Source organism: Phaseolus vulgaris, chromosome 9 (assembly GCF_051622355.1).
Source record: "Phaseolus vulgaris cultivar YP4 chromosome 9, ASM5162235v1, whole genome shotgun sequence".
NCBI classification, from domain to species: Eukaryota; Viridiplantae; Streptophyta; class Magnoliopsida; order Fabales; family Fabaceae; genus Phaseolus; species Phaseolus vulgaris.
Genome location: NC_143506.1, coordinates 36618139 through 36742431, shown reverse-complemented (window position 1 = coordinate 36742431; position 124293 = coordinate 36618139). Strand labels below are relative to the sequence as shown.

At 32.2% G+C, this 124293-nt stretch overlaps 8 protein-coding genes and 2 long non-coding RNA genes across 26 annotated transcripts; 3 read left to right on the top strand and 7 right to left on the bottom strand.

The window, feature by feature from the left end:
• Nucleotides 1-9788: 9788 nt before the first annotated feature.
• LOC137820049 (casein kinase 1-like protein 1) lies at nucleotides 9789-17961 on the top strand. The gene is made up of 14 exons (XM_068623829.2): nucleotides 9789-10279; nucleotides 10394-10434; nucleotides 11823-11892; nucleotides 12017-12165; nucleotides 12354-12449; nucleotides 12536-12606; nucleotides 15843-15904; nucleotides 16008-16071; nucleotides 16154-16238; nucleotides 16322-16448; nucleotides 16583-16665; nucleotides 16746-16809; nucleotides 17145-17287; nucleotides 17388-17961. Exons 1-14 carry the CDS (start codon nucleotides 10204-10206, stop codon nucleotides 17625-17627), a joined length of 1371 nt encoding a protein of 456 aa, XP_068479930.1. The 5' UTR covers nucleotides 9789-10203; the 3' UTR covers nucleotides 17628-17961.
• Nucleotides 17962-20572: 2611 nt separating this feature from the next.
• LOC137820050 (uncharacterized) lies at nucleotides 20573-22731 on the bottom strand. Its single transcript, XR_011082530.1, has 2 exons — nucleotides 21792-22731; nucleotides 20573-20841 (listed from the first exon to the last, which is right to left on the bottom strand). It is a non-coding gene; the product is annotated as an uncharacterized LOC137820050 (long non-coding RNA).
• A 19-nt stretch (nucleotides 22732-22750) lies between these two features.
• On the bottom strand, nucleotides 22751-31576 carry LOC137820048 (diacylglycerol O-acyltransferase 1C). Of its 3 annotated transcripts, XM_068623828.2 has the most exons (16): nucleotides 30806-31576; nucleotides 30218-30298; nucleotides 30015-30088; nucleotides 29831-29906; nucleotides 29579-29646; nucleotides 28420-28543; nucleotides 28099-28197; nucleotides 27108-27209; nucleotides 26855-26991; nucleotides 26131-26212; nucleotides 26002-26022; nucleotides 25635-25697; nucleotides 24904-24951; nucleotides 23709-23771; nucleotides 23369-23422; nucleotides 22751-23272 (listed from the first exon to the last, which is right to left on the bottom strand). In XM_068623828.2, the coding sequence occupies exons 1-16, from the start codon at nucleotides 31160-31162 to the stop codon at nucleotides 23168-23170; spliced, it is 1554 nt and encodes a 517-aa protein (XP_068479929.1). In that variant the 5' UTR covers nucleotides 31163-31576; the 3' UTR covers nucleotides 22751-23167. The 3 variants fall into 3 exon arrangements, 1 of the variants encoding a protein (XP_068479929.1); XR_016515865.1 differs by lacking the exons at nucleotides 22751-23272; nucleotides 23369-23422; nucleotides 23709-23771 and having other exon boundaries at nucleotides 25635-25714; XR_016515864.1 differs by lacking the exons at nucleotides 22751-23272; nucleotides 23369-23422; nucleotides 23709-23771; nucleotides 24904-24951 and having other exon boundaries at nucleotides 25635-25714; nucleotides 26002-26212.
• Nucleotides 31577-32420: 844 nt separating this feature from the next.
• Nucleotides 32421-36166, bottom strand: LOC137822997 (eukaryotic initiation factor 4A-1). Its single transcript, XM_068628060.1, has 5 exons — nucleotides 35917-36166; nucleotides 34968-35037; nucleotides 34757-34863; nucleotides 33678-34108; nucleotides 32421-33312 (listed from the first exon to the last, which is right to left on the bottom strand). The coding sequence occupies exons 2-5, from the start codon at nucleotides 35033-35035 to the stop codon at nucleotides 32677-32679; spliced, it is 1242 nt and encodes a 413-aa protein (XP_068484161.1). The 5' UTR covers nucleotides 35036-35037; nucleotides 35917-36166; the 3' UTR covers nucleotides 32421-32676.
• A 6499-nt stretch (nucleotides 36167-42665) lies between these two features.
• NMT1 (myristoyl-CoA:protein N-myristoyltransferase) lies at nucleotides 42666-44494 on the top strand. 2 transcript variants are annotated; one of them, XM_068625628.1, is made up of 2 exons: nucleotides 42666-42827; nucleotides 43031-44494. In XM_068625628.1, exon 2 carries the CDS (start codon nucleotides 43055-43057, stop codon nucleotides 44354-44356), a length of 1302 nt encoding a protein of 433 aa, XP_068481729.1. In that variant the 5' UTR covers nucleotides 42666-42827; nucleotides 43031-43054; the 3' UTR covers nucleotides 44357-44494. The 2 variants fall into 2 exon arrangements, with proteins under 2 accessions (XP_068481729.1, XP_068481730.1); XM_068625629.1 differs by having other exon boundaries at nucleotides 42689-42919.
• Nucleotides 44495-50245: 5751 nt separating this feature from the next.
• On the bottom strand, nucleotides 50246-65150 carry LOC137821917 (DNA-directed RNA polymerase II subunit RPB2). 9 transcript variants are annotated; one of them, XM_090295778.1, is made up of 28 exons: nucleotides 64727-65150; nucleotides 63005-63226; nucleotides 62613-62903; nucleotides 62320-62517; nucleotides 56657-56721; nucleotides 56479-56565; nucleotides 56278-56398; nucleotides 56142-56186; nucleotides 55924-56061; nucleotides 55776-55848; nucleotides 55497-55573; nucleotides 55302-55409; nucleotides 55093-55209; nucleotides 54314-54469; nucleotides 54129-54233; nucleotides 53885-54010; nucleotides 53722-53799; nucleotides 53527-53622; nucleotides 53333-53448; nucleotides 53176-53245; nucleotides 53015-53068; nucleotides 52792-52935; nucleotides 52260-52559; nucleotides 51619-52041; nucleotides 51251-51535; nucleotides 50888-51035; nucleotides 50611-50760; nucleotides 50246-50483 (listed from the first exon to the last, which is right to left on the bottom strand). In XM_090295778.1, the coding sequence occupies exons 1-25, from the start codon at nucleotides 64973-64975 to the stop codon at nucleotides 51404-51406; spliced, it is 3591 nt and encodes a 1196-aa protein (XP_090151904.1). In that variant the 5' UTR covers nucleotides 64976-65150; the 3' UTR covers nucleotides 50246-50483; nucleotides 50611-50760; nucleotides 50888-51035; nucleotides 51251-51403. The 9 variants fall into 9 exon arrangements, with proteins under 9 accessions (XP_090151904.1, XP_090151901.1, XP_090151906.1 ...); XM_090295775.1 differs by having other exon boundaries at nucleotides 50246-50743; XM_090295780.1 differs by lacking the exon at nucleotides 50888-51035 and having other exon boundaries at nucleotides 50611-50719.
• Nucleotides 65151-88861: 23711 nt separating this feature from the next.
• LUT2 (Lycopene beta/epsilon cyclase protein) lies at nucleotides 88862-104245 on the top strand. Of its 6 annotated transcripts, none has more exons than XR_016515388.1 (13): nucleotides 88862-89563; nucleotides 90238-90403; nucleotides 93580-93715; nucleotides 93858-93954; nucleotides 94032-94134; nucleotides 94483-94626; nucleotides 94710-94817; nucleotides 96201-96297; nucleotides 96377-96505; nucleotides 97216-97348; nucleotides 97967-98126; nucleotides 98587-98685; nucleotides 103931-104245. XR_016515388.1 is itself a non-coding variant. In XM_090294848.1 (11 exons), exons 2-11 carry the CDS (start codon nucleotides 90377-90379, stop codon nucleotides 98130-98132), a joined length of 1140 nt encoding a protein of 379 aa, XP_090150974.1. In that variant the 5' UTR covers nucleotides 88862-89563; nucleotides 90238-90376; the 3' UTR covers nucleotides 98133-98271. The 6 variants fall into 6 exon arrangements, 2 of the variants coding, with proteins under 2 accessions (XP_090150974.1, XP_068480256.1); XR_016515385.1 differs by having other exon boundaries at nucleotides 89043-89563; nucleotides 93844-93954; XR_016515386.1 differs by having other exon boundaries at nucleotides 89043-89563; nucleotides 93844-93954; nucleotides 97967-98182.
• Nucleotides 91477-93256, bottom strand: LOC137820215 (uncharacterized). The gene is made up of 2 exons (XR_011082585.2): nucleotides 92928-93256; nucleotides 91477-91839 (listed from the first exon to the last, which is right to left on the bottom strand). It is a non-coding gene; the product is annotated as an uncharacterized LOC137820215 (long non-coding RNA).
• Nucleotides 98841-113982, bottom strand: LOC137820214 (uncharacterized). Its single transcript, XM_068624161.2, has 13 exons — nucleotides 113681-113982; nucleotides 112378-112552; nucleotides 106167-106250; nucleotides 105315-105556; nucleotides 104995-105238; nucleotides 104484-104563; nucleotides 103911-103995; nucleotides 103428-103559; nucleotides 103221-103334; nucleotides 102485-102532; nucleotides 101132-101216; nucleotides 99706-99753; nucleotides 98841-99629 (listed from the first exon to the last, which is right to left on the bottom strand). Exons 1-13 carry the CDS (start codon nucleotides 113869-113871, stop codon nucleotides 99601-99603), a joined length of 1557 nt encoding a protein of 518 aa, XP_068480262.1. The 5' UTR covers nucleotides 113872-113982; the 3' UTR covers nucleotides 98841-99600.
• A 5007-nt stretch (nucleotides 113983-118989) lies between these two features.
• LOC137821211 (protein ALP1-like) lies at nucleotides 118990-121249 on the bottom strand. The gene has a single exon (XM_068625690.2). It carries the CDS (start codon nucleotides 120728-120730, stop codon nucleotides 119186-119188), a length of 1545 nt encoding a protein of 514 aa, XP_068481791.1. The 5' UTR covers nucleotides 120731-121249; the 3' UTR covers nucleotides 118990-119185.
• Between the last annotated feature and the right edge of the window lie 3044 nt (nucleotides 121250-124293).

Genomic DNA, 124293 nt, shown 5'->3' with positions numbered 1-124293 from the left:
AATAAAATAATTTTTTTTTAATTTTAAATATTATTATATATACATTTTACAAGCGAATAAAATAATATTTTAATTATATTGAATTTATTTTTTAATTTTAAATGTTATAGTATTATTATAATATAATGTGAATTATGTTTTTATTGTGTGGTGTCAAAAGAAATTTTTTAAGGAAAAAATTGTGTCCATTCTACACTTGTATTAATTAATAATTTACTTCAAAGTTTCATTTTTTAAAGTTTTTGTTTGGAGTAGAGGGTGTGGGAGAGTAAAAAGGAGGGTGTGGGGAGTGGAAGTGTGAAGAAAGTTGAGGATGTTTGGATTGAAGTATGTTAGAATGAATGAGTGATAAAAGTTTATTGAAGTTGGTGAATGATGAGATTGTTGTGATAAATTTTTAATTTTTTTTAATGTGTAAAAATGTAAATTTACAAATTTAGTTTTATTTTTAAAATATTTAAATAATAAAATATGAAATATAAAAATACAAGTCCCTTATCATGTTTAGAATATAAATTTTTTTCATAAAAAATTATAAATAATATGATGAGTGAGATTGAAAAAAATTTAAAATTTACAAATTCATTTATATATAAAAAAATTAATTAAGTATTTTAGATGATTAATATTATTTATTATTATATAAATTTACTTTTTTATAAATTATATATTTTTTTATTATTAATAACATTATTAATATTTAATATATAAAATAAAATAAAAATAATTAATAATATTATTATTATTATTTATTAAAATTATTTGATTTTCATTTATTATCATTATTTTAAAAAATTATTTTAGTTAATATTATTATTTATAATTTTATTATTATTTTATAAATTCATTTTAAATATTATTATTATTTTAATATTTATATTATTAGTATTAATAATACTTTACATTATTATTATTATTTATTTGGGTATGTACAGTCTATTTAAAAAAAATAAAAAAATTAAATGATTTTAATTATTTCATTATATATTTGAGGATAAAAATGTAAGTTAAAGAAGTTTATGTGGCTTTCTCTTCATCAATGAGAGGGAAAAAAACCCACCGAACTTTCCCTTTCCACTTCCTTTCTTTGAAGCAAACGCAAATCATCTTCTCATTTTCATCGTCATGCACACAGTACTAACCCGGAAGCAAATACAAGCTAAGTGGGAGAATACATCTTCTTCTTATGTGTGGTTGGAGAGGAGTTTTGTTAACATGTATGTATGATATTTGAACACAAGTTTAATGAATAATTCTATTTATATTATTTCAATCTAAAAAGTATATATAAAGGAGATTTTTTTTTAATTTTTTTTTTCTATTTTATTTTTATATTAATATTTAATTTTATTAATGTATTATGAGCATTGTGTTTTTTTATTTTTTTAAAAATATATTAAAACGGTTATCAAAAGTAGTTTTGAATGTAGAGTAGTTTTATTTTAATTTATTTTTTTGAAATATATTTTTATTTCTTTAATTTTCACGGATTATTGCTGCTTTTCAATTTGAATTTTTGAATTTTATCACCTTTTTTTCTCTTTGCTCTTTTTCACTTTATCTCTCTTCTTTCTCAAATCTCTTGAAACATAATAACATGAGTCTCATGCATAAATACGAATACACAAAAATCTATATTTCATTTAAATAAATATAAATATACATAATAATAATAATAATAAAATTAAAAAAGTGGATGCACATACGTTTTCTAGCGCCTATGTTGCCACTAGTATTAATAAATAACGAGTAAGTAAAGAAATAACAATAATACTTACATAGGAAAATAGAATATATAAAATATGAATGCCAAAACAATGTATTAGATAAATGACAATAGGAATTACATAACAAAATAATATATATATATATATAATGTGCATATTAATACAAAAATAATTACATGATAAAATAGAATATATAAAATATGTACTTATTATGTATATTTATTCTTATGGTTTGAGAATGAATGAAACATACCCTTGTTTAATTACTTATTATTATTATGTGGAATTAAACATTTGTTTGTTGGTGTATCAGTGGTGAATGATTAATTCATGCAGAAATAATTTTTTATTTGTATTTAAGCCATATTTAGTGTGTTAATTTAACACCCCAGTTTAACAAAAGAATATAAAAAAAAATACAATTAAGTTACCAAACACAACATTAAAACTAAACTAGTGAAATGCTTGTTTTTTTAAATCATTATGCCATCCATCATTTTAGGTATTTTATATCACATTTATATTTTCGATAAAACTCTAATTCTAGCAATTTCATTATATAGAAATTGTTCTCACCGATTGACATTTGGTTAGACTAAATAGAGAGATTTGCTTATAATTTATCTCCTCTTGGTGTATTGGAACAACGCTCCACTGAGACAAAGTGACTCTACCATTTGATCACACCCCGACGATCAAGTCAGTGAGAGCATACAAAATAATAATCAGTTGTTTCAGTTTCTAGTACTAAAAAACAACATACATTTTCCGAGAGTCTCAAACACCTTTTATAGTTATCCATTTAACAACTTTCTATCACCAAAATATAATCTCAACTGAAAGCATAATATAAACAATATTTTTCCTACGGGCACCTTTACTCATAGTGCTAACCGCGAAAGAAAATTTTGGGTGCTCACCACTTAGCTAATATCTCTATATATTCAAATAACGGTTTTATGCATATATTAATTAACTAACAGCTTTGCATATATTAACATATATACTTGACTAACAAATTAATATATATTGACGCATATATTTAACTAACAGCTTAATATATATATTGACGCATTTATTTAACTAACAACTTTATATTAGCATCTGACCAAACTTATTATTTTCTTTACTTTAATTTCTTTCCATCGGGCCTATCAGTGAAACTGAGTCGAGCCAATGACCCGCTTTTGAGCCCAAAGTCGAGCTGATCACAACCAAATGCTTGGACCGAGATCCCAAGCATTCTTGTTCGGTACAGAAAGTCTCACTACTTTCACTTTCCTTTCAATCTTACAAAAAATAATCTAACATCAATGAGAAACTTGTTGTAACATTTAATTTGTCTTTTGAAAAATGAAATAAATCTCCCATATATTTTTATGTTTGTAATGATCAATAATTCTAACTTACTCTTGCAACCACATTTAACAATAAAATATTTAGGAAGCGATTGTACTGAAATTATTAGAGTTAAAAGAGAGAAGAAATTGAAAAGGTAACTTTTGTCTTGATAAAAATCAGCATAGGAAAACAAGAAATTTGAATACAACACTAATAAAGCTTTCAACTACTACAAGAAAATCAATCATTAAATAAAAACAAATTTTAGAAACAATAAATAATAACTAGTTGTTATATTAACTAAAATAATTATTTCAAAGACTAGAAAAATTATTAGTATCTAAATTAGTTTTATTATTGATAATTGTTTATAAATTAATATCTAATTAGCTACCAAAGTTTTAGCTAATTTAGTCAACACAACAACTAATTATTATTTATTGTCTCTAAAATTGGTTTTTATTTAATAATTTTCTACTAGTGGATTTGATGGCCTCTTCCATCAGGATTCTAAACTAATACGAAGCTAATCAATTGTACTCATACTAATATATTACTACAAGAAAATCATTAAATAGAAATTAATTTTAGAGACAAAAAATAATTAGTTGTTATATTGATTAAATTACATACTATTTTTTAGACTAAAAAAATTATTGGTATCTAAAGTAGTTTCTATAATTAAAAAAAAATTGATATCTAATTAGCTAGCAACTCTAAAATCTAAATATAAAAAGTCAGATTAAGAAGAACCCATAAGTGAACATATTTTATTCAGTTTCTCTTCAAACTACATCTTCATCGTCGGTAAGACATCATGACTGCAAGAGTCGGTACTTCTCCATGGTGGAGATTCAAGGTCAACAGACTTTAGCCATGTTGCCTATGCTCGAGCCTTCATGATACCTTGTTGCAATAATGCGTTCCTTCACCCCTCCCACAATAGTAGATAGAGGCATCACTCTTGGGTGGCTATTCTTTTTTTCTACAACGCAAATAAAAATATGAGACAAAAAAAATTATAGGTAGAAATTGTGAAAAACTAATATGCAAAAGCGCATCAAATCGATTGGAATGAAATTACCACCTAATCCTTCTCAGTTATTTAGTAATTAACATAAGGACTGTCATCTTTATGCTTTTCGAACACATACTCTCGTTGTCATGAATGTCTTGAAATCCCTCCACCTGGTGGCAATGGTTTATAAGATCTTCTTTCTAACCACCTTAATGTTTGAAATGTCAAAATTTTGTTCTAAATTTTTTAAAAATGTTAATAAATTGAGAATGTCAGATAATAATGAAATTAACTAATAAGGTGTTTCATAAAATGATGTAATACCTGAATATCCTACCACATTAGGTTTTTCTCTATCTTTTCAACCTCATCCCATGATGCAATGACAATGGATACATATCATCTAGTTATTAGTTCCAAATAGTTGTCAAACTTAACAGCATTTGGGCCTAACGTTTACCCAAACGAGGATCTATATTAATTTTTCATCATCTCCTTTGTGTCATAATGAATTGAGCCAATCAAATCACAACTATATTTGGTCTACTTTTTCCACTTCCATATCTGGAGGTCATAATCCTGGAAAATAGCAATCTCAATAATTCATCTCACAAAATACATATTACTTTTACTATCAATCTAAATTTTCTCTATAGTTTTCCTGTGATTACTTATGATTTAGCCTCTAAAATTATATATATATATATATTATTTATGATTTAGTTTCTAAAATTATAAACAAACTAGTGACATAATAATTAAGTCACTCCTAAGGATTATATAATTTTTTCCTAAGTTCCTACCACTTTAAGTCCCTATCATTTATTCCATTCCTAAAATTTCAATTTTAATTTTAAATATTTAATAAACATTATAATAATTTGACTTTAAAAATTCATTTCAATATTAAAAAATTTAAAATTTGTAAATTTAAATAACATAACACGTTTTCAATAGAGTAAGCAACAAAAGTTTAAGAGAGACATTCATTAATTGTTTTGATTGAAATTTTCAAAAACAACCATAGTACTAATTTTTAAAAAAATGGAGGTTTAGACCACTAAATTCAATAAAGAACCGGACATAAACGTTTACTACATAAAACCAATCACAAAGCACGAAAAAAAATTGTTCTTTGAGTCATCAATGAAGCCTCCAACAAGATCACTACAATCACATTGGAAAAATTGAGAAAAATCGTTGCTTTTGCAAGAGAGAAGTGAGGAAGAAGAAACAACCCGAATGATTTAAAACAAGTTTCACGTTGAATCCCTTATAATCTGTATAAAATTTAAAATTTATGTCAAATAACCTAAGAATTCAATATAAATTTTGAATTTTACGTAAGATCATAAATAATAAATTAATTTCATCTTAATTACAAAAATATCACCTCAGCATTCACTACAAAAAAAAAATCCGTATTATCTACGGATTTTTACCCACGGATATGAGTCTGTAGATAAATTCAACATTACCTACGAACAACATTATTTACGGACATTACCCACAGATTCAGAATCCGTAGATAAATTCAGCATTACCTACCAACTATTATCCACGGATATTATTACCTACCAACTTTTACTTACGAATTTCTATTACTTACTAAGTATTACCCACGAATCTTATTACCTACCAACTTTTACCTACGGATCTCTATTACCTACCAACTATTATCCACGAATCTCTATTACCTACGAATTATCACCTACGAATCTCTATTACCTACTACTTATTATCATAATAATTATATTCCTAATATTAAAAATATTAATATAATATTATTAATTATATTTAATAATATTTAATAAAATTAATAATATTTAATAAAATTAATAATATTAATATTATTTAATAATATTAATAATTTTTAATATATATAAATATTTAATAATAGTTAATAATACTAAGAATATATAATAATTTTAAAAATATTTATTAATATTAAGAATATTAATAATATTAAGAATATTTAATAATATTAAGAATGTTTAACAATATTAAGAATAATAGTGATATTAGATATATGAATAATGTTATTAATTTTTATTTTATTAATTATATTAATATTGATAATTATACTCATAAATATAATAATAATCATATGATAACAAAACTTGACTAGTGTAATGCTTAAAGCTTCTATTAACATTCTGTAGATAAATTGGATTTTTTTAGTGATTTTTTTTCAAATCACTTTTTTTTATCGGATATGAACAAGTAACATAAAAGTCAACTTTATATTATATAAATAATTGATGATGATACAAAATTTAGTTATATATAAAAGTCTTTTGAAAAGTGTTTTTTCGAATATTGATTTTTTTTATATGACTCGGGTATTCAATCTCAATCATATTTATGTTAAATATTCAAAGCTATCACTATATATAAGATTTTTTTTCTTACTTTTACATAACCAATATAATATAATGAATATTCTAAAAGAATACCACCAGTGAAAGATAATATAAATAATTAATCTTCTTTATGCATTGAAAAAGAAAACATGTAATAACTTTCAATAAGTTAAACCAATACAGATATAAGCAAAGTTCAAAAAGAAAATTATTTAAATCAACACAATAACTTCTGCTACTTAAACTGAAATTATATGCAGACAAAAAGTTTTCAACATTGAAAATAGTAACAATTCATGAATAGAAAATCAAGTTCAATCCCAAATATAACACCAACATATTAATTCGAAACAAAGAAAACCCTTCCCTTAATTTAATATCAGTACTTCTTAAACTTGTGAAGAATGAGAATTGTATTCTTAACAGAAGTTTGATTTAAAGAAATTTTAAAGTTCTTAATCCGTAAATTAATTTTAAAAAATGACATTAAAACACTTAACCTTCTTCACCTTGTGCATTTGCAACGGATCACTTATTTAAACAAAAAAGAAAAATTAACATTGGTAAAAAAAATAGTTAAGGTTAGAAAAAAAAATTATTCGATAAGATTCTAACAAATTTTTGATCAAAAGTTATATTACTGACATTTATTGAAAAATAATATGTAACAACGAGAAACACTGTATTTTAATTTATTTAAAAAAAATCACAAATATTATTAGATGATATTCATATTTATTAGATGATATTCATATGATAATTTTATTCTACAAATACAACATAGACTTCTCCATTTAATGGAGTACAATATGTTAAAACATGGATTCTCATAATCACTCTCCTTCCCAGGTTAGTACAAAAAATAATATAATGCAATCTACGTAGGCAAAGGGAGAGAAAAGTACACAATGTATTTTTATATGGTTTGTGTATTTTTATATGCTTTGTCTGACTACACAGATTATATACATTTTTCAATAATAAATTAAGTCTCATTAAGCAAACTAATATTGCAAAGTATAATACGAGTATTTTTTGGGCTCATAATCATTCTTAGCAAACTCCTTGGATTGTTTGAGTTCACTAATAACTAACCCCTTTAGTATTGTTTTGGCTCCATCCACTTTTGGTTGATCATGTTTAAGTATTCATTCACAAGTTACTTTTAGATTAACCAAACATTCTTTCACAAGTCACTTTTGTCTTCAACATGTATTATTGTACAAGTCACTTATGACTTAACTAAGTATACTTTCACAAATCATTTTTGACTTAACTAAGTATTCGTTCACAAGTCACTATTCTCAAACGAGTATTATATGAACAACCAATGTTGACTAATAATTGAGTATTTTTTGTCAAACAACCACTCCAGGTTAAGATACAAGAAATGTACAAGTGATAATCAGGAGAACAATTTGCTCACTAGAGATGGTTATCGTTTGTTCACACTCTCTTCTAGTTACCTGATGGAACATGAACATTGTTCTTTTATGAAGTTTTACATAAGCGCAAAGATTTCAGTAGAATTTCAACATAATACAATGTCATCTCTTTATTTCTTCTTCTTACTGAGTTGTAAAACTTTTATAGCCATCAAACAACTTTAGCTCTTTTTGAATGTCTTTCGTTTATCCAATGAGTTTGATGCCGAAGGATGCATTACATGCACTCGATGCAACAATAAATTATCTTTTATTCTTTAGGTGACATCTAAAATTGAATATACTTATCTTTTGTTGGATTATGTGTTTTTCCTTGAATTTGTCTAAAATAACCTGCCATATGAAGTACATAATGCTTCCAAAATTGACCATGCATGACTTAGGAATTTGTTTAAGAAAAACAATTTTAGCTTTTTGTCCAAAAGATTTTCTAATGTGACTTGTCATATTCTAGCAAATCTCTTTGAGAGATGAAAGTAGTGGATATTATTTGCAACATAAAATAAACATTTAATGTTTTCCTATAATATGAGGTTAACTTACTTCTATGCATTTATTTTCTAAGCATTTACATGCTTTATCAAACATAAAATAAATTTACATAGTTTTATATCGTTCAACATACGAAATACTTGCATTTTGCATAATATGTTATTATTATTAAACTATCATTTTATAAACTAAACATGATCATGTTTTATGCTTAGTCACTTTTAGCACTTAACCAAAATTACAAAATTGTAACCTTTTACTTTAACATAATCTTTATACAAACTAAAAATATAATCATTAACCTTCAAGAAAAACTTGACTAATGTTAGTAGAAAAATAACTCTGCCCATATTAAGAAAACACATAATTTTGATTGACATAGTTAAAAAACAATCTCAATCCCAACTAATATTAATTAAAATATAATCTCGTTGATTTAAAAAAAAATGTAACCGTAAGAAAACATTTATTAATGTCAACTAAAAAATAACAACTAACTAGATTCAGAAAAAAAACTCCAATGTTGACTGAAAAATTATCACTGTAGTCTCTAACCTTAAATAAATGCTCATCACCATTAAAAAAAATCAACCTAAAATGTTCCGACTTTTATTAAATAGCATTACAATTTTAACTAAGTCTAACAACTCTCAGAGTAAATACGAAGTTAAACCAAGCTAAAAGAATGAAAAAAGAACAACATAAATTTGTAAAAGAAAAAAAAACATAATATAAATTTTACTTTTTATAAATTTTTACTTTTATAAATTTATTTAAATTAAACAATAAAATTACTCTTCAAAAATTATAAAAAAATCATTTTCAAAATCTAAATTATATATTTGTTCTTATCGGAGAACGGGCAGGTACAATATTTTATCATAAAATATTTTAAATCCTCTATAAAATACACTGTTCTTTAATTTTTTTCATCCAAATACGTTCATAAAAAAATGCATTTTCTTTCTTTACTAACTTTGCTATTTTTTATGCACAAAAAAGGTGATAATTGCAACTAATTAAATTATAATATATTTATTGATTCAAGAAACATAAAATTCATAAACCAATAGTTATAACGACGCATTTCTAGACTGAAAAATGCAAAATTTAACTTAAACACCATTTTTTTATTCAGTATACCAAGTTTAAGAAGTTAAAAAATTATTTAAGACATTAAGTTAATAATTGAATTTAATTAATAAATGAAAAGCAAGTGTCACAGTGTCAACAGTTTGAAGATTTGATGCGACACAGTAAAATGAAGATAAATAGTAATAAAGTTAATTAAGAGATAATTAGAATTAATTAAAGATAATTGAATTAAAAGTTAAGAGAAAGGAAGAAGAATAAATAATGTAAGATATGGTTGATGAAAGTCACGTGAGATGGGGCCCAGTGAGGAGTGACAACTCGGCGAAAGGTTCGCGGTGTGTCTCCGCTCCTATATATTTGCTTTGCTCCTTCAACACACCAAAATAACCGACGGTTACAAGAATGTTCCTGCAAAACCATAATGCATGAGAGAGAAACACTCTTTCTCCATTTTCAATTTCCCTTTTCTCTCTAACCATCGTTTTTCATTTTTCATTCTCATTTTCTTCTCTACCTGACTTTTTTTTTTTTCTATTTCACCTGCATTCTCCTTTTTCCCCTTTTTTTCATCCGATCCATGAACGCGCCTCTTTCCTTTCTGCAATTCGCTGAGTTAAATGTTTTCCTCTTTCGGAATTCGGCGTTCGGATTAGCTTAGGGTTTCAGCGGAAAAGCTTCTCTCTCTCTCTCTCTCTCTCTTTTTGTGAAGATTTGTTTTCGGAATGGAACCTCGCGTTGGGAATAAGTTTAGGCTTGGCCGTAAGATCGGCAGCGGATCGTTTGGAGAGATCTATTTAGGTTGCTTTGATTTCCTTTTTGTTGTTATAATTAGCATTCTTTTGATTTTTTGTTTGTAATTTTATGTGTTGTTGATGATGATGGCTTTTTATTTTATTGTATTGTGTTGTGCAGGTACTAACATTCAAAATAACGAAGAGGTTGCGGTTAAGCTTGTAAGTGATTTTAACCAATTGGGTTTTGGATTATATAGGACTTTGAATTTGAGTGATTTTGTATTTAAAATGTAAAGAGGACAATTTGTCCGTTTTATAGCCACGAGTTGTGTGGAACTGGTTCGGAAGGGGGTTTCGCTTGAAATCAGTTTCTGCAAGGGATTGTGGAAATTGGGGTTCAGGGTGGATTTTGTCCTGGCGTTCATAATGTCATTGATCGGTGTGTATGCGCTTCTATTCTGGGTGTCTGTGACTGTCTTCATTCACCGAGATTATTGTTCTTTGATTTTTATGGGAGGGGACAGGGTGGAAGCTTAAAGGGTTCTCGTGGGAGACCTTTTCTATTGTTAAGTCACCAAATCTTTATGGTGTGTGAACGAGAATTTTTCTGTTATGCAGTAGATTCGACATAATTAGAGTAATCTGTCTGCTTCTTGTTCTAAAGCAGAATTTAAAAATGGTAGGTTTGTACTGGTTGTTATAACATTTCAGAGCTGGTTGGAATCTAAGTTCAATTCATTTTTTTTTTATATGTAAAAATGAGGTGGGACTAGTGCCAATTTTATAGGCATAGGAATGAGGATATTTCTGAATGGTGCACTGTTCATAACATGTTGATTACTGTAAAAAACAAGTAAAGATATCCTTTCAATTAATTGGATTTTTTAATTATTGAGTGGCTAAGACTATCGATCATTATTATCGTAGGGATCATTATTGGATTTCCCTTTATTAGCCTTTAAAATGATTATACATGTGATATAATGTATCTGCTTATGATAGCAAAATGCATATTAATCGAACTGCTTGAACTATCTGGGGTAGAGGGTGGATTGCTGTGCTTGAAGTGTTGCTTATGTACTGCTACTAACTGCCTGGAAATTTTGTATCTAATGGTCATTAAGAAATAATTTTCTCTTAGCAGAGATGAATCCTAAAGAGATTTATAAATGGTCCCGTTTGCTCAATGTTGTAGATCATAATCATAATCATGAATAAATTAAGCTTTTTTATATATTTAGAAAGTTTTTACTGTTTTACTTGAAATCTTATTTTTGTAGCGTATACTTAGTCTAGAAGAGTGTGTACTGTGTAAAACAGTTCAATGTTTAGGCGCAAATTACAATTCTTAGTTTGTGAAGGAGAACGCTTAAGAATTAAAAAGGTATGAATGGTATGTGAACTGCAAATTTGGAACTCTTGCAATCTGTTGGATTTACTGTTATTTAACTTCATTCCTGATATGCTCTCTGCTTGGATTTTGTTGGTCATTTTGGACTCTTTTTCTTAGGTAATTTCTAGTTTTTGGATTGCTCTGAGTGCTCCAGAGCTTATTTTCGTTCTCTTACCCCCTCACATGTTCCTGTTCTTTGCCTCTTTTTAATTAGGAAAATGTCAAGACAAAGCATCCTCAGTTGCTATATGAATCCAAGTTGTACAGAGTTCTCCAGGGAGGAAGTAATGTTTCTTCTCAAAATAATTGTTTGTCTTTCTTATTTGCATTTTTTTGCCCCTATCCATGCTAAGTAAGTGATCTATTTATAATTTATAAATGATTCTAACACAAATTTGGCATTGGCAGCTGGAATTCCAGATGTTAGATGGTTTGGAGTGGAGGGAGATTACAATGTTCTAGTGATGGATCTGCTTGGACCTAGCCTTGAAGATCTATTTAACTTCTGCAGTAGAAAGCTCTCACTAAAGACAGTTCTCATGCTTGCTGATCAAATGGTGGGTCTTCCCCCTTAATTTGAATGAAGGAGATAATATTCCGATGAACCATTTCATTCAAATGAATGACTATTAATTAATGACTTATTTTTGTCCTCTAAGTCCTTTTTACGCAACTGATTAGGACTAACTATTTGGCTAACTAGTAAACTAATAGTAACTCTTTGTATTTTTAATTTTTTGGTCAGATCAACCGTGTTGAGTTTGTTCATTGTAAATCTTTTCTACATCGGGATATCAAACCAGATAATTTCCTTATGGGATTGGGAAGGCGGGCAAACCAGGTGGCTGATATTGTTTACATGTGAGCTTTTTTGTTTTATTGTATGTTCATAAATTAGGTATTTAATCCATTTTGATCTGCGTGTAGGTTTACTGTATTGATTTTGGTTTGGCAAAGAAATATAGGGATAGTTCAACCCATCAACACATTCCATACAGGTACACGAGTTGATTTACTAATCTAGGTTATTCCAATTGTTACAGCTTGTTGCCTAGTGGAATTAATGTCTTAATTATGACTTTGTAATTTTTCATGTTTGGGGTTGTTGTTGCCGTAACTTCTCATGTTGTCATTTTATTGTTCATCCTCAGAGGTACAAATCTGCGTTATCAAACATTTTGGTGGCAGAAAAAGTTGAAAACCTAATCATTTTCTAGTTGACTAATATACTTTTAGATGTTCACCCATCGAATGTCTTTTACATGGTAGGTATGATGATGCTTTTGAAATGGCAGTCTGTTTATATACCATACTCTTTATGGATTTTGTACCTTCTAGCAGCTGGAAAACTTTGAATTGGAGCCTAGCAGTGGCAATGACTAAGATTTTGATGGAAACTTAAAGAAGCTTGGAGCTTTTTAAGTTTAAATTAGTTTCTTAAATCTATATTAATTTCAGTTGTTTTTAATTTAAATAATTCCTTGTTTTGAATTTGAATTGTTTTTTTTTTAGTTTAAATAATTCCTTGTTTTTGAATTTGGTTTTAAACTAGATTAGTATTGAAAATTGGTTAATTTTTGGTGATTTTTATGTGGTGCTTAAAGCGAAATACAAGAGTGGACAGGGAATAAGGGGTTTTATTTGACATAAAAACTTATTTCTGTTTTTGGTAAAGTTTTGACATAAAAAATTAATACAAGAACACCCCATAGCAAAATTTGTGTAACTACCAAGACATTCTAATCATGTGAAGTGATGGATAAATAGTGGCAGATGCAATTCATAGATTTCAAGTTCACTTATGATGCACAAATATGATACAATTATCAGCTACGATATGTATATGTGAGAAGGCAAATCCACGTAGCTCATGAATTTGTTTATGATAAGGATGGTTATAAAAATAACAAGTACAACTATTATTTTCAAGAGTACAAATAAACCATGATAACTACCTAGGCTATTTTTGAAGTAAGCTAAACTACATGGAAGTGTAATAAACATTGAACACTCCTATTTTCATCCTTCGTCCTCAAGATGGAGAATAAATGTTATCCATTCCTAGCTTGCATATTATTCTTTCAAAATTTTGATTAAACAAATATTTAGCAAGAATATCTGCAAGATGTCCTCGTGGAGGTGCATATGCAGTACAATCAGATGACTATCCCAATTTTTCTTGAAAAATGCCATCCACATCAATGGCTTTTGTTTGGTCATGTTGAACTAGGTTGTGAGATATGCTGATTGTTGACTTGATATGTCAGTAGAGCTTAATATGCCCTTCCCATTTAATCTTCAAGTCTTGTAAGATATTGTTCAGCAAAAGCAACTCACACATACCTTGTGCCATAGTTCAGAATTCAGCTTCAGGACTTGATTGAGCTACAATGTTCTATTCTTTAATTCTCCAAGTTACTAAGTTTCCTCCAAAAAAGGTGTAATATCAAGTAGTGGATCTCCTATCAATTATTGACCCTTCATTGTCAACATCAATTTAGGCTTCAAGTATTGTATTCCCATTTCTTTATATAAAATTCCTCTTCCTGATGCCCCCTTCAGGTATTGCAAATGTTTTGGACAATGCATAAATTTTCTGACCAAACTGACAACAAATGCAATGGCTTTGTGTGGGATAAGTAAAATAGTTTTCTAACCAAGGTTGGATACATGTTCTTATCTAGTGTGAACAGACAACCCAAGAAAGATAAGGCACCAAACAGTTTTGGGCGAGAAATTATGTGGAAGAAGACCAAGGGGAGCACCATTGGGAAAGGAGCAGTGGAAGAGGAAAAGGAAAAAGAGGGAATGGAACAACTTAACTTTTAATTTAAACATTAATATATTTGGTAAATAGTTTTCCATTTATCTAATGGAAGACTTAATAGATGTCCTTGCCAGTCTTAAAAATGAAAAGGGTCTTTAAATAGGATTGAAGCTGAAATTCTTATATTTTATTTTGTATAGCTATCTGTGTTTATATGTTATTCTAATGTCATGTTCATATTTCATGTATATATGTGTGTTTTGTGTTGGTGTTGCTAGTTTATTTATTTTCTGTGTCCTTGCGCCTGTATGTGTCCAATTTTCTGCTACATTGGGCCACTTCAATCCCTAGAAAATAGTTTAGTCTCCCAAGATTTTTTATCTTCAACTCCTCCTTTGCTAGATGTTAACTCGAATTTTGTCTCTTCCAAACATTACCAATAACTATAATGTCATCCACATACATTACAAGACAGTCACTCCCCTTTAATTCAAGTATTTTATAAATAAATTGTGATCTCGTTGACTAGTTTGTATCCCAAGGTTGTCATGGCCTTAGTAAATCTCCCAAACCATACCTTGGGGTTTGCTTTAACCCCTATAAATTTATTTATTTTTCCTGCAAATAGAATTGGCAGGATTTTGTATGGTTTCACTACTTGCCCTCTTGTATCAGTCAGGAGTTTTTTGAAACCGGAATATAGGTTTTCCTAGTTTTACACATGGATTTGGTTTGCCCCCGTGTTTATTTGTATTTGCTTTTTTTTTATGCATTTCCTCTTAGAAGAATATGATTGGTGAGCTATAAGGTGCCACCTAATTGGGATCTTATAGTCTCATTATGATGCTTCTTGAGTGAAACCTTAAAAAAAAACTATATAGTGAAAGTTCTGAATTCATGTTAGTTTTAAACCGAAGATCCAAATCCCGTTATTTAATGGAGATAATCACTTATTTATTTTTTTCAAAATTTCTAACGAAGCCGATAAAAATTAGACATTGCTTCTTCACAGAACACACTAAGATATTGAACTAATACTGGGAATAGTGTCTCCTAATAATAAAATAGTATTCATTTCTTGTCCTTTACTGAAATTATGATTCTTCTCTGGATTCCTTCGGATGCGACCTAGTTTGCAGAGCTGGATTATATATATGACTAATGCTCTTCTTCTTGTATCATTTATAATTTGTAGACAACTTTTATTATGCTCCAATTCATTTGCTATTCAGAAGTGATATAATTTACCTGATTAGTTGGTGGTGATAGGTGTATTAAATTGAATTGTGTAGAATGCTTTCTTTGTGATTTCTTGGATAAGGTTGAGATTCCCGTTAGCCATGTGATGTTACATTGGGATGTCAGCTTGATTTTATATTTATGTAACCTGCCCATTCTTGTTAGTGTTGTTTTAATATAATTTACCATGTAAGTGTAACATGTATTCTATTTGATCATTAACTGCAGAGAAAATAAGAATTTAACTGGGACTGCTAGATATGCAAGTATGAATACCCACCTTGGCATTGGTATGTATGTTTGTATGAGTCTTACCTGGCATTTGATTAATGTGCGCTCAAGTTGTGTCGTCTAACATATGCATGTTCCTTGGTACTACTATGATCAATACAGAGCAGAGTCGAAGAGATGATTTGGAGTCTCTAGGTTATGTTTTGATGTATTTCCTGAGGGGAAGGTGATTATTGGCGAGAACCTTGCATTGCTTTCTTCAAGTACCGAGTAGAATGCCTTTGACTTGATATTCATTTTATATGTAGTCTCCCTTGGCAAGGACTTAAAGCGGGAACCAAGAAACAGAAATACGAGAGAATCAGTGAAAAAAAGGTTTCTACTTCTATTGAGGTTGGTACTGTTATTATTGGCCTCTTTGAATCCATATTTTGCACTATTCTTGAATTATACTGATAACTTACTGATTATCCCAGGCATTGTGTCGAGGTTATCCAACAGAGTTTGCATCATACTTCCATTATTGTCGTTCATTAAGGTTTGATGATAGGCCAGATTATGCTTACCTCAAGAGAATATTTCGTGACCTGTTTATTCGTGAAGGTGTGAACATAATTTCATATGGAGTGCATCCTTTTGTCTCTGCCCTTGAGTTTATTGTGCATATACTTTAATGATTTTGATTTCAATCTATCAAAGGCCATGTATATATGCTCATTACATTCGCGTATGGACAGGATTCCAATTTGATTATGTGTTTGATTGGACAATCTTGAAGTATCAGCAATCACAGCTAGCCGCGCCTCCTGCACGGGCTCTTGTAAGTGTTTCTTTATTCTTGATCTTTCAACTTCAGCAATGGATATAGACTTCTGAGATGGTAAGATGCTTGTATTTTAGGGTCCTACTGCTGGAACTAGTTCTGCAATGCCACCAGCTGTGACTAATGCGGATAGACAAACAGGTAAATCATTGTTATCTGTATGTTTCCTTATGATATTGAAGATTGCCAATGTAATACGTCAAATACATGTGCTTCCTTTTAGTATACTCAAGTCTAACCCGGGCTATGTCTAGCTTGTCGTTCTTAATGTGATCTGACCTTTTCTCAATTTTTAAACTTAAAGGTAATTTAATTAATTCATTCTGAAAATATACATTTTGTTGCCTCGCATTTGTTGTTGCCACTCTAATTATGTCCTTTTTTTTCAACAACATGTTTATGTAGGTTCTCTAATAGTTTTTTTTATTCCTAAAAGTTTAGCTCATGAACGTTCTGTTCTTACCCGTTTTTCACAGGAGAGGAAGAAGGACGACCTCCAGGTCTGATTTCAGGGGATTCCACAAGGAGAAGAATGTCAGGGACCGTCCCAAACTCTGTAAATATTTCAAGACAGAAAAATCCAGTCACCACGGATGCTGCGTTTAATAAGGAAGCCATGGTAAAGTTGTTTAGAGTGCTTAGTTTCCTTTGGGTTCTTTCTGAAAAACAGATCTTAACTCACTGATTACGAGTGTGACGACTGTTGTCCAATCATGCAGTTATCAAAGCCTAATGTCTTGGGTCAGTCAAGTGGATCAAGGCGAGGTGCTGTTTCTAGTAGCCGCGATGCATTTGCTGGTAGTGATTTGGATTCTCGTACTCGTACTTCTGAGGCTAACCCTGGAACAGTGCGCAAAATATCATCTGGGAGAAATGCATCTTATGTCAGGAACTACGAAAGTGCTGTCAAGGGCATTGAAGGTTTGCAATTGGAAAATGACAAGAGGGCACATTATTAATTCCTTACTTTTTCATGTTGTAAATATATATTTGAGTTGAGGGACACTGCTATGCAATAGTTGCATACGTTACTAAGGTGAGCTGTGAAGGGATATGTGGATATGAACTCAGAAATCTGGGCCTGTGTTGTTTAACCCCTGTGCTCATACTCATTAAGTGGGGAAGCTGAAAGAAGCTCAGGTTTGCATTGGCACTTGTATTCTGGTAAGAATCCTAAATTTTTTAATATTTTCTTGTGAGTTATTGTTTTACCAGATGCTTAAAGTGTCATGTGGACCACAATGTTCAAAACTATCAAATACCACTAAAAATCTACTCATGTTTTGGTTAAAATTGAAGCTTCCAAGACGTGTCTGGATATCACTGCGGTATTAGTAGAAGTATTTTAGGTTCTTGAAATGTTTCTACCTTGGTAATTCTTATCAGCTTGAATCATTATATTTCTTTAGTTTTCCGTAATTGTTATCTCTGAATAACATTTACATCATTTTGATTTCAAATATTTTGGAAGGTTTTGTTTAAATTGGATTGCTTGTGTCTGGAATTATTACTCCTAATCCTCATGATTGAGCATGGACTATATACCCTATTGCTACTATAGGTTAATTATTCTCTCCCAGATGTGTCTTTAAAAACTCATTGTACAAATAGTTTGGAAAATATTACAAGATTGAGTTTTAAGTATCTCATAATTGAAATTTTTTGTTTTTTTATGAGTTTAAAATATTTTTTATTTTCATGCAAGTAAAAGGGACTTGTGACTATTTCTTTTATCTTTTCATTTCTAACTTATAGAATGACTTGCTCTTTTCTTTTCACTCATTTTTTCTTTCTTTTTATGAGCAAGTTACTAATAAGTTAGAGATTAGAAAGAGAAGACATAATGTGATTAAAGATTTGGATATGGGAATATGGAAATAGCACATCATAAAATAAATAATATTTGAGTATTAGTAGAATACTTTTTTTAACGAAGACTTAATTGAAAACATTTATTTTAAGAGAGTAATCTTTTTAATGAAGACTTCATTTAAAATATTTAAATACATCAGAGGGATTTAGAACTTATTTAAGTTTTTGAATTGCTTCTGTTTATTATTAATTATAATTTATTGTTACAATGAAAATATAATCATGATAACAATGATAAAAAAAAGTATTTGAGTCAAGCTAATTAGATTATTTCGTTATTATGCGGTTAAGTAATGAATTTTTATTTTATATAAATAAAATAGTTATATATATTTTTATTTATTTTACAGTTAATATGTTACAAAGATGGACTTTTATTTGCCTAATTTTATTCTTAATTCAATTCAATAATTACTTTTAATAGTTTATTTTAAAAAGTATATTGCGTCTAATATTGGAATTATAATTTTGAATTATGCTAATTTTACTTATTTGGGTTTAAATTTATCACTAAAGACGACCATATATAACTATTAAACATGTTGGTATTTGTATAATTATTAATTATAATATATGAAAATTCTATAATATAGAAAATAATAATCATTACTTTTTTTCCATCATTACATAATTTTAAAAATACAAAATATCGTTCATAATAGTTTAGATACATTTTGTTACTATTTTTTTTTATCAAACCATAAGTGTATGCATATATAACATAAATTAATATTTTATGTATATTTTTATCTTATGTTTTGAAATAAATAAATAAATAGTTATAAAAGTAATAAAGTAATTGTTGCTGATAATATATGAAAAAGTAAATTATTAAAAAGTTGCATAAAAATTATGTTATTTATATATAATAGTAAATACATTACTTAAATGAAATTGGCATTTAAAGATAATCTAGTTGTCTAAGTTTACATTTATTAATATCTTAATATTTTTATTGAACGGACTAACTAAAAATAATACAACCAGTCCAACCAGTCCTTTTAGGTTATGTTTTAAAAATGGGATTAAACTCATTAGTTCGCTAGAAAAATTGATAAACTGGTATGATGTTTAGTCCATTTTTAAAATATTATTTAAGATAATAAAAAGTTAATTTAAAAATTGGTGAACATACACAATTTTTTTTTATCAATTTTAATTATTGAATCAATAAATTTTTTATTTTTTAATATAAATATTTAAATTAAGTTTTTTGTGTGTGTAATAGTTAATATAATTGATTAACAATAGGGAAGTCCAAACTTGAATGCATATTGAGGAAAACTTACAGCATATTACTATTTTGAAATATTTTGAGGGGTCTAAGATATTCCCGTGAGTTCAAGAGAAAGTGGAACATCACATGAAAAAGCTAAGTAGCACCCTTTCAATTTCTTTTCTTTTTTTCTTCCAAGTGTGCTTTTGTGCATCACAGTGTACAATGTTTGAATAGGAGACTTAACCAATTCTCAAAAGAAAAGAAAAATGATTTTAGACCTAATCGATTCTAATAAATGTATATAAATAGACAAAAATGGATTTCATGTAACATCTTTATTCTCGTAACTAATTCTATATATTATTTACGCAAAATCGATTCTCCTTATTATTAAAAAATAACATGAATCAATTCTTATTGTTTTTAGTTATAAATTTTAACAACAAAATATAATTATAATTATAAATAATAAAAGTAATAAAATAAACTTATAATATTAAAAAATAGACATAAATATATATAATTATTATTTTTACTTTTTTAAATTAAAAAATTTAATAATTGTATCGGACCGACCGACACATGACGTGGCCGACCGACACGTGACGTGTCTTTGTTTCCCTACCCGAGATAATCGAGTCACGCTGGCACGACTTCTGTCAACCTGGCCGACAGACCGACACACGGCCAGGCCGACCGACACACGGTCAGGACGACCGACAGGTCTAACCATTAACGCTCAAACCAAGGTCAGTGAAGCTAAACCATCATTAAGGATTAGGTAATACAATCCTGAGTATGATCCATTCCACTAATCAGACCCAACAAGGTAAGTCCATTAAAATAATATAAATAACACACGGTACATCAGTTATTATTGTACACCTACCTAAGTATCTATCACTCGCTTTACTGATTTGGGCGTTGGAGTGCTTTCCGCAGGTACCCCATTCGGAGTTCACTCGAGACCGAGAGTCAAAGGAGAAGCACGAGAACGAGAAGAATCTCAGTTCATCACCTAGCAACCTGCCCGACCGAAGGAAAGAGTGGAAGACTTCGATAGTTCTCTAGATCCCATCTCCCTAGCAAGAACAATAATAATTTTTAATTTAATATAGAATTATTTTCTCTTATATTTTTTAATTTAGAATATTTCAATTATTTGTTTTTATGTAAAAATTTCCATTTTTTACATATCGATAACTTTTTATCTTATTATGAATATTATCATTTTATTTTTAAATAAAAAATAATTATTTTGTGATAATTCTTTATGTTCTCACACAAATATATATAGTATCAAAAATAATTTATTAATTACAAAAAATTATAATTAATAAATAAATAAATAACATTTTAAAACTTTTTAAAATATAACGCCAATTTATATATATTTTCATAACATTATTTTTATCATAAATTTATTAAAATATTAAGTAACTCATAATTTTTTACAAAAATAACTATTTAACGATATCAAATTAATTTATAATTTTTTAATTAACTTAAGTCTGCATAAAAATATCTTATATTTTGAATATTCATATGTTTATTAAATACAAGAATAAATTTATCAATTTATATTTTACACTTTTAAAAAAATTAAAATATCATCTCAACCATCATATCACTAACAAACTACAGTAAATTTTTTCACAAATTCATCCTATCATCCCACAATTCAAACAACCTGACACATCCTCTCAGATTCCACATATCCACTCCATCAATTTTTTACAAATTCACTTCCATAATAAACTTTATTAGAAAAGTTATAGAATTGAACAAAAATAATAATTAAAAAATAATTTTAAATTATATATTTTAAAATAGTTTTCAAGATCCATATACTCCAAGATATATAATCTAAAAAGTTTTCAATCCATTTTTTATGGGATACTTTTAAAAAAATTGTAGGTTTTAAATGTTATTTTCTCATTCTACTTTAATAAGGTACAACAAGAATTTTTTAGAGATACAAAAGATAAAAGTCCTCGGAAGATCCACTTGTTTAAACTGATAGTTACCTTACCTTTCTCTACTATTATGAATTTTCTTTTGTCCCATAACTTCAATGTGCACCCTCCTGTCTGTTTAAAAGCTCAAACTCTCTCCTTGCTTCCGCCGCCGGCCTGCTGTTGTGTTGGTCGTCACCTTATTTATTTATTAATGTGTTCTGTTACTGGTTGATTCAAAGAAGAACATAAAATACTTTGGGATTGTGCAACTGAAAATCAAATTTTCTTGCATAAAAAACTTCTGTAAGCTATTTCTGGGATTGTGCAACTTAAAATCATTTTTTTTTGCATAAAAAACTTCTGTAAGAGCTATTTATTTATTATGATGAATCCTATTTTGTTTGGATTTTTTTTATATTAAGAATTATTTTAGATTATATAATCTAAAAATTAAAAAATAATTCAAATTATACAATTTAGATGGCTCAAAAATTTAAATAATCTGAAATCTTTTGTTCAGATTGAAGAATTTGAAAATCAAATCAAATGACTTTCAAATTATACTATAAAAAATAGGATTATTTTCAAATGACTTTCAAATTACATTTCAGATTATTTTCATATTTGTAAGTGTTCATCCCCAACGGTACCGGCAGTCATATCTCCAACTGCCGAGTTTTACATCACTTAACCTTTTTAATCCATGGCATTAAAAAATATTAAAAACAGTAACGAAATATGGAATGTGAGATTAAGAGATATAAAACGATAACGTTTTAAAGTGGGATGTATCTTTTATTGGAACTTTCCCCCAGAAGAAGACAAGGTGGCTTTTCTGTTGAAAATTTGATATGAAAAATTAATCAAATGAATGAAGATAGAAAAATACAAGTGACATAGAATATTATGTGTGATAAAGAAAATTTTAATCAAAATATATAGTTTACTTAGTTTGTGTATTAGATATATTGAGATCACAAGATGTGCACACTTACAGAATTTGTCTCTCAAATGTCAACCACAACGCCATGAATGAAGTATTAAATTCTCATCCAAGTTAGAGAAGTGTAGTAACATGACTCATACAATACAGAATGATATCTGTCATCATTTATTGGTTGAATTCCAGAAACAAGATACAGTTAAACCAACTTTGGCATTTACAGCTATTCCCTAAACTAACTATCACAAACCAGTGAGGGTTACTTAAGCAGTTAGAGATTGACATTTTCAAAAATTGCTTGCATATTTGATAATAGTGCAAATTACTGCATAGATCAAGAGAATCAACCTTCAAAGACTCAGCAAATCAGATGGAATTGTTAACCAGAGGAATCACTGTCAAATCAGATGATGGTCCACGTACAAAAACAAAACAGGCAACTACTATCAACATTAATTTTCCTTTGAAAATGTGAAAGCAAATTCACACGAACATTGTAATGCTAGCTTAGTCAACTTCTCCTTTTCTATTCATCAAGTCATGGTAGTATAATAGTACGCTCATAGGTTGGCCAAGAATACAAAATATGAACCAAAAAATCATATTTCCAACCTGGCATGGATAAAATAAGAATGAAACAACAAATAAATTCACTTTAAGATTATAATTTATGAGATAACTCATTAGTAGAACACTTTAGAGTCATACCATTGAGTTTCTGTACTTGTCTTGCAGGTAATTCGTGATCAAGACCAATGGAACCTAGAAAGGGAGGGAAAGATATTTGCCATTATCGTATGTCAAGAAATAAACTCTCACTCCAACCAAAACAAAACCAAAAACACAAATTTGTCTAGAGAACATTGTCTTGTGCTTGGCCATAGAACAAGAATTAAACTCTCACTCCAACCTTTTCATTTCTTATATGGGTTTGTTGTTCTGGCGGTTGGGAGGTCGAGTTTCTACTAAAATTTGTGCAAATTTTATGCTTAAATAATAATTGAACCTTAATAGTAGCCAACTTCAATTAAAAAACAGGAGAATATACCTGAAACATAATTCCTATAAATGCCCACAACTTGAACATGTGGCAAGGAACGGCAATGCATAACTGCACTCAAATGAGAAATTATGAGCAAATTGCTAAAGGAAGAAAAATGAAAGGCTGTACCATAAATGACTCAACTCAACTCGAGAAAACAATGCCATATATGACTATGCCGATAAAAAAAGAGTATATGACTACGCTTGTAGAACTAGAATAGACAGTAGTCTCCTGGGAGTCTGAACGCCATATAAGGGCATCTCAAATAACTCGCTTTACATGATACCAAATATTTTACTCCATTCCAAATTTATTGTATGTGATTGGAAATTTTTTTTCACATTTTACAGAAAATTCAAATATACTAAATTTGAATTGCTTTAAAAGAAACTCTCATAATTGATTCTTCTACTTTGAGTGTCTCAAAGTGGTTCTTTAATTGGTAATTAGGCAATTGTTGGATACGGTCAGAAAGACTAAATTATGGCAAAAACACCTGAATTACTAATTCTCCCAATAAGGGCAAGGGAGGAAAAACTTGATTGCATTCTAAATTATGGCAATTACAAAATTTTACGATTTGCATAATTATGGTAATTTGCAATTATTTTCACTATAATTGATATCCACAATATATAATAAAACACATTGGGGAATAATTGACACACAGATTCAGTCATGTCTCTTGCTTTCTCTTCTTCTGAAACATGTTTGAACCATTTGGAGATGTAAGTTCAAGTATCCACTAATAATTTTTAACTGGATATATAACAAAGTGTGACTTACATGCCCTACACCACTGTCAAGAAGGTGTCAATGCCAAGAACACGTCGTGTAAGAGAAGCTTGGGTATGCTTTTCACGACTCAATCTATTCCCCATAACATGTTTGCCATTTTTTTATGATGTTTGATTTGCACCCGTAGAAATGGGTTTGCAATCCAAATAAAAGGTTGAATAGATGTAAAACATTGATGCTTATGTTGTAAAAGAGATAATACCATTTTTAGTATACCATAAATTTTCCGAAGAATCTAGCCACATAAAATTTTCACTTCAAACTAATGTTTATTAAAATATATTTTGCAAAATTAAGATTTAAATTAAACTTTATTATCGTTAGCTCAATCACTTTTTATAACAAACTACCAAAAGGGAGAGAGGACAATTTGGGATAGAAAGAGAGATGAACCACACACCTCATGAAAAACAGCAGAAACCAGGAAGGCAATTAATGAAGCACCACCCTGTACAAGACAAAAATTCACAATCACATACACAAATAGAACTACGAAATGCAAGATGAAGGCAAAGACCCAAAAGAACACGATTATAGAATATGAGAAAAATATAGTGATCTCCCCTGCTATTCTTGTGTAATCTTGTCAATATGCATACAACTAAATATGCCAAAGTCAATATCTGAAGTAACAAAACGAAAAAAGACAACTAAGTCCATGTTTGGATTGAAGATGGGAAAGCTTCAAAGTACTGTTACTTCAAAAGCAACAAATCTTTCCTTCTCAATTCATGCATTGGAGTGCACAAAATACTTCTGTAACTTCAAATCAAACATATACTACGTCTGCAATATGGAATGAACAATTCAACAGAAGTAAACTTAAGGGAACAAGCACAACAGATGAAATGAGGTCTGATAATAGGAAAATCTTAGCAAACATAAACTTCCTGAAAATAGTAATTTTTGTTTTAGTTTAAGCAAAGGAAAATATGAAAAAAGTATTTTCCAATAGCCCATTCTTAATCCCAACATAAACTATTTTTTTACACAAATATTTATTTACCATGATAGACCAACTATATCCTTAAAACATAAACTTCTAAAGACACTTTTCATTTGTGCCTATATTTTGCCTACAAATTACAGTTTAGGGTCCACTCAGCAAGATGACAGGAAACTTCATTTTACCTTGGGTATACCATTCCTTAAGCATGGAAAATATATGTGGCGAACCATCCATTTGTGCACAGGCTGCATTATAAAAGAACCTATTCAATTTAATAGTAATGGTTTAGAACTACAAACGAAATTTATAAACAAATGCTGATTGTTCTGAGATGGTTTCAGAACCAAATAGTCCGTGAATGATGGAATATTTAAGACAGCATACATGGAGAACAAAAGTGCTAGTTATCTTTCTTCCTAATTCTTCTTGTTGTTAAAATAGCATTACAATAGTGAAATCAAAATCAGATACGTATTCATTGACATGAATTTCATGTGAAAACTGCGACAAGCATGTCAATTCACAGGCAGTTCTGAAATGGAAACATACCATATTCCACATCCTCCAATACTGATGACAGCAGCAGCAGAAATGCATTCAACAAAGACAAGTCATAAGTTCTCTTCAAGAAAGTGTGATTAACTAAACAGTCCAAGAACATGCCAGAACTGAGCCTACCTCTTCAACAGTTCTGGCATTCCACCAATCTTTATAGAACTCACGATCGCCAAATCTGAGAAGCTCTGCAAGTATATTTAACCTACATTGCAACAGTACTTCTTAAGACAAAACACTACTCAGTATTTTAAAAAATATAAATCAATAAAGGAAATATTTTTTAATTAACATTATTTTAGACATTACTACTAACTACTATAAGTAAGACACGTTGATCATAACATGAAGGTAAGCACAAGAGCACTTCTAAATTTTTTTCTCAAAATAATAGTATTATCAATGAGAAGGAGAAAAACATTACAAGTGCAAAGAATGATAAGATATCTCGCAACAAAAGTATGCAAACTCGTTAATAAAATAAAGGTCTACAGTTTCTTAATGTTCAAATATGCATGCAAACTCGTTAATAAAGTAAAGCCCATTCTCATATTTTAACACTTCATGTACTGAGGCAGTCGAGGTGGAGAAGAAGCCATTAGGGAGCAATAGCTCTAGATACCATATAGAAGTGATACTACAAAATATAAAATTCTTCAATTTATTGTAACAGCAATTGCATGTGAATAGTTTTTTCAAAAGAACATATACATAAAAAGAGAGAGGAAATAAACAATAAATAAGAGACACAATTCTTCAATTTATTGTGATAACAACTTCATGCGAACATTCGTTTTTCAAAAGAACATACACAAAAACGAGAGAGAGAGAGAGAAGAAATACACACCAAAGATGGAAAAAGCAGTAGAACATGCAGAGCCACACATATACATTGGGAACAGAAAGCTTCAGAATTCTTTCAATGGCATATAGAAGGTTTCCCTTCAAAGGATGATGTGAATTTTGTACAATTGGATTCATATACTGCAAAGTTATGAACAAATGATGTTATCACTCAACACCCACAGAATTAGTGAATGGAAATTAAAGGAGAAAAAAGGTAGAAATAAACACCAAATTTGTTAAAGGGTAGTGCTTACTTGTTCTATAATAAATCCCATTACTCCTGTAAATACTATCAGCTTGACAAGTTGACGAAACACCCAACCCTTTCGAACAGAAGGTGTGCGAGGATAGTTTGTCTATAACAGTAATTCATCACATAGGACATTTTAAGGGTAAAATACATGAGTAAAAATTGCATGGTAGAACTAAACACAAATGCTTTTTGGCAAGTGCAAAAACGAGTGAACGGCAGAAAATGCTTAAACAAAATCTGGGAAATTTCACAACTTAATCCTACCATGGTGAACATATTACAGTCTTCTTCCTGCTCCTTTCCTATTGACTAAGAACAGAATATAGTGAAAATCACATTTTTTCCTTAACAAAACAGCAAAAACAGCTGAAGCTGCTGCCTAAGCCAACCAGTCTAAGTAAGAAGTTCCATAGATGTACGCTTTCATGTCATCAGTGATGTTATTGCAGGTTCCTAAAAAGATCTTTAAGACCAGGATAAAATGAGAAACAACTGCCGACCATTTAAAATGTAACCAGTTCGGCAAGTCCTATTTTACCCTCCAAAATTAGTTCATGAAGGAAGATGCAACTAACAGAATATGGCAGAACCAAGCTCATTACAATGGAGAGGTATGTTGCGAGTTTAGTATTGAATAGAAGATACAAGTGGAGCAGGATAGTGAACTTTGGTAGTTCTGCAACATATTTCATTATGCAGTTTGTTGAGCTGTCTAAGAAAAAATATACCATGCTAGAAATATTTACTATTTCCATTAAAATCATGATACTCTGCATGTATGATTCAGACTGCACCTCTAGAGACCTAAAATGCATGACACACCAATAACATTGGTGCAAAATAGTCCATAAAACAGTGTCTTTATGTGCTTCAGTTGGAAAAAAAGTGCACTCAAATGTCAGTAAGAGAGGTGAATCCAAAAATGCAACAACAACAATTAAAATAATTTTGCAAATAGAAAGTAAACAACTCACATAAAAATTTTACACTACCTGATAGCACAATGTAGGTGCAACCATGAAGTATGCCAAACTCCTGATCGTCACAGTATATGGATGCTCCAGAATCAAAGTGTTGGGTAATGTTTCTCCCTAGAACGCAGGGAATCATCATTGATTAAGGGGGAAAACAGAACATTTATCTTACATTCACAATGATAAAAAAACTGTATTTTCCTTATGATTTAGTTTTAGAACAAAAGAACCACAACTACAGTTTGGTAATTCATCCTCTTCAAAAACTAATCATCGCATAAAGAGTATAGGATACGATTTTATTTAAATATATAGTTATGGATGAAACTTAATGACTACCTTTTCATTTGAAACAGCAAGTGCTCTCATATCATAGTTTGTATGGGCATATGACACCAACTTTAACCACACAATGCATGTAAACAGCATCAACGTGACACCAGATACAAAAGCAGAATCACACCTGCACACAAAAAGTAACATATCCATAAGCTATCTTTGCTATATTGGTATCTAAGAAATGAACCGTATCAAAGGCTATGGCTATCATATCCAACAAGCAGACCTCTTTACCATACCCTTACAAGGAAATCAATGTCTAAAAAGAAAGCCAAATATGTGATCACCATTTCTGTTATTGGCAATGGAATTTTACTTTGATCCTATAGTTAATTAAGTGATTGCAGATGTTACATGGATGTCAGTCAAATGCATCTGGAAGCATATGATAACTTTTTAAATGATTTTGATAGACTAGGCTGTAGCTTTTATAACATAGGTAAATTTGAAGAAGCAAAAAAGTTGTTTTCTATTTTTCCTTTGACGTAACCTGATAGAACACTTAGGCACACTAATTAAACAGAAAATTACAGCCGAAGCTGCCCCAGAATTGTAACAACTCCTACAGATAATAACTCCCTCCAAAGAACTTCAATCTGGCCACCTTTCCAGCATGGCTTTCTTAATACGAATTTAAATAATATCTGCTCCCATAAAACGTAAAAATTGCCTACCATCAGACCATACATAAAATAGCTACTCATAAAATACATACTGAACCTAAATAAAAACAATAAACTGATTTAACATGTAACTTCTCTTAATTTATTCCAATAAGTGTCATACAGACCTTTATCCCATTTTAACCTTTTCTGTTTCTAATGATAATTTCCAAGATAAACAATCTAGTTTCAGCATTGTATGAACCAATAGTTAAATGAGGTTTCATCAAAGGGCATTAAATCTCTTCTCAAATACAACAAGTTCCATCAAACTAGGTAGACTTGCAAATTTCTTCTCAAATAATGCCAAAAAATAAAATCCTATCATTCCTTCTAGATAATGACATTATTTTGTGACTATAATGCCTTTTCTCGTGTTAAGCTCATATTACATCCTCAAATACTTACAAAATTTACTATGATATGATGTAATAACAAATGACGATTAAAGTATAAATTGAAACCCTGGAATAAATTTTGAAGACTACTACACTGACCTGAGTATTACTAAAACTGGGTAGGATAATTCAACAGATGAGATAACAAGATGAAGTAATACAACAACCTGCAATATTCAATTCAACATATCCAGCATGTAAATGTCAAAATTTATGTGATTAAATTATTTCATGTCATTTTCTGAAACTATTGTGACTTGTAGAAGAATCAAGGAATCGATGTGATCAGTGGTCACTATTTTTTTTCTTGTAAATTGTAATAAAAACTTACTTAGTGGCCAGACCCCTTACCCTTTCAGAAATACACTTTTGTTGTGCCAACCTTTCCACTATAAAGGCGGCAAGTGGAAATATGGCAAGACTAAGACTGCAAACATAGCATAGACACAATTTCAGAATGTCTGGAAATTTAAGATTTCATCCTCAAAATAGATACACGCCACAATCTATTCCTCAGGGGATTCATCAAACTTACCAGCACATGAAGAGGGGCCAATCTCTCAATGATTTTGAACTAAACCAAAAGCCATACTTAATCAACCAACCATACTGCAAACACAAAATACAAGAACCATGCACAGAGATGAGAAAGTTAAAACAACCGTACAGAGCTAAATGTATGTCTACATTTTAGAGATTCAAATCTTGCATGATTGACAAAAAAATGGAAGAGGATACCTTCATTATGTTCTCAATGATAAGTCTGCTGTTCACCGCAACAAGCACTACTATACAGAGATTGAACAGTCCTGCGTGACTCTGTAATTCATTGATTAATGGCTATTAGTAATCATTCCACTCCAAAGTAACCGTAGTAGGTTGTCAAAACTATAAACTAGAATCTCTCAATTTCTATTTAATGAAACACAAAAATTGACAAACTTAACAGCCAGTACTCGTGATCGTAAATTAATAAGAAATATTAAACTAAGACTGGCAGACCTCGGAATTCAGTCAACGAAAAAAACATTAAATTCATATACGATCATTCATATGTACGCAAAATTACAATGTTTCTATAACTTGAATTGAAAGTTTGAAACAGAGTATATAATTGTCTCGACTACAAAATCTCCGACTCAAAACTCAATAACATCTAGTGGAAGTAATAGCACAAACACTATATATTTATAATTATTGTTATGTTTACTAAAAAATCCTGAAAACAGTTTAGGTCGCCATTTTCATTTTCTTCAATTCAGTGGATGACGAGGCACGAAACTTGCCATGCACGATTGAAATCAAGCAATAGCACAAGAAATGTACCTGTCTGAAAATGTTATCGGAGCTGAGCGGGCTCTCCTTTATTCTGCGGTGAGCAGGAACGGAGGGACGATAAGCGTATTTGACATCGATGACTTCTTCTCCGCGCTCTTTCCGAGCGTCCTTGGTGATGTTATTATCACCGGAGGCTGCATGATTCGACTTGCAATCTTTATTCTCCTCGAAGTTTTTGTTGTTCGAGGATTCGTCGGAGCCAGAATCTCTGGCGGCGTCTTCGGCGTCGAAGAGGCCGCCCGGGGAGTTGGCGCTGGACCTGCGCCGCAGAGAAAGCAGTTTGAGATCTGAGTCAGTTTGACCGGTGGCGGTGCCTACGCTTTCAGGCGCATCGGAGATCGCCATCGGCGAGGAGTAACGGTTTGTTTGCTCTGTTGCCACACGGTACTCACGTGGCAGTGCAAAAACGGTTCGTTTTTTATGTAAGAAAAGACTGCGAATGTGTTTTATATAGGGAGGAGAGCGAGAGAGTGAGAGAGAATCGGAATCGATTAAGAGAAAGATTCGAAAGGAAATTCGGCTAGTGGCGAGAAATGTCGTGAGAGAGATTAAAGGGAAAATATTAATTTGTAGATGTTTGATTAAAAATAAAAGGTAAACGAATGGGTGAGGGTGGGACGAAGAAGACGTGACAATGGACTTTTACAATATTGCTTTGCCTTCTGTTTATTTATTCTTCTTTTTTAGTTTTTCGTTGCTTGTTTGTTAGAGGAGTTATGTTGGGATGGAAGTAAACGTTGGGAAGGGGAAGACAGAGATAGCATTGAAGAAGAGCAGAGCGTATATATATAAATGAAGCGGAACTTGAATCGAAGGTTCCCCATCCCTGTGAACAAAATTAGGCGGGAGACACCTTTCCGTTGACACGTAAACGCGGACTTTTCTTTCTGAACCAATAAATGCTTTCATATATCTTCGCAAAAACATAATGAATGCTCCATTCGATTTCCATGTTATCTTTAAACCTTAATTTTATATTTTGCAAACGCTACGTTTGATAATGGTCAACTATGACTTTGCTTAGTACACGCGTTAATCACACTGAGACGTAATAACTAATATAAAACGGGTTGCATTCTCCTTTGTAGGACTTTGATGAGTACATTGACATCTAATTTCAAAACAAAGACGATACATCGGAAATAAATGTAAAATGGCACTCCGTGTAAGTTGCTCAAAAGTTAAATTCTTTAGCAATCGTCTTATTCACAAGTTAACTACGCGCTCCACCATTTTTAGTGAGAGCAATGAATATTGCAATCTAATATAGAGTTGTTTTATAAAAAATAGATAACCAGAATCGAAAATATCTTTTGCCTAAACGCTCCCTTCATTCTCGTTGGTTGGTAGCTTTATCAATTGGGATAGCAGCAGTAGTCATTAGAAACACATTACTAATGACCAGTTCATTTTATTATCACCATTTTAATAATTGAGGAAATTAAGCACCCAATAAAAATAAGCGTTTCTTTAAAAGGCATAAGTAATCCTTGAACCTCAAAAATGGGTATCAGCGCCATTAAATTAATATTTCACGTGCCATGCCACGATAAACTGTGAATACATTGAAAAAATGAACAAATGTTAAAACTACCAAAACGTATAATTGAAAACCTTGCTTGTTAGAAAGGTGCAACTACCAATACACCATTCGGACAATAATGTGATTCCACATTGTAAGTACTTATCATTTGGGACATTCAGACAACTGACAATGTAAATTAAATTACTACACCTATTGAAAAAGTCAAACAAGGTTTAGCAGAAATACAACAAAGGGGCAAAAAGGAAAAGAAACATTACATAACACTTACCTCGGAAACCAACTTCCCTCTAATATGATGGAACAAAAATACTCATCAAAGGAGTTCGGCAACATTTGAAGGCAGCTCCTCAACTACCACATTGTAAAACTTCTGAATGTCAAACAGCATTTTGTCATCATCCTTTGTGACAAAATTGATGGCAACACCTTTCCTGCCAAACCTCCCACTACGACCAATACGATGGAGATAGTTCTCGGGCTGTGTTGGGAGATCGTAATTTATAACTAAAGACACTTGCTGGACATCAATACCACGGGCCAAAAGATCAGTAGTTATCAAAACACGGGAAGACCCAGAGCGGAATTCACGCATAATAATGTCTCTGGTATTCTGGTCCATGTCTCCATGGGTTGCTGAGACTGTGTGATCTCGGCTGCGCATCTTGTCAGTCAGCCAATCAACCTTTCTTCTGGTGTTCACGAAAATGACACTTTGAGTAATTGCCAATGTCTCATAAAGATCACAGAGAGTGTCAAGCTTCCATTCCTCTTTCTCAACATTGACATAAAACTGCTTGATACCCTCCAAGGTGAGCTCATCACGCTTCACAAGGATCCTCACAGGTTTGTTCATAAATTTCCTGGTGATCTCGAGTGCCTCAGGAGGCATTGTAGCAGAGAAAACTCCCACTTGAATCTTACTTGGAAGTAGCTGGAATATATCATAGATCTGGAAAATTTGCAATTAAAGCATTAATGACACTAAACAAATAGGCTAAAAAAATAAAATCTGCAAGGTAAATCAAATGAACTTACAATTAAATTTAAGCTCTACTGGTTACTGCCGATAGCATAAGAAAATTCATACGCATAACAAGCATACAGGTAAAGATAAAGTTTTAAAATATAAGCAAATAAGAATAAAATAAAATCAATAAATAAACTTGATGAACATGGATAAACAGCAATAAGTTATATCATTTCTGTATTTTTTGTATTTTGATAAGTTAGAAATAAACAACAAATAATTTTGAGTGTTACATATCTAACACTGGAAATACAATTAGCTACCAACATAAGCCATGAAATAAGCACCTGATCTTTAAATCCACGGGAAAGCATTTCATCAGCCTCATCCAATACAAACATTTTGATGTAATCCGGTCGAAGTGACTGTCTGCGTAGCATATCAAATACACGACCTGGAGTACCAACAACAACATGAACACCACTTGATAGAATGCGTTGGTCTTCACGAACACTGGTACCTCCAACACATGCATGCACCTTAACTCCAAGATAATCTCCAAGTGCCCGCATAACTTTCTCAATCTGCTGAGCAAGCTCCCGAGTTGGTGCTAAAACCAGGGCTTGGCATTCTGTCACATTATAATCAAGTTGCTGAAGAATTCCAGAACAGAAAGTTGCTGTCTTCCCAGTTCCAGACTGAGCCTGTTGTATAACATCAAGTCCCTTGCAGAATGGAACTATTCCCCTTTGCTGAATAGCTGATGGCTTCTCAAAACCTAAAACACAAATCACACTAGTTTAAATATACGCAGCTATCATATACCAGCAGCAGCACAATAAACACAAGGGGGCATTTGTTACATGTCATCTTTTATTTTCAAGAGTACAAAGGTGAGAAAATATTTATTCTCATGTTTGTTAGAAGGTTATCAAAGTGATTTCCAAGTATCTGCAATTCCAAGGAAACCTTTATTCACATGCTTTAGGTGTTTTCATTCCAAGGGGATGGAAAAGTGCTATTCCAATGGGAATACGGGAAGTTATGTGCTATTATAATTATAATTTTTACTTAATTTAAATTATTTTGATATAAAAAAATATTCCTATGAATAGTGAAATATAACCAAACACTTTATAAAATATACAGGAATATGATTATTGGGAAAATGTAATATAATTAAAAGAAGATTTAAAGAAAATATGCAGTAGAATAAAGACATTCAATATTACTAAAGAGTAACAATATGACCATATCATCTATTTGAGAGATAAAAAGACAGCAGAGAAATTTAAGTCTATAAAACCAGAATGAAAAAATTACAATTGTCATCACAATCACAATAAATAAAATACAAATAAATCTTACTTTATTTGTAAAATATAGATATTAAAAAAATAGATGACATAAAGAAAGTTAAATCTACCATATGCATAAATGCCTCTCAGAAGATTCTCTTGCAAACCCATAGCATCAAAACTTTCAAAAACCTCATCATAGGATGTGAAGAAATCCTGTGCATCAGTTGTAAGTCTGCATCCATTAAATCATAACAATCAAACCAATAACATTATAATCTCATTGCATCTTTGAAGAACAATAACCAAAAATAAAACAAAAATTAAGGAAAATCTTACAACTCATTCATTTTGCTATCATAGTGACGACCATCAAACTGTGATCCCTCAGGTGCAAGTCCTGCCATGACTACAGGATGGAAAGAAATAATATTACGACGCCATTTATTAGAGAATGTTTGGTTAGCGTTATGCTAAACCAAAGTCCAACTCAAATGAATACTTCCAACACAAATAGCAAAGTCAATATTTGCACCCAAACGTAGTTCTCTCACTGAAGCAAAATACGCGACAACTTTGTTTTATTTGGCCATGACGGAAAAAAAGGTCTGTATATTGACAACAATACACTAATAACTTATATAACATATAAGCTTAAACACAATGTAGTCCTACTTCAGAAGTGATTCTATTCACAACTCCCAAACAAGTTTTAAGGAAACATTTTAACATCAATTTACTCTCAATCTATCTCGTAGCGCATACCCATTCTATTAATAACACAGCAAAAAGTATTTGATCCACAAACAATATGTCGAATGCAATTCCTACGAAACCACTTCCAAAAAAATGTTGATGTTTCCAATCACAAAGCGTTCCACTCTATCTCACTTCCAATAAAATCAAGCTCGTAATTTCAATCCGCGTCGGAAGACACGCTAAGCATTATCAGGAAAAAAAAAACTAAGAAACAAAAAAATAGGGTAAGAGAACACAGACTGAAACAAAAATAAAAAAACGAAAATAAATTTAATTCAGCAAGCGCAAAGTAAAAAAAAAAAACTCTATACGATGCCATCGGCGACGACAGGAAACAAAATAGATGCTAGAAGTAACCTCCTAAGATTTTGTAGGGTTCAAACAAACAGAAGTTAACAAAGCAGAACAGCATAAGCAGATCCAATCGTAAAATCGAGATAAGAACTACATGGGTTGAAACTAGGAGAATTGAAAAGAGAGTGATAGCATCCAATCGGAGAAGAGAGAAGAGAGAAGAAGAGAGAGCAACCTTAGGGCGAAGAAAGAGGTCGTTGATCGGAGGAGAAAAAGGCGAAGAGAGTAGTGAGGTCGTTGGTGAGAGCAGTTAGGGTTTCCCAAACTGCTCAGATCTACGCCGCAGAAAGAGAGGACAATGCGTTTTGAGAGAAAGTGAGTGGGAACTGTGAGAACAGCAAAGATTATAGCAAGACACCCTCTACTTTTTGGCTTTCGGAGTGTGTGTGTTTTTTTTTCATGTGATTCCGATTTTACCCTATTTCTTAACTAGCACGGGTCAAACCGCCACGAGATTTGAGAAGTCCACTATTCTTGGGCTCCAACCCATAACAAAAACATTTACTTCCTGCACCCCCTTTATCAACCTGCACCCAAGTGTCATAACATATTAAGTATTCTCATTTAGATCAAATTCTCATAAGTACTTCCCGTTAAATCCAAGAATCAGGTTTAAAAATAAAAATAAAAATTTTAAACACAAAATACAATATCCAATAATAAAATTCATGAATAAAAAGTCAAGCTTTAAGCATAAAATACAAGTTCTAATAATCGTGTTTATGAATAAAAATTCAAGCTTTAAGCACAAAAACGCAAGATTCAATAATCACGTTAATAGATAGAAATTCAAGCTTTAAGCACAAAATGACAATATCAATATCAAAGTGAAACAAAAATATCATAATTACCACTAAAATACATAAGAGTTTGACTAGATTATTCTCAATCCCAAATGAAAAAATTAGTCATTAATGTCATTACATACACCAGAATCAAAGAAAGAGATCTAAAACGTTTTTCCTTGACAATTGATTCTTTTATGGTTCCCTTCCTTTAGTTCCCCTTCCGAGTCCACTTTTCTCTATGCCTTATGCCCTTATTTAACCGAATTGGGTTTGTGCTAAGTGACATCTCTATTCCTAACATATTCATTTGCTTCATCTCTCCTCTAATTTTTAAAATAACACAAAATTGAGAATAAATAGTTATATTAATCTCATGACTCCAAAATATATCATTAAATTCTATTTTTCCAAATTAGAGTTGAGTCGTAGGTTAATCAATAATTGTTAAATTTTTTGCATTAAATTTTGCTAAACAATGCCTCTTATCATATAGCATCCATATTGGTTTGATTGCGCTAATGTAAAGCACATTACATGGCCCTAACTTAAAGAAGTTAAGGTTTTTGATGTTGTGTTGATTTTTTTTATTTTTATTTTGGTATACAACCCAACTTAGGTAAGATGTTGACTTTTTTTTTAGACGTGTTTAATGTTAAACTCTTCAAAGTTATCTTCAAAAAAATTTGTGGTATGATAACACATTTGTAACGCAAGTTTTATAGTTTAGAATTCCCTTTGACTAGTTCAATTACAAGTCAAGTTTTGATACTAAAGTTGATTTAAGTCTCACCTTTTTGGCAAGTCATAATTTTACTATCAAATCCCTCAATTTTTAGTTTTGGATGTTTGAAACTTTAACTTTCAAGCTAACAATAAGTTTGGAACATTTGCACATTTTAAAATCACATTGACTTCAATGTCTTTCTTATTTGATGAACCATTTACACTCAATTTCACAATTCATTATTTATTCGAGATTATGTAGCTTGACTAGGAAGTTAGCCACATTTTTATTGGAAAACAACTTTCAAACCGTAATCCAAACTTGGATAGCTCGAATGACAAACTATCATTTTTTCAACAAGATGCAAAACTTATTTAATTGTGTTGTTAATCTTGACAACTACTTGAAAGTTCTAAAAATGTTGTCTAGGTCGTCTTCTTGAGTTAACTAGAGCTATAACTAAATTCTCAATGGCCTAATACAATTTCTCAAAAAAAAAAGTTGTACTTACAAATAAATTATCTTTGTTTCTAACATTATTTATATATGAGAAGTGAGTTCAAAGTTGAATTTGTTACAACTAAGGATATTATGTATACATATATAACATATCACTTTGCAAGACATGGTCGAAACACTATAATTTTAAAAAGTTAAGGTGTACTATATTTATTAATACTAATACACTAGATAGATGTATATATTTAAAAATATACTTTAAATTTTATATTTTTTTAACTTCAATCAATCGTAAAATAAATATTCATACTAGATTGGATTGTATTTTTCATTGTTTTGTTGCTCCAATTTGTAATATAACCCACCAATAGTCGAGCTAGGTCAATTAGGTCACAAGTTTTTTAAAACTTTTATTCTGTTAAAAATTGTAATTTTTTTATATTTTTTAAAAATAGACTTTATAATCATTGAGAATAAAACCAAACAAAATTTATAAGTATATATTAAGTATAAAAAATGAACAAATTAAAAACAACAAATAATTGAATTATCAAACAATAAATATTTTTCTAGAATAATTTTGGTTTGGTTGGGTTATAACCTATTACACAACTTAATATTTGTTGTATTCGACTTTCTGCAGTGCGAAAATAATTTTTTCTTGAATTTTGTACTCTATTTTGGCACCTTGTTAATTTTTTTTTCTCATGGTGGTTTTTGTGGCTTACCTCAATCATCAACACTCACCCCTAGTCACCACAAGCAACCATCATCACTTGAAAATGAATAAGAAGACACCACACTCTTCACCATATTCAGAAGGGTATTGTTGGAATTAAAAAAAGTATGGAGGTGTAGAGGAAAAGTATGGAGGTGTAGAGGAAAAGGATGGAGGTGCAGGAAGAATTTGCCATGGGAGATTGGTGAGGCTTGGTTGGATTTGATCAAGCTTTACACACACATAAAAACAACACAACTATGGGCGTTTCTTCCTACACCCCTATGGAATCACAAAATATCCCTAGTACTTTTTAAAATCCCTAAACCCTAAAGCAACAACGCGGTGGCTCTTTCTCTCTTCCTTCTTTGCCATCGTTGCGAACAAAGCAAACAGAGAGCAAGCGACGATATATTGGGTGTTCATGGTGGTTTGTGTTTGTGGAGTAGTTTTGTTTTCTCGCAACTTAGTGGTGGTTGGTGGTGTTTGCAACAACTATGTGTTCGTAGTAGAAGGTGAGAATGCATTCTGGATCCACCAATCCATAAGTAAAAAAATGCATCCAGATCAACCAATCCATAAGTCAAAAAATGCATTATGGATTCACCAATCCATAAGTAAAAAATGTATTTCAAAATGGTCAGTTCATAATGAAATTTTCGTTTCTAAATTTGCGAATGTGAAATCTGTTATACATAAATGCTTTTGAAACACCCGCTCATTTGGAATAAAAAAAACTTAGACTTACGAAATAGCCAATTTTGTACTTTATTATTTTACTTGCATATTGCTTGATTCGTAATACAATATTGGAATCCGAATTTTGGGAATCTCTAAACCCCATAACCACCCAACCCTCTTAAAAAAAACTTAGTTCGTACCTCTAAATGCCAACCAAAACTTTAACACCACAAACCACACCTTCACATCCCTATAACAGAGAGCAAGCGACAATGCATTAGGTGTTCCTAATGGTTTGTGTTTGTGGAGTAGTTTCATTTTCTCGCGACTTGGTGGTGGTTGGGTGGTGTTTGCATTAGCTATGTGTTCGGAGGAGAAGGTGAAAATGCATTTCGAAACCACCAATCTATAAGTCAAAAAATGCATTCCAGATCCACCAATCCATAAGTCAAAAAATGCATTATGGATTCACCAATCCATAAGTCAACAAATGTATTTTGGATCCACCAATCCATAAGTAAAAAATGTATTCCAAAATGGTCATTCTGTATTGAAATTTTCGTTTCTAAATTTGCGAATGTGAAATTCGTTATACATAAATGTTTCTGAAACACCCCCTTATATAGAATAAAAAAAACTTGACTTACAAAATAGTCAATTTGTACTTCATTTTTTTACTTGTGGATTGCTTGATCTGTAATACAATAGTGGAACCCAATTTTTAGGAACCTTTAAACCCCATAACCACCCAACCCTCTTCAACAAAACTTAGTTCGTACCTCTAAAGGCCAACCAACACTTCAACACTGCAAACCACACCTTCACATCTCCATATGATGATGCATTGGGTGTTCTTGGCGGTTTGTGTTTGTGGAGTAGTTTCGTTTTCTCGCGACTTGTGGTGGTTGGGTGGTGTTTGCATTAGTTATGTGTTTGAAGGAGAAGGTGAAAATGCATTTCGGATCCACCAATTCATAAGTCAAAAAATACATTTCAGATTCACCAATCCATAAGTCAAAAAATGCATTACAGATTCACCAATCCATAAGTCGAAAGATGAATTTCGGATCCAACAATCTAAAGTAAAAAATGTATTCCAAAATGGTCATTGCATAATGAAATTTTCATTTCTAAATTTGCAAATGTGAAATCCGTCATAAATGTTTTTGAAACACCCCATCATCTAGAATAAAAAAACCTGACTTACAGAATAGTCAATTTGTACTTCATCTTTTTACTTGTGGATTGCTTATCTGTAATACAATACTCTAACCCGATTTTTGGGAACCTCTAAATCCAATAACCACCCAACCATGTTCAACAGAACTCAAATTTTACCTCCAAATACCAACCAACACTTTAACTTCGCAAACCACACATTCACATCTCCATGACCACCAAACACTCTCCAACAAAAGTCATTTCTTAACTCCAAATTCTGATCAACACTTTAACAAGTCAAACCACACCTTCACATTTGTTCCGTTTCGCAGCTCAAAATTCTAATCAACACTTTAACAAGTCTCTACTAACACCAACAATCAATGAAAAAAAACATGACAATTAAAATCATCCACGACATCTTTTCAAATAAAAGAGCCAAAATTAGTATTAAAATTTTAAAAAATTAAAGGTGCATAATTATTAATATACACATTTTATGTTCTTATTTTATTATTAATTATATTTTAAAGATAAAAATAGGAGAAGAAAAAAATCAGACTATCCAAATATTAAAACAACTGCACACATACATCATATTTTAAATCATTCATATGTTTATTAATAAAATATATAGAGGCACTCTTCAATAATTTTTCATAATACTATTTAGAAAATCGTAAAACTATATACATTTAAAAGCGTAATAGTTTTTAAAAAAAGTATATTATTTGTGTAAATGATTAATAAAATGATATTTTTGTAAATTGATGTAGTAAATTAGGGTAAATTTAAAACTGTACTAATTTCTGTTAGTGGTTTAACTAAAAATGAATTCTATAAATGTTTTAACTGTGTAGTAAATTATATTTTTGAGTGATTTAATGGGATTTTTTCTTAAACTAGTGCAATTTTTTTTCGATTGTTTTAAAATGGGTAATTTTTTTTTCTGAAATAGATAATTGTCAACACGTGTACGGATTTAACAAAAGACAACTAGTTAATCATGTATACGCTTTAAAAAAAAATCGTATATATTAATTTTAAAAAAAATCGTATATGTATAACTGGATATTTCACAAATATTTTTTTAATGTTATAAATTTAATTTATTATTATCAATTTTTATATATATAATTAAAAAATTAAATTTTTATAAAATATTTTTTATTATACATGAAAATTATTCTAAAATCTTAATAAATTAATGATGTAATACTTTAATAATATAAATTAATTATTTTAAAAAATTGATTCATAATAAAAAATTAAGTTGGTAAAATTCTAAATTCAAAATACTAAAAATAAATCAAAAAATTTAATCCAAAAAGTAAAACGGAGGACACAACTTTAGTTGTCATAAAAAAAGAGAAAAATAGTACAAAAGTTTACATTATACTATTGTTTATATGTCCAATTTCCCTAGCTAGTGTCATAAACTTACACCAATTTTTCCAGAAAAATATTTTTTTCTCCATATCCGTGACATATGTTTGGTACTTCAACAATTACATCAACATGCGCATTTCATCCAATTGCTACCATACGTTGTTATTGACCCAGAATGTCTTCAATGGGTATGGGAAAATAATGATAATGATAATAGTCCTCTTCTACTCAAACATCCGGTGAGACTTCCATGTGGGAATTGCTAAATTGTTTGCTAAATTATGTAAATTTTAAATTAGATTATTATTTTTTGTGCTTTCACTTAGTGTTACTTAGTCTCATATTCATTCTTTCAATTAACTTTATCGGTTTTAACTTTCCGGTTAATTTTTATTTATTTATTAAAGTTTATTAAGAACTCAAAATAATTTTAATATATTAAAAATAAAAAATTATATATAATTTTTTAATTATATATAATAAAACTTCAATCATTCTTTAATTATATACAATAAAAAAATATTTCATGAAAAATTATTTTTAATTAAAAAATATAAAAATTAATTTTCTTTAATTATATATAAAAAAATTATAATAATAAATTAAATTAAATTAAATTAATTTTTATTTTATTTTATTTTAAATACTAAAAAACATATATTATAAACATATAACGTATACGAATTTAAGTTAATATATTATATATATATAACTTTTAATTTTATATATTATTATATATTATAATTTTAAAAACGTATTTGTTGAAATCGTATTTCAAATATACGTTTTTTTTAAAACTTAATATATTAAAATATATTATAATATTAAAAATGTATATACAAAGATTTTTTATTTAAAAACAAACATATACACGATTGACAAGTTCTCTTTGTCAAATACGTGTTGATTGGGAATTTTGTTTTTTTCATTTTAAAAAAATTGAATTATTTTTTTACTAGTATAAGAAAAAAAGCGGTTTAATGATATACAACAAGAGTTAAAAAGGAAAATGAATTATTATTAACATAGCTGAAAGAAGAACTCTTTGGTTAACCCGTCGCAGGGGATAAAAACAGTCCTTCCTCCAACCCAAGTAACCCTTATTCCAATACATCTTCGCCACTCTTTCTCATCTTCCATCTAAATCATCGTTTTTCTCCCACATCGTGAGTTTATCTTAATTTCCTTCACTCTTTAATCTCTGCTTCTCTTCTTAATCTTTCATATTCAATTGCCTTCTTATTTCCACTGGATCAAGGTTCTATTGTTTCCCTCTTTCGCTTTCAATTTGAATTTCCCTTTCAATTAATTTCGTGTTCATTACCGGGGTTGTGTTTTTTATTGTATTTTATTTTTTATATTTCTGCAGAGTTGGGATTTTTTTATAATTGATATGGGTGATAGCAGTGTTCCATCTGGGTCTCCAAATGCAAAACCAGATCTTGTTGATGGAGACTCTGTGGTTTCCAACAACGCCTCGTTGGAAACCATTGTGCAAAGTTTCCAAGATTCAATGTCTCTTGGTAAGAGACACAAGTTCTGGGAAACACAACCTGTTGGGCAATACAAGGATGTTGGGGATGCAAGTTTGTCTGAAGGACCCATTGAGCCCCCAACACCTTTGTCCGAGGTTAAGCAGGAGCCTTATAACCTTCCCAATGCTTATGAGTGGACCACGTGTGACATGGAGTCTGCGGAAACCTGTGATGAGGTTTATGTTCTGCTGAAGAACAACTATGTTGAGGACGATGAAAACATGTTCCGGTTCAACTATTCCAAGGAGTTTCTCAGTTGGGCGTTGCGCGTTCCGGGGTATTACCGGAGTTGGCACATTGGTGTGCGTGCCAAGGCCTCCAAGAAGTTGGTTGCTTTCATCAGTGGCGTGCCTGCAAGGATCAGAGTGAATACGGAGATTGTGAAGATGGCTGAGATCAATTTCTTGTGTGTTCATAAGAAGCTCAGGTCGAAGAGGCTTGCGCCTGTGATGATCAAGGAGGTCACCAGAAGGGTTCATTTGGAGAATATTTGGCAGGCTGCTTATACAGCTGGGGTGGTGCTTCCAACACCAATCACGACTTGTCAGTATTGGCACCGATCGTTGAATCCGAAGAAGCTGATTGATGTTGGGTTTTCAAGGCTTGGTGCTAGGATGACGATGAGTCGCACAATCAAACTTTACAAGTTGCCGGATTCCCCGGTTACTCCTGGATTCAGGAAAATGGAGCTTCGGGATGTGCCGGCTGTTACTCGGCTGCTTAGAAACTATTTGAGTCAGTTTGTTGTTGCACCTGATTTGGATGAAAATGATGTTGAGCACTGGCTACTTCCCAATGAGAATGTGGTGGATAGTTTCTTGGTGGAGAGTCCGGGGAGTCATGAAATCACTGACTTCTGCAGCTTCTATACTCTCCCCTCTTCGATCCTTGGAAATCAAAATTACTCAATTTTGAAAGCTGCTTATTCTTATTATAATGTCTCCACCAAAACCTCATTGACCCAGTTGATGAATGATGTACTAATTGTAGCAAAGCAAAAGGATTTTGACGTTTTCAATGCCTTGGATGTGATGCACAATGAGAACTTCCTCAAAGAGCTCAAGTTTGGACCGGGAGATGGACAGCTTCACTACTACTTGTACAATTATAGGATTCGTAATGCCTTGAAACCATCTGGACTTGGGCTTGTGCTTTTGTAGATTTGATATTATTCAGTTTTGGTGTTGCTATGTAATTGGCAAAACCATTCATTTGTTTTGTTTTATTAGCTACTTGTTTCAACATTATTTCTTGTTCCTTTCAAATACTGGCAATTAACATATTAGGTTTTCAGGGTATGTGAGAGCCCATCTTTTGGCAGACTTTCAGCCAATATGCTTGCTTACATTGCAAAATTCTGAAGTTGTTATAGCGTGCTGCCTCTTTCCTTTTTACCCTATTTTCTTCTCGACTTTTTCATGCATGTATGACTAGTTCACAATTATAAAATTAATAGTGCCAAGCTTTTGTTGCTGTTTGTTTGCATATGCTCTGCTGCAGATGGGTGTGTTTGGCTGTGTGCATTTGCTCATATAATCTCCCATTTGATCGATTTGAAGTTTGATAGGTTTGGGTGTCTATGTAAGTAGGATTTTGAATAGAATTCATTGTAAGTTAGCTTTCTATGCAATAGATAGTTTTATACTTTTGTAGGAGTACGAGCCCAACACTACCTGGCCAGCAGGGTAAGCTTTTTCTGAGGATTTTATAAGTATATAAGTTTCTTTTTGCTAGTTTTGTGATTGGTTTGAACTTTGAGGATTCCCCCTCCCCCTCTCTCACCACAAATAATTACATCAAAATCACTTTGTTTGGACTTTTATTATTTTTAAAGATATATACTGAGAAAACAGTGAAAAAAATCTACGTTTTGAGCTTACTCTGCCAACCACATTAATCTTTGCACCAGTGAAACTTATGAAAATAAGAGAAAGCCCAAAAATTGGGTGTTAGCTTTGCCAATAACAGCAGCCATTGAAACCATCCCTGTGCAGCTGCCACAGACTATACGTCGGGACCAGACCCCTATTTCAGTTCCCATGATCAGGTAATAGCTCAACCCAATTTTCATGAAGATGTTATGCATATTATACCTTGTTTTTCATGTATATTTTTTGTTGTAATTTTGGCATTTGTTCTCATGGGTTTAGTTTGTGACCTACATGTGAATTATTTGTTTCTGTTTGCATCACAAAGTACCGATGTTAAAAAAAAGGAAAAAGAAACTTCAGTGTTGGTGGATAAAATAGAGAAGGAACTACTTGTGCTTTGGTAGTTTGATACAATTTTGTTATGGTTTTGCTATGTATTTGGCAAAACCATTCATTTGTTTCTTTTTATTAGCTGGTTGTTTCAACATCCAAATATTGCTATTAGCATATCAGGTTTGTGAATATGTCTTAAGGCAAAAAGCCTTAACATGCCCAAACTGCAAAATTTCTGAAGTTATAGTCTGCTGCTTCGATTTCCTTCTCAAGTTCTAAGTAGTTCACAATTTAAGACAAATTTAAAAGAAAAAATATGACATTATTTATAGTGTTTAATTTTGCATGTAAATTAGTTACTTGTCAAGAATTTGATGGAGAAGTGAAAGTAAAATAAAACTGATTTAGTCTTTTAATCTGAAGTTTCAATATTTTGTTTATGCTAATAAAATATTTTTTTATTCTATATAGATAGATAGAAGACCAGGCAAATTTAAGCTTTCATTCTTAAGAAAACTATTGTGTTTGAAATACGAACAAAAATACAATACAAACATGATATACGTGGTTAACACCCACCAACATATTTTGTTGGCTAAAGTGAAAGTGATTTTGAACTCTTTATAAAGATTTTGAGTACAAGTATTAGAAAATAAATATGATTGAGAAGAAGAGCTTCACTAAAAATGGTTAGTTACGTTAATAAGTAAAATAAAAGTATAGATTTTTCACAATAATGCTAAATGACCACACACGTACATGTTTAGCAATCACAATTATATGCACCTAAATAATAGCCAACAAACTAATAGTAAAAAAGAATCTTTGAGTGAATATGGGTTCACTTATGTAAGTGGAAACGTGGAAATGCATAGAAAAAATGCGTAGAAAGTGAAAAAACCTTAGCCTGCCCTTTACATAATAATTATTTTATAATAATATATTTTAAATTTTTTAAATTTTGAATATTTTAGAAATTTTATATATTTTAAATTTTTATTTAAATAAGACATTAAATATTTAGGATATGTATTTGTTTAAGATTTTGAATATTTTAATTTTTTTATATATTTTAGATTTTTATTTAAATAAAACATTAAATATTTAGGATTTGTATTTATTTAAAATTTTAAATATTTAGAAATTTTATATATTTTAAATTTTTATTTAAATAGGACATTAGATATTTAGGATTTTGAATATTTTAGGAATTTTATATATTTTAGATTTTTATTTAAATAGAACATTAAATAATTATGATTCTTATTTATTTAAAATTTTGAATATTTTAAAACAATTATATATTTTAAATTTTATTTAAATAATACATTTAATAATTTAAGATTTGTAAATATTTTAAAGAATTTATATATTTCAATTTTTTTTTTATTAATATAGGACATTAAATATTTAGGACTTATATTTATTTAAATTTTTGAATATTTTAGAAATTTATATATTTCAATTTTTTATTTAAATAATTTTCCTGACAATCATAAAGTGTTTGAACAATTTTACATTACATAATTTGTATTTTTTGTGAAACTAATTCTTACACGGAAATAGTACTTTAATTAAAAAAAATTATAATTCATAAATAAGTTAATTCTCCAACAATTTTTAAATAGAAGTATAAATTTTTAATATTATAAATAATTCGTATTCTTTTTTAAAAATAATTATTCTTACAAAATTTTAATTAACTAAAATCTAAAAAAAAAATCATATTTTATTATTTAAATACTTTTAAAGACAATGACAATTTGTAAACTTAAAAAAAATTAAAAATTCTCCAACAACTATAACATTAATCACAAATTCTAATAAACTTTTCTAAAAAATCTAAACATAAATCAATTAAAAAAACTTCAATTTCTTCACACTCCACTCTCAAATCACTCAAAATTCACTTTTTTAACTTCTCACACATTTGACTCCAAAAATACACCCTAAATCCTTAATAATGTACTACATAAAATCATAATTCATTATAAAAAATAAGTTATTAAAATCATATATAAGTTTTATTTTTCTATTAGAGGTTGAATACATTTATTCAAAAATAAAATAAAACTATGTTTTTGAAAAAAAAATAGTTGGGCAAATTTTTAATGGAACTCAAATAATTATGTGTGAAATAGTAAAATATATATGTGTGAAAAGGTTGAGCTCTGAGATCTATGATATAATTTAGTACAAATACTAAGCCTGTAGAGATTAGGTAATCAACATTAAGTTTATATATATATATATATATATATATACACTTATGTAATGTAATATATACTTGTATATTTATATTAGAACTTTATATTTTGAGATGTAAAATATCACATGCTAAAATTAAATCAAAACACTAATATAAATGCATTGATACTTTAAATAATCAACTAACATATTTTCTAACATATAAGTATTTAATTAGTGTCATTTGATATTAAAGATCAAAAGTAATGATTTTTCAATTTTAAAGAACCAAAAACAAATTAAAAAAAAACTTACATGAATCATAATCAAAATTAATTTATATTTAAGCATTTACAACTACCTACCTCCTATTTCCTTCCTCATCTTTATATATATATATATATATATATATATATATTTATGAATGTATATTCACATTCTTATATATTAAAATAATATCATATTAAAATATAAAATATTCTAAGACAGCACAATTTGAAAAATATATAATTTTGTAAGAATGATATCAAAAAAAATATTTTTAAAAGGAAAAGTTATTTTGAATTTGAGAATAATTGTTCAATTACTTATTTTATTAAATAAATACATATTTTTATTTATTAAATGATAAAATTTTCCAATTAAAATATGACAAAAAGAAGCTATAGAATGATGCATTATTTATACAATGATATAAATAGATAATAAAATGAAGTGTAAATATTGAGATAATAAGACTCATATAGTATTTAGATAAATATAAATAAATTTAATATTTTTATATAATAATTATTATTATGAATTTTAAACATAATATACGATAAAATTTAATGATATAATCAAATATTATATTTATCAAATATATTAATTTATTACATTTAATAAATATTATTATAATATATGTATATTTAATGAAAAGATTTTAAGGTGGTAAACTAGATTATATATTGGTAGAGAAAATAATAGAGGCATATCTCTTTAATTGCTTAAAAATAATTTATCAAGCATTTTAAAATATTTAAATTCAAATTTATTTGAATACATAACAATAATAATAACTTATCTCATAATTTCTATACTTATATATTATTTAATAAATTTAATTTATTTTAAATTTAACTATAGATTTAAAAAAACTTTATCAAGTTAGTGAAAAATAACTTGATAAATTAAAATTATTTAATACATTTTAATTGAAAATATATTTTAAAGAATATTCTTTTGCAATATTGTTAATCTAAATTAATGGAGTACACTATATATTTTAACATAAGTGTCATACAAAATATAAGGGTGAATAATATTGTAATATTTGCATATATAAGAAGATAAACAAGTAATTTACTATATATTTTAATAAAAAAATGTGCATAAAAGAGATTATTGTGTTTTACTTAAATTAAATAGGATAAAATGTATATTTAGATATGAGAATATATTTATTAAAAATATGATATTATTTTATAATGAATGTTCTAATCTTAAATTTGTTGAAGATCAGAATTTCATCATTTTAAGACGCCTCATACATTTAGATTTATTTATGTAAGTTTCATATGTTTGTGTTATTTAAGATTGATTATATTTTTATTTTGTATGATTTTCGTCATTAATATGATTGTTTTCGTCTTTGGATTGTATAGGGTAGCTAGCTTGAAGGGGATTGGACTTAGAAAGTTGAACTTAAATTTTTAAAAAACTTAATCCAACAACGTTTATTATTAATATTATTTAATTATTATTATATTAAAAATATAAACTTTAAATCTAACTTATAAAATAAAGTTTACGATCGCTCACTCATATATTAATAAAATATTTTTTATTTCTAGTCAACGTAAAATTTCCAATACACCCTTATGCCAAAACTATGCCAAAACTGTTAACTCATATTTATTTATTTATAAGATAGATGTAGATGCACTCTACAACTTCATGTTTTTAAGTTGCAGTCAATAAAATTTAAAATTTTAATTTTACCTTTGAGTTGTGAGTATATGATTCTGGAATGTACAATCATTATATATATTTAAAAGTGTATATTAGAGAATATATATTTCTATTTTGGATTATATTCCGGGATCCACTATCCAGAATGTATTAATACAATACAATGAAAATACATTTCATCCGAAAATACATTCCAAAATGCATAATCAGGATTGTATTTGTATTCTTCAAAATAAGTTTATTAAAAATTTCATAAAATTTATATTTCGTAATATACAATTCAAAATACAAAATTGTGTTTCGAATTATATATTTTGTATTTATGATTGTAAAATTTAAAATACAATTTTCTATTTTAGATTATACATAAGACAATTTTACATTTTAAAATGTACAATTCAAAATAAGAATACAATTTTGTATTCCATATTCTATAAGTTGAAATACAAATTTCAGAAATGTAAAATTAAAATTTCAAATTTTATGGATGTGCAGCTTGAAAAATATTTATAGAGAATGCAAGTGCCTGAGATAAATTTTGATTGTTACATAGCCCTAATAACTACCGGAAGGATATGAGTGCAAGTTTTTCATTAATGTTCTATTTGAATTGAATCATAGAAAAGGAGTGAAAAAAGAAAGAAAAGAAAAAGTAAGAAATGGGCATAAAATATTGTTATTTCAATTAAGATCGAATAAAAGAAAGCATTTTCATTGCAATATTATTTTATTCAGTTTTTTTTATATTTATATATTATTATTATATTTAAAAAATATTTGTTTAAAATCCACACTATTTTAAACATGAAAAAGATAAAAGGAAAATACATTACACAATCAATTATGTAATACTTCTCTTCATTTTGGCACAAAAAAGAGGTGCACCTCTCCATCTTTTCCACATTTGACTGGAAACAAACTCCCACTGGACTCACTCTTTTTGCATCTTCATGCACATTTTTGGCGAATACAAGCAAACAAGCATAAGATGAAAATCCAAGTGACAGCACTAGCAAATAGGGCTACATATATTCTTAGCTTCACTACATAGAAAGATGCAATTAATGACTTACCTTTTCCATTTGCACGATACCCAAGAAAGAATGACCAGATGTAAAAGATTTCGGGTATCTAAGCAATGATCCCAATCAGCAAGCTCATAGGCTGTGAAGTAAGGAGGAACTGGCAGAAGAGAAAACTCCTTAGCTATTGAACAAAACGCACTGTTAGATAAATAATTATTTCAGTTAACTAAATTGTACAGTAATTTAACTTAAAAACAGCTATAGGACCTAGAGTACAAATACAATATACCATCTCTTTCCAGCTTTGCAATTAAATTTAAATCACCTGATTCAGGCACTTCTTTTATACAACTTTTAACCGTATTCACATCTTGACCATCCCGTAAACCAATAAAAGGATTTCAAAAATTGGAGCTGGAATTCATGGTTGATTGGACACAAGACACTTGTACAGTAATACTCAGTTCCTTTCACTGCATTTAAAACGCGGCTCACTATAAGTACGTAACAGAAACTTCCGCTAACTTTATTTTTCTCTTAATACTAACCCATCTATGCTGTTTTGAATAAGAAGAAAGCTCAAGGATTCTAAAACTTCTTCATACATGCTTGGTAAATGTTAATCGCTAAGAACGAGCACCCTTGAATAGAGAAACAGTAAAAGCAAATGCAAAAGGGTAGCACCAGCCTTCTAGGCAAAGGGAAACATCAATCAGGAATGTAAGAAAACTATTCGGTAGTGATTTTCCCAACACTTTTGAAAGGTTCGTGTAGTTTAGATACCATGTATAGTCCAAGTTCTGGAGAGCTTGAAGTGCGAATTTAAGAAAAGTGTCTTTGGTCAAACATGTTTATGAGGCTCCCTTCTTCTTTGGTCCTTTTTAGATTTGACGTCCTTTGTAAGCATTCTTGGAGCTATGGCCATAGCCATTAACTCTTGGAAGAGGAGTTTACAAGCATAAGGAATGAAAACCTACACGGACAATCAAAGCAAAAAAAAATCAGCACAAGGAAAAGTTACACATCGACTACTAGAAAAGATAAACGATCATTCACCTGAACAATGTCAGTTTTGTTTTTGCACCCCCTGCACTCAAAGGAATTCTTCTTGAGATTTGCAATAGCTATCAACCCACATTTCTCACATACATGGACCCTATATGCATCACTTTGATCAAACAACCTTTCCTTCAGGAAATGAGCAGCTCCATGAGCTATCATGCAATCTCGTTCCATCTCTCCAAATCGAAGACCTCCATCTCGTGACCTTCCCTCAGCAGGTTGCCTTGTGAGGATCTGCACAGGACCCCGGCCACGAGAATGGATCTTGTCATCAACCATGTGCTTCAATCTTTGGTAATACGTAGGACCAAGGAAAATCATTGCACTGAGACGTCTCCCTGTATGACCATTGTACATAGTCTCAAAACCACGCATTTGATACCCACATTTGTGTAGAGCTTTGCTGATACTGTCCACCTGGATTACAGTAATAAAAGATAGAATTTTAAACATAGACAACACATATTCAATGTCTTGAGATAAATATACCAAAAATGAATTTTATCAGACAGGTGAAGTTGAAAAATCATTTTGACTGACTTCTATAAAAAGATATAATTCACCCTGAAGAACAGACATTTTCGTTTGTTCTACATGGTTAGGTTTAGGGTATTAGATGGAAGAATATTACTTACAGTAACATCTGTAAAAGGAGTAGCATCTCCTTCTTTTCCCATGTGAGCTGCCACCTTCCCCATGATACACTCAATAAGCTGACCAATTGTCATTCGAGAAGGAATGGCATGTGGATTGACAATAATATCAGGGGTGATGCCTTCTACAGTCCAAGGCATGTCTTCTTGAGTATAAGTCATACCAACAGTTCCCTTCTGACCATGTCTACTACTGAATTTGTCACCAATCTGTGGTATACGAACAGATCTCACTCTTACTTTCACAAATCTCAATCCATCAGCATTTGTTGTTAGCAAAACCTACAAAATCGAAAAAAAAATTATAATCCGGTGATTAAAGTAAATGATAAGAATTCAGGATTCTGGAATACAATAATATGTTCTTACTTCCCATGTAGACATTTTATTTTTGTATGCAACGCTTTATTTAATAATTAAAATTTAAAGCCTCTCATTCACTCACTAAGCGTTCATAACATAGGCTCAAACTCAACATGTAGCACATTGAAGTAAATGAATATTATAAACTTACTTGATCAACAATTCCAGTTTCACTGTGACGTAAGCTTATGCTGTGATCACGCCTAGTGTATCGTAAAGCTTGTCCCTGAGCCTCCTCCTGAGATATTGGGGTGGTCTTTCCAATAATAACATCCTCACCAGATACTCTTGTGCCCTATTTCATTATAATAAATTGATTTTTGTAAAATTTATCGGGAACAGACAACAAAAAGTATAAATACAGATATGCTTACTGGTGGTGCAAGACCATCATCGTCCAGCTTATCATAAGAACCGTGTCTCATTCCCTGAAAATGAAACTCCGTAATAAACCACCAACAAGAAACCAATATCTTTTCCCAAATAAAAATGCAAAGCAAGAATAGTAATTTGCGACCAAAGCCAAAATTCTCACCATGGTGTTAGCTCTATCTGGACGGCCAAAATCTTCTTTGACTAGGGTTCCCATCTTTTTCTCTTCATCTCTATAAAAGTTAAAGAAAGCAGCATTTCATAAAAATCACAAACATGGCAACCAAAAGGAGAAAATATCCAATTAAGGGCATTAGTACCTATATGAACGGAAAAACAGAGACCGAAAGAATCCACGATCTATTGATGACTGGTTCATGATCACAGAATCTTCTTGATTGTAACCAGAATAACAGGAAATGGCCACGATGGCATTCTAAGACACAACGGGTAAATGTATTAGAATGTTTAAATTATCAACAAAATGAAATAAAGAAAGGAAGCATGATTTTACAATTCCAGCTGGGAGTTGACGGAAGTGAAGATGCTCCATGGCTCTTGTAGTGACTAGTGGCTTTTGCGGATAATATAAAACATAGGCCAAGGTGTCCTAAGTAATGGAGCAAAAACATGGAGTAAAATCCAGTTTCAAGTAAAATACATATACAGAAGAAGGCACTTATTAATCACAAGAAAGAACAAACAGTACCATTCGAAACTGGTAGTTGGTAACATATATTCCCATTGCTTGCTTTCCCATTGCAGACTGATAAGTATTACGTGGGGACTGATTGCACCAGTTATAGATAAGTAAGATGGATAAAGTGTATTAATCAAAATGAAATGCATAAAAAAGGAAAATACAAATTTACCTGATTGTGATCAGGAAATGGTATGATGGAAGCACATACACCCAAAATCAGTGATGGGTGGATTTCACAATGAGTATAAGTATCAGAATATGCTTCTTCTGGATTGATCCTAGCTTGTACAAGATCCTGTAACATGTATTCAATAATTAATTTTTGTTGCTTTATAGCCTCTTTATTTGCATTAATGAACCTACATACTCAATAAAGGGTATACTTTTTTCAAATCCAGAATTATAATACTAACATTAATTGTCATGGAAATCATTGTAGTCTCTTCTTCTTCCGTGTCAATATATTCTATAAAGCCCTTGGAAACTAGATCATGCCATCCACCCTCTTCAGGGGATTCCTGAAGAAATTGAATAATGAGTTAAGCAATTACTGAAACAATGTCAACTCCAAAGATACACTAAGTTGATGCCGGCTCACCCTCTGTTGTAAAGCATGAATATCCTTCTTCTTTATGAGAAGCCTTTGCCTATCCACAATGAATAAAGGACGACTGCAACGACCATAATCTGTATATATACGCAATTCTTTAAGACGGATGTCTCTGACAACCCCAACTTCAGTGTTAACATCAACCTGAACCATGAGAACCATCAGCATCATATCATACCGCAATTAAAACATCTAAGCAACTTTAATTAAGCAAATCCCAAAAGAAAGTAAATAATGGCTATTCAGAGGGCTCTATCATGAAGTTATCAGTAAACCAACTATTTGAAAGACTCATGCTATGGCCTCCTCTGAAAATATTTTATCCTTGCTGTAATTTTATTCTTTATCAAAGCCATATCTTGCATTTAAGACTAGGTTTATGTATTTAGAAACAATCCCATAATCACAGGGATTTGACTCCTTAGAATTAGCAGTCCATATTTTTTAAAATAACCAGCAGGCTCATGTATTTATAGGCCTAATGACCTTATACTTCATACAATACAGGAGAATATAAATTTGAGAAAAACACTCGTATAAACACATGTAGAATTTCATAATAAGTAGCAGCATCTGGGAAGTTTTAAGATAGATTAGTCAGGCCCATAATATTAGATATGGAAAATAATGCCACCGTTATCATATCGTACCTACTATTACTATAGCATGCTATCTTCTTTTAAGCAGGGGGATTGCTTTTTCGGACAGATTCAATCAAACAAAAAAAATAGGCAGTCCAAAAAAATCAAAAGTGAAATGATAGTTACCCTTCGTCTCAGCTTTCTTAATGTTCTCACCAACATATCAGGATCACGATGGATACCCATCCAGCAACCATTTACAAAAATTTTTGTTGCTTGGGGAATCACTGCAGGAGAAATTTCCTATGCGAGATAGAGAACAAACAAATTTAAGCATAGAAATCATAAGGACTCGACAGAGAAACAAAGTAACTTTGCACAGGAAGGCCATCAACCTCAAAATTCTCTGTGCCCCATTCTTCCAAAAACTCTAGAATAGGATATGCAGCTGAACCAACTGTTATGTAGACCATCAATGCCAGATTCTTCACCAGTCCACAGGCCTATATAATAGCCCAATCACACTCGTAAACACCAGAGAGAAAGATGAGTAATAATATAGAAGTATGCTTAGAAGGCAAAATACACACTTGTCCTTCGGGTGTTTCTGCTGGACACATCATTCCCCATTGTGAATTATGCAGCTGTCTTGGTTTGGCCAACTTCCCTGGAATAGTAAAAATTACAGTATTAATTACAACTTAGATAGACAAGCAGTATTGCAATAATGCATAATCTGAGTGAATCTACAGAAATAACTGACAAAACAATACCTATTACATTTACAGTATTAATTTATGCAGGCAATGTAAAAACAGAGAGGGAAAAATTGTAGGGTGGATCATGCTTGAATAGCCAAGAAAGATTACCTTCACGCCCTATTGGGGAATTCAGTCTTCGCAAGTGAGATAAAGTGGATGCGTAGGTTAAACGATTCAGCACCTGAAGCAGAAGATCAAAATGATCAGTTTTATTTCTTCTATAGAAGACATAGCAAAACAATTACTTGAATCATACCTGTGAAACTCCAGCTCTAGTCCCTGCAGCATTTGCTTGCCCCCAATTACCAGTAGCAAGTGAGTATTTAAGTCCACTAGTGACAGTTTTTGCTTTGATAGCAAATTGCAGATTAACATCTTTCCCATTATCAACACACTACAACATTCATGGGGTACAAAGGTTTAGGCAATGCAAAATGCATACAGCAATAGGAGTAACTTGAAGTCTGAACAAACCTTCTGTACATATGCCCTGACATCTCTAGTTAGCTTTCTGAATAGCTGCAGCACAAGTTCCAGCGGTCAGGAATTGACTAATCAGAAAGTTACTGTGTAAAAAGACAAATGAAACTGGGTAATATCAGATACAAACCATTCTAAAAAGACCACCAAGTAAAGGACCGGCCAGATCCAGCCTCTTGTTTCCGTAATGATCCCTATCATCCTCAGCTCTCCGCCCAAGCGCACAGAGTAGTAACCGGTGAATGATATATCTATAGGGCAATGACAGTATAATAAATACTCACCATGTCATCAAAATGAAAACACAGTATCTGAAAAAGAATAAACTTACCCAAAATAGTAAGCTTTCTTGGTCTCACAATATTCTCCAATGCCAACGTGAGGGAGCATCTCCTTTTGAAGGATCTCCTTAGCATACCTGCAGATTATGATACAAGTGTAACCCTAACTCAGTAAAAAGGATGCAGCACAAATCATTGTCAGGTTTTAAAACATCCAACTAAACTCACTTAATTCTCTTTTCCTTGGTTACACCAACAGTGGATCCTCTTTTCCCAATATAGTCAAGTGCAACCTGCAGTTGAGATAAATTTATTAGAAATTAAAAACCAAACTAACTAATGCTAAGTACATGGAGTGTAAAATAGTGTATCAAATGCCACCATATTCCACTAATAATAAAAGCTTTGAATAATCTTAAACTAAAAAGAAATAACCATTACCACAATTCACTAATAATGCCAGATTTCAATCATCTGAAATTAAAAATAAATAACCATCTCACTGCAAGAATCATTTGACAGCATACAGAAAGAGTGTACAGTAAAAGAAAACATATTGCAATGCATAAAAGGAAAGAATTTGGGTTCTTCTGACACCCCATACTAAAAACACATTTACTATTATACCCTTCAGTAGAAAAAATTGAAAAAATAAAATATAACTTTAACCTAATTTAATTTAACCTACTTTCACCTTCTCTCCCTCTCCTTCACCCCAACGCCGCACACCTCAACCATCTCCCACCTTCTTCACCTCCTTCAAGCTTTCTCATTCTCTCCAAGTTCTCCATATCTCAAAGCTTCCATTCCTTCTAAAGGTCTCCTTTTCCACTGCCATCTTCATTTACAGCATTTACATGTTAGTAATTTCATTGGTTTTAATTTTGAAGTGAAATGTGGCGAAAGCCTGCCTATAACCATTTACACAAATAGGTACCGGATGAGTTTTAAGTTAGGTTCCAGATTATGTAATCCGGTGGGTTTTTAATTAGGTTCCGGATTATGTAATCCGGTAGGTGTTAGGTTTTCAACGTTCAAGATTATATAATCCGGTAGGTTTATCCAATTAAGTTCCGCATTGCATAATCCGGAAGTTGCATTTTTTGTGTTTCGGATTGAATAATCCATAGCTTTGGTTTTGGTTTTTGTGTGAGTTTTGCACGTTCCGGATCCGTTATACACATGGATTATCTAATTCGGAACACTGTTGTTCTTGACACCGGATTGCATGATTCGTTGATGGAGCGGATTACATAATCCGGAAATGAGTATTTAAGAGCACGATAACTTACCAGAGAAAGAGGAGAATGACAAACCAACCACTGTCGGAACCCACAATAGTTACCACCACCACCTCAACCACGAGCTCAAGCACCACAACCGTGACACTGCACCCCACCACCACAATAAACACCTTCTTTACCACTCGTGGACAAAATGTAAAACAATTCTTTCATTTTATCTTTTTTACTGAAGGACAGTTTTGGTATTTTAAAATTTTATGGAGGTGTCCGAAGAAATCATGTGTCTACAAATTGGCTTCAAAAATAATTGTGGCCATTTGGGCTTTATTTAATTGGGCCCATGCAGTGCCTCCATCCCAACCCACTTGAGGGTTGCTTCTTCCTGCACCTCCATACATTCTTATGGCACCCCATACTTTTATGTGAAAATACGTTTCTGCCCTTCAATAAAAAATCAGAAAAGGCTTCCGCATTATGTAATTCAGAACACATTTTAAAAAAATAATTCCGGATTACATATTCTGGAAGCTATTCCCAGATCCAGATAAGGCTTCCGGATTATGTAATCCAAAATGTATTTTTTTCAAAATTCGGGAAAAGCTTCCAGATTATATAATCCAGAATGTGTTTTTTCAAAAATTTCCTTCCGGATTCTACCAATCTGGAAAAGGTTTCCTAATCATAAATTGGCTTCCAGATTACATAATCCGAAATATATTTTTAAGAAAAAAAACATGTTCCGAATTATATAATCTGAAATATAGATGTGCATTATGGATTGGCTAATCCATAACGTTGTACTGGATTCGAGAACAAGTTTTGGATTGCCTAATCAATAACGTTTTACTAGATTGAGGAACAAGTTCCAAATTTCCTAATCCATAACGTTTTACTGGATTCGGGAACAAGTTCTGGATTGCCTAATCCATAAGGTACACAAACATTTTAATTAATTTTGGATTGTGTAATCAGAGAATCAATAGATTTTACAATCTGAAATATACAAAAAAAAAACACCTCCATAATCAAACCTTCAAACATTTTAACTTTTTTACATAAATGTGTTTTTGAAATTATAAAACTTATGGGGTGCCGCAAGAACATATGGAGTTGCAGGAAGAAGCAACCCACTTCAGAAACCCTAAAAAGAAAATGTTCGGCACGTGAGTGTGATAAATTGCCACCACATGTACCACGAGGCTGCCAAAGATAGCACTGTGCCACCACGTCATCACAACGCTATGAAGTGACATCACAAGAAGTGTAGCCTGTGAGACCACTATCATAAAGCACACAAGAATCGTCGTTGTGAGGAACATCGCGAGAGGAGGCGCTGCAAGAGGCGTCAGTGAGATGTATGTTGTCGCAAGAACCACTGCGAGAGGTGTCGTCGTGAGAACCGCTAACGCCTCGAGAAAGGGGATTTCCAACATCACGAATCTCGTCACTCTCATGCGAGTTGCGATTTACAACCTGATCCCAAACGATCCGCCATAATCACACTTTTTAAGTGATCAAAGGTCTCTGACACAAATCGTAAAGGCGTACAATCTTATAACTTGTATCACAATCTTGACTACCATGGTCATCATTCGCGATGACTCTAATGGCAATCTCCGACTCAAGTCTCACCTCCACAACAACTTCAGACCAAGGACTTGGGTCCACTCATCAATGTTGCACAATTCTCATCTAGCATTGTCATTTCCTAACAAAAGTATGACTTCAACATTTTGACCAAGACTGTGTGATTGATTTTCATCTCAACGATAGTCTTATGGATCCTTATTTGAAGCTTATTTTGGGGTAGGGTGAGACACTCAAAGATCCTAGAAGATACCATTGTCTAGTAATTACTTCATTGGTACTAGACCAGAAATCACATATACTGCTTTGAGTTACCATAGACTATCTCAACCCTTTTATACCTGTTTATCGTCTATTTCTTCTGTATCCATTCCAAAATTTGTAGGTGATGTTTTAGCTCATCCTGGTTGGCGTCAGGCCAAGCTTAATGAAATGAATGCGCTTCAGGATAATGGAACTTGGGAACTTGTTCCTTTACCATCCAGGAAATCTGTTGTTGGTTGCAGGTGGATTTTTGCTATCAAAGTTGGTCCTGATGGTACTATTGATCGTCTCAAAGCTCGTCTTGTGGCTAAGGGTTATACCCAAATTTTTTGTTTAGACTATGGTGATACATTTTCTCCAGTGGCAAAGATGGCCTCTGTTTGATTATTCATAGCTATGGTTGCTCTTCAACAATGACCTCTTTATCAATTGGATGTCAAAAATGCTTTTCTTAATGGGGATTTGCAGGAAGAAATTTATATGGAGCAACCTCCCAGTTTTGTTACTCAGGGGGAGTCTTCTGGATTGGTATGTTGTCTTCGCAAATCCTTTTATGGCCTCAAACAGTCTCCTAGGGCTTGGTTTGGAAAATTTAACAATGTTGTTCAACAATTTGGTATGACTTATCATTCAGTTTTTTATCGTTACTCGAGTGCTGGGTGTATCTATCTTGTAGTATATGTTGATGACATTGTTCTTACAGGCAGTGATCACCATGACATCTCACAAGTAAAACAACACCTTTGTCAACACTTTCAGAACAAAGATCTTGGCAAACTCAGATATTTCTTGGGGATCGAGGTAGCACAATCCAATACTGGTATTGTTATCTCTCAAAGAAAATACACATTCGATATTTTGGAGGAAATTGGGTTGATGAATTCGAAATCTGTTGATACTCCCATGGATCCCAATGTCAAGCTTCTACCCAATCAGGGGGAGCCTCTTTCAGATCCTGAGAAGTACAAGAGATTAGTTGGAAAATTGAACTATCTCACTATTACTCGTCTTGATATTTCCTTTGTAGTCAATTTCTTAATTCTCCATGTGAAGATCATTGGAATGCAGTCATTCGAATAGTGAAGTACATTAAAGGATCTCCTGGAAAAGGCTTGTTATATGGTCATAATAATCATACTAAAGTCGTTTGTTATTCAGATGTTGATTGGGCAGGATCTCCATCTGATAGAAGATCAACTTCTTCTGGTTATTGTGTCTCCATTGGTGATAACTTGATCTCTTGGAAGAGCAAGAAACAAAGTGTTGTGGCAAGATCTAGTGCAGAAGCAGAATATAGAGCTATGGCCTCGGCTACTTGTGAGCTTATTTGGCTTAAACAGTTACTTAAAGAATTGAAATTTGGAGAGGTCACTCAAATGACACTTATATGTGATAATCAGGTTGCTCTTCATATTAGCTCAAATCCAGTTTTTCATGAAAAGACCAAACATATTGAAATTGATTGTCATTTCATTCGAGAAAATATTATATCGGGAGATATCAAGACTGAGTTTGTTAATTCAAATAATCAATTAGCAGATATTTTTACTAAACCCTTACGAGGGCCTAGGATTGATTACATTTGTAACAAGCTGGGTACATATGATCTATATGCACCAGCTTGAGGGGGTGTGTTAGATATTCTTATATATAATTAGATATTATTTGATATTATGAGATATTATAGATATTGTTAGATATTTCATATTTATGTAATGGGCTTAGCCCATATGTTTCTTTTCCTATATAAACATAACCCTATGTGTTCAATATACACAAGGGATTTACCCTATTCTTTATTTTCCTTTAATAGTTAGCATATTCCAAAAGACATCATGTGATAGTCATTGAAATTGTGATATGCATCCTTTGATATGTCAACAATGCATAAGAGCACAGTTTAATATTTGTAAATAAAATTTCAAAATTGTTTGTTGTTATGGTGTTGATAAAAAAAGATCGCAATTAGATAGGTCTACTTATGAATATTGCCTTCTCACTGTTGGGAACTTATTTCTTGGAGCAAGAAGCAGATAACAGTTGTTGGATCCAGTGTAGAAGTTGAGTATCGTGCTACGACAACAACTACATGCGAGAATACATGGCTAAAGCAACTTCTCCATTAGTTAAAATTTGGAGGAACACATGATACTTGACTTATATATGACAATGATGTTGTCATTCACATTCCATCAAACCCAATCTTCCATGAGCGAACTAAACACAGAGAAATTTATTGTCATTTTGTGAGAGAAGGTGCTCTGAGGAGAAATCATTACTAACTTCGTTAACTTCATAAAACAACTTGCAAACATGCTAACTAAATCCCTGAAAAGCCCTTGTATTGACCACATTTTTAACAAGCTTGGCTCATATGACATATATGCCCAACTTTAAGGGGAGTGTTAAAGATATCATTTGATCTTAGTAACTAGGGAAATGTGTACAACTGATAATTAGGGATATTCTCCATTATTAGTCGCTATTAGGTTTCCCTATACTGTACTTTGAAAGATTAGAAATAAAGGATATTTTTGTGTGATTAAACACACAATTCACAACAGCAGAGAAACTCCTCAGACTTTTTTTTTTAATATTTTTAGGAACCTAAGCAACATTAAATATACAATTCAAGAAAAAAAAAAGACCAATCCCCTGAACAAGTGAAGAACAATTCAGAGACTGGAATGGGATGGAGCTGTATAATGATCTCACATAATTACTGTAAATTCTAGACTAGATAAGCAAGCACCACCGTGGCTGCAAGCAAATAATATATAAAACTAGCTAACTCACCTGTTGATTTTGAATTACGAACGCTTCTTCCAGAGAAGGACGTAGCAAATCCATCATTTGAGTATCCGAAAAGTCATAGCATATATGTTCTAATATATCTTTATCAGCAACAAACCCCAATGCTCGAAACACAATAATGATGGGAATTTCAGTTCGAATGTAAGGAAGAGTGGCACGTATATATTGTCCTGAAGAACCCTGAAATGGTAAAATTCATAAACTCAGACATTGCATAAAACACACAACCACGAAAAACAATTTGCCGGAAAAGTCAATTGCAAAATTAACATTACCCCTTTGGAACTAGTCCGAGAGAGCATGCGCACAAACATAGTACTGGGTGGTCTGTTCTGTGACTCCGCCATGGACCGAACTTCAGCCACATAGGCATACTTGTTTGGCTGCCTCTTCTTAAAGACATAGACATGGTTGGTGCTCATCTTCTCCTGAGCAATCAGAACTTTCTCACTCCCATTAATAATGAAATACCCTCCTTGATCATACGGACATTCCCCAAGCTCAGTCAAATCCTTCTCTGAATTCTGGTATAATGTGCAGTAACTAGACCGAAGCATTATAGGAACCTAACATTAAATAACAACAAAAAGAAAAAGAGTAATCACTAATCAGTCATTGTGCTTAATCAGTGAATACCAAAATTAAAATTATCCAAATCAAGAGACACCTTGCCAATGAAAACTTTCGTGAAATCCTGAGTCTCAGTGACCTCTTCACCATCGTGCCCCTTCTTTATAACCCTCTTAGAGACATCAACATACAAAGGAGCTGAATACGTGAGGTTCCTTAACCTAGCAGCCTTGGGAAACAACGAGGCCGTTTCTCCATCAGACTCCGTCATCATAGGCTTACTCAAGTAAATCTGACCAAAACTGATTTTATAAACAGTCTGCAAAAAATCACATTTGAAATATGTCATCATTATTGTTGATCATCTTATCACTATGTACAATCATTTTGATAGGACATGGTCACAGGAAAAGTTATCTATATCCCTAAAAAAGGTAGAAAATTGTATTCATCTAATCACTATTTACAACTACACGCAATTATTTTATCTAATTACTATTACCTTCACGTCTAATTAATCACACATGAATTTTGGAGATGCGTCTAAAACTTCATCCACAGTATCTTACGTGGATACCTAAGAAAAGAATATGCTAGATGTATAGGTATCAGGATCAATAACAATGATCATTAATTTGGATATGAAAGGCAGAAACATTTCCTGGTATCTTCTATCAGCATCCTAAACCTCATGAAACAATCTGAAAATTTCATATTCATGGCACCGGTCCCTTTTACTTTTCATTTTTAGTTAGCAAGTCTAGTAGGCACATACGTTTAGCATACAAAAGCTTAGCAATTGATAGCAGGTCTCTGATGAAAATGATCTTCTATAAGAAACACCAGTTAACTATCACAAGTTTGTTGCCAACAGAATATAAGTACACTAATACTTCATTACGTGCTCACATAACTGAAATTGAGGTTCAACACTGAATCCGTTTAAAAATGGGTGAAAAACAGCAAGAAATTTTTTCGCAGTAGTTAACATAAGTAAAAAATAACTGTCAATGAAAGAAAGCACTACTTGCTTAAGCTCCAACAATAAAACTGTCATCTAAAACAGAGTGATATAGCATTTGCATGGCAGCAAAGTGAACCAAGTATCCATTTTTCAGCACTCAACGCAACCTAATGATAAGACTCAAGTATTTGGGGAATCCAGCCTTTAAAAGCTAGTTTCTAGGGAAGAGAACCGAGCACACAAGGCTATTAAGGACAGAGAACCAAACACTTTTAAACACTACGCAATGCAGGACTAAGGCACTCTGTAGTACCCAAGTATCTATCGTAGTACCACCTAAGTCGTCTCAACTCTAGGGGACATTTCATTTAGTGACACTTTACTCAACTTCCTAACTCCGTGACATTTTACCCAATTTCTTCACTTAGTGTCACTATACTCAATTTCTTCACTTAGTGTCACTGTACTCAGTTTCTTCACTTAGTATCACTATACTCAATTTCTTCACTTGGTGTCACTATACTCAACTTCTTCACTTGGTGTCACTATACTCAATTTCTTCACTTGGTGTCACTATACTCAATTTCTTCACTTAGTGTCACTATACTCAATTTCCTCACTTAGTGACACTTCACTCAACTTCTTCACCCTGAGACACTAAACCAACTTCCTCGTTGGTAATAACCCTTTCTAGGTACTCCTTTCTGATACACCAACAACCAGTTCTGATACCAATTAATAAGCACCCAAGCAGTTGGAAACCCACCTTAAAAGCTGGTACATGGGTGCTTACCACCTAACAAACAGTGCATAATAGAACAGAGGAGAAAGGAAAAGGAAGGGGAAGAAAATCACCTCTGCAGAATCGGATTGGTGGCCGGGATTGTGCTGAGACTCGGGTCGAATTTCAATGTCAGCAGACTCGTCGACGATTTCCTGCATGGTGTTCTGGATGAACTCGTCGAAGGAATCGAGCTGTTGACGAACGAGGCCTTTCTCTTCGAAGTACGCCGAGATAACGGCCCACGCGTCTTCCTGCGTGATCTCGTCCTCCTCCTCTTCATCCTCCATCATTTGCTCCTCGTACTCGTCTTCCAACTCCATGCTAAATTGCTAAACCTGTGCTGAACTTTCCTTGCACAATGTTGGAATTTATTCAGATAAAAAACCAAAGGTTAAAGGTTCGAACGAAGAGGAGAAACCCTAGCACCGTCGGAGGGAAACCCAGGTTCAGGTATTCTGGTTCAGAAGGATGAAACAAGAAAAGAAAGGTCCGTTTGGGTTTAAGGTTTTTGAACTTTGAAGTTTTGTAGTGAACTATTGGATCCAACGGCGTTATCCAAACACTGCGTTGGATTCTGTTGTGTTGTGTGCCGTTTGTACGGAGCACATAAACGGCGCTAACGTTTCTCGTTTATTTTTTCTTTCGCGGCATTTCCTCGATACAAAGTATTCATAACGGTGCTCGTAGTTTGACTAGTATGATGACTTGTGTCTTTCTGAATTCGTACGAATTTATAATTCAATTAAATATATATATATACCTTGAAATTAATTTAAATTCCCATAAATATAAGTGTTCAAGTTGTGACAATTAAAATTTATTTTAAACATTTGTAGGTTGTTAGGTTTATATTTTAAACTAGTATAAATTTATTTTTTTATTAAATATAAAAAAATTTACTTATTTATAGAGGAGATTCAATTACAATCAAACATGATACAATTTATACAAGGAATTATGATGTTAATAAATCTCCACCCAAAATTAAATTTTAAGGCAAAGTGTAAATATTTTTCTTACATATGTTACTTAATTTTTTAATTATTAAATTTAAGCTCGTATTTTTACACCTCTAACATAAGTATACTATTTATCGAGAAAATTATTTTTAATAAGGGCAATATAATGCATAACATGACTCAAAGTTCATAAATTCCTCAAAATATTCAGTATATTTTTTTTAACTCAATTAATTCCTTATGAATTGGTTCTAACGAATATAATGTTTATAATTTTATTTTATTTTTTCATATTTAACATTCTTTAAATTAGTTAATCCCAAATTTTGGAAGAAAATAAGGGTTATCTTAACTTTTAAACTAAGTATGATTTTTAACATAAGAGAACAAGTCTCTCAATCAAAATATGAGATTGGAATAATTTGGATTTTTTTTTATTAATAGCACCATCAATATTATTGACTCAAGTCTTCTTTGATATTACTCTAAAAAAATATCACTACATTTGAGATGTGGCTTTAAAATTCAATAGTTTTGCAAACGAAATAAATAAGGATAATGTGTACAAATTATTATTGGTCTAAAATGTTAAAATTAACACAATTTTTTTTCTTAAAGTTGAAATTTATATATACATAAAGAAAATTCTAAAAGTATTCAACGATAAGTATTAACAAGTTTTAATAGTTAAAGATTAAAATTATGTGTGATTATAAATATTAACAAAATGTTTTCAAGTGTTTAGAAAATAAAAACTGAAAAGACATGTAATGATCCATGTATGTTTAATATGAGAGTTATTTAATTTATAAATATGAAATCAATATAATTAATCTTAATATCGTCAATTAATTATTATGTGAAATAAGTCCATTCACTTTGACATAAGAAATGTATGATGGAGTAGAAAAATGTTATTTAGTTTAAAGCATTAACAAATTTCAAGCAACTACAAGAGGAAACAAAATTAAATAAAAGATATTTTTCTTCTTCATACCTTTCATAATTTGTTTGAATAAAATAAAAGTAAATAATTGATTTTACCTAAAGTTCAGAGTTATCATCTCTACCATAAACTTATTTATAATCATTAATAGTTTTTGAAAATAATATCATAAATTATCACAGCTTCTTAATCTCAACTCAAAATAAGACATAAATTATGTTTTCACCCATGGTTTTCTTAGTTTTTTTTTTAATTCTTTCGTTTGTTCTTTGCATGAAAAGTTACAAACTTCTTTGGGGTTCATTCTCTTGTAATTCCCAGTTCTAAGAAAAAAAAATTGTATGTTTTCACCTTGTTCTAAAAAAATGTACCACCTTAAAATGTATTTATCAATTAATATAACTTTCTAAATTAATTTCATCAAATAAAAACAATCTCGAAAAATAATAAAACTTTAAAAATAAATTGAATCAAGTTAGTTCATATAATAAAATAACTCATCAATTTACTTTTTTAAAAATATAATAAAAAATCAAAATTAATTTCTTTAAATAAAGTGAACCTCACATAATAATAAAAGTCTAAAAATCATTATCATGGAATCCAATTAAATCATATTTAATAAAATAATTCATCAATTTACTTTAAATCAGCGTATATGTTAAATAACACTCAATTTAAAACGACGCGTGTATTATGTTAGTTTAATTAAATTTCAGGAAAAAAAAATAGTCCACCTACTGCTAAAATTGTTCTGCTTAAAGAACTTGTAGTTTTAAATTAACTTTAATAATGTCAAAATAATTTGTAAATTTATGAATTAAACAAGTATAAATAAATAAAAACAAAAAATTGAAACTATAGATTTCACAAAGTAATTAGGTGTGTATATATATATATATATATATAATATTATATATGTATGATAAATATTTTTAAAAAATAACAAGGAGTATATATATGTATTGGAAAAGTTAATATATTAACCAGTATAACAAATCTTCTTAATATATATATATATATATACTAGATGGTGTAGTCACACCTAAAACCTCACTTTTATGTATATAAGTAGTATATATAAGTAGTATATGAAATTTTAATGATAAAAAATACTATAAGATATAATGTATATTCTAACAAAGTATTTTTTTTTTTGCAGATAAATATTAAAATAGTAGAAACTCATATTGTTCTAACGGAAACAATATAAGAAGGTCAATGGTTTTGTTCTAGTTTGTATCTTATCTTTTTACTTTCAATTCTAGTTAACTAGTCGTTTTATTTCTAAATAAAAATATGTATTTCTATAAAAGATTTGTTCTAACGAACATAAATTATGTTTTGAAATGAATTTAATGTGAACAACTATAAGAAATATCCTAAAGCAAATTTTTTATTAATATGAAGTATCTGTTTTAATTGCTATATATTTTTGTATATATTGATATATACTTTTTAATTGCTTGTTCAATAAGATTCACTTTTATTAAAGTTAAATATAGTACATAATCATATAATCATCAACTCATAAATTTAACGAAAATTCAACAAATTGGTATCTAGATAACATAAGATGTAAGATGAAAGTGATGACACGAGTATATTAAATATTAATGATAGATTATGTACTAATAAACTAATAAAAAATTATTAATCTTTCTAAATTGTCCAACCGAACAATTCAAGATTCAATATAATAACCGTTAGTACAATCTCAACCATCATTAAGGGGTTTTAATGATGATTCATCGCAATCGTCGTTGTTTTTCTCCCATTCCAATTTTTAGCAATAGTCAAAATTAAAATCATCATTGTTTCTCCCATTCCACATATAATGATAATTGCTTAAACAATCATTTTGAAAAAGTTGAAACTTTTACGAAAATGCCATCATGATATTTTTTTTTACCGTTCTCTCTTGAATGTCAGGATTTGCTATTGTTGATCACTTATTTTGCACTAGTGGATACAGGCTAACTTTGGATGATGTAGATGTTTATATGTATGATAGGATCAGTGGTGTCATTACACTTATCATTATGATCACATTATAAATAACTTTTCTTAAAAAGTGATTAAGCTTAGACTTTAAATGCGTATATTTAAGTTACTAGACACTTTAGATGATTTTGAGAGAGCTTACTCGTTAAAAATGCTTTGTATTACTTTTTTTTCATTCACAATTCTTGTTCTTTTATTTACAAAAGGTTTCAAACAAGTGTGTTATATTGATAGTTGTAATCATTAAGACAAACGCAATCTTCATTTTATACAAGATAATTCTTCTCTTTCTTAAATGTGTTTTTTTTAAGCTCAACACAACTTTTAAGTTTGTTTTTACTTTAATCTTTGTATAACTTAGCTCTTTTATTCTTGTGTTCTTCTCTTTTCTACTATGGAGTATAATTAAAGCTTTGTAGTTCTTGTTCTTATTATAGTTTAACTCCGTGTTAATATGATAGTTTGTTTTTATAAGATATAGGTTAAGAAAAACCAAATATAATAATATGCATAATAGAAAATCAGAATATTTGAATTTATAATACATAATAAGCAACTTTAATGTCATATATGCTAGGTTTACTCAACAATAAAGTTTTCTTTTTATGTTTTTCAGTTATGCTTTGATATTAAAAGGTTTGTAATGCTTTGGACACTTATTTGAAAATACATTTTGAAATAACTTTTAGACATAAAGATTTTGTCTAGTGTTATAAAGTGTTGGTGCATTTAATGTAACTTTGAAAAAAAAAATGTATAAAACTTGATACCTATTATGATATACCTTTAGCCTTTAAAGTATCACATGAGATACATTATTCATCCAATATTTGTTCACATATTGGTGTTATAAAAAAAATCACACTTAAAAAGTTTCTTACCAGAAATCTTAAACATTGTGAGAAAAATATAGTCCTTCACTAGGGATGCCCTTGAGGTAACGCAAAAGACGTGAGACAGCTTGTTGATGATGAGTTGTGGGTGCAGATATGAATTGGCTTAAATTGTGGACAGCGAAGGCGATGTCTGGTCGCGTGTTGGTTAAGTAAATTAGACGTCCAAGGAGTCTTCTGTATTGGGAAGTGGCATCAGCATCGAGAGGTGAGCCTTGGTCGGGAGAGAGACGGGAGGTGTGAGTCATAGGAGTGGCCACAAGTGCTGAGTCAAGCATGTCAGTTTCTTGAAGGAGATCAAGAGTATACTTGCGTTGACTTAAATGAAGACCAGTACTGTTGCGAGCAATTTCCAGTCCCAAAAAGTAAGTGAGATTACCTAAATTTTTTATCTTGAAGTGATGGTGAAGGGATGCAGTAATTGTATTGATTTCCTCCGTGTCATCACCAGTTAAGACCAAGTCATCAACATAAACAAGAATAACAGTGAGTTTATCATTATTATATTTAAGAAAAAGAGAGTGATCAACAACAGAAATAAAGTAATTATTTGATAAAAGAAAAGTAGAAAGTTTGGCGTACCATTGGCGACCAGCTTGACGAAGGCCATACAAAGACCGTTGAAGCTTGCAAACATGCTGGGGAGAAGGAAGAGATAGGCCAGGTGGGGGGGTCATGTATACCTCTTCATGGAGATCACCATGAAGAAATGCATTATTGACATCAAGTTGTTTTAAAATCCAATTTTTGGTAGTGGCAATAGCAAGGAGAAGGCGGAGGATAGTGAATTTAGCAACAGGTGCAAAAGTGTCTAAGAAATCAAGTCCTTCAAGTTGGGTGAACCCTTTGGCAACAACTCTAGCTTTGTGGCGCTCAACAGTGCCATCAGAATGGTATTTGATTTTATATACCCATTTACAACCAATAGTTTTCTTTCCTGGAGGGAGAGGGTAAGTTGCCAAGTATTGTTAGCAGCAAGAGCTTGAAGCTCATCTTGCATGGCAGATTGCCAAGAAGCATGTTTGGAGGCTTCGTTATATGTCCGAGGTTCATGATGAGAATTGATAGAGGAAATAACATTTCTAAAATTGGAAGATAAGGAATTGTAAGACAAGTAATTATGAATAGGATATCTACTACTTACAATGTTGGTTGCAGTGTGGAAATCTGCAAGATAGGCAGGTTGTCGGTGATGACGAGCTGATCTTCTTGGAAATTGGGGTGAGATGCTTCCCGGAGATGCAGGCGGTGATAATTCTGATGGAGGTGCAATGTTGGATGCAGGAGCAGAGGCACTATTTATTGGAAGATCATAGGATAATGAGGCTGGTGGAGGGACAATATTGGGTGCAGGAGTAAAGGCACATGGCTCGACAGGAGGTGCAGTATCAGAAAAAAAATCAAAAGCAGAATTATATGCATTAGAAATAAGGAGAGATAAAGTGTTAGGGTCATTAGGCAAGCCACTGTCCAATTTATATGGAAAGTGGTTTTCATGAAAGATTACATGTCTTGATATCTCTATGCTATGAAACTTTAAATTTAAGATAATATAACCTTTTGTATTTTGCGGGAAGCCAAGAAAAATACCTTTGATAGATCTATCATCTAATTTTTTCCCTATGTGCAGTAATGGTACTAGCATAACAGAGACAACCAAACACTTTTAGAAAGGAAATTGTTCCCGCCGGTTGACCAGGGTTGTCTTTGCGTGTGGCTTGTCCTTGCAAGCTAGGGCACCTTCCTTACGCTCCATCTGTGATACCTGAAAAGAAGTGAACAAAGGGGTGCCCTCGCGGCCGTTTGTGTTGGGTCTATTAGTGTCTAAGTTCAAGAGGGGAGGGGTGAATTGAGCTTATAAAATTTTCGCAAGAACACACAATTTTCAGTATACCAGAGACAAAAAGAACAGATTGATTTTACATGAAACAGATTGATTCTTCAGAGCAGTCTAGCACAATTTGACTTTGTTCAAATTAAAATTGTAATCAACAGAGAGTTATAACAGAATCAGATTAATTTGATTTTATAAGTATGAAGAATACAGCTATGCCAAGAAATCAATCAACTTTATTCAACACAAGGTTTTAATGAGAATGAATCTTTCTCAGGTTTTAATGAATAGACAATTTGTTCTTCAAATCAATGAAAACAGCATATACAACTGCCTTGATTGTGATTAGAGAGCTTTAACAAATCAGGAAGAACAGTTTTTATTAAACCCAGAATTAACAGATTCAATTTCAAAAGAACAGATTTAGTTCTTGACAGAATTAATCAACAAACCAGAAATGAGTGCAAGGATGAGAAGAAAAGGCACACAAGTTTTTATATTGGTTCACTCATACAGAGCTACGTCCAGTCTCACCTTACCCCAAGGTGGAATCCACTAAAAACAGTACCAATTACTTACAAACTCAGCAGTTCTTGAACACTACAAGAACAACACCATCAATGCTGAAAAACCCTATTTCAGCACACCTTGCACTCCAAGAAACCCTATCAAGGAGTGACTAACACTTACACCTTTACAAACCAAAATAAAGGAAAGATTACACCTGAAAAGAAGATGCAAGAACTCAAAACCAGTAGTTCAATTTGCTGCAGAACTGCACCAGCACCTTCACCAAGATCAAAGGTTTCCTAGAACAAGCACACTTGAAAATCTATTTGGAAAACCTTTCAAAAATCTTTCAATCCTTTTTCTCACATGGAAATTGTTTGATCTCTGTCAAAAACGTAATTGCTCAGCACCTTTTCATGTGAGAGAGACTTTTCTTTATATAGAAAACAGTTTCTAACCTCTTTTCAAAAACCAGTTGAAAAGCAGTTATGAAAACAACAGATTCATTTTTTAACTTAACAAAGTCATTTTGTGAAAACCGCCAACTCAGCTAACTGAAATAACTGTCTGAGTAGTACCTTTGGTGCCCTAACTAACTTGTGAAAAACCTTTCAGGTGACCAAAGAATAAACCTGTTCTTTCACAGTGAAATAGATTAAAATATAGCAAACAGGCCAGCTCAGCTTAACTGAAATAACGAACTAAGCTTTGCTTGTGGTGCCCTAACAGAATTTTAGAAAAGCCTTTTAACAGAGAAGAAATAAACTGATTCTTTCTCTCTAAAACAGATTTATTTTTGTACTGATTTAAATTTTTTAAGAGCACTTTTAAAAGCTTTTCAAAAACCATTTAACCACATCATGTGCTTGATCTAGACTTGGTTAGGTAACTAAGATGGGTTATACAGCAAAAGGCAACCTTACACAAATACAAGCCTAATTACAAACGAATCTAAAAACCTATTACAAACTTCAAAGCACTCAAGCTATTTTCTTCATCAAACACATATCAAGCCTTAGTAGGGAAGAAGCTTCCTCCAGCTTCAACAATCTCCCCCTGTTTGATGGAGACAAATTCCCTTTGCTTTGCACAGCTTTGAAGAAAGATCATGACCAAACCTGTACAGTACTATATACCAGAAAAAAATACACAGGTGTCAAGGCAGAACAAACAGATTTAGAATTGATGTACCTGCAGATTTAACATCTGAATCATATCAGCAACATCTGTGAATATCAGCTGCAGAACCTGTATTAGACTATTCTTCTCCCCCTTTGGATTCATCAAACAGAATGGGAGCACAAGATACCAAAGAGATCATAGCCATACATAATAGTTCAAATAAAACCAAATAAAACCAACATAGAGGTCCATTACAAACCACAAATCAACTAAAAACAGTGCAGAATAAAGACAAAACAGATTAATCCCAAATTGTTCAACAACATATAAAAGATAAGGACTTAGTGTGCCTTCTGAATAAGATCACTTAGTGTGCCTTCTGAATAAGATCCACTAGAAATAAGATCACTTGTTGTTGTAATAAAGCTCAGCTACCTGCACTTGAACTCCTTCAAGTTGATAATCCAAGTGTTGAAACCTGGCGTAAGTCATTTCATAGTGTGCCTTCTGCTCATATGTGAGTGTGTCCAGCCTGCTTAGCACTTGTCTTTCAAACATAGACAGAGGTTCACCTCTGTACTCAGGTTCCTCATATGCAACCATTGCATTTTGACTTGTAGCAGCAATATCCTCATGTCCAACAGAGTGTACTGGTGATGCATCCATGTTCTGCACTCCATCAGCATTTTCTTCTTCATTTTCTGGATCAGCAGCTTCATTTTCAGCCTTGTTTGCAGCATTCCTCCGAAACACCCAGCTGTCATCCTCCTTTTGAAAGCCCATCTTGAGGAGAGTGGAGTTGTCTATCTCACTTGCTGCCTTAATTGTGTCATTTCTTTCATTTGTAGTGTCAACTTCAAAGTAATCAATTAGCTTTGACACAAAAATTGCATATGGAAAGCGATAGTCTGGTAACCTTGTGGATTTGAGCATATGCTCTACCATAGTACTCACCCAATTTACCTTGAGTTGATTCATGATGCAGTACATCAAAATCAAGTCCTCTTCATGGAGAGTTGCATGATTACTTCCTCTTGGAGTAAGCGGCCAAGCAATGATGTAGGCAAGGAGTCTTGGAATGATTGTGAGATTTCCAGCATGAAATCTAGCCACTGGTTCAGCAGGATTCCTCACACAACTTCTGTAAAACTGCATCTTGTTGAATCCCTAAATTCCAACAGTGTTCCTTTTGCTTACCTTCATTCTAGAGTACTTGATTCCTCCCACATTGCTCCATATTTCTCTTGTAATCTTCAGCTTCACACCTTTCACATGGGAGACCAGATTTTTGCCATCTTGAACCAAGTTGCTGTAGAAAACTTTCACCAAATATGGATATACATTTCCAGTCATCTCTAGAAAGTTCTTCAGCTTTTGATGCTTGAGCAAGGTTTTTGCTTCAGTCAGATTTTCTTCTCTTAACCAAGAGAATTCCAGCACTTTGGGCGCATTGACTTGTTTCCTGCTTGTCTCATGGATGTACCTTGTCATTGCTTCAGCATCTCCAGCAAACCATTTTTCCAGAATGCCTTGGTTGCTGCTGGATTGCTCCTTGGATTTCTTCTTTTTGTGTGATGAGGATGCCATGCTCAATCTGTTTTTACCTGCACCAGTTTATTAATATACAATTCTAGCTAAAAAGAAATTGCAGTTCAGATTAACAGTAAAAACAGAAACGAAACCTGTGATGAAGCAAGTGTGAACCTGGACAGTTTATAACACAGATGAGAAGGTGTGAGAGAATAGCTGATTTGTGCTAGGTTTATATAGAACATTAAACCAAATTTTGAGAATTACAGATTTTAAAGAAAACGATTTGATCAGTTTTTAGGAATTATGAATTTTGAAGGAAAATCAAATTTCTCAGATATGCTACAGATTTTATTCCAATGGTGCAGCAGGTTCAGGTGTGGATTCACGTAAGAATATCTTGGAACCTGATTTTGGCACATCAAATCTGTTGCATCTACACAAAATCCAATTAGTTAGGATACCCACACATTAATTGGCATAGACCTGCTGGTCAATAACCGTAAAAGCAGTCAACAATAAAGTGAGAGAGAGAAAAGTAAATCTTTCTCTTTCCTAGTCACAGTTGAAATTTCTGAAACAGGGAACAAAACATGTTAAAACATAAAACAACAGATTGAAATTTTCACTGCAGAGGACAATTTAAGCTAATAATACCCAATTCATTTAGAAGAAAGTAAAACCTGTCTTTAGCAAGTGGTTTAGTGAATAGATCAGCTAGTTGAAATTCAGTACCAATGAATTGTATATCACATGTTCCATTAGCTATATGTTCTCTTAAAAAGTGATGTCTAATTTCAATATGCTTAGTTCTAGAATGCATGACAGGATTCTTAGACAGATTTATGGCACTAGTATTATCACAATTTATAGGTATCTTGTTTAACAAAATTCCAAAATCATTTAGCTGTTGTCTTAGCCATAAGGTTTGAGCACAACAACTTCCAACAGCTATGTATTCTGCCTCTGTTGTGGAGAGAGCAACACAAGTTTGTTTCTTGCAATGCCAAGAGATTAGACTTGATCCAAGCATGTGACAAGTTCCACTTGTGCTTTTCCTATCCACCTTACAACCTGCAAAGTCAGAATCTGAAAAACCAGTTAAATTTAAGGATACCTTGTTAGGATACCACAATCCAACATTCTTAGATCCTTGCATGATGGAGATCAAGCCCAAGAGAACATGGAGGCCACTCATCAAGCTCAAGAAGAGGTGGAGGCACAAATGGAGGATGCCCATGGAGGTCAAAGTCCACCTCAAAGGATTACAAGAAGCATGTTCAAAGCCTTGGGAGCAAGAGGACATTTATTTTCTCTTTTTGTAGTGTCTTTAGTTGAAGGTGCTTAGAGGGAAACCTTAGAAACCTCTTTTGTTATAGCATCTTTTAGGTTTTAAATAGGACCTTTAGGGGGGTGTATTAGTAGATAGGTGTAGGTGTAGTTTTTGGGAGGTGTCATAGTAGAAAAAGGTCACACCTCCCATGTGACTTGTTTTTGGTGGGAATTTCAAATGAGTTTATTTGAAATTTCCCACCTATTTTTCAGCACCTTAGGCTATAAATAGAGGTGCTTCCTTTGTAAAATTCAGATTTGAATTTTATCTAAAGAAACTATACTCAAAATTGGAGTGAGCATTTGGAGAGCTTTGAGCTTCTTCTCTAGTCTTATCTTGAAGGACCATGGTTTCCTCAAGTGGCGGCTTCCACACTCATCTAGGAGCATCCATTCTTCTAGTGGCGTGATCATCCAACCATTCCTCCATCTTCATGAGCATTCTCTTCTCCTTCCTTTCTTCTTCTTCAATTTGTTCTTGTTGCCTTGAGTTTTGAGTTGTTTTTGTTTCGGTTCCTATAATTTTCCAGCACCTTTATTCTGTTTAGTTTTTAAATTCTGTTCGGTTCTTTTGTTTTAAGTTCAATTCTGTTCGGTTTATTCTTTTCCTTCTCCTTTGTTGATTCAATTTGACAATATTTGGTTCATCCAAATGAGTTTGGGATTTGGTACTTGTTTTGGTGAGTTCTTGATCTTAGAACCATGATCCAACTTCTAAGAAAGTGCCTCTACATTTTCCAGCTCAAGGTGATTCCTCAAAGTGTCAAGAATCTTGTTCTATGTGGCTATTGGAATCACATCATTGCAAATATTTCAGAATTCTCTTTGCTGCATTGTAGTGTGATTCCTTTGGATCAGATTGATATCTAGCACATAAACACACAGCAAACATAATGTCAGGCCTGCTGGCAGTTAGGTATAATAAGGAACCAATTAAACCCCTATACTTGGTTTGATCCACTGATTTTCCTGCAAAATCTTGATCCAGCTAGCAGCTTGTTGAAATAGGAGTGTTGATTGCTTTGCATTGATCCATATCAAACCTCTTAAGCAGCTCCTTGCAGTATTTTTCTTGGTTTATGAAAATTCCATCCTTGAGTTGTTTAACTTGTAGTCCAAGGAAGAAATTCATTTCTCCTAACATTGACATCTCAAACTCACTTTTCATGGTTTTCACAATGTCTTCACACATCTCTTCATTTGTGGATCCAAAGATAATATCATCTACATAGACTTGCATAAGTATGATATCTTCTCTTTTCTTCGTTATAAAGAGAGTTTTATCAGAATTGCCACGGCTATATCCTTGAGAGAGCAGAAATTCGCTTAACCTTTCATACCATTGTCTAGGTGCTTGCTTCAATCCATATAAGGCCTTCTTAAGCATGTACACATGTTCTGGATTTTTGTGATCTTCAAACCTTGGAGGCTGAGATACAAACACCTCTTCATTGATGTAGCCATTTAGAAATGCACTCTTAACATCCATTTGAAACAACTTGAAACCTTGTATGCTGGAGAATGCTTGAAGTAATCTTACAGCTTCAAGGTGTGCTACTGGTGCATAAGTTTCACCAAAATCAATCCCTTCTTCTTGGTTATAGCCTTTAGCAACCAGCCTTGCTTTATTTCTAGTGATAGCTCCATGTTCATGCATCTTGTTCCTGTACACCCACTTGGTTCCTATGATATTCATCTCATGCTTTCTTGGCACCAAGGTTCATACTTCATTATATTCAAACTGGTTCAACTCTTCCTGCATTGCTGTTATCCAATTGTTGTCTTGCAGTGCTTCTTCCAGGCTTTTAGGCTCAATATGTGACACAAAAGCCACTGTTCTGCAGAAATTGTTAAGTGAATTCCTTGTTGAGACTCCTTTCTCAATTTTACCAATTACATTGTCAAGAGTGAGATCCTTTGGAGTCTTCCATTCTTTAGGCAATCCTGCATTCACAATAGATTCTTTGATAGAATTTGAATTAGTTGCATCAAGCTCACTAGATTGATTCTATTGCAGAATGGTTCTTAAATCATCCATACCAAGTTCATCCAGAACAGATTTGGGCACAGAAAAATCTGTTTCATCAAACACAACATGTATAGATTCTTCAACTGCAAGCAATCTTTTGTATACACTCTATAAGCATGACCATTTATAGCATAACCAATATGAATTCCTTCATCTGATTTAGGATCAATTTTTCCCATATTATCTTTACCATTATTTAAAACAAAGCATTTGCAGCCAAATACCCTAAGATGACTAATGCTATGCTTCCTTCCTTTATACAATTCATAAGGAGTTTTCCTAAGAATTGGTCTAATCAATGTTCTGTTAAGCACATAAGAAGCAGTATATACAACATCAGCCCAAAAATATTTAGGTAATCCAGATTCATTTAGCATAGTCCTAGCTAACTCTTCTAGTGATCTATTCTTTCTTTCAGCAACACCATTTTGTTGGGGTGTCCTAGGAGCAGAATAACTATGTATGATCCCATGTTTTTCACAATATTTATCAAATTTTGCATTTTGAAATTCTCCCCCATGATCACTACGAATCTGTTTTATCCTATTTTCATTTTCATTATGCAGAACCTTAGCTAGTTTCTTAAAGGCTTTATATGCATCATTTTTAGAAGCAAGAAACAAAGTCCATGTATATCTTGAAAAGTCATCAACAATCACCAAAGCATAGTAATTTCCAGCTAAGCTAGCAGTCCTAGATGGTCCAAACAAGTCCATATGCAAAACATCCAAAGCTTTATTTGTAGAAACCATATCTTTTGACTTAAAGGTAGTTCTAATCTGTTTTCCCTTTACACAAGCATCACACAATCTGTTATTTTGAAACTTTATGTTTGGTAAACCAGAAACAAGTTCCTTAGATTTTAGCTTATTCAAGTGATTTGTGTGAATGTGAACTAGTCTCCTATGCCACAGCCATGACTCATCATTTTTAGATAACAAACACTCATTTTCAGAACAACTCTTTAGAATGTCTAGGACATAGATGTTGTTTACCCTTTTTCCAGTGAACAACACCTTACCAGAATTTTCATTTGAAATTGTACAAGTGTTGGCTTCGAAATTGACCTTGTATCCCTTGTCACACAGCTGGCTAATGCTTAGAAGACTATGTTTTAGCCCTTCAACATATAGGACATTCTCAATAGTAGTTGAGTCTTTAGTACCAACATCTCCTCTTCTAAGAATTTTTCCTCTATTGTTATCTCCATATGTGACATGCCCTTCAGCTTTGAGTTTCAGATTTATGAACTGAGTCACATCACCAGTCATGTGCTTTGAGCAGCCACTGTCTAGGTACCACTGGTTTTTCCAGCTGTTTTTATGCAACAAAACAGATTTAGCACATATGGTACCCCTTTAGTGTAGGGTCCAACATGATTAAGACCTTTCCTTAGGAAGCCATTTGGCCAATCCTTTAGGAACAAGGTACCTCCTAGCTTTACATATTCTAGATACATGACCAGATTTCATACAATAAAAGCATGTTGCAGTATGCATTGTTTTTGAATCACTAAAAGAGGAAAAACCTGTTTTGGAAGGAACAAAGAAACTTGACAGCTTTTTCACATTACTTTTCATTCCAGGATTATATCCCAGACCATTTTTATTGAAAACAGCATTCTGTGAACCCAATAAGGTTTCAAGATTTTCTCTTCCTTTAGTGAAATTTGAAAGCGTTTTTAACAAATATTCAACCTGTTTTTCCAGCTTTTAACAATTATCACAGGTTTTAATTGATGCATGCAGACATGTTAATTCAATGCTAACCAATTCAATTTTAGCTTTGTGCAGTTCTTCTTCAAGAACTTTGACCTTAGGTTCAAGTACCCTATTTATTCTATTCAATCTGTTGCACATTATAGCCAACCTGTTTGCTTCATCATGTGTTTCCTTAAAAGCTATTAACAGCTGATCATAGTTTTCAGAATCAGTGGAAAAATCACTTACTGAGTCAGAGTTGGATCCTTCATCATTCACCATGAAGCATAAATTAGCTTCTTCAATTTCAGTTGAGGAATTGCTAGATGAGGATACATCATTATCTTCCCATGAGATGTATGCTCTTCTACCTTTGCCTTTGTCACTCTTCTTGCTTGCTGATTTTTCTTTATTTTGATTGTTTGGACAATCAGCTTTTATATGACTTGGTTTACCACATCCAAAGCACGTGTAATTGGAAGAATTTGAATCAATAGGTTGTTTGGAATACCTCTTTCTTTGCTGAGTTCTGTCACGGTTTTTCTTTCTAAGAAACTTGTTGAATTTCCTGGTGAGCAGACTCACGGTCTCATCATGTTCAGGATCAACTTCTTCCTCACTTGTATCATGTTCCATGGTAGTTTTCAGAGCAATTCCTTTGGCCTTCTTCTCCACAGTTTCTTGTTCTTTCAATCTTTTCAGTTCAATTTCATGCTCTATCAGCTTTCCAAAAAGTGCAGCAGTGGACATCTTGGATAAATCTCTGGATTCTGAGATTGTTATTACCTTAGGCTGCCAGCTCCTATCAAGACATTTTAATACCTTTATGTTAAGCTCTTCCTTGTCAAAGACTTTACAAAGGCCAGTGAGGTGATTTACAATGTGTGTAAATCGTTTCTGCACATCTGCAATACTTTCTTCAGATTGCATTCTGAACAGCTCGTACTCCTGAATTAGTGAGTGCTTCCTTGCCCGTTTCACATCATCAGTTCCTTCACGAGTCACCTCTAGTACATCCCACATCTCTTTGGCTGAGTTACATTGAGAGACTCTAAAGAACTCATCCATATTCAGTGCAGAGGTGATGATATTCTTGGCTAAGGAGTCATATTGGGCCTTTTTCTTCTCGGTTTCACTCCATTCAGACCAAGGCTTATTGTTTCATCTTTGACAACCTGCATAGGTATAAAAGGTCCACTGACCACTGCATCCCAGATTTCCATATCAATAGACTCCATAAAGATCTTCATCCTGATTTTCCAGAAAGCATAGTTAACACCACCAAACATAGGAGGTCTATTAATAGACACACCTTCAGCAAAAGGCATTTTAAACTCAGACATCATGCACACACTTGAGCAAAATACAAGCCCTAGCTCTTGATACCAATTGTTGGGTCTATTAGTGTCTAAGTTCAAGAGGGGAGGGGTGAATTGAGCTTATAAAATTTTCGCAAGAGACAAAAAGAACAGATTGATTTTACATGAAACAGATTGATTCTTCAGAGCAGTCTAGCACAATTTGACTTTGTTCAAATTAAAATTGTAATCAATAGAGAGTTATAACAGAATCAGATTAATTTGATTTTATAAGTATGAAGAATACAACTATGCCAAGAAATCAATCAACTTTATTCAACACAAGGTTTTAATGAGAATGAATCTTTCTCAGGTTTTAATGAATAGACAATTTGTTCTTCAAATCAATGAAAACAGCATATACAACTGCCTTGATTGTGATTAGAGAGCTTTAACAAATCAGGAAGAACAGTTTTTATTAAACCCAGAATTAACAGATTCAATTTCAAAAGAACAGATTTAGTTCTTGACATAATTAATCAACAAACCAGAAATGAGTGCAAGGATGAGAAGAAAAGGCACACAAGTTTTTATACTGGTTCACTCATACAGAGCTACTTCCAGTCTCACCTTACCCCAAGGTGGAATCCACTAAAAACAATACCAATTACTTACAAACTCAGCAGTTCTTGAACACTACAAGAACAACACCATCAATGCTGAAAAACCCTATTTCAGCACACCTTGCACTCCAAGAAACCCTATCAAGGAGTGACTAACACTTACACCTTTACAAACCAGAATAAAGGAAAGATTACACCTGAAAAGAAGATGCAAGAACTCAAAACCAGTAGTTCAATTTGCTGCAGAACTGCACCAGCACCTTCACCAAGATCAAAGGTTTCCTAGAACAAGCACACTTGAAAATCTATTTGGAAAACCTTTCAAAAATCTTTCAATCCTTCTTCTCACATGGAAATTGTTTGATCTTTGTCAAAAACGTAATTGCTCAGCACCTTTTCATGTGAGAGAGACTTTTCTTTATATAGAAAACAGTTTCTAACCTCTTTTCAAAAACCAGTTGAAAAGCAGTTATGAAAACAACAGATTCATTTTTGAACTTAACAGATTCATTTTGTGAAAACCGCCAACTCAACTAACTGTCTGAGTTGTACCTTTGGTGCCCTAACTAACTTGTGAAAAACCTTTCAGCTGACCAAAGAATAAACTTGTTCTTTCACAGTGAAATAGATTAAAATATAGCAAACAGGCCAGCTCAGCTTAACTGAAATAACGAACTAAGCTTTGTCTATGGTGCCCTAACAGAATTTTAGAAAAGCCTTTTAACAGAGAAGAAATAAACCGATTCTTTCTCTCTAAAACAGATTTATTTTTGTACTGATTTAAATTTTTTAAGAGCACTTTTAAAAGCTTTTCAAAACCCATTTAACCACATCATGTGCTTGATCTAGACTTGGTTAGGTAACTAAGATGGGTTATACAGCAAAAGGAAACCTTACACAAATACAAGCCTAATTACAAACGAATCTAAAAACCTATTACAAACTTCAAAGCACTCAAGCTATTTTCTTCATCAAACACACATCAAGCCTTGGTAGGGAAGAAGCTTCCTCCAGCTTCAACAGTTTGCACTCCGACGATCAAGTCAGCTAGCGAGAAACATCAAAGGTGACGCACCTCCGTATCGGAACATCGTAAACGAGTGCTCTGAAGGTGGTCAGAAATAACTGAGTCTATAACTGTGTTGCCCTAATTGTCTTCTGCTCACAGTGGGTGCGCAGCGAAAACAACTAGGGTTCGTGCTCTGTGTAACTGCGAGAATTAGGTCACAACTCGGTCCCTTTTCAAACGCCCCAAGGTCCCTTTTTATACACCTCTCGTGTTTAAAACGCCTTAAAGCGCATTAAAAGCGTATAAAAATATTCCTTGGAACGTTCGAATCTTAACTGAATTAACGCGTACCTTAGCAAACTTTTAGGAAAACCTTGATGTTTTTAGTGCTTATTGCCACGTGTTCTTCTAATTTGATTGTGACTCTTCGTAGAGGGCCCTACAACGCTGTAACCCAACTTAGGGTTAATCCATCGTGCAAACTCTCCTTTCTCGAAGTGCACTTGGCGCGAAGAGGTGACTTTCTGGGTGTCAACTCATGCGCCCTAACCTCTAGTCACTCACCTTGGGAGTGTATCTACCTTTCTCTCGTACCATGCACGTGGTTCTCCCCTGGGCGTGGCCCCCTCATGGGTCGTATCTGTCCCAGGGTTTCCCAGTAGTGGCGTGGGTACTTTACGAGTTAGGTTACTCCCTACTGGTACTAGGACTTATGGCCTTGAAGCCACCTTTCTCTTCTCTTTGTTACTGTTCTGAACTGTCGTGGCCCGAAGCCTCCTTGCGACGTCTTAGTTTGGCGATGCCTTATCCTGGCGACGCCTTAGCCCGGCGTCGCCTTTGCTTTACGATGTTTTACCTGGCGACGCCTTTCTTAGGCGATGTCTTAGCAAGGCGATGCTTTAACCTGGCGACGCCTTAGCAAGGCGATGCCTCAAGCGGTCAATCCGTTGACTTTCTTTCTTGGGTCCCTTAATGGGGTCCCACCGTGTGTTGACTTCGACCTTTGGTCAACGCCCGGAGACGGGACGGGACGGTAGAGAAATGTCATATGGTTTTCCAAACAACTTTTCATGAGGAGTGATGTTATTAAGTAATGGAGTAGGAATAACATTTATTAAGAAACAACATGATTTACAACAAATTCCCAAAAAATAGGTGGAAGATTTGCTTGAAAAAGTAAAGCCCGGGTTACATTTAGTATGTGTTGATGTTTACGTTCTACAATGCCATTTTGTTGTGGTGTTTCAACACAATATTTTTGATGTATAATTCCCTTTGAAGCATAAAAATTTGACATAGCAAACTCAACACCATTGTCAGTACAAATCGTTTTGATATTAGTTTTGAAATTATTTTGAACGAAAACAGTGAAGTTAATGATGTGCTGACGCACTTCAAATTTGTTATGCAACAGAATAACCCAAGTATAACGCGAGTAATCATCAACAATAGTCAAGAAATAACGAAAACCTTGCATAGAAATTATGGAACATGGTCCCCAAATATCAAAGTGTACAAGATCAAAAATAGCAGAGGTAACAGTATTACTTAAAGTGAAAAGAAGTTTTCTCTGTTTTGCACGACTACAAGTGTCACATACATGATGAGTATCAATAGTAATAAAAGAGTATTGTTTGCTTATGACATGTAATCTTTCATGTGAAGGGTGTCCTACTCTATAATGCCATAGTGTTTTGTTTGTGATATTACAATTAATAAAAGGAGCAAAACAATGCGGTTTAGAACGATTAGAAGCAGGCAAGGTAGTGACAAGGTACAAGCCAGCGGTGGCTTTAACTGTACCAATCATCTCTTGGGTGAGATTGTCTTGTATAATGCAGTGGGTTGAAGTGAAAGTTAAAGTGCATTTAAGTTGGTGGGTGAGTTTAGAAACAGATATTAAGTTTAATTGAAAATGAGACACGTATAACACATCAGACAAATAAAACTTATCAGAAAAACGTACTAAACCAGAATATGTGCATAAACAGTTTGGTCATTTGGAAGACTAATTAAGACAGGTTTAATTTTAGTATAAGTAGTAAAAACGTTCAAATTGTGACAAACATGATCAGTGACACCAGAATCAATAATCCAAGATTCTTTTATAGAAGATAGTGAAAAGAGAAACTTACCTGTTGAAGAATGCTCAGTATTGGGGATTTCATCTGTAGAGATGGTGTAGAGATGGTGCCGACTTGATTAATTTGAGTGTGAGGGGCAGGATCCTCAAGGTTTTACTGACGCAAAATGTTGGTAAGGAATTGAACCTGTTGTGATGTAAGTTGAATCCCCTTTACATCCTGTTCTTTAGGAAAAAGCTCAGAAAAAGTGTCAGTAGTAATCATATTATTGGTTTGGGATGTCAAATTGGTGAATTTGTAGCCAGGAGGGAACCCATGCTTTTTATAACAGGTGTCAACAGTGTGGCCAAGACGATTACAAAAAGTGCAGACTTTTCTAGTAAAAGAAAACTTTGAGGTTTTAACATTACCAGAAGGAAAACCCACTTTGCGAAAACAAACAGCCTCAGTATGACCATATTTACCACAAAAATTGCATGTAATAGTGTGACTACTATTAAGACTATGAAGACTAGGATTTTCATTAAACATTTCCTAAAAGATTTTTAAAACCAATCAAGATTTTGAAAGAGAACAGAAAAAAAAAACCAAGATCAGCAAAGAGGGAAATAAAAAATCAGAGAGAAGCGCAGCAGAACTCTTCATTCGAAGATCTCTGATACCATATTACAGTAAATGAAGATGAATATTCCTTGTCTGATGTGATGCTTTAATGTAGCGTACGTAATCGCACGTAATCGTAATGAAGAAAAAGAGATTTTGATGAACCCTAATTGTAGAGAAAAATAAATATAAAAAAAACTTTTATTCACTTGTATATTAGAGAGTAAAATACATGGTGTATATATAAGAAAAAGATTAAGACCTAGCTGAAACAGAAAAAGAAAATTTAGTCAAACAAACAAAGCCCAATAATTTAAAATAGAAAATTAAATATATTAACACATTGTTGAAGAGTAGTTTGGATCTAAAATCTTACACATTGTCTAGATTTAATTTAAAATCAAAGGAAAAGTTACAATTCAAAATGCATCTAAACACATAATGGAGCATGTTAAGAAAGTAATATTGATTTTGTTACAACTTTTAATGATGTAAAGGTATTTTTTAAAAATAAATAAAAACATGAATATTTTTTATATTCAAAGACAGAAATGAGTATTTCCTTTTAATTCAAATAGAAACATGAACTTTAATATATACCTAGATTATTGTCCTTGAATGTGCATAGTGTTGTGGGGGTGACATTTTATTGAACAGAAGCAACAAATTTAATTAATGTTATTATACATCAATCAATTTTTGTCCTCAAAATTTTGAAAATCTTTTTCAATTCTATTATAAAATAACAGAAAATATCAATCAAATATAATAGTATCCACAATAATCAAGATGAGTGTTGGCAAGTACACTGTTGGACCAAAAGAATTATTATTACCAACTATTAGGAGAAACACTACTTTTCTTTTTCTGTTTCAACTTTTTTTTCTTCTGCATATGTATCCACATAATAATAAAAATTAAATAAATATTTTTTATAAAATATTATTATTAAATTTATAAAAAATATATTTATAAATGTAATTATAAAACAAATAATAATTTTATAATTAATAATTTTTCTACTGTAAGTAGTTAATTGATCGAAAAAAATATAATTATGTTAATTTAATTAAATTTGTTAGAACAAAAATTTAGTCGACCTACAACTAAATTTGTTCTTCTTAAAGAACTTTTAATTTTAAAAAATCACTTTAATAATGTTAAAATAATTTGTAAATTTATGAATTAAACAAGTACAAATAAATAAATAAAAAAATTGAAACGTCACAAAAGTAACTAGGTGTGGTATATATATAATATCATATATGTATGATAAAAATATTTTTTTAAAAAAATAAGGAGTATATATATATATATTTTGTAAAAGTTGAGATATTAATAATATAAAGTATAATAAATCTTCCTAATATACATGTATATGTTGAGACACTAGACAATCTAGTCATTTCTAAATGGCCTAAAATCTCATTAAACGATCTTGTGTATACAAGTAATCTATGAAATTTTAATGATAAAAAATACTATAAAAGATAATACATATTCTAACATAGTATTCTTATGTGTAAATAAATATTAAAATATAGAAGTTCATATTATTCTAACTCATAAATGATCAATGATTTTGTTGTAGTTTCTATTTTATGTTTATACTTACAATTGTGATTTAGTCGTAATGATAATTTATTTCTAAATAAAAATACTTAAATATATTTCTATAAAAGATTTGTTTTAACGAACAAAGATCATGTTTTGAAATGAACTCAATGCCAACTAGACAATTCAAGGTCCATTACAATAATTACTGAACAAGTTAATATTAAGTCTCAAACGGAAAATTAAGAATCTCCCAATGAACAAATATAAAAAAATATTGAGAAGATTATAACAAATTACAATTTAAGAAAATCTAAAAACAATTTTCGTTGGTCAGGCACCCCAAACTTGATGTTTATGCATTCAATAAATACAAGTTTTATGTAATTCATTATCAAACTAATTAAATATAACAAAAGAAAAATTAGTGATAAAAACCTAACCTCAAATTAGAACTCACATGGGTCTAAGTGTTGCACAAAAGATAGCGGGTGTGGTGCAAGGAAGGGAGCATTCAAAGAAGTGCATTGGAGGAAAACCGCACGAAAGAGGTAAACTGCACAACGAGCGAGAAATGGGGAGCGATGAGTGGGGGTGGGGAGCTATGAGCGGTGGTGTGGGTGGCTGCGAGCAGTGTTTGGCGAGCCTAGGGCATAACAATCGGTGATCGATGAGGGGTTCAGAGTGGGGGAAGAAAGAAAACTTTGTGCGTGAGTGAGAAGAATAAGTGTCAAAAAAAAATAAAAAGGGTTTTTAACAATGGTTCCTTGTAATCGTCAATGTTTGTCTCTCATACCATTTTTTAACGATGATTAAAAATGGAAATTGTCGTTGTTTCTCCCAATACACATAATTACTTAAACTATTGTCGTTAAAAAGTTTCAACTTTTACGAAAACGACATCACATTGTTTTTTACGTTTCTCCCTTAAATATCATGATTTGATATTGTTCATCACTTATTTTGTACTAGTGTATACATGCTAACTTGAGAGATATAGATGTTTATATGTATGCTACGATCAATGGTGTCATTACACCTATTACTAGGATCACGTTATAAATAACTTTCCTTAAAAAAGTATAAAGCTTAGGCTTTAGATGCTTATATTTAAGTTATTGGATACTTTAGATAATTTTGAGAAAGCTTGTTTATTCAAAATGTTTTGTATTACTTTTTTTCATCACAATTCTTGTTATTTTCTTTTCAAAAGGTTTCATACAAGTGTGTGTTATATTAGTAATTATAATCGTTAAGACAAAATCAAATTTTATTTTATATAAGATAATTATTTTCTTTCTTAAAGGTGTTTTTTTCAACTCAACACAATTTTTAAGTTTGTTTTTACTTTGGTTTTGCATAACTTAGCTCTTTTCTTCCTAATTTTTAAGTTTGTTTTTACTTTGATTTTGCATAACTTGGCTCTTTTCATCCTGTGTTCTTCCTTTTTCTACGATAAAGTATATTAAAGCTTTGTAGTTCTTGTTCTTATTATAGTTTAACACTAGGTTAATATAGTAATTTATTTTTATAATACATAAGTTAAGCAAAATCAAATATAATAATACATATATTAAAATAATGATTATAAGACGGTTAGAAGGAAAAATAATATAGATACTAGAAACACATATAGCATATGTGTAATCATTATTTAAAAAAATTATATAATTATATAATTTAATAATTTTTATAGTTTTATTATTTTTATAAATAAATAATTAAAAAATAGTATAATTTAAAATATATTTTTTTATTATAATTTTTTAATATAATTTTAATAATTATTTTAGTTTAAAAAAATAGTTATTTAGAGAGTAAGATGGTAAATTTTTTTTGTACAACAAATAGAAGAATCTCATATTATAGATTAATATATATATATATATAATTTTATAAAAATAACATTAAATTTATATAATTATTATTTGAAGGATGAAAAATTAATTAGTTATTTTGAAATAAAAATAATTACTTATTTTATTAAATAAATAAATAGATGATTTTTTATTTATTAATGGATAACATAATCTAATTAAATTAAATAGAAATAATTTTTATATTTTTTTAGATAATTTTAGTAGTTATTTTAGTTTTAAAAAACTATTATTTAAAGGATAAAATGATAAAACCTTCATTAATGTTATAGATAAATCGAACTCCATTGGATGCAATCAGATGAACGGTTCAGATTGCTTTGCTTTCACACATATTTTTTTTGTAGCAGACTTTAGTTTTGTTGGAGACTTTTGCAGCGTTTTGGATAAGGTTAGCATTTTCTTAAATTCGTCCAATCCAAGCATGCCACGTGGAAGTTTAGGATCGCTGTTAAAATGTCAGCAAATTAAAATCGAAGCATCACCATATCCCTCTCAAACAGAAAGCAAACTGAACCGATCGCAAAAACACTCGCACACGTTTAGCGTGATACCGAGAACGTCGTCGTTTTAAGAATCGAGTTGGCGTAACTGCATCTTCAGAGTGCTTTAAATACCCAAGGACTTGAATGTGATGGTGAGGAGGAAGGAGTGATATAGAAACTACCAAAGCAGTGCCCAATACTGAAAACGACAACGAAATGGAGTGCGTTGCAGCGAGAAACTTGGCGGCAATGGCGTTTTGCCTGAGTCCTTCGTCGAGGTTGAGGTTGCGGAGGAAGAACCTGTGGAGAAGACGAACCGCCTCGGGCGGCCACGACGTTCGGTGGCGCTCGCGGTGGCTGAAGGCGGAGGCGAAGGCAGGGAGCGAGAGTTGCGTGGCGACCAAAGAAAACTTTGCGGATGACGAGGATTACGTGAAGGCCGGTGGCTCCGAACTCGTTTTCGTACACATGCAACAGAACAAAGCCATGGAAATGCAATCCAAGCTCGTGGATAAGGTTTCTGGTTCTCTGGCTCATATTTCTTGGATTTTGATTCTTGTTATTTTCTGTTGGATGCAGAGTATCGATATGTTCTGAAAGGTTCATGAGGATTGGATGAATTTTTGTGCTATGTTTCTATTTTTTTGGTTGAAAATTTAATGGATATTGTTTTAGGCTTTTATTGTTTTTTTTTTGCTTTTAGGTTACTGTAGCTTCTATTTTTGTTTGAATAGTCATCTTGTATGGTTAGCAGATACCATACATGTACTAGATACGAAATGTATCCAATTGTCGATACAGAATAGTATTATACATTTTATTTTATTTTTTAAAAATTATCCATGAAGAGTACACTTTTTTTTTCTCATGTATTTGTATTTGATTTTCATAATTATTTTTAAAAAAATAGAGATACTTATAATATTAAGGCATAGTTATCCGTACATGAAGTAAATTAGGTATAATATGCTGATGATAAAGTGATTGAGTATTGTTTTTCTGAGGAATTTCGCTACATTTGTTGAGGACATATTGGTAATTGAGTTATGTAAAAGAAGTTCAGGTGTGAAGATGGTTTTGGTTCTGATTATAATGGACCAGTTTTGATGATTGCCGTTATATTTAACTAAATTGTGTTTTGCATTTCAGTTTTCTTACTACTAAGAACCTGTTGTTAACCACCCTTGCAGTTGCCACCTATAGGAGATGATATACTGGATCTAGTTGTGATTGGTTGTGGTCCGGCTGGTCTTGCTCTGGCTGCTGAATCGGCCAAGTTGGGACTAAAAGTTGGGCTTATTGGTCCGGATCTTCCTTTTACCAATAATTATGGTGTGTGGGAGGACGAATTTAGAGGTATCATTCTTGCTGCACCATTACTGATGCTATCTGTATATGATGTGATATTTATTTAAAATTTTGTGTCAGCTCACCGCACTCAAGCCTAACGCATATTGACTAGAGCCAATATGGCCATGCGGGTTAGAGACAACTAGAACAATGATAATAACCTTATCCTAACAAATGAAGTCGATTACACGTTATGCGGCCAAAAATCAAATTCTCATAAGTATTATTTACCATAAAATTCCTTTTAATATATCCCATCTTTTATTTGTCGCCGCACATCTCTCTTAATATTTTCCTTTTTACTACTATAAACTTTTTCATGTGTTTTCCTTTTAAAGCTTAATATTCAGTACCGTAAAGTTCAAGTGGCTGTATAGTGGTACGATAAAACTTCCTTTTGAGCTTAATCAGTACTTTCTGGTTATAAATAAACCTTGACGTCTTTCTTCATTTAAACCCTCGATTTGTTTCTTGAACTGACAACTTTATTAATTTTCCCATTACTTCATACTATCGATTCCATACTTAAGCTTATAACTTGTGGTATGACATCTTCTATTTTGCGTTAAAAGCATTTTTCTTCTTTTTCTTGCTAAAATTATATTACATATATCCTATTTTGCTCCTACTCAAGCGAAAATTCTTTTATTCTAAAATCTTAGAGCTCTAAGTTTAGGATTAACACTTTCCCTTACCTTTGTTAGCAATACCATCTAGAAACAGCATACGTTTATGGAAAATATTTTGAGCTGACTATTTTAATAGTAACTTTGTCAATTAAGTAATCTTGAACAAATAAAATGACCGAAAGAAACTGTATTCAACCTACACTGTTGGACTTTTATTGATGTATATAAAGAAGAGGCAAGAGAATTGCTTAAAACCGTAATCCTAAAACTGGTACACACAAAGAAAATAATAATAAAAATAATATTAGATTTCAACATTGCCCTCAGTTGGAAGTATAAATTGAATACTAGGTCTTTTTAGAGATTAATTAGAATGTTTCCAAATTGTTCATTAAAGTCGACAAATTTAGTAACAACAACTTCTTTCTAACAAAATGACAAACATATAATCTCTATATCTTTGGTTCTCTCATAAAACTCTAGATTGAAGACAATAGAAAGAGCTGCTTGGTTGTCATAATACAATTTCATTTACTCATTTTTACAAAATTTCAACTTTTGAAGGAGTTATCTAATCCACACAAGTTCACATGAGCTAGGGTCATATATCGATATTCAACTTCTACACTAGACCAAACAACAACACTTTGTTTCTTATTTTTCCCATATACAAGGTTCCCTCCAAGGAATACACATCATGTGGTAGATCTTCTATCAAGGGCACAACCACCCCAATTTGTAGCACAATACTCTGAAGAGTTGAGTATTTCCCTTGTTCTCATACAACATTCTCTGTCTTGAGTTCCCTTTTACCTATTTGAGAATGCAAATCACAACATTATAATGATCAATGTGGGGGGTTTGCATAAATTGACTCAACTCCTACTGGATAAGATAAGATAACATCTTGTTATGGTGAGATAAATGAGTTTTCCAACAAAAACCTTCTATATGTCTCTGGGTCTAAGAAAAGTTTACCTAGGTATCATAAACTTTTGATTTGAGTCCCATAGTACTATCAATGAGTTTGCAACTTTTTAGGTTTGTTTCCTCCAAAATATCAAGAGTGTATTTTCTCAATGAAATGATTGCACATTGTTTTGATTGTGTCACTTCAATACTAAGAAAATATTTTTGATAGCCCAGATCTTGGTCTGAAAGTGGCTGAATAAATGTTCTTTTAATTGAGCATTTTTAGTAATATCATTTCTTGTAATAACAAATCATCAAGATAGACCATAATATAAATACACTTCCCAGAAGAAGTATGACAATAAAACCCTAAATGATCTGTCCCACTCTACTTCAATCCAAAAATCTGCACACTATGACTAAATTTACCAAATCAGGCTTGAGATTATTACTTCAAGCCATATAGAGATGCCCATGTAATTTACAAACTAAACCGGACTCCCCTAAGCAACAAATTCAAGAGGTTGTTCCATGTAAATCTCTAGATCACCATGAAAGAAAAACATTCTTAATGTCAAGTTGGCGAAGACACCAGTGACGAATGTAACCATAGCAGGAAAAACCCAAACAATGCTAATCTTAGCCATAGAAGAAAAAGTATCACAATAAACGATGGCATAAATTTAATTCTATCCGTTAGCTACTAAACGTGTTTTGAGACAATCTACTTCACTAGTAGGACCTACCTAAATAGCACAAACTCATCAACAACCCACAAGCTTCTTACTAGGAGGAAGAGGTACAATGTTCAAGTGCATTTCATCAATCATGGCTTATCGTCATCTAGGGTGACCAAGTGTCTCATGAACATTAGTATGAACAATAATGGTGGACAAAGAGAAAACAAAAAAAGAATACGAAGGAAAGAAATGATGATAACTTAAAAATTATAAACTGGATAGGATATGGATTATGAGTAGATCGAATACCTTTTCTAAGAGCAATAGACCGAACATGATTAGATTCAGGAGAAGGTGACGAGGATAAGGGATCCATGGTATGGGAATTTGGTGGTAGAGGATTTGACTCATGCTTATCTTTAGACAAGGATGAAGGAGTGATTTGTGCCGGGCGCACTGGTATGTGAGAAGAGTTGGTGGAACAATGTCGTCTATACTTTGAGCTTGAGCTGGACTTTGAGAGGAAAAAAGAAATAATCAATGGATCACAAGATGATACCGAAAAGACCTGTTGAACAGATGAAGGAGGTCAGAAACAGAGACAAAAAAAGTCTGGTGAGTCAAACAGAGGTGTCACCAAGAGGTTTCGATGACGGGAAGACGTGCAATTTAGTTAATTCATCAATTTCTCTATAAACTAATATAAAGTAAAATTTAGTTATGCATCTTACCTTTTGGGAAGTTAAATGAAAAAAGCTTCTAACAAAGCTGAACTCATTTTAATGGAATTTCTTAATGCTTATAAATTTTGATGTGCAGTAAACTCTGATATTTTGTAAGTGTTCAATTTGGAGTTTTATACGTTCTGCACCAAAAAGTTAGATGCTTAATTTTTTTTTTCCAGAGCGCATACTTGCTTAGTTGATATTATGAATAGATAAATAATTTATTTTAATTTCAGATCTCGGACTTGAAGGTTGCATTGAACATGTTTGGAAGGATACCATTATCTATCTCGACAATAAGGACCCCGTTTTTATTGGACGTTCCTATGGACGTGTCAGTCGGCATCTGCTTCACGAGGAATTGTTACGCAGGTACAATCGTCCAACTGCTGGCGATATATTTAGTATCACTGTTATTTCTACTAATTGTAATTTAATTTCCTAATAACAATTATTTTATTTACTTTTGTAGATTTTTGATTCATATTAATTTTCCCTAGGTGTGTCGAGTCAGGTGTCTCGTATCTTAGCTCAAGAGTAGAAAGTATTATTGAGGCGAGCAATGGTCACAGTCGTATTGTCTGTGAATATGATATTGTAGTGCCCAGCAGGTATGATCACTCACACGCTTCTATTTTTTTTATCCATTTATCTATTATATATGGTAACTTCTGACATGTTATTATAGGCTTGTTACTGTTGCATCAGGAGCTGCTTCGGGGAAACTGTTGCAATATGAGGTCGGGGGTCCAAAGGTTTCTGTTCAAACAGCTTACGGTGTGGAAGTTGAGGTCGGAGGCTGGCTCTCTGTTTCTGTTTTTCAGTTTACTACTTAGTTTTAGTTTAGATTGATGCTATATTAACATTAATTGTTGAGAATCTTTTCTCATTTCCTCAATCTCCATAATTTTAGATCCTGTGACCTAGAAAGTTCTACTTTTTTATATCTTTGACTATTTGGTGTCAATACATTTTCATTAATAACACAGTTTATAAGTCCGGTTAAATCAAACCAAAATTGGTGCTTCTTCTCGTCATACTTTTTTAATGCCATTAAGTTAATTAATATGTTTTATTAATGAAAGTTAAATAAGATGTGATAGCTTGTTATAATGACATTTTTCTTGTTACAATATCAGGTGGAAAACAATCCTTATGATCCAAATCTGATGGTTTTCATGGATTACAGAGACTACATGGAGAAAAATGTTCAAGGTCTAGAAGCAAATTATCCAACATTTCTTTATGCAATGCCCATGTCCCGTACAAGAGTGTTTTTTGAGGTTTGCTCCGTGATTTTTAGTTTAGTGTTTTACATTACGTGTTACAGTTCTGTTAACACTTTATGTAAAAATGACAATTGCAGGAAACCTGTTTAGCGTCAAAAGACGCAATGCCTTTTGATTTACTAAAGAAGAAGCTCTTTTCGAGATTACATTCAATGGGGATCAGAATTACTAAAACTTACGAAGAGGTAAGATATTTGAAATGCTAGGTTCGATTGTTTAGTGTGTATGTGTGTATTATGTGAGTTTGTTAGCTTGTACCTTTTATAAATAACAATGTTTTTAAAACCATACCGTAATTGACCTGACTAACATACTAGTTCAAGGTTTACGAAGTGGGATCGCACCGGGTTAAATTAATATTAATAAAAATATGTAAAATAATATTAAAAATAACTGGTATCATAATTTTGTGATGTTAAATAAAATGAAACATAAGATTCTGATTTTTTAAGATTATAATACAAAGAAAAATTCCATCAAAATTAATTGCATATTAACTATAATTTTCCTTCAAAAAAACACACTCACTGTTCTTGAATACCAAAAACATGTTGAATTATCTTAATTATTAGCGGAATTCAAATAAATATGCTTACTTATTGCACTGGTCTGAATATTTACCCTTTAAAATATATTTAAAAAATTTAAATAAAGTATTTGTATCATATCTAAATTGAAATTTTAAGAATATACATGAATAGTTATTGAAAACAAGAAGTTTAAAATTATAATAGAAAAGAAAAAGCCTACTATTTTAGGTTGCTCTATATTTTTTTTAAATGTTAGAATGTGATTTATTAAATTTTTTTGTTAACCCAATTTGTTTTACCGTTTTGTCCGGTTTTATGCATCATCGACTTCACACCACAACTGAACCGGATAAGGAACATGTTCCTTGTCGAACCGGTCGGTCTTGTCCACTTCAGAGAACATGAGATTACTTTGCATTTATTTAAAGAAGTTGGAATTATAATTTGTGACTTAAAAACAATTAGTTCTTATTTCTTAGAAGGAGTATACTTGCAAAACTTGGACGCATTTAGGACATTGTTGTCATAACCTATTAATACACTCTTTTACACACATGCATGTATATATATATATATATATATATATATAGTTTAAAATTGTTGTTTTTCATTCTCACTCTTTATTTTCTCTTGATCTAACTAAAAATTAAGAAAAATTAAAGACGAAGACATATAATAGGTGTTGTATTTATTGTTGGAGTAACTTGATCTCTCTTCTTTCTTTGTTCAGATAAATGAAATTAAGTTACTCTAGAATAACCATACTTTCGTCTTCACTCTTTAATTTTTCTTAGCTTAATGATTTTGGTTAGTTATCTTTAACTTTAGATTAAAAGAAAACGAAATGTGTAGATATAGAATTACTTTGTTAGTTATTCATGGAGTAATCTAATATGTCTTCGTGTGTGTGTGTATATATATATATATATATATATATATGAATAATATGATGAGTACAAGTTCTTCTAGTGCACATCTCTTGAGACAGAATCTGAATGTTGAGAGCACAAAAGAAATTACCTTTCATCTATAATGTAGGAATGGTCTTATATCCCAGTTGGCGGATCCTTACCGAACACAGAACAAAAGAACCTTGCATTTGGTGCAGCCGCCAGCATGGTGCATCCAGCCACAGGCACGACTTCATCATATTTTCATTTAATGGATATGCTTATTTAATCTATTGCCATTCAATATCAGTTTTTATCCAATAGGCTACTCCGTTGTGAGATCTTTGTCAGAAGCTCCAAAATATGCTTCAGTAATTGCTACTATTTTGAAAGATGGCCATGCCAAGGACATTATTACCCAAGAAAGAAGAAAGGATAATCTATCTATGCAAGGTAATCAAGAACACTCATTATCACAACCTTAGATATTAAAGTAGTTCAGTTTCTGACATTGCTTAAACTATGCTTATTTTGTTTCTTTCCTCAAACTAAAGGTTACTGAATTTCTTTTGCCTTGATTATATTAGACATGGACAGACACATACAACATCCATAGATGCTCATATTTGTCGCAAGATAAAAAAAAACAAAAAAAGTTTAATAAAAAGAAGTAACTAATCAACGCGAAAAAGGAACACATAAAAGAAAAAAAGAACAAACAATTTCAGTTAGAATCATTGAACACTTGCATCTTCTATTTCAACCACTGAGCTACTAGTCACGGTATATGATCACTCACTTCCAAAATTAACAATTCAATCTTGGAAAAATATTTTAATTACTTAGCAAAATGGTATAATAACTAAATTAATTTGAATGTAATTTTTTAACCAAATTAAATTGATATGGAAATTTTCTGACTTAAATTCAAATATAAACTAAATTCAAAAAATTCAATCATTTTGATCTAGGATTTATATAAACCCCATCCCATCCATGCCCACCCATAAATCAGTTATTGTACCGTAAAAAATTGTAAATTATTTTTGTGATATAAATGTTATGTAAATTGCCAAAACTTTTAAGCTGACACTCATACTTGATGGTGATGTGGAACCATTTTACATGTGGTATATGCATTTTGAATTTTCTTTTTCTTTCAGCTTGGAATACACTTTGGCCACAAGAAAGGAAACGGCAGAGGGCATTCTTTCTTTTTGGATTAGCTCTAATTCTGCAGCTGGACATTGGGGGAATTCGAACATTCTTTCGTACTTTCTTCTGCCTACCTGATTGGTACGATCTATTTTCGATCTATTTGCTCTCATGTATATATTGGGATGTGCTTTATAATGTTTTCCAAGTATAATATAACACATGGATCTCATGTTAACGTTCAAGGAGATCTATATAAAAGAAATTAACTAAAGCCTTTCCATTTACCTAGTCCTTTCCATTTATGCCAATACTTTCACACATCCAATTAGATTAAAATATCAATCAGAATAAGAAAACTGTGTTTTTAAGAACTTATTTCTAATCCAACCTTAATCTGTGGCTCGAAGTATATCTGTTCTGCATCTACTTTTACATTCTGAAAAACTACATGACATATACTTATTATTGTAATTGTGTAAATTCAAATTAAAATCACATTTATTAAACATTGTCAAAATAAAAATTTATAAAATATTATCATCATAAAAATATTAGTGCTTTATAAATTAGTATCGGTAAAGTATCTTAAAGCATCGGATACAGATACGTGTCGAATACGAATACTTCATGAAGATTGAAGTATCGATTCATCATAGCTGGCATCATTGCTTGTTGCCCAAACCCTCTAGGCCCTCCCAATTTTGTGATAGAAGTTGCTTTACTATGGAATTATCATGTAGTGTTTTTTCCTCGCAGGATGTGGCAGGGATTTCTTGGCTCCTCTCTCTCCTCTACAGATCTTGTATTATTTGCTTTCTACATGTTCATAATAGCACCAAATAACTTGAGAATGTCTCTAGTCAGACATCTGCTTTCAGATCCTACTGGTGCAACCATGATAAAGACTTACTTAGCGGTATAGTACGTTTCTTTGACCTATTTCCCACGTTAGGTACTCGAATTGGGAGACAGGTTAGATTACTATAGGAGCTATTACAGCAATTTCTTGGTTCTTGTATAGACATACATATTTTAATCTGATATGGTTCTTATGAATTTTATATCCCATCTGCTATTAAACTGCACCTCCATTTTATACGCTTGTAGCTCTTTTGGTGTTAGAAATGTTTCGCATAATTTTCCCCCTTTGTGAAGAACAATCATTTCTGGTTTAAGAAAACATATTTTGACAGTCAACTTCCACACGGGTGTACTTTCTAAGCTATATTACATCCTGGGACTATTATTTCGTGTTATGCTGAGCATAAGCATGCAACATAAATTATATCTCTACATCCACAATCCACACCTCAACCTTTACCTTTAATAATATACATTTCTAAAAACTTTAAAAGATGCACAATGTTTATGAACAGACTTTAAATCACGCCATGCCCGTCTGAGGATTCAGCTCATCTCATCAAGCAGAGTCACCCACATCACACTGTATAATGGGTGTCATCTTCCTTTCTCAGGTATGCCGGTACTTTTACATATCATTCCACTAATCGCTTCGGTATAAAAGACTTTCGTGCTTTGGGGCTTTTTCTTCTTCTTGTGAAATTAGTCTTATAATATTAATTCACTTAAAAAATGTAAACTGGTTGTAAAGGATAATGGAATTGTAAATGGACGGTTAAAAGAAAAGAATGCTATATATTATGTTCGTGACGTCTTTTCCAAAGTACATTTAATCAGCAAATCGTTGTAAAAAGAATGTAAAGAAATGAAGCCTTCAGAAATTTAGATACAAAAGATTTTGCACATTATTGTCATTCACGTTGGCATGACACAAGCAACGACCTCTGAAGTTGTATAATGCCAGCAAAAGCAGAATTCTAGTGATGACAATCATTAATAGGAATGAGAACTAACCTGCCATTGATATCACTTGATGTTGCCATTATGTCAACACATTACATTGTCATAACTCAACAACTTGACCTGCATCTAACTTGATGGAAACAAAAGGTTGCTTAAGTCTAGATACCATTAGGGACAGAAAAGTGGTGGATTGAGAGGAAAACAAGGAGAATTTGCTTGCCTCAAGTGATGGCACATGTTTCTTTGCTAACCTCGGCACAAGTGGTCAAGAAGAGTGACAAGTTTACGATTACAAATACTTTTAACTTCAAAACTTTCACATATAGTAGGAGTTACCAGTGATGCAGATATCCCTGTACACTAAGTTGTGCATGATAGGTGGGTGTTGGCACTAAAGGTTAAGGTAAACTTGGTTGAAAAATAAGCAGGCTTGCCCATCACCAAGCTCATCTATTTGCTACACAGGTCTATACATGAAAATTGAAAAGAAAAAAATTAGGGTCATTGTTCACATGCGAAATGGTGTTCCCAGAGGGTGCAACCATCTATGACTTTGTGACGTCCATTCAGTTGGAATAGTTTACTCCAGAATCACCTAGAGCACATGGTTCAGTTAGAACAGTTTTAAACAAAGAATATTGAGGAGTAGTTGTCATAGTTAGGTCCATTACTGTGTGTAGAGTCAATGGATGTCCGCTGTGGTGACATGTTCCCTGGATCTGTATCACGTTCCAAAAAAGTGGTTATAATCTTTATTATCTATAAAAATATATATCATGGGATGAAATGAAATGAAATATCTGATGCAACGTGTGTGCTACTTTACACTTATAATAAGCAATCATTCGCATAAGTCATAACTCATGAGGAAATTGATAAATTCAATATAAATATCCATAGATAACAACTTCTCTTGGACAGTGACAATCAATCTCTGTATTTTTAATCAAACTCTTCATAATACTCGCCCCACAGATTTAGTTTGTTGTACTTTTATCAACACACACATCTCCAAATATTTCTCTCCCCAACCCTCTATAAGCCTTCCAAGATAGCACGGAACAATTCATAAACTTGGCAAGAGTTGTGTGCCGCTGAACATCCTCATGTTAATTGCACCTGAACATCCTCATGTTAAGGTCAATTAAGAAGAAATTCTCACATTCATAAATCCATTGGTTCGCATTATCACCATTAAACCTGGAAAAATCAATTCTTGCTAATCTTGTCCCACGAGAATATGTGTATCCTTTAAAGAATCATTGAGGGTACGTTGTATTGAGCCTGCTAATTCTGCCAGTCACACTTCCAGATGTACAAAAACTCAACTTTATAAAATCGGTTCATAAGGTCAGGTTTGTACACATTTATATACTATGAAATGTTCTTGTCTGATAAGTCCAAGAAAATCTCGTTAGGATAGACTATAAATGACTCTGATAACATATTAAGAAGTGAACTTTAAGCGTAACCCAACTTTATAAAACCGATTTATAGGGGATAGGTTTGCATCCACTTATATACTATGAAATGTCTTTATCCTTAGTCCTTAGTCGAGAGATCTCCAATAGATATGAATGGATGTAATTCTAGGTGCCTTGATAACACGAAGAACATCCAAAAATGAAGGAACCTTGAGAAGAAAGATTCCAAATCTTTATTGAGGGAATAAGAGAATACATGAAAAGTTTACAATTGTTTCTTTTCTAACAGTAACTACTAACGACATTTCCTATTTAGAGAACTTGTTGAGTCTCTTGTGTATATATTGTATCCATACGTAAAAGGTAGTGTAACCTATGACCCTTCTAGATAGAATATAAAAAAAGCAGCTTTATGGAAAGCTGAGTTACAGATAAAAAGAAGGATTGTTTTAACAGTTACATGTTCATACACTAGTTTGTTATTTAATATTTAGGTCTGAGGTCTCTAAAGCATATCACAATGCACAGTACTTGTAAATCCAAGAGTGATTTTGGGCAGATAAGATTAATTAACCGATCTGGTACACAGATTAATCGTTGACAAAAACAATAGACAAATGCAGTTTTATAAATTGATGTTGTAGAATTATACTTCGGGGGAAACAATACCTACCATTAGATTGACGCATCCCCTTGACAGCAGCAAAGTTCTTATATGTATAACCAACAAAATTGAGATCTTGAGTAGTTAAGAGCTTCTGTTAACAAAGAGGATACAATAAACTGTAAGGAGAGAACATAGATCGATGTATATTTATCCTGGAACTAAATTTGGCCAGGTTAAACAACTACAACCGATGATTAATGAAAAAGTGTAGGTGCTCATGATTAATGGAAAGCCGTGTGAAGCAAATGATAGTTTTTTTCTGAAGCATCATCAACCTTGAAAATATGCCATATCTTTAGAGAGAAATTTTTTGTATTGTTCCCTTGAGAACTAAAACAATATTACGATGATTGCTTGAAACTAAAAGTAATGTGCAAGTTCCATAGATACATATTCTCTAAGGAAACAACGGATTTTTTATTAATGGGTTATATATATAATATACAATTATATTTCCTATTTACCTTACTTACTAAGGTGGATTAAATGAGTAGATATTGCTTAATTAAGGGGATTATGGGAACCCTAATTAACAAACAATATAAATACAATTATATATATAATATACAATTATATTTCCTATTTACCTTACTTACTAAGGTGGATTAAATGAGTAGATATTGCTTAATTAAGGGGATTATGGGAACCCTAATTAACAAACAATATAAATACAGGCTATTAGGCTTGGTACACATGTTCTTCTTCCCATGGATCCAGTATTTTAATTCAATTCATATTCTTGATAATTGGCTTGAAAGACCTTGTTATATTTTCTAATTGGCTATTTTCGGATTATAGAATTAGAAAATATAACAAGGTTTTTCATGCCAATTATTAAGAATATGAATTAAAATACCTGGATCCATGGTGCCGACGGTTGCGGAATCTCTACGGCCAATCAAGAACAGGAGGTCTGTGGTCTTCCTCAACCAAATAACCTAATTCCTCTATGGGACCACCTTACTCTCTCTTGATGGGGGAGAAAAACGTGTGTTTTTTTGGTGTATAGGGACCATAACCAATAGTCTATATTTATATAGCTAATTAGGATTTCCATAATCCCCTTAATTAGACTATAGGTATCTATCCATTTAATCCACATTAATAAGGTAAATAGGAAATATATATAACCCATTAATAGGAAATCCGTTATTTCCTTACATATTCATGCAGCTATTCTTGGATTTCGGTTGGACGAAAATTTGAGTATCAACATATTTAATGTTGGACTAAGGATTATTATGGTGATATAAATATTTTCCTCTCTGAATTGAAAGATACATAAAAGCGAACATCAGAGGCAAGTTAATTGACTACTGTCTGAAAAATCTTATTCTTTCAAGTAAATAAAGCTTCTACCTTTCTGAAGGGTCCAGATCCAGCTCTAGTTGCTTTTGGCTGTTCAACCTGTTAACACAATTAATTACAAAAATGTCAGAATTCCAGCCACTAAAATGGACATCTAAATATGAAAGTAAGTGAGAAGGTAAATTAACTGATACTATATGTAGCCATACATTGCAACTATGTGACAAATAGGGGTATATAAATGCGTGAGATTGGCACAGTATTGATATATTAACACATTTCTCTCAGGAACTAGTCAGTTTTTCTAATCCAATTTTTCTAAATATGTGCAGTTTTGGATTATTTGGGAGATGGGGGTTTTGCAAACAATACAAAATAATTAGGGGTTAATGATCACATAATGAAAGATCAATGTGGAATTTGAGTAATATATCAGTGGCGAAATGCTTATCTTTCATTACTTGCTTACAGAGACATGCAGAGAGAGAAAGAAACACCATAGAGCCCTCAGAGCAAAAAGATTAGACCTTATTCTCTAAATCTTTGGCAGGAAGATAAGTGCAGGGAAAATCAGAAATGAAGATAAACTAGGCTATACTGAAAATAAAGCTGCTAAATTCAGAAAAAAGCTTGTTAAAACCCTTTATTATGTAAATTTGATTAGGAAAAAAATGCTAGTCAACTATAGTTAGTTTACGAAAGTCATGGATACAAAACACATCATGGGTGTAGACAAGGCACACTGATAAATAAAAGAAGCATTCCCAAATCATAATAGTCTTATTACCTCATCAAATTTCATAAAATTCTGAGTGTCAAGTTCTCCATAGACTTGTGGTTTAAATGCTGCCTCCATTTCATAGAGCCTGTCCCATATGACATCTTTGAACCAAGGATGAGCCTGGTCAATTAAGAACCAGTAATATTATCCATGAATATTATGACTTAACAATAGAGTATTACAGTAGACAAAAAAACAACACATTTTACACACTTTAATTTCTTCTGCTCCATTAGTGCCAAGCCTGTGTGAAACACCGCAAAGCAACCTGCATATTAGATCCTTGGCTTCAGGTGTCAATCTGGCCTCCTCTGGAAATTTCAAGTGATTTTTCCAGTGCACGATCTGAAGATACTCATCACCAAGGCAAAAGAAGTAGACATAATTTCAACCGTTACTGTTAGTGCTTCTGAAAAAACAGGGCACTTAAATACTAATATAATGAGCACTGTGACAAATTATAGTGAGAATAAGGATATACACAAAATAATTATAAAAACACAAGAAAAATTTAAGAAGCAACACATAAAAGATATTAAAATGAACCAAGAGTAAGACTTAAGAATGCATCACATGACATCCAAAATTAAATAATCAGAAAGACAAAGTATCCATTATTAGAGTTTATCTTTTATGATAGAAGTTCATTGAAATGTGTGCAGAAACATGTTCTTTATATATGTGCAGTTTTCTCACCTTTCTGCACGTTGTTACAGGATCATCAGAGTAAAATGGAGGATATCCAACTAGCATTTCATACATTATAGCACCAAGAGACCACCTGCAGCAAGTTAGAATTCTGTCAACAAGGAAGATATTTCATCATAAAGGATGTCATTTCTCTTTAAGCAAAATATATTTTACATGGGAACCATAATTTTGTTCAGGTAAAAAGAATTATAAAGAATAATAATGTAAGGTTAAAATTAAAACCATTTGGAATGGGTTACAATGCTTCAACCCTTCTTTAAGAAAGATGATAAAATGATTCATGATCTCTACTTAATGGAATATGCACGTTAAATCCAAAATGTCATGACAACTTCTTAAAACTAGAGAAGTTCCTTTTCTGAACTATTTTCAATCTGTTTGCCTATGCTACATGGCAAAAAGGTATATTGCTTGACACATCCAGAACAATTCATTCTAGAGTCTTTAATGTCTGGATAGAAAACTTGGAATATTGAGCTTCAAAATGACAAAACTATTAACACAGGAAATGGATAGATGCAACTCAAGTGACAGAAAATGAAAAATATGAAAACAAACCAGTCACACTCCACACTGTAACCCTTTTTCAGTAATACTTCAGGGGCAATATAGTCTGGAGTTCCCACAGTGGAAAATGCCTGCCATGAAATAAATAGATAAGCTGAAGAAGGATATGATTGAAATCAACATTTCATGCACCAATGAGACAACTAACTACTACCACACACATTCATTGACCACTAGTGAGAAACATGAGACCTCTATGTAAAGAGCTAGGAATTTTACCATCTGAGTGCAAAATAAACAATTACAAATCTTTTCATTCTTTACATTGATTCACAATTACACTCATTGGACTAAGTTGTCCAAGAATGTTGCTGGCATGGGGTTAGTATGCTCATACAATACATGGCACATGTTTAACTACCTCTAAGTTAAATGTACTACCATTTTTATCTTAAATAGATCAATTAGATACTGTCATGTTGCTATTGTGAATTTGTAAGAAATAAAAAATTAGAACCAGCCATGCATCAAATAACCTTGAGTGTGGGCAGAAGGCAATTACCAGCTTCCTCCTATTTATTTGCCAATGTTGAAGTTGTTCCAAGGGACTTTTCCAGCGCCTACCATTTCTGCCATTTGGCAAGGCTCCATCAACATCCATGGTATCATATAAGTTCCCATCATCAAGGATCTCCATTTCATGAATAGATGATAGACTTGAGCAGTCAAGTGGCTTGCACAGACCAAAATCAGATAGCTTCATGTGACCATTTTTGTCCAATAGAAGGTTGTCAGGTTTTATATCTCTGGGGGAACAGGAAGAAGCTTAAGAACTATGATTTATAACTAGAAGATTATAATTCAAGATGTAAAAATGCAAACCTGTGAATGTAGTTATGTTTATGAATAGATTCTATGGCCAAAACACTTTGGGCAATGTAAAATCTAGCCACAGTTTCAGTCAAAGTTTCTTCCCTCATCAACAAAGTCATTATATCACCACCGGGCAAATATTCCATTATGAGGTATAAGTGCTCCTCATCTTGAAAAGAGTAGAAGAGTTTCACAATGCAGTCACTGGCAACTTCTGCAAGTACATTCCTTTCAGCTCTAACATGCTCAACCTAGGATGAAATTGAACTCATAAATTAGGCAACATAAAATCAGATGGTGAAATTTAGAAAATAATAGCAAAAATAACTTTCTTTTTTTCTTGAAATTATTAAGAAGTGGACTTTAAGCCTAATTCAACATCATAAAATAAGCTTATAAGGTGAGGTTTGCACCCACTTATATACTATGAAATGTTCTAATCTCTACTCAATCTCCAACCAATCCGCCGAGGTTACCAACTCGTGTGTGACCGATAACGATAACGATAACGATCCGATAACGATAATTATAGGTGGTCCGATAAAGATCCGATAGCGGGTGACCTCATAAGTCTAACAAACAATCGCTAGGATAGGCTTGAAATGACTCTGATACCATATTAAAAGAAAAGAAAGAATAGAATAAATCCCTTGTGTATATTGAACACATAGGGTTAGGGTTTAATTTTTATTGGTGAACCCACTATTCATTAAAATTTTTCAGCCACCACCCCACTGCCTCATCAGAGCCGCCGCCGCCGCTTGTTCAATATGTACAAGAGATCTACCCTATTCTTTCTTTTCTTTTAAGAATGTAAACAACAAACTTTCATATTCAATCAAAGAAAATATCAAGACTCACCTGTCCCCTGGTGAGCATTTCAGACTTTTTCAACTTTTTCATGGCATATATATTACCTGATGTCTTTTCCCGACAGAGTGTTACCTGTGAAACCATGTGGAATAATTAACAGCTTTTCAATGGCAGAGATATACAAACAAAAGTAAAGACAATCCAAAACCCGCAAAACCACACATTACTTAATACTAGCATACATAATCAAAGATTAACTCTTAGAAGAAAAGGAAATATAAGAATATGATAGTTGAATGACACAAAATAGAAAGGAAGAACTTAAAGAAAAGCTATTTGGTAAAAGTATAATCAACAGTCAATTCAAACCATCATTTTGTTTAGATAATAACTAGTGAGGAATCTACATTTTATTTCTAGCATCCATGATTAGCTGACATATTCTGAGAATCCTAAATGAATTGAGGAAGGAAAAAAGCATAAAGAAATTCTATTTTTTTTGCTGGAACACAGTTTTCATTTTTGTGTTGTTTTAACATCATATCATTTACAATAGAAAGATGTCTGAAATAATAACAATAATAACTTATTTTCCTATTCCAATGAAAATTGAAGTTTATAAGATCCTCTCACTCACATAATTTCTTGTACACAAAATTTAGTATTTTTTTATTAGTATATGGGGAATCATCTCTCTAAAGCTAGTTGTCATGGGAGACAATCAAATCACTTAGCATTCCATACTACTAGATTTGAGACTTACACACCTCATAATACCCAAGTCTCTACCATAGCACCACCCTTGAGAGTTGATGTCATAGTGGATGCACTCTACAATGCTTCACTCTACCTTGATGGTTATTCTCTCCATGGTGGCTCTTTTTTTAGACCACTACATTTACCCAAGCACTTGGGGAACCCTCCCTTAAAAGCTAGTTGTCAAGGGGGAGAACCATGCCACTTAAGAACTCCACCAAGCATTTCATACTACTTGATGTAAAACTTAGGCACGTCATAATATCCAAGGTCCCATCAATTTTAATGTCCATAAAATTGTAGACCTATATGTAAAGGAGTATTTTTTCTTTTCTTTCTTCCTATCTTAATTAATGTACTTTATACTTTACCTTGTATTACCATAGTACTTAGTAAAATAAATAGGGTATTCACATATTATGTTTTCTCCATGATCTTCTATCTAATATGGTATCCAAGCTTAGGCAGAGAAGCCTTGAAAATAATTTTTTCTCCAACATCATATATTTTTGTTCGTGATTGTTAGTCATTTGTAAAATGTAGCATATTTTTATTTTGATCGACAAATGTTAGTTAGTAATATGTTAGTTTTTATTAGTACAAACTTTTATTTATTAGATGTTGGGTTCTTGCTGGCACCAATGAGCCATGAGCATTCCATATAAGAGACCAAGACACCACCTCCAACCCAAAACCTTAAGACAATGGGTTTGTGGGTTTTTCTTTCTTATATACTACTCATCTGCCCATTCTTACTTAATGTGAGACATAAACTCACAATTGGAATCCTAACAATCTCCCCTTCAAGTGTGAGTCACTTGCACCGAGACACACTTACCTGAAACTCTTGTCAGAAAGACTTTTGATATAAGGAATCCTCAAATCCAGGATTCTTCACCCATTCAAATGTTCGTTACATGTTCATCAAACCATTTTGTTGGGTTCGTGCGAAGGGAACGCTAGGGACATTTGGCACCAATGAGCCATGAGCATTCCATATAAGACACCAAGACACCACCTCTAACCCAAAACATGGTTTGTAGGTCTTCTTTCTTATATATTGTTCATCTAACTCATTTCTACTAAATATGGGATTCAAACTCACATTTGGAATCCTAACATTAGAGAACATTGTTGGCTTCATTGTCACCACCCCAGCCTTTCGGTCTTTCCAAACTAAGTGATTTCTCTTTTATTGAGAGGATAAAAAAGATGAAGAAGAAAAACAAATTGCATGAGGAACAAAACATCATTGCAAGATCATGACTTTATATTCTATGACTGTATTTCGGAAAGTTATATTCTTAGGAACATAGATTGTGCAAAAATAAACAAAGGATACACATAAAAGGTTTAGCTTTTTCAACAAGGAGAACCTTATGGTAAGCATTTAGTTGAAAAAAAATATTGAATGTGTTTACAAATGTGATTACAGTCTAAATTTATAAATTATTTACAACCTAATTAAGGAAAGAAATAATAGGTAATTAAAGCAAAAAAATACTAGGTAATTAAAGTTATACAAATCAAATCAAATCAAATCACCAAAAGATATCAAATTTGTCCTAATAAATAAAAAATGAAATTTGCACTAATTATGGAATAATTATCTTCTAATTACGCAACACTCCCCCTCAAACTGGTGAATATATATCTATCATTCTCAGTTTACAAGTAAGATGCTTGAATGATTTTGTGGGAAGTCCCTCAGTGAACATATCTGCCATGTACCCGGTAACTATAAGATCATTATCCAACTTCTTCTTAATGAAATGTCAATCTATCTCTATGTGCTTTGTTTGGTCATGTTGAACTGGATTGTGTGAAATAGTATGACATACTTATTATCACACGCCAGTCCCATAGGAGCTTCATATTTTACTTTGATGTCATCAATGATCTTCATCCATCATAGTTCAAAAACTCCTTGAGCCATGCCTTTAAATTTTGCCTCTACACTTGATCTTGCAACAACATTTTGTTTCTTGCTCCTCCATGTCACCAAATTTCCACCTAAGAACAAGAAATAACCTGTGATGGATCTCCTATCAATAATTGATCCTACATAGTCAGCATCAGTATATACTTTCATGGATAAGTTTTCCACTTTTATGAATAACAATCATTTCCCCAGAGAGTACTTTCTAAATAATTCTATTTACTGTCTACAAGTCCCTTTCTCTTGGATCATGCATGAATGGCTAACCACACTAACTGCATAGCTATGTCTAGCATGGTGTATGATAGATAGATGAACTTTCTGACAAGTCTTTGATATTGTGTCTTCTCCACCATTGGACTTTCCTCATCATTCTCAATCCTATGATTTTTCTCTATTGGCATACAACCCAACTTACCAGTCTGTTTGTGGAGATCAAGGATGTATTTCCTTTGAGAAAAAAAGATACCATGTCCAGAGTAAGCAACCTCTATCCCAAGGAAGTACTTCAGCTTCCCAAAATCCTTCATCTCAAATTGAACAGTCATCTCTCTCTTAAAGTTTGTTTTTCAATCTCATCATCACCTACAATAATCATATCATCTACATAGACCAAAAGTAGAGTGAGTTTACCATCCTAAGAATGTTTTAAAAACAAAATATGGTCACCTTGGTTTTGTCAGTACCCAAAAGATACCATAGCTTGAGTAAACCTTCCAAACTAGGCACGAGGTGATTATTTAAGACTATACAGAGTCTTCTTAAGTCTACACACCTTATTCCCTTCATTAGTGTCACCATAACCAAGTTGAATCTCCATGTACACTTCTTCCTCCAAGCTTCCATGTAAGAAGGCATTTTTAACATCAAATTGATGCATCTCCCAACCAAAGTACGCTGCCAAGGAGAGAATAATCCTAGTATTCATTTTTGTCATTGGAGCAAAAGTCTCCTCATAATTGATCCCATAGATTTGTGTGTACCCTTTTGCAACCAACCTTGCCTTATACCGATTCAATGTATATCCACCTACAACCCACTACTTTCTTATCCTTTGGTCTCTCTACAATCTCCCAAGTCTCATTCCTTTCTAGTGCACCCATTTCTTCATTCATGGCTCAAACACATTTCTCATCTTTTAAGGCTTCTTGTACTGATATAGGGATTTTGCTAGAATCAATAGTTGAAAGAAAACTTTGGTGTTGCATAAAATGCTTTTTTGTAGACACAAATTGGGATATGGGATATTTGACACGAGATCTTTTTTATTTTCTCAAGGCAAAAGGTAAATCATCTAGGTTAGGTTCATAAACGGTATTTAAGGTGTCCTCAAGAGTCTCACGGGTATGAGTTCTTACCTACGGTTTTGACAATTGAAGTTATTGTTCGATTAGAACGAGTTCTTGTTGCCTTCGCCAATATTGTATCCCAAAATATTTGTCCTCATTATTCTTCTCTCATAATGATGTCGGCACAGTGTCTTTGTCATCCTCCATAAGAATGAAATCTTGCAACAAAGAAAAAAGTGACAACTCAAGGACCTTAACTTCTTGAATACTCTCCCCCTGAAGTTGAGAACTAGGGAAAAAGGACTTTGTTTCATGAAAGGTAACATCATTGGAGACATAGACTTTACAACTTTGAGAGTGATAACATTTGTATCCCTTTTTGTTGAAGGCATAACCAATGAAGACACATTTGATGGCCCGAGGATCTAACTTACCCCAATAAAAACTATGAACATGGACAAAAACAGGACAACCAGAGACATGAATTTGAAGACTAATCATAATGGGAATAGAAGGATATAATGTGGTCATAAGCTGATCAGGACTAACACCCTCTAATCTATTGATCAAATAAGTGACAGTCAGAACTGCTTCCCCAGTAAGAACTATGAACAGAAGTTTGGATGAGTAAAGCTCTAGTAATCTCAAGGAGATAACAATTTTTCCTTTCTGCAACTCCATTTTTTAGGAGTGTTCACACTAGTTAATTCATGAACAACTTCATTTTCCTTAAGGAACTTGGAAAGGTTTTGGTTCACGTATTCTCTTCCATTATCAGAAAGCAATCTCTTAATTGGGTGTCCAAATTGTGTTTGAACCATTCGATAAAATTTGACAAACAAGTCAGACTTATCTGTCATGGGGAATATCCAAGTAGCCCAAGTACAATCATCAATATATGAAACAAACTATTTTGCACTCGAGATATTAGGAATAGGTGAAGGTCCCCATACATAAGAATGAATAAGATCAAAAGGTTTAGAACTTCTATTATTCTTGGGAAGAAAGGTTGTTCGATGGTGTTCAACAAACACTTTTGTAAATAAAACATGAAATAAAGACTTTAAGGTACTAAATGGAGGATGACCAAGATGTATGTGTTGAAGCATATCTAAGAGGATGATCAAGATTCAGGGTCTGACTGAAGATTAGTAGTGAGTGTTTGTAATCTGGCACACTTTTTACTTTCTTCATGATGTAAGTAATATAACCCACCCTGCTCTTTAACAATTTCAATCGTCTTTCCCGTGGCAAGATCCTAAAAAACACAATGAGAATGAAAAAAATACTACTGCACAATTTAAATCTTGGGTAACCTTATGAATAGACAATACAAGAGGTTATTAGATAGTTTAGGAACAAGAAACACATTTTTTTAAAAGAAAGGAAAGTTGAAGGTGGATATTACCACAACCGGTAACGGGGATATTGCAACCATTAATGAGTTAGTTGCTAGATAAAGCAGTGTAGGATGAAAAATAAGAGGAATGAGGTGTCATATGTCAGTAGCACCAGAGTCTCAATGCTAGAAACATCAAAGGATAAGAAGTTAGAATTCTTACCACTCATGGTTAATAATGTGAGTTGATTTGGTTTGTATCAGTTAAGGAACAAGAGCTAGATGTTTTACTAAGGGAGTCCATGAGAGCTCAAATCCGACTGAGCTTTCCAAATCGGCGAAATCCAAATCTAGTGGTAATGGTCTCGTTCACAAAACTCGTTGTTTCTGGTGGTGGTCAACGACAGCCGTCGACAATCAACGGTGCAAGGTGGTGGTCAATGGAAAAAGGTGGCAGCAATGAAGGCTGCTCGAAAAAAAAGGTTGTAGCAATGAAGACTGCTCGGAAAAAAAGATTACAACAATGAAGACTGCCCGAAGAAAATGCAAGAGCAGAGTCTCCTTGGATTCGGGAGTTCTGATACCAAGTTGAAAGAAAAAGATTGAATGTATTTCTAAATGTGTTTACAAATGTGATTACAGACTAAATTTGTATTTACAACCTAATTAAGGAAAGAAATATTGGTAATTAAAGTTATACTAATCAAATTAAATCAATAAAAAAATCAAATATGTTATAATAAATATAAAATGGAATTTACCCTAGTTATGGAATAATTATCTCCTAACTATACATCACATTTGATTTATTAAGATTCAGTTGAATTGGGTATCATCCATGATCCAGATTGCCAATATAAACGGAATACCACGTTTAAACATCAACACACAATAAAAAAAAAAGGAACTATCTAGTATGATCATATATATTTCTACCTCCCCAAAGGCTCCCCTACCAATAATGGTTAGAAGTTCAAAATCTTCAACACATATTTTATGTCTTTTTAACCGGATATACTCAGTTTCCTTGCTCTCTAAATCCTTCAATTGATTGATTTGTTCCTCTTCTGGTACATGACCAGACGCTAACTTCTTTTCTAGCAGTAAACGCCTGCAAATTTTAAAATCATGCCCATAACTTACCAAAATACTTTCAAAATTAGAAAGCAAAGCAAGATGACTAAATAAATGTAAGTCCCTTCATTGAGCATGACTACTCTACTAAAAAGAAATAACTTGAATGAAAAATAAAGTTTCATACAAAAACATACATCAATAGATACATGAACATTTTGTGGTACCAAAGAGCATGGTAAGAAAGAAAGGCTTAAATACTCTTCAGAATCCAGATAAAATGCTCAGAAAAATGCAAATCCCAGAGAAAATTTTCATCTCATCCAGCCCATTCATACAATATGAAAAAATAAAGTCGCTGTAGGATTCCTTGTAAACCAAATTTCATCAACAAAACCAGTTAGAATTAATCAACATTATTATTAAAGCATGCAGGTATCACACCCTAAAGATGCAATGTAACCATTTAACAAACAGCCAAAGCTTCTATGTAGCATAGACACTGATACGACACGGACACAGAGATACATATAATCTCTAAAATGTAGGATACAAGATACGAATCTATATATTATATAATTATGAATTATATAAATTGACAATAGAGATTTATGTGCATAAGTATGTTTAAAATCTTTTAGAGCATAAAAATGTTTTTCATGACTGGTTCAAAAGGATTTATTAATCATAATAAAAATCTATACAATAAGTCTGAGTTTTTAGAAAATTAATGTATTTCTCATTTTTAAAATTGTGTTAAAATTATGCTAGAATTGTCAGAAATCCAACAAATATATTTTGAATTTGACATTCCACCGATACGTGTCCTACGAGTGTCGCTGTCCAATACGTGTATTCAACACAGACAAATCATTTAAGAGAAGGATCTGAACCTCGTAACAAAACTTCCTCAAAACACACACATTACCTTATTATGATCAACAAATTTACATTAACAATTAATAAACATGACAACAAAACTTTGTCATCTACAATGGTCTGACAAAATGGTTGTCTACAAAAGATCATCACAATAAAAGGGCATTTCCACCATAAAGCATGAGCCAAAATAGAAAGAACTAAGAGCCCCCCATAACACATAAGGAAATAGAAACGATGTTAGCATAAGATTGAAGAAGAAAAAAGAAAGTGTTTGTATAGATACCTCTCTTTGCGTTCTTGGATGAGTTTCATCTGAGATCTGTAATGGTCCTCGATGAATTTCTTAGCTGCAGCAACCCTCTCCAAGGTTATGCTGGACCCCACATCTGCTTGATCCTCTTCTTCCAGCACCCCCAAGTTATTATCTTCCTCCTCCTTAACATGCACCGATTGCACCATCCTGCGATTCTCCATGCTCCCAACCCCCTCTTTCTCAATTTTTCACCTTTTTATTATTATTATCATTAATATTATTATTAAAATTATTCTCTTTTCTTCCCTCTCTTTTCTCTGTGGTTTGTGAATTGTGATGGTTCTGACAAGGAACACAAATTAAGACTCCTCTGTGTCTCTCTGTGTCCGACAAGTGTTGAGCTATGATTGGGACTGTGTTTAGTTCGGAACAAACCCTGATGTCGATGAATCCGAGGTTACAACGTAAGATTCACCCTTTTCAGGTGCTGCTCTGTGGGAACTTCCCAACCATCAATTTCTCACCATTATTTATTTATGAATCCAAAGGTGGAAAAGTGACTATAAACAATTAAATCTGACTCCATTACGTAGTTAAATAAGAGTTTTTGTAGTTCAAATCGAAGCACGTGTTAATCAACTAATTTTTATATCCCAAAGAAACTTTCGTGAACAAACTAATATCACTCTTTATCTAATTCATCAATGTTAGAGTAATCATTTAAGTATAAGAAGAAAGTAAGTTAAGAAAGTGTAAAATCTCAATGTGTGAGATAAGACTTCTAGTTTGATGGAAACAAACGTGATAAGTTATTACTAAAATGGGTGTCTTGGGAAAAGGTGACAAATAAACATAGAGGGTAGTTGTTGCTCTAGTAATTGATATTTTAGAAAATGGTTAAATATTTTTTTTTTCTGTATCATAACATGAAATTAATTTTTGTTTTTTGTTTAAATTTTATATTATCCAAGATTCTTAGTAAGAGAATGATTGAAAATGATCTTTCTGAATGTAAAATGATTGTTAATTTTTTAAAAGATTTATAGTTTTTTTTAATATTTATTGTTGTTTTGATTGTAGACTTAAGTTTGATTTAATTACTTTCAATGGATTGATGAAATGAAACTTCAAATTGAACCAATTTCATGTTCAGAATAACTCATCTCAATCATTTTCATACTACAAACATATAGATAGTCTAAAATTTAGATCGAAAATCAATTTTGTATTGTAAAAAAACATATTTAACCCTTTAGAAAAAAACTTTTGATAATGAGTTTATAAAAGGAGATGTTTAATTTTATTATCAAAGATGAACATTTTTACATAAATTGTCAATACTTACCTATATCCTATATCGTATGAAGTTTATACAATTGTTTTATGCATTCTTATGGTTCGTTTGTATACAAGGATGGAATTTTTGAAGACGAAAATATGTACTGAAAACAAACAAATTCATAAATAAAAAATATTAAAATACAAAAATCAAGGCAAAACTGTATGAGTGTTCTTTCTTTGCATATATGCAAAGAATTGCGAAAAATGTGTCTTTTGAACTCATGAATCAGTGTTCTTTCTTCATATAACATAAATAATAATTATTATTATTAAAATATTAATAAATATATAAAATAATAATTAAAATAAAATATTAATAATTAATTTATGAAATAATAACTATAATTAAAACTTATATATAATAATTAATAATGATAAAATAAATAATATTAAAATTAAAATTAATTTATAATATACATTTTATACCTTTTAAAAAATTAAATTTTTCACAAAACCATCATATCACTCACAAAATTCAATAAACTTTTCTCACAAATCTACTATAACATATCACAATTCAAACAACTTCATTTTTCTCTCAAATCAATCTAAATTCACTCTCTCAAATCTCTTTTCCAATCCAAACACACCATTAATAATTACTTATTTTTTCCATTCTTGCAATTATCAAACTATTTTAGTTCTTTACGACTTTACTTAGTGTATTTCTTTTCTTTTTTGAAAACTTTATTTACATTTGCAAAGCTTTTACCTTTAAAATATTTCCTTTTTCTAATTTTAGAAGTTTGTTTTTGCTTTTGTTTAATTTTCAAGATTTTTTTCTCCAAATTCAATAAAATACTTTCCATTTAGGCTAACATTTAGGTTGATTCAATTTTAAGTTTCTTTAAAATTAATGCATTTTCTTTTTCAAATTTAAACTTCAAAGATTCTAAAATATGTTTAGCCTTTATTTTAATATTCTCAACTCAGAAAATAATTTCCTATAAAATAAATGTAAAATATATTTCTTTTAAATTCATTATTGTGTCAAAATTTATTGTTGTTATTACATGGACCAAATAAGATTTCAATCCTAATTATTAAATATTGTTTTTTCTTTTGACCTCTTGTGAGATTCTTTCAATCAAAAGCATCTCTAAGCACTCTCATATTCAAGTAAGTAAAGTATTTTAATGAGTAATTAATGCAATTGAATCTACCTCTTAACTGTTTTATAATGTCTATTTATACTCTCTTTTTTATGAGGAACAAAATTATTTATGGATCTTGTTTGAGCTCAATTCTTTTATTGATTACTAGTTTTAGTTTGTTTAACAATGTAAATCTTGATTAAGGATGGTAATTAGGTTGTTACAATAAACTCGTAACTAACTTTACTCATGGTGATTAAGGATGGTAATTACGCATTTGCAAGATTCTTCACAAGGTGTCACCTATATAAAAAGACCTTCATCTTAAATACCAAAAGTCAATTAAAATGAACAACAAAATGTTCAACTGACTTTACTCTTTAAAGTTATTGTTATTTTAAGAATTTATATAACATTTTCACTCTTTTTAATGTATTGTTTGGGCATAAAAAAGGAAATACGAATTTGTTCACTATTATTATCAAATCTCAATACATAAAAAATTATACCTCAAAATAATAATATATTAAAATAAATTACTTTATAAAATATAAAATTAATTAATTTTATATTATTTAAATTATTTATTTGATTATACTATAATAAGATGTATTAATAAAATTTCAAATTAACTTACTTTCTTTTATTTACTATTTTAATGTTTTCTTTTTACTTATTATTTTTATAATATAGAAATGTGAATTGATAAATATTAAATTATTTTATTTTATTTATTATTTTAATTATTTATTTTATTATAATATAAAAAATATGTTAATGAAAACATGGATACATAAATGACGTTAATTACGATTATATATAATAATTATGCTGTAAATATATTATGTATGGATTATATTTAAAGCATAATTGATTATATGAATTTTTTACAGATAATTGCTTCACAAAGTTTTTAATTCTAAAAAAGTTTTTTTTTTATATTTCATGCAAATTATTTTGATTTTTCTCTGTATAAAGAATATTTCAATAGAAACCATAAATTTAATTTCATAGCTAGCTAAACTACCTTTAACATCAAATTAGCAATCACTCTCAATGTGGGACTTGAAGCACCCGCTCCAAGTTGTCACAAACAATGACTGTCCAACTCTTTTCTCTACAGTGAGAAATTGTTTAGTCAAAGAATTTGAACAGATAACTGCAATAAAACTATTGGTGCTTGTGTTACTATAAAAGTATTTTATATATATTTAAAAATTTAGAAAGTAAAATGAAACTAATTAGTAATTTTTTCTTCTAGATGGTGGTATCTATTGGAAAACTTATCTTCCTACATTAGATTTACAAGAATATGACTGCTATTTTGGGTGTAGTTGAAGAGTAAGATGATTAATTTACTGTTTTTTATTTAAATTATGAAAAGAACACTTTTAAGTGCAAAACCAAAGTTGACATCTTCTACCAGGAGTTGAAGTCCTATGACACCAAGTACCAAGGCATTACCTTCTCGAAAATATGCAGCTTAAAAGGTTTACTTCACTTTACCACTATCTAGGTCTTTCTGATTTGGTTGTTCAGTCTATTAATACCATTACAATCATGTCAGAATTCCAGCTCATAAAATGCTAATCCAAACCAGGTTAAAGGAAAAGACATCACATTTCCATGGTCTTCTTAATATGAAAGTGAAGGAAAATTAATTGATAGTTACCTCATTCAATCTGTTTCTGGAAAGATTCATTGACCGAATTCAAAGAAATGATTGTTAAAAACAAATATTGAAGCAGACAAATGTTTCATGCACATTGTCCCAATATGCAAGTTTACTATCATACAAATATATGATTCTGAAAAGGGACATTATATCTTCAATTTTGGTAACTACAACTGCCCTAATCAAAATATGAAAGTATAAAATCATACAAGCATATATTCAAAAAAGTTGGGACACCATTTTGGTACCTTCTTAGGTAAAAACTTTATTAACCCCTCTATATTGTATCTGCAGATCAATTGTGATATGCAAACCTAAATCCTAAATTCTCCTTGTCATCTTTTTTGAATTTTTTATCCGAAATGAAAAAAAACTTTCAAATTGCATCTGTAAGGTATTTATGTGTTGTTGATGGTCATATTCTGGAAATGGTAATATTCTACAAGACACATCCCAATTCTAAATTTGTAACTCTCTTATTTGTGTTGATATAAAATCCAAAATAATTAAAGTTGAAATAAACATTTTCTAGGTAGGTAGATTGATCTAGATCTGATGCAGGGAGAATTAAATTTAGATCTGATGCAGGGAGAATTAAATTTAGATCTGATGCAGGAGAATTAGCCTCTATTGTATCTTATTATTATGGGTCCAAGACCAGAACCCCAGGGTCCAAATGCAAAGATGCTCCAAAACAATTTTATTTTTTATATATATTTGAGTTTTTTATTTAGCACTCAACTTGTCTTCTTCTCTTGAGTTAAGGATATTTGTAGTAACCATTATTCTTAAACTGAAAAATAAACCTATTTTAATAAACACAAGTTGCTATCACTTTACAACAACTTTCCACCATTTCTAGAACCTATATTGCCATACTTTGTAGGACCAATTGAGATAGCCGGAGACAAATCCACATGTTCAGACCATTCTCTATCAGTCAAAGGCTGCAAGAAGCTAATTAATTCTTCAATGTGACAGTTTTCAACGTTTAGAGATATCTCATTCTTAACAACTCCTATTTTATCACATTATTTTTACACTCATGTAATGAATAAGGAGTAATGAGTGCCGATGGTCACAGCATCCGAACTCCCAACAAGACTCCAAAGTCAAAAGCAGAAATCGAATCTTTTTGGGGTCAGACACTGTGGGACACAGCACAAACAACACGTAATATGTATAATGGAAATCAGAGACAACATGGAGAAGATGGTAGAACAAATCCATTAGAATTCCAGAACAATATGTTAGTTATATTTTGATGAGACAAAAATTGTCTATACAATCTACATATTCAAGAATTTAATGAATGAAATTAATATGCTTCTCTTGTTAATTGATGTGACTACAGCAACATAGTCAAAAAGAATAAGGAAGAAGAAGAAGAAGAAGAAGAAGAAGAAGAAGAAGAAGAAGGTGGAGTTACAAGAAGGTAGTGGCAGAGTGGGCATGGTGCAGCAAATGGTGGGCAATGTGGTCTCTGGCCTGCATGGAAGAAGCAGAGCGAATGCAGTTCTCCGCCACCATCTCGTCGTCAAAAAGCTGAAACCCCCACTCACCATCTATTTCTTCATTCCTCATCTCACAAATGTTATGCAGAACACAGCACGCGCCTAGCACCACCGGCAAGTCCTGAAGCTTCACCTCAGTCCTCTTCTGCAAACACCCCCACCGCGCTTTTAGCTTCGCAAAGGCCTGTTTGGCAGTGCCCTGAATCTCCTCAATCTTCTCATTGAACGCGTGCTGCGTCCATGTCAGATTAGGGTGCGTGTACGGCACCAACACCCAATCCATCAGAGGGTGCCCTGAGTTTCCGACGATCCAAACGTCCCTTAAATTGCCACTGTTAGCTCTCTGAAACAACGCGCTTTTCTCCAGAACCTGATCATCGGGCATGGAACCTGGCCACCCAATGCACACGTCGGTGAAAACGCCTTTGGAATCAACCACGCCCTGAACCGTTACAGAGTAACTGGTTTTATGGTTCCGCTCCGTGTGCCGCTTGTTAAAATACGCCGACACGCTTATTTTAGGAGCGATGATCGGCACGTGCGTGGTGTACATTGCGCCTCCCACGTTCTGTATTCCCGAAACGCCCTCGAACTCTTCCTTCACGCGCTTCATCTTTTCCTCGCCCGGCCACTGCAGAAACTTCGGCATCAAAACGGCGCGTATCGCGTAGCACACTTCCAGCACGAGTTTGTGACACGTGGAGATCCCCAACCCGAACCGCTTCGACACCAGCCGGAGCGGGTCGCCGGTGGCCAGGCGCCAGATGCAGACGGCCACGCGCTGGCGCACCGGAATCGCCTCGCGCAACATCGTGTTTTTCTTCGTCACCGCCGCGTCGAGCTCCTCGCAGATCATGTCGAACGTGCCTCTGCTCATCCGGAACCACTGCCGGAACTCCTCCTCCGGGAAGTCCTCCCGGCTGATCTGCTCCCACCAGTCCTTCGACCGGTTCCTCACCCACATCCTCCGCTGAACCGTCGAACCGGACCCTAAACCGGTTTGAATCGGATCCTGAACCTGAACCGAACCGGTCTCTTCTAGAATAACAGAACTAGCAGCTGCAGCAACCGCGCGACGGGCTTTCTTGGTTATTTTGTTCTGGAGCTCTTCCGATTCGGCGTAATGGGCTTGGGATTGGGCCTTGTAGGATTCCATAGCCCGGGCCTGGTTCTGGAAGCTGGCGTTGAACATGGCGCGTTGCTGTTGGGACTCAACCATTCTACTCTGTTCTTCTCGAGCTTCTTCCTCTTCCAAGAGAATGAGCGAAGCAAGTAAGTCCTTCAAGATAGCACTTTCACTGTTATTATCATGGTGCCCATTTTGTTCTGCACCTCCTCCTTCGTCTTCTTTACTGTTACGCTTTCTCTTGGTGCTGTTGTTGTCTGTGTCTGCAAAGAGGTTGTAGAAGTGTGAGTAGTCTTCTTGAGCGAAAAACGGAACGGGGCTGATTCCCATGATGATAGGGTGTGTTTGGATTTGGTTGTTGTGCGGCTTTTTGAGAAGTGTGAACGCTTGAGAGCTTCTGCGTTTTGGTGGGTGTATTTATAGGGGCGGAGAAAGCGTGTGGTGAAGTGTGAACGCGATGGTGTGGGGTGCTTTGACGGTGACTCTGACCTGAAGCTTTTGGATTTGGGAGCATAAAACAATGATAATATGCGTTTTGGGAAGCGTGGCCTTTTACGCGGTTGTGTTGGCTTGGGGGTTTCTTTATGGAGAAAAAGAAGGTGTTTTGGATTTTTGTTGGTCTGAAAAAACGTTGGAGAGAGGGAAAGGTGGAGTCGTAATTGAACAGAAGCAGCAGAGAAGTTTTGATTTTTCCTAGATTTGGGTTGCCACGAAAGAAGCCTATTAAGCAACGGAAGGAGTTCAGAAAGGAAACCAGGGACTTTTCTTCCTCTTCATTCATTCATCTTAGATTCCATCATCTTAATCACTCACAAAATCTATTACTATTAACATGGCTCTTATTTAAATAATACTCTTCAATTCATCCAAAATATAAAACATGGCTCTTATTTGTCCTCAATTCAGAAATGTGATTCTAATTTCTAACTTACCACTTGTAGGGACTAAAATGTAAGATTTGTGATATGAGTTCACATGAAGTGTGCACTGGAAGAGTATGTATTCCGTATCTTGAATATTTAAGTTTTCATTTACACACATAAACATTTCACTTTTTTTTTTGAGATAATCCCTTAAACCAATGTTGTGTTTGTCTTGACTTGTCATCGTCATGATAGTAATTGTGTTTGTGCCTTAACATATAATCACCACAACGATAGTTGTGTCCCGTCATGATAGTAATTGTGTTTGTGCCTTAACATATAATCACCACAACGATAGTTGTGTCCCGTCTTGACCTATATCGACTTTTTTCACAAATTTTTTGAAGTGTTTAGCTTGTATAGGCTTTTCAATTTTATCTTTAAATGTCTGACATTCTTCGGTTGAATGGTCATAATTGTGATGGTATCGACATGAGAGAGGTCGACATTTTTCTAGGTGTAGGTAAGAGTCCAGTATAGATTGACATGAAGTATGTACTAGAAGAGTATTCGACATCTTGAATATTTAAGTTTCTCATTTGTACTCATAAACATTTCATTTTTCTAGGAGATAATCTCTTAAGCGAGTGTTGTGTCCGTCTTGACCTTATTATCATCATGACAATAGTTGTGTTAGCGCCATAACATATCATCACCACGATGATAGTTGTGTCCGCCTTGACCTATATTAGCTTCTTTCACAATTTTTTTAAAGTGTTTAACTTGTATAAGTTTCTCAATTTTATCTTTAAGTGTATGACATTCTTTGGTTGAATGATCATAGTTGTGATGGTATCGACATGGGGCTTGATCTGCGTTAAGAGGCGTGTACTGTGAGAAGCTTAAGGTCCTTGGTCCTTGAGGTAGCTTGTTGCTTGCCATATTTGTCAACCTCATTTTTTGTAGTGGTCATCTCGACCCTCGCTTTGCTTATGGACTCATGTAGCTCTTTAAGTTGCATGAATTTGTGACTCTTTGTCATATGTTGTTCATAGGTTGTCGGCGAATGGTCTCGACCTTGTTACGAAAGTGAGTGGACTTTAAGCCTAACTCAACCCCATAAAACCGGCTCATAGGGTTGAGGTTTGCACCCACTTATATACAATGAAAGACTCTAATCTCTAGTCGATGTGGGATCTCCAACACACCCCCCTCACGCCAAGACCGATAGCGGGTGGCACGATAGGCCCAACAAATACTCGCTAGGATAGGCTCGAAAATGGCTCTGATACCATGTTACGAAGTGGACTTTAAGCCTAACTCAACCTCATAAAACCGACTCATAAGATTAAGGTTTGCACCCACTTATATACAATGAAAGGCTCTAATCTCTAGTCGATGTGGGATCTCCAATAGACCTTAATGTCGTGACCAAGTGATGTAGGGCTACCTTTGTGCTTAAGTTGCGAATGTTAAGAGCCACATTCCCAAACCTTTCCATGAGATACTTAGAGTGACTCGCTTTTCTCCTAAAAAATTGATATTAGATGATGTGCCCGACTAGTTGCGAACTGTGTCACGAACTTGGCCGTTAGTGTGTCAAAACATTCAATGTGGGTTGGTAGCAAGGTGAACCAACTCAATGCCTCATCTTTTAAGGATGCAGGGAAGGCTCGACACATAACGACATTGTTTGAGATGTAAAAGCTCATATGTGTTGTATAAACATCAATGTGTTCGTCTGGGTCAGTCATCTTATCATATCGGTCCATGTTTAGTCCTTTCTATTGATTATTTTATTAATATTATTTGTTCATAAACATCAATTTAATTTTTTTATATTCTATTTTAATACATTTTATTTTTATAATATATTTCTTTATTTAATTGTAGTGAATAATAAATTATTAATTTTTATTTTTTTTAGATAGTTATACTCACGCTAAATTTCATTTGTGTGAGATACTTAAATTTGACATATAAAAATTTGACAATGATTTTATTGAATTGTTTTGTATATTTTAAAATTTGTTCAAGTGAGCAAAAAGAGTCCAAGTCAACTCCACATGCAAGGTAAGATAAAATGGGAAAGGTTAACTTACACTCTTAACCACATGCCATTATAGGTTTAGTTTCAATGATTTGTTTTATAGAATTATTTTGTGTAATGAATAAGTGAAATTTTATTTGTAATGTCTTAATCAAATTAATTATTTTTCATTAGATTAATTATTTTTAAAAATATATAAATATTTGATAACAAAACATGTTAATGGTGTGACATTAAAAGTATATTTCATAACTATTATTTATATAATATATAATATTTAAATAAAGAAATTTTTAATCCGTATGTTGAGTCATTTTCTATAGTAGTAAATGCTACAATTTTTTGGGTGTAGTGGAATGTAGATACACATAACAATACAATGACCTTCCAGAACAAATGTCATCTTTGATAACATTATTAGATGAAATGACTCACATCTCTATCGTGAGACCAATTACTATCATCTTCAATATTTCAACAACCATGACACTTATTAATCCATTTTATACTATACCAATTGATTAATTTTCTCAAATAAGATGTAATTAAACTATAAATTTTGTAAATGTATATATAGATTTATATAATCATAAATATTGTCAATGATATTATATCAAGTGAAATGTGGATTTTTAATACAATTGAATTTAAATCATACTTAATTATATTAAATTTGGGAAAGGTATCTAAGAATATTTAAATTACTAACTACTTTTCCTATCATTATTATAATTTTTTGAAATTACTTTACTCTTTAACAATATGCACATCACTATATTGTTAATTTGTTTTTAGTTGAATAATTGAATTAGACCATGTTACTTTTTTTTCTAGGTTTTATTACTACTTAATCAGTTGCACTTGAAAAAAATACAAAATAAAAATTATATGGCTATTTTAAGTACCACTAAATGCTTAAAAAAATAAAATAAAGAGAAAAATAAAGTTTGTTGGATATTTTGTAATTAATTGTCCAAGTC

Bases quoted from the DNA above. Each gene is read 5' to 3' on its own strand.
- LOC137820049 (XM_068623829.2), top strand. From the start codon at position 10,204: ATGGAACCTCGCGTTGGGAATAAGTTTAGGCTTGGCCGTAAGATCGGC. The intron at 12,166-12,353 runs GTGGGTCTTCCC...TTTTTTGGTCAG, and splicing joins TCATGCTTGCTGATCAAATG to ATCAACCGTGTTGAGTTTGT. The intron at 16,449-16,582 runs GTGTGAACATAA...GCGTATGGACAG, and splicing joins TGACCTGTTTATTCGTGAAG to GATTCCAATTTGATTATGTG.
- LOC137820048 (XM_068623828.2), bottom strand. From the start codon at position 31,162: ATGGCGATCTCCGATGCGCCTGAAAGCGTAGGCACCGCCACCGGTCAA. The intron at 29,647-29,830 runs GTAAGGGGTCTG...TGAATATTGCAG, and splicing joins AAAAGTGTATTTCTGAAAGG to GTTGTTGTATTACTTCATCT. The intron at 26,213-26,854 runs GTGTGTATTTCT...GTTGCAATGTAG, and splicing joins TACTGCTTTTTCCATCTTTG to GTTAAATATACTTGCAGAGC.
- LOC137822997 (XM_068628060.1), bottom strand. From the start codon at position 35,035: ATGGCAGGACTTGCACCTGAGGGATCACAGTTTGATGGTCGTCACTAT. The intron at 34,109-34,756 runs GTAGATTTAACT...TTTGTGTTTTAG, and splicing joins GAGAGGCATTTATGCATATG to GTTTTGAGAAGCCATCAGCT. The intron at 33,313-33,677 runs GTGCTTATTTCA...CAAATTTTCCAG, and splicing joins CCCGTGGATTTAAAGATCAG to ATCTATGATATATTCCAGCT.
- NMT1 (XM_068625628.1), top strand. From the start codon at position 43,055: ATGGGTGATAGCAGTGTTCCATCTGGGTCTCCAAATGCAAAACCAGAT.
- LOC137821917 (XM_090295778.1), bottom strand. From the start codon at position 64,975: ATGGAGTTGGAAGACGAGTACGAGGAGCAAATGATGGAGGATGAAGAG. The intron at 56,566-56,656 runs GTGAGTTTAGTT...CATAATCTGCAG, and splicing joins ACCAAGGAAAAGAGAATTAA to GTATGCTAAGGAGATCCTTC. The intron at 56,062-56,141 runs GTTTGTTCAGAC...TGAATGTTGTAG, and splicing joins TCAGGGCATATGTACAGAAG to TGTGTTGATAATGGGAAAGA.
- LUT2 (XM_068624155.1), top strand. From the start codon at position 89,264: ATGGAGTGCGTTGCAGCGAGAAACTTGGCGGCAATGGCGTTTTGCCTG. The intron at 96,298-96,376 runs GCACGACTTCAT...TTTATCCAATAG, and splicing joins CATGGTGCATCCAGCCACAG to GCTACTCCGTTGTGAGATCT. The intron at 96,506-97,215 runs GTAATCAAGAAC...TTTTTCTTTCAG, and splicing joins GGATAATCTATCTATGCAAG to CTTGGAATACACTTTGGCCA.
- LOC137820214 (XM_068624161.2), bottom strand. From the start codon at position 113,871: ATGGAGAATCGCAGGATGGTGCAATCGGTGCATGTTAAGGAGGAGGAA. The intron at 101,217-102,484 runs GTAGAAGCTTTA...CTTTGTTAACAG, and splicing joins GATCTGGACCCTTCAGAAAG to AAGCTCTTAACTACTCAAGA. The intron at 99,754-101,131 runs GTAGGTATTGTT...AACGTGATACAG, and splicing joins GGGGATGCGTCAATCTAATG to ATCCAGGGAACATGTCACCA.
- LOC137821211 (XM_068625690.2), bottom strand. From the start codon at position 120,730: ATGGGAATCAGCCCCGTTCCGTTTTTCGCTCAAGAAGACTACTCACAC.